Here is a 104,692-nt window from a genome sequence, read left to right on the forward strand (position 1 = left end):
GAGGTACTGGATAACAACTGCTTTGTCGTACCAAACATTGAATCTTTTGTTTCTCGATTACGAGCTGTGCTGGAAGTACTGATTGAGAATCACTTTGGAGTGGGAATTGTTGATGAACTTTTTGAGCGTTTCACTGACAAAGTTAGAGAATTCCCAGAAATCATGGATGTTCCCAAGCTTAAGTTCCATTTGTTTTTTGTTGTTCTTACGCGCAAGGTAAAAGCATAAATAGGTATGTTCACAATTTTCTCATGTAATCGTGAGTCTTGGAGTGATGCTTACAATAAGAGCGACCCTTAAGTAAATTTGCATATGCAGCTGGATTGATATTCTGAACTTATTGTTAATTTGAATATTTGGGTTTCCTCTTTCTTCTTTAGAGCATCCAGGTGTCTCGTCACTGTTGATTTTTCTTTAATTTGTTTTCTTACCTATGGGCTCTGTCATTACATAAATTTTTTTCACATAAAATCTCAAGGTTTATTCTTCTTCTACATCCATGTTCAGCTTATACTAGTGGAGAAAAAAAGATTATAATCCACGAAATTGTTCTATCACAAAATATATACTCAAAGGTCCACATTTTACAGCAACCTTTTCTTTTCAGTTGCTTAGTATTGGTTTCATTGTTTCGAATTAAAACGTGCAAGGTCAGTAGTAAAATAAGCATTTTGAATGTAATAGGAAAATAATATCAAAATGTTAGATGCATTATAAAAAATTAACATACTAGATATGAGGGTGTTGGTTGCACCTTTTAAAAAAAATATTTAAGACCTGTAGAGTTTAAACTCAGCACTAAATTTAAGAAATGAGTATCTAGTTACCTTTTTTTCAAAAAAATTATCATGTTTTAAAATAATAGTGCAAGGGTGCTTGAAAAATCAGCACGCCTACACAAACACACACATATAAGGTTGAAATGCAAATTTATTCTTAAAGGCTTTACTCAGAAACATCAAGTACTCGGAAGTTATTTTTTTGGGTCTAATATTGTTTCAAAAATTTAAAATTATAGCAATATAGCTGCTATCATTTAAAAAAAAAAGTAATGGCAATCAACGTCTTTTCACCAACAACATTAAATTTCATTTTGGTTCTTGATGTGTGGTAAAATTTCTACATGTGTTTGTGGACGAATGAAAGTTAATTGGCCGTATAGTGGGGACTATTTGAAATTTTTTTCTAATATTTTATTTTGATATTTTGAAAGGTGAGTTGTTGACATTGCAGGCACATATATCTCCAATAGATTTTATTTTAAATATTTTTTAATTTATAAAAGTTAAATTAAAAATTGATATATTAGCAATTTATTACAGAGTTGCATTCAAATTTGTTGAGTCAATATTTTTCGTTAATAAAATTAAATGTGTTAGCATTAAGAGATTGAAAATATACTTTATAAGTTTGAGAAACTAAAAAGTTTATATAAATTTAGTGAACTAAACATATACTTTATCATTCATTAATGGAACTTTTTAACTGTTATTCCTAAGATAATTTAACCGTCAAATATTTACATAGTAAATCTTAGTTATTGGTATGAAGTTAAAAAGAAAATTTGTATAGATGAATCAATTTCTTAATAATTTTGTAAGGATTCGTTGCTCCCTAGACATGAGTAAATCGAAATTATAGGCATGGTGGTAGTTTATTTTATTGATTTTAATAAATCAAGAAATAAGGAAAATTAACTTTAAATCCCTCTTTCATGAAGATTGAGAGAATATAGAATTTTGTAAAGAAAATTAACTTTAATTTTTGCAGTTTTGAGAAAGAAATGTATATTCTATTCAGTCGAGTAAAGTAATAAATCTTCCTTTCGGATCTCTCTGTTTATTGATTCGTCAGTTCAAATTATACTTTATTTGAAGATTGGCATCACAAATGTTTTTCACTTTGCTCACCAGGAAGTACACGTGATTAAAAAAAGGGAAAACCATATTGGAGGTACTTATACTTTTTTCAATTTTCAATTTGGTACCTATGTGTTTTTTGTTCTTAACTAAATCTTTATTTTTCCTCTATTAACATCATTAATCCCTATGTAGAGACTAAAAATATCAATAGAACAAAGTTATAAGAGCTAATGTTGCTAAAAAGATAAAATTAAATGTTTAATTAAAGGGAAAAAACACATAGGTACCAATTAAAAATTGAGAGAAAGTATAGGTACCTTCAATATGGTTTCCCTTAAAAAAATTATTCTCCCCAGTGCTATGGGGAATATTGTTGCTTTTAGCTCTTTGACAATTGAATAGTTGTAATATTTATTATATTATTATAATTGCTATGCCGGAGTTTATATTTTATTTATATATAAAAACACCGGAATTATTTCATACATGCACCTTTTTTAAATTTAATTTTATTTAATTTTTGTACCGAAAACTGATATGCCCAAAGTAAAGGCTCTATATGATTTTCATTTCAAACTTATTTTTTAGCCACGCTTTATAAGTGCCACCTGCAGATTAAACGGAGACATTTCACTTTAATTTTGACAGAGGGTTTTAGTTATTTTAGTTCCGATCTTTCACTCCTCTAACCTTTACATCATTAATTTTTTCAGCAAAAAATGCAAATATTGAAATTTTAAAAATTGACAAAATATTCTGGAATTTTATTTTTTTCCAAATAATAATGACTGGTAAAAAAATTGTCATATAAAACTAATGGTGTTAAAATGAATTTTAAAAAAAAAACACTTCATAAAATTAGATGATCAAAACGACAAATTATATAAAGTTATACGACTAGATGTGTACTTTGGTCATTAATTTATGATATCTGAAACTAGGGAGACACAACAACTTTAAGTTGGGATGTTAGTCACCTTAGGTCCTAAGTAACACATTATTTTATTTGTTTGTAAGCCTCACAAGATTAGTATCAAATATGCCACGAAATGCAAAGGGCTCCATATATAGGTGTCATGTGTTCATTGAAGCGATAAGTACCGAAATTGGCTCCATATTTGTGTGTCATTTTACTGGCTTCTGCAAGTTTATTGTTGCCTTGTTGAAAGCCAAAAGTAAAGAAGTGAGAGAGATGGTGACAATCATCCTTGAAAGAGTGGAACACATATGGGACATTTGGAATGTCCGAGGAGCCATCATGTTTAGCTTCTTGGTTCAAGTGTTTTTGGTCTTATTTGCTCCCTTCAGGCCACGCTTAGATAGCTTGCTGCTCCAATTCCTCATTTGGACTGCGTACATGCTTGCTAATTGGGCTGCCAACTTCACCGTGGGACTCATCACCAACAATGCAGGTGGCAACAACAATGGCGGCAACAAGAAAATCTTGAGGGCTCTGTAGGCCCCATTTGTTCTAGTACACTTCGGACACAATCACTGTTTTTTCCTTGGAGGACAATCAACTATGGCTCAGGAAAATACCTGGGTTGTTGTTCTCGGTAGGGGTGGCGGCTTATGTGTTTGTTCTCACTCTTCCACAAAACACACTATGGGCTCCCATGATTCTGGTTTTTGTTTGTAATTCATCAAATGCTTTGAGAGGACTCAGGCATTGTACATTGCCAGCAGCCCTAACCCAGATGTTGAACTGAAGCTTTGACATTTCCATCTGCTTATTGTTATTGAAGACCCAACGACAGAACGATTCATTCTTCTTCAAGTGGAGCTTAGGCCTAAATATGTTTATGAATGGCATTACACTAAGGCCTCAACTGTTTGGCATAGAAAAGTAGGATGCCTTGTTCATTTGGTAGCTCTTGGCTCTATGGTGGTAGCCCTCTCCCTTTTCTTTTTTTACAGCACGGAAAAAAACTTCTACAATTATCAGTTCAGTCAAGTTTGACAACATTGATGTTATAATAACCTACACACTCTTTTGTGGGGCCTTCTTGCTTGAAATCATCTCTCCCTTGCAAAAATCAACTAAATTCTTGAAAACTTGTAATACCTAATTCGTTTGAAAATTGGTCAGGTATGACATTATGATATATGAATATATTTAATTAATGAGATTTGAATAATACTTTGATTAGAATCTAGGTATATTAAATTAAATGAGAACATCATTATTAAATGGAATTTCAATTGGAGGAAGACCAAGCCTAAAAGGGAAGACGCTAAGCCGAGAGGGTGATCCCTTGTAAGGTATAGGCAGAAAATTTTTCTTTAAATACCTGCCTAAAATATACAAAAATAGGTAAAAATTGACAAAAGAGGGAGATGCTATCCAAGTGTTCTCTTGAGCTTTGGAATTGATTTTAGTTAGTGCTTTTGGATAAGGAATCATCAAGCTTTAGTCAAGGATTCATCAACGTATGTGTAAGCTTTATTATGGTTGAGATTAAAACTTGTTTTGGTTGAATAATTGAATTATAATTCAAGGAGATGTTGCTGCCATATTTTGGTCAAGACATGCATGGATTAGGGAAGGATATAAGCTTTAAAAATGAGTTAGAATTATCATGTTCAAGTGATGTTTGGATTGATTTTTGGGAGAAATCAAAGCTAGGGTTTCATAGCACCTATTCGACCATGACTCACTCTTGGGATAGGAGTTTGTTTTGATGTGTTTTGATGATTCCAATGAGTCCAAAAGGTGTTTTTGTGTAGGAAAACACTAAGGGAAAGTGTTTGAAATCATTGAAATCAAAAATAAAATTTTTGAAACATATACTATCCCTATTCAGCCAAGTCTAGTTAAAGGGGAAGGAATGTGATTTTGTTAAATCTAAATTGATATTTAGATTCTACATGAAAAATTACGTGGAAATGAGCAAAGAGATTGATGGAAACAAAGAGGCAAAAATCAAGAAAAAAGATGTTTAATTGAGCTTAATTTCAAGCAATTGTGTTTATACTTGAATTATCGATAATTTGGCATGTGTTTATGCATAGATTGATAGGCATATTGCAAGGAATCAAAAGGAACCTAACTTTCACAAGGAGGCTGAGTTGGTTCATCAACCAAGAGGTAGCATTGAACTTATAATTTGATTGCTTTCTTGCTTGTTTAAATGTGTGTGTGTTAATTGCCATGATGTGATTGAGCAATTTATGTGATTATGCATGGGATTATATGTTGAATATGCTTTGGCAATATGTATGAGGAATGGCTTAATGGTATGATTCTTTGCTCTTTTTCCATGGCACACAGTATACACATGGAATGATGCATAATGACATTGATTTTACATATACATGTCACATTTTTACATAGCATGAATTGCATGATGATTATTGTTCTCTGCTACTGAGATTTCTATGAAATCTCACTTTTTATGTTCAAAATTTACCACTTAGGAGTCGGATCAAGCAAGGACAAGGGGAAGGAAGTCATCTTGGGAGAAAACTGATTTATGTGCCTCTTTGAACTATGTTTGTAATTTTTATGGATTATTGTGAATTATGTTGAACAATTGTATCAATGACCTATGAAAATGTGTATGTGAATATTTGATTAAAAGCTTTGCTTTAGCTTTGGATTATAAGTAGATTAATGATATGAATTGAAAGAGAAAGGAAAAATCAAGAATGGTGACTTAAGGGATAAAAATTAACTTTTTAAGGGTCAAGTTTGACTAACGTGATTTTGAGCAATTAGATGAATCTGGATCTAAAACTTGGCATGCTTATAGATCTCATTTTTAGCTTTAAAATAAGTGGTAATTCACTAGATTTAGAGTTTTGCACAGAAAGTTATGTCCTTCTAAAGTTGGGTATGAATTCTGAAAAATTAAAAAATAACCAAATGAATAATGCCACATTGAATGAATTCTGGGACGATGCATGAGATCTGGATACTAATGAGTATTTTTTTCTTTAGAGAGCATGTCAAGAGCTTTCTATAAAGCTTGGAACCATTCCATTTTGATTTTTCTATAATTAGTTATGAATTTTCAAAATTGGACTTGCAATCTGGAAAATGCTCAGTGAATAGTACCTAAGGGTTCTCTGTGATCCTAAGTTGTGAACTGGGAATCCCAAGTCACAACCTAGCAGCAAAGGTTGCTTCTATGACTTCAAGTTGCGGCCTGGAAGTACCAAGTCCCGACTTGGATTGAAATTTGAAAAATTTTCAATTTTTGGGCTTAAATCAAGCATTTTGAATGGTTTTAATTGTTATATAATGAGGTAATAAAGGAGGTGTGACAAAATTGATGTTAGAATAATATTTAAAGGCTTGAAAGGAATAAGAATCAAGGTTTTATGTTAAAATTGATTGAATTTCATGATTATATAACTTGAGTAATATTTCGGCCAGAGCTAGTTCTTGGGACTAGGATTAGATTTTGATGATTTTGATGCTTTCAATGTATTTAAAATGAAAAATTGTACGGGACAAGTTTGGAAGTATTAGAATTGAAAATGGAATTTTTAGACCCTAAAGTACATACTATTCGGTCAAGGTTGGTTTACCGGGAAGGAGTTTGATTTTCAAGATTTTGAGCTTAGAAATGGACTCTACATGAAAAATTGTGCGAATAGCATGTGAAATTAATTTTAAAAAGGTTGGAAATCAAGCTTAAAAGTTAGAAGTCAATATAGTTCAAAGAAAACAAAGTATTGATGTTGTTGATTATCATGGCTCTAATAAATGAATGACAAATGATGGGTTGATTCATTTAGAGCAATGAGACATCAAGGAAAATGAATGGTAAAGGTTGAGCAAACAACCTTAATGGTTGGAAGTAAAAGGGAGAAGAAGAAAGTTTAAGGTTATAAGGTAGTGAACTTACTTTTCTTATATGCTTTATGTGCATATTTATGTGTTAATATGCATTATGTGATTTGATAATGTTATGAAATGTTAATGCTAGTATGATGCTCTGTTTCATTGATGGTTTTCATGACCAAGCATGTTAATATGAAACATTGAGCATGAGAATATGTTATATGTAAGCATGAGTTAAATTAAGTAAGCATGTCATACACTTGCATCCATCTTGCATGCATAAATGGTAGTGTTTGCTACTAAGATTCTCTCGAATCTCACTCTCCCTTAACCAAGCATAATAGGTGATAATGGTCAAGTATATGATGCATGAAGTGGAAGCAAGGAAAGAGAAAATGAATTGAAGAAATCCATTGTATTAAATTGCATAATTTTTATACCAATGTATATTATAAATGTGTCATTGATGGTATGTAATGATAAATGATAATGATGGCTTGTATAATTGTCTATGATGCTGTATGGGAATGGCCTATACATGGATGGAATGGTATCATGCATGGATGGAGTTAATTATGATTTATTAATGCAAGAAAAGGGATAAGTTATCTTTAAATGAGTCACAAAATATTGATAGAGTGGAAGTAAGATAAATGATTGATTTTGATAATGAAATTTTGATATGATTAAAGTACACATCCTAAGCTTTAAAACAAGTAGTAGATAACTTAAAATGGATGTGTGTACTAAGAGTTATGCTTGATCAAAGTCAAGGAAGAGAAACTAGAAAGTATAGTTTTGACCAAATGAATAGTAAACTTTCACAAATAAACTGTACAAATTGACAAGAAATAAGTTTATTTTTTATATTTTTTTCCTACACAAAACTAAAAGAGCTTCAGATAAAATTTTAAACCACCTCAATATAATTTTTCTATAATTAATTATGGTTTTTCAAAGTTAGACAAAAAATCTAGAATTTAACCAGTGAACAGTAACTCGAGAACCAATTACAAATTTTCAATCTACCAGCTTGTTTCGTGATTTGCTTGAACTGTAACGCTTCCAAACACGTACTTTAAGGGGTTAAAGGAAGGATATTTCAAATTTTCTTCAAATTCGAGCCCGGATTTAATTTCAAAAAGTACTGTTCATTTGATTACTTTTTAATTTTTTCAGTATTTTTGCCTAACTTTAAATAAGCATAACTTCTTGCATGATTATCCATTTGAGGCATATTACCACTCATTTTAAAGGGAAAAATAACATCTATTGATTTGAAAATTTTCATGAATTAACTCCTACAATAGCTCAAATTAACATCGGTCAAAACTTCTTCTCAAATAGTTGACTTTTATCCCTAAGTGTCAATTCTTCCCACAATTAATTCTCTAGCTTGACATACCAATTAATCAACCACATAATTGATTTACACAACATACTCTATCATATAATTGCATAAAGCACTCATATAAAGTCATCACAAAATATTCATTTATATTCTTCCTCAAAAATGCATGAAATGACTAAAGATCATAAAGTGCCATTGTAGCTATACTTTCTTCATGCATTGACCATCTCTTTGCCCTTTCCTTGTGATATTGAGGGCCTTAAATTTTTATTAAACATGGGGTAAGATTCATAGGAATCTTAGTAGCATAGGACCACATTTATAATGTCACACAAGCAAAACATTTTATGCTAAATGAATTTTCTAATTCATACTTTCACTTAATGCACATGCCATGGAAAGGACATAACATACTGCTCATTCATAGCACTCAACATAGCATAAGCCAAGGCATTACATGTATGGAGTTATACATCACATAACATCATCTTCTCATCCACCTCATGGCAGAGCAACATAGCACAATATAAAGTAATAAATACAATGCAATATAACATTTAAAAAGTAAATGCTAGCTACTTTTTGCAAGCCTTTTTCCTTTCCTTCAAGCTCTTCCTTCAAATGCCGGTGGATTATGCTTATAGAAGCGAGTAATCCACTGCTGTAGGTTATCCTGCTCTGCAGTTGGCCTTACTTGTTCTACTACAGGTTGCTATGGTTGGACTGGTTGAGGTTGAACTGGTTCTCTTTGCTCAGGTGGTCTAAACTAAGCTATTGCCATTGTCACCACTGTTGCTATGGCAACGTCCCTTTCCTCTTGTTGCCTTACCTGTGTAGCTTGCAATTGTTGCAACATACACTATTGCTCATCTAGCCTATTTATAATTACTTGAATAAGGTCAGTGTTCTCTATTCCTCCTGACTCACTCGACCTCTCTTTATGTTCTTACCATAGTGTACACTTTTACTTAACTACAAGAGGAACAGAAGCATAATGATTCTCATAACCATGTACTTTATATACATTTATACCTTACACAGAAGCCAAGAGAGTCATACATACTTTAACCAGTCACATACATTTACAGTCCAAAAGGTTTAATACTAAGGTTAGAGTACATCTAACTAAGTATATCTAACTCAAGAAAATGTATTCCTCATGAAGATCTCAAGGGTGTCTATGAGATCATTGAAGCTGCTGGTGTCCATGCAGTTGCAAATATCTCTCACACCTTCCCTCCAAAGCCAGGTCCTAGGGAGTACTCCAAGTAGTGCTAAAGCCCAATCAGTAGTCTCTAGGGTATAATCCTCCCTAGTCATATAATAGTGAAGCTTTCGGATGTCCTCCAGATGTCTCAGGTATACATGGGCATACTGGTTCCCATTGGGCTTAATATACCAGCCCCTCTCTCTAAAATCCTTGACCAGGTCCTCTATGGTGTGGAATTCCTTCATGATAGGAAGTAGTTTGACCTCACTGCATCTGGCTCCATCATCAGATATCTGAATGACCTCAATTCTTTGAGGATCATTGGAAGCAACTGTGGCTATGTCAGGTGGAGGGTTATTGTCCCATAAAGTATCATAATAAAAGTAGGCTAGGAGGTTATAATCCTCATCCTCATCAAACCACAAAGGAAAAGATTCTCCCACTTTCCTCTGGTTAACTGAACCCTTTGAATCACTATTATAGCCAAAACAAGCTATTATACTTTTTCCTACACATAATGACCAAAACTATCCCATGAATGAACAGTAGCATTTTCCTCAAATCAGAGCATTCTAACTAATGCCAGAACCTTTGGTTTGATGCTAAAAATATAACACTTTTATTTGTCTTACCAAATAACCATCCAAATAGAGTTAAATGGAATCAAATTTTATGGCCAAAAGTTTAAAAAATTGGACTTTGAACATTTTTGCTCATGGGTACTATTCATAGTAACCAATTAATTGGCCAAACTTTAAAAATTCATAACTAATTTTAGAAAAACTGAAATTGAGTGATTCCAAGTTCTATTGGAAGCTCTTTGGAATATCTTTTGAGGAAGAATAAGCTCTAGATGAATTGTCTTCAATTGGGAATAAACTTTATAAGAATATTAAGGATTTTATTTTACCTCTCCATCTTTAAACCAATTCAGATAAAAATTTTCCAAGTGTTCCACCTTCTTCGTAATCTTCAAAAAGGGGTTCCAATCCAGGAAAGACAGAATCCTCATAATATTTGAGATATGTTTGCCAGTTCTTTACATGTTCTGACTCCACATGCCCAAAAACATTAAGTTCTTTAACAAAGTTACCATAGAAGGAAAATTCATATAAATAAACTAAAAGAGCACATTCCATCTGTTGATTTCACACGAATAGTGTTAATAATCTTCTAACCCTAACAATATTAGTTTCATTCCTCCAAAAATATTACACCACACCGTTAAATGTAGACAAAAAGTTCTCAAATAATGATATTTTAATATAATCATTTTTGCTTTTTTTTTTAAATTAAACTTAATTTGTTAGAAAACTAAATGAATACTTTGCTTATAAGTAATTTATGAAATAAAATACTAAAATAAAAGCTTTAAGAAGTCCACATCATATCATTTTGGAACCCCAGTGTACAAGGAATGAAGGTGGTCAAGCAGCTTGGCAGCTTCCTCTTCAAGTTGATCTCATTCAAGATTTAAATCCATTGAACATTTTCTTTTGCCTATAGAACCACTTGTAACCGCATTAGTTGACAAACTCATCTCCCAAAATCCAAATAATATTATACAACATCTGAATGGCTGCGATTATAATTGAGAGAACACATAAGCAAGTTGGAAACCTTGACTCATTTGTGGATAACCATAAACAAGGAGATAAAGACTATTCATAAATAAGCATTGCTTTAGGAAGAACTTTTTCATAGGGAAGCCTTAACTATCGGATATATTGACTAGCTATCTCAAAAAAGTTCACATGAGGCATCTCCAAGCCTATTGAATCAACAATTGTTGCAGCAAAGGTCTCGATGCTTTATGGCAAAACATGTCGTGAAGGTTTGGACATTTAATCTGAATTTATAGGGCATGAACTTTTAGATGGCCCCATACGCTTCTCAATTTCAACATAGGCAGATAAATATGCAAGCTTCCATTCAACAGCCCATTGCGAGATGTATATAGGCAACACTGCCTTATTATTCATGTTCGCAAACCAAGAAGGAAATCACCACAGTACAGTCCAATGGAATCATTTTTCTTAAAGATTTGTACCATATCATTGCAACACATTTACCAAATGAATTGTGAAATTCTCCTTTATGTTTCACACATAGCTTTTGAACGTTGTCTTCAGACCCCAAATAAGCAATGAGAATGAGAAACATAGATATGCACGATGACAGGGAAGTCTCGAAAATTAGAAAGCAATTGATATAGTTGCAAAATATGCATATTATCTCCAATGATCAGTACTTTTAATAATCAATGCCAAAAACGGTTAGAAAAAGCCTACAAGTCTGTTCTTGATGGATAAACTTAAGCCTGTTTCAAGTAGGGCGCAAATAGAAATAAAGAACAACATGAGGTTAGTATGTGTAATAGAGCCATTATTGAATAGAGGGAGTTTTTGCATGTTGGGGACATTTGTACAAAAGAGGGAAAGTAGATCCATTATATACACGCGGCAAAACAACAACTTCCACACTTAAAACTTTGATCTGTTCAATCCAACTACTCCTTCTCTTCCACATGTACAACGTAGCTATGTACATGTATGCGTGTGAATGCATTAAAGACTAAAGTAGATTTTGCTTCCCCCATCCCAGCCAATAAGATAATGAGTGAGTATGCATGGTGTCATTCTTATTAAGCTAAAGAAATTTAGAGATCCAAACCCTAAACCAAAATCAAGATACAATCATTTACAATTAGTGTGTTACAGCATATCATGCACAATGAGGTGTTTAGAGGGTTTAAAGAGCCTACACAAGAATGCGACGCACACTATGACATCACTAAAGACATATTATTTCACTCAATTTAAGTGTAGCTGTACAAATGAGTATTACCTGCAACCTGTTGCATTTCAAACTCGTGAACAACTACATCAGCTCAATCATAACCCAAAATATTAGTCTTCACTACAACTTCAACCAATATTCCGCAACTAAATTACGTCTCTGAGGATTCACCTTGACCTTTTCCACTAACGTTTTGCATTGAAGTTGCGACATAATCTGCAAGCCCGTTATATACCCGAACCTCATGCTATTGTAGTAATCTTCACACCTTGGAACTCTCGTATTACTCGGACATCCATAAACAAGGAGATAAAGACTATTCATAGATAAGCATTGCTTTAGGAAGAACTTTTTCATAGGGAAGCCTTAACTATCGGATATATTGACTAGCTATCTCAAAAAAGTTCACAGGAGGCATCTCCAAGCCTATTGAATCAACAATTGTTGCAGCAAAGGTCTCGATGCTTTATGGCAAAACATGTCGTGAAGGTTTGGACATTTAATCTGAATTTATAGGGCATGAACTTTTAGATGGCCCCATACGCTTCTCAATTTCAACATAGGCAGATAAATATGCAAGCTTCCATTCAACAGCCCATTGCGAGATGTATATAGGCAACACTGCCTTATTATTCATGCTCTCAAACCAAGAAGGAAATCACCACAGTACAGTCCAATGGAATCATTTTTCTTAAAGATTTGTACCATATCATTGCAACACATTTACCAAATGAATTGTGAAATTCTCCTTTATGTTTCACACATAGCTTTTGAACGTTGTCTTCAGACCCCAAATAAGCAATGAGAATGAGAAACATAGATATGCACGATGACAGGGAAGTCTCGAAAATTAGAAAGCAATTGATATAGTTGCAAAATATGCATATTATCTCCAATGATCAGTACTTTTAATAATCAATGCCAAAAACGGTTAGAAAAAGCCTACAAGTCTGTTCTTGATGGATAAACTTAAGCCTGTTTCAAGTAGGGCGCAAATAGAAATAAAGAACAACATGAGGTTAGTATGTGTAATAGAGCCATTATTGAATAGAGGGAGTTTTTGCATGTTGGGGACATTTGTACAAAAGAGGGAAAGTAGATCCATTATATACACGCGGCAAAACAAACAACTTCCACACTTAAAACTTTGATCTGTTCAATCCAACTACTCCTTCTCTTCCACATGTACAACGTAGCTATGTACATGTATGCGTGTGAATGCATTAAAGACTAAAGTAGATTTTGCTTCCCCCATCCCAGCCAATAAGATAATGAGTGAGTATGCATGGTGTCATTCTTATTAAGCTAAAGAAATTTAGAGATCCAAACCCTAAACCAAAATCAAGATACAATCATTTACAATTAGTGTGTTACAGCATATCATGCACAATGAGGTGTTTAGAGGGTTTAAAGAGCCTACACAAGAATGCGACGCACACTATGACATCACTAAAGACATATTATTTCACTCAATTTAAGTGTAGCTGTACAAATGAGTATTACCTGCAACCTGTTGCATTTCAAACTCGTGAACAACTACATCAGCTCAATCATAACCCAAAATATTAGTCTTCACTACAACTTCAACCAATATTCCGCAACTAAATTACGTCTCTGAGGATTCACCTTGACCTTTTCCACTAACGTTTTGCATTGAAGTTGCGACATAATCTGCAAGCCCGTTATATACCCGAACCTCATGCTATTGTAGTAATCTTCACACCTTGGAACTCTCGTATTACTCGGACATCCATAAACAAGGAGATAAAGACTATTCATAGATAAGCATTGCTTTAGGAAGAACTTTTTCATAGGAAGCCTTAACTATCGGATATATTGACTAGCTATCTCAAAAAAGTTCACAGGAGGCATCTCCAAGCCTATTGAATCAACAATTGTTGCAGCAAAGGTCTCGATGCTTTATGGCAAAACATGTCGTGAAGGTTTGGACATTTAATCTGAATTTATAGGGCATGAACTTTTAGATGGCCCCATACGCTTCTCAATTTCAACATAGGCAGATAAATATGCAAGCTTCCATTCAACAGCCCATTGCGAGATGTATATAGGCAACACTGCCTTATTATTCATGCTCTCAAACCAAGAAGGAAATCACCACAGTACAGTCCAATGGAATCATTTTTCTTAAAGATTTGTACCATATCATTGCAACACATTTACCAAATGAATTGTGAAATTCTCCTTTATGTTTCACACATAGCTTTTGAACGTTGTCTTCAGACCCCAAATAAGCAATGAGAATGAGAAACATAGATATGCACGATGACAGGGAAGTCTCGAAAATTAGAAAGCAATTGATATAGTTGCAAAATATGCATATTATCTCCAATGATCAGTACTTTTAATAATCAATGCCAAAAACGGTTAGAAAAAGCCTACAAGTCTGTTCTTGATGGATAAACTTAAGCCTGTTTCAAGTAGGGCGCAAATAGAAATAAAGAACAACATGAGGTTAGTATGTGTAATAGAGCCATTATTGAATAGAGGGGAGTTTTTGCATGTTGGGGACATTTGTACAAAAGAGGGAAAGTAGATCCATTATATACACGCGGCAAAACAAACAACTTCCACACTTAAAACTTTGATCTGTTCAATCCAACTACTCCTTCTCTTCCACATGTACAACGTAGCTATGTACATGTATGCGTGTGAATGCATTAAAGACTAAAGTAGATTTTGCTTCCCCATCCCAGCCAATAAGATAATGAGTGAGTATGCATGGTGTCATTCTTATTAAGCTAAAGAAATTTAGAGATCCAAACCCTAAACCAAAATCAAGATACAATCATTTACAATTAGTGTGTTACAGCATATCATGCACAATGAGGTGTTTAGAGGGTTTAAAGAGCCTACACAAGAATGCGACGCACACTATGACATCACTAAAGACATATTATTTCACTCAATTTAAGTGTAGCTGTACAAATGAGTATTACCTGCAACCTGTTGCATTTCAAACTCGTGAACAACTACATCAGCTCAATCATAACCCAAAATATTAGTCTTCACTACAACTTCAACCAATATTCCGCAACTAAATTACGTCTCTGAGGATTCACCTTGACCTTTTCCACTAACGTTTTGCATTGAAGTTGCGACATAATCTGCAAGCCCGTTATATACCCGAACCTCATGCTATTGTAGTAATCTTCACACCTTGGAACTCTCGTATTACTCGGACATCCATAAACAAGGAGATAAAGACTATTCATAGATAAGCATTGCTTTAGGAAGAACTTTTTCATAGGGAAGCCTTAACTATCGGATATATTGACTAGCTATCTCAAAAAAGTTCACAGGAGGCATCTCCAAGCCTATTGAATCAACAATTGTTGCAGCAAAGGTCTCGATGCTTTATGGCAAAACATGTCGTGAAGGTTTGGACATTTAATCTGAATTTATAGGGCATGAACTTTTAGATGGCCCCATACGCTTCTCAATTTCAACATAGGCAGATAAATATGCAAGCTTCCATTCAACAGCCCATTGCGAGATGTATATAGGCAACACTGCCTTATTATTCATGCTCTCAAACCAAGAAGGAAATCACCACAGTACAGTCCAATGGAATCATTTTTCTTAAAGATTTGTACCATATCATTGCAACACATTTACCAAATGAATTGTGAAATTCTCCTTTATGTTTCACACATAGCTTTTGAACGTTGTCTTCAGACCCCAAATAAGCAATGAGAATGAGAAACATAGATATGCACGATGACAGGGAAGTCTCGAAAATTAGAAAGCAATTGATATAGTTGCAAAATATGCATATTATCTCCAATGATCAGTACTTTTAATAATCAATGCCAAAACGGTTAGAAAAAGCCTACAAGTCTGTTCTTGATGGATAAACTTAAGCCTGTTTCAAGTAGGGCGCAAATAGAAATAAAGAACAACATGAGGTTAGTATGTGTAATAGAGCCATTATTGAATAGAGGGAGTTTTTGCATGTTGGGGACATTTGTACAAAAGAGGGAAAGTAGATCCATTATATACACGCGGCAAAACAAACAACTTCCACACTTAAAACTTTGATCTGTTCAATCCAACTACTCCTTCTCTTCCACATGTACAACGTAGCTATGTACATGTATGCGTGTGAATGCATTAAAGACTAAAGTAGATTTTGCTTCCCCCATCCCAGCCAATAAGATAATGAGTGAGTATGCATGGTGTCATTCTTATTAAGCTAAAGAAATTTAGAGATCCAAACCCTAAACCAAAATCAAGATACAATCATTTACAATTAGTGTGTTACAGCATATCATGCACAATGAGGTGTTTAGAGGGTTTAAAGAGCCTACACAAGAATGCGACGCACACTATGACATCACTAAAGACATATTATTTCACTCAATTTAAGTGTAGCTGTACAAATGAGTATTACCTGCAACCTGTTGCATTTCAAACTCGTGAACAACTACATCAGCTCAATCATAACCCAAAATATTAGTCTTCACTACAACTTCAACCAATATTCCGCAACTAAATTACGTCTCTGAGGATTCACCTTGACCTTTTCCACTAACGTTTTGCATTGAAGTTGCGACATAATCTGCAAGCCCGTTATATACCCGAACCTCATGCTATTGTAGTAATCTTCACACCTTGGAACTCTCGTATTACTCGGACATCCATAAACAAGGAGATAAAGACTATTCATAGATAAGCATTGCTTTAGGAAGAACTTTTTCATAGGGAAGCCTTAACTATCGGATATATTGACTAGCTATCTCAAAAAAGTTCACAGGAGGCATCTCCAAGCCTATTGAATCAACAATTGTTGCAGCAAAGGTCTCGATGCTTTATGGCAAACATGTCGTGAAGGTTTGGACATTTAATCTGAATTTATAGGGCATGAACTTTTAGATGGCCCCATACGCTTCTCAATTTCAACATAGGCAGATAAATATGCAAGCTTCCATTCAACAGCCCATTGCGAGATGTATATAGGCAACACTGCCTTATTATTCATGCTCTCAAACCAAGAAGGAAATCACCACAGTACAGTCCAATGGAATCATTTTTCTTAAAGATTTGTACCATATCATTGCAACACATTTACCAAATGAATTGTGAAATTCTCCTTTATGTTTCACACATAGCTTTTGAACGTTGTCTTCAGACCCCAAATAAGCAATGAGAATGAGAAACATAGATATGCACGATGACAGGGAAGTCTCGAAAATTAGAAAGCAATTGATATAGTTGCAAAATATGCATATTATCTCCAATGATCAGTACTTTTAATAATCAATGCCAAAAACGGTTAGAAAAAGCCTACAAGTCTGTTCTTGATGGATAAACTTAAGCCTGTTTCAAGTAGGGCGCAAATAGAAATAAAGAACAACATGAGGTTAGTATGTGTAATAGAGCCATTATTGAATAGAGGGGAGTTTTTGCATGTTGGGGACATTTGTACAAAAGAGGGAAAGTAGATCCATTATATACACGCGGCAAAACAAACAACTTCCACACTTAAAACTTTGATCTGTTCAATCCAACTACTCCTTCTCTTCCACATGTACAACGTAGCTATGTACATGTATGCGTGTGAATGCATTAAAGACTAAAGTAGATTTTGCTTCCCCCATCCCAGCCAATAAGATAATGAGTGAGTATGCATGGTGTCATTCTTATTAAGCTAAAGAAATTTAGAGATCCAAACCCTAAACCAAAATCAAGATACAATCATTTACAATTAGTGTGTTACAGCATATCATGCACAATGAGGTGTTTAGAGGGTTTAAAGAGCCTACACAAGAATGCGACGCACACTATGACATCACTAAAGACATATTATTTCACTCAATTTAAGTGTAGCTGTACAAATGAGTATTACCTGCAACCTGTTGCATTTCAAACTCGTGAACAACTACATCAGCTCAATCATAACCCAAAATATTAGTCTTCACTACAACTTCAACCAATATTCCGCAACTAAATTACGTCTCTGAGGATTCACCTTGACCTTTTCCACTAACGTTTTGCATTGAAGTTGCGACATAATCTGCAAGCCCGTTATATACCCGAACCTCATGCTATTGTAGTAATCTTCACACCTTGGAACTCTCGTATTACTCGGACATCCATAAACAAGGAGATAAAGACTATTCATAGATAAGCATTGCTTTAGGAAGAACTTTTTCATAGGGAAGCCTTAACTATCGGATATATTGACTAGCTATCTCAAAAAAGTTCACAGGAGGCATCTCCAAGCCTATTGAATCAACAATTGTTGCAGCAAAGGTCTCGATGCTTTATGGCAAAACATGTCGTGAAGGTTTGGACATTTAATCTGAATTTATAGGGCATGAACTTTTAGATGGCCCCATACGCTTCTCAATTTCAACATAGGCAGATAAATATGCAAGCTTCCATTCAACAGCCCATTGCGAGATGTATATAGGCAACACTGCCTTATTATTCATGCTCTCAAACCAAGAAGGAAATCACCACAGTACAGTCCAATGGAATCATTTTTCTTAAAGATTTGTACCATATCATTGCAACACATTTACCAAATGAATTGTGAAATTCTCCTTTATGTTTCACACATAGCTTTTGAACGTTGTCTTCAGACCCCAAATAAGCAATGAGAATGAGAAACATAGATATGCACGATGACAGGGAAGTCTCGAAAATTAGAAAGCAATTGATATAGTTGCAAAATATGCATATTATCTCCAATGATCAGTACTTTTAATAATCAATGCCAAAAACGGTTAGAAAAAGCCTACAAGTCTGTTCTTGATGGATAAACTTAAGCCTGTTTCAAGTAGGGCGCAAATAGAAATAAAGAACAACATGAGGTTAGTATGTGTAATAGAGCCATTATTGAATAGAGGGGAGTTTTTGCATGTTGGGGACATTTGTACAAAAGAGGGAAAGTAGATCCATTATATACACGCGGCAAAACAAACAACTTCCACACTTAAAACTTTGATCTGTTCAATCCAACTACTCCTTCTCTTCCACATGTACAACGTAGCTATGTACATGTATGCGTGTGAATGCATTAAAGACTAAAGTAGATTTTGCTTCCCCCATCCCAGCCAATAAGATAATGAGTGAGTATGCATGGTGTCATTCTTATTAAGCTAAAGAAATTTAGAGATCCAAACCCTAAACCAAAATCAAGATACAATCATTTACAATTAGTGTGTTACAGCATATCATGCACAATGAGGTGTTTAGAGGGTTTAAAGAGCCTACACAAGAATGCGACGCACACTATGACATCACTAAAGACATATTATTTCACTCAATTTAAGTGTAGCTGTACAAATGAGTATTACCTGCAACCTGTTGCATTTCAAACTCGTGAACAACTACATCAGCTCAATCATAACCCAAAATATTAGTCTTCACTACAACTTCAACCAATATTCCGCAACTAAATTACGTCTCTGAGGATTCACCTTGACCTTTTCCACTAACGTTTTGCATTGAAGTTGCGACATAATCTGCAAGCCCGTTATATACCCGAACCTCATGCTATTGTAGTAATCTTCACACCTTGGAACTCTCGTATTACTCGGACATCCATAAACAAGGAGATAAAGACTATTCATAGATAAGCATTGCTTTAGGAAGAACTTTTTCATAGGGAAGCCTTAACTATCGGATATATTGACTAGCTATCTCAAAAAAGTTCACAGGAGGCATCTCCAAGCCTATTGAATCAACAATTGTTGCAGCAAAGGTCTCGATGCTTTATGGCAAAACATGTCGTGAAGGTTTGGACATTTAATCTGAATTTATAGGGCATGAACTTTTAGATGGCCCCATACGCTTCTCAATTTCAACATAGGCAGATAAATATGCAAGCTTCCATTCAACAGCCCATTGCGAGATGTATATAGGCAACACTGCCTTATTATTCATGCTCGCAAACCAAGAAGGAAATCACCACAGTACAGTCCAATGGAATCATTTTTCTTAAAGATTTGTACCATATCATTGCAACACATTTACCAAATGAATTGTGAAATTCTCCTTTATGTTTCACACATAGCTTTTGAACGTTGTCTTCAGACCCCAAATAAGCAATGAGAATGAGAAACATAGATATGCACGATGACAGGGAAGTCTCGAAAATTAGAAAGCAATTGATATAGTTGCAAAATATGCATATTATCTCCAATGATCAGTACTTTTAATAATCAATGCCAAAAACGGTTAGAAAAAGCCTACAAGTCTGTTCTTGATGGATAAACTTAAGCCTGTTTCAAGTAGGGCGCAAATAGAAATAAAGAACAACATGAGGTTAGTATGTGTAATAGAGCCATTATTGAATAGAGGGGAGTTTTTGCATGTTGGGGACATTTGTACAAAAGAGGGAAAGTAGATCCATTATATACACGCGGCAAAACAAACAACTTCCACACTTAAAACTTTGATCTGTTCAATCCAACTACTCCTTCTCTTCCACATGTACAACGTAGCTATGTACATGTATGCGTGTGAATGCATTAAAGACTAAAGTAGATTTTGCTTCCCCCATCCCAGCCAATAAGATAATGAGTGAGTATGCATGGTGTCATTCTTATTAAGCTAAAGAAATTTAGAGATCCAAACCCTAAACCAAAATCAAGATACAATCATTTACAATTAGTGTGTTACAGCATATCATGCACAATGAGGTGTTTAGAGGGTTTAAAGAGCCTACACAAGAATGCGACGCACACTATGACATCACTAAAGACATATTATTTCACTCAATTTAAGTGTAGCTGTACAAATGAGTATTACCTGCAACCTGTTGCATTTCAAACTCGTGAACAACTACATCAGCTCAATCATAACCCAAAATATTAGTCTTCACTACAACTTCAACCAATATTCCGCAACTAAATTACGTCTCTGAGGATTCACCTTGACCTTTTCCACTAACGTTTTGCATTGAAGTTGCGACATAATCTGCAAGCCCGTTATATACCCGAACCTCATGCTATTGTAGTAATCTTCACACCTTGGAACTCTCGTATTACTCGGACATCCATAAACAAGGAGATAAAGACTATTCATAGATAAGCATTGCTTTAGGAAGAACTTTTTCATAGGGAAGCCTTAACTATCGGATATATTGACTAGCTATCTCAAAAAAGTTCACAGGAGGCATCTCCAAGCCTATTGAATCAACAATTGTTGCAGCAAAGGTCTCGATGCTTTATGGCAAAACATGTCGTGAAGGTTTGGACATTTAATCTGAATTTATAGGGCATGAACTTTTAGATGGCCCCATACGCTTCTCAATTTCAACATAGGCAGATAAATATGCAAGCTTCCATTCAACAGCCCATTGCGAGATGTATATAGGCAACACTGCCTTATTATTCATGCTCGCAAACCAAGAAGGAAATCACCACAGTACAGTCCAATGGAATCATTTTTCTTAAAGATTTGTACCATATCATTGCAACACATTTACCAAATGAATTGTGAAATTCTCCTTTATGTTTCACACATAGCTTTTGAACGTTGTCTTCAGACCCCAAATAAGCAATGAGAATGAGAAACATAGATATGCACGATGACAGGGAAGTCTCGAAAATTAGAAAGCAATTGATATAGTTGCAAAATATGCATATTATCTCCAATGATCAGTACTTTTAATAATCAATGCCAAAACGGTTAGAAAAAGCCTACAAGTCTGTTCTTGATGGATAAACTTAAGCCTGTTTCAAGTAGGGCGCAAATAGAAATAAAGAACAACATGAGGTTAGTATGTGTAATAGAGCCATTATTGAATAGAGGGGAGTTTTTGCATGTTGGGGACATTTGTACAAAAGAGGGAAAGTAGATCCATTATATACACGCGGCAAAACAAACAACTTCCACACTTAAAACTTTGATCTGTTCAATCCAACTACTCCTTCTCTTCCACATGTACAACGTAGCTATGTACATGTATGCGTGTGAATGCATTAAAGACTAAAGTAGATTTTGCTTCCCCCATCCCAGCCAATAAGATAATGAGTGAGTATGCATGGTGTCATTCTTATTAAGCTAAAGAAATTTAGAGATCCAAACCCTAAACAAAAATCAAGATACAATCATTTACAATTAGTGTGTTACAGCATATCATGCACAATGAGGTGTTTAGAGGGTTTAAAGAGCCTACACAAGAATGCGACGCACACTATGACATCACTAAAGACATATTATTTCACTCAATTTAAGTGTAGCTGTACAAATGAGTATTACCTGCAACCTGTTGCATTTCAAACTCGTGAACAACTACATCAGCTCAATCATAACCCAAAATATTAGTCTTCACTACAACTTCAACCAATATTCCGCAACTAAATTACGTCTCTGAGGATTCACCTTGACCTTTTCCACTAACGTTTTGCATTGAAGTTGCGACATAATCTGCAAGCCCATTATATACCCGAACCTCATGCTATTGTAGTAATCTTCACACCTTGGAACTCTCGTATTACTCGGACATCCATAAACAAGGAGATAAAGACTATTCATAGATAAGCATTGCTTTAGGAAGAACTTTTTCATAGGGAAGCCTTAACTATCGGATATATTGACTAGCTATCTCAAAAAAGTTCACAGGAGGCATCTCCAAGCCTATTGAATCAACAATTGTTGCAGCAAAGGTCTCGATGCTTTATGGCAAAACATGTCGTGAAGGTTTGGACATTTAATCTGAATTTATAGGGCATGAACTTTTAGATGGCCCCATACGCTTCTCAATTTCAACATAGGCAGATAAATATGCAAGCTTCCATTCAACAGCCCATTGCGAGATGTATATAGGCAACACTGCCTTATTATTCATGCTCGCAAACCAAGAAGGAAATCACCACAGTACAGTCCAATGGAATCATTTTTCTTAAAGATTTGTACCATATCATTGCAACACATTTACCAAATGAATTGTGAAATTCTCCTTTATGTTTCACACATAGCTTTTGAACGTTGTCTTCAGACCCCAAATAAGCAATGAGAATGAGAAACATAGATATGCACGATGACAGGGAAGTCTCGAAAATTAGAAAGCAATTGATATAGTTGCAAAATATGCATATTATCTCCAATGATCAGTACTTTTAATAATCAATGCCACAAACGGTTAGAAAAAGCCTACAAGTCTGTTCTTGATGGATAAACTTAAGCCTGTTTCAAGTAGGGCGCAAATAGAAATAAAGAACAACATGAGGTTAGTATGTGTAATAGAGCCATTATTGAATAGAGGGGAGTTTTTGCATGTTGGGGACATTTGTACAAAAGAGGGAAAGTAGATCCATTATATACACGCGGCAAAACAAACAACTTCCACACTTAAAACTTTGATCTGTTCAATCCAACTACTCCTTCTCTTCCACATGTACAACGTAGCTATGTACATGTATGCGTGTGAATGCATTAAAGACTAAAGTAGATTTTGCTTCCCCCATCCCAGCCAATAAGATAATGAGTGAGTATGCATGGTGTCATTCTTATTAAGCTAAAGAAATTTAGAGATCCAAACCCTAAACAAAAATCAAGATACAATCATTTACAATTAGTGTGTTACAGCATATCATGCACAATGAGGTGTTTAGAGGGTTTAAAGAGCCTACACAAGAATGCGACGCACACTATGACATCACTAAAGACATATTATTTCACTCAATTTAAGTGTAGCTGTACAAATGAGTATTACCTGCAACCTGTTGCATTTCAAACTCGTGAACAACTACATCAGCTCAATCATAACCCAAAATATTAGTCTTCACTACAACTTCAACCAATATTCCGCAACTAAATTATGTCTCTGAGGATTCACCTTGATCTTTTCCACTAACGTTTTGCATTGAAGTTGCAACATAATCTGCAAGCCCATTATATACCCGAACCTCATGCTATTGTAGTAATCTTCATACCTTGGAACTCTCGTATTACTCGGACATCCAAAATCATCGAGAACTGAGGGATCAGCTCTTCATTAAGGGAAATGATCTTCCAAGCCCACGGCCTTAAACAATTGAGGTTGGCAATTGTACGGGGGGTTTTGCCAAGAAACAATCATGACTTCTATTACAGCAGTACGCTTACAGCCGTGGCTGATCCAGTTGATGCTGTCAGGAGCCATGTCCTCGTCAGGCACACCCACATCAATGAAGTCCTCCGATTTAGAAAAGCATCACACATAATAGAAAAAATCATCATCTCTGCTCTAAAGGCCTATATGGTCACAAGAAAGTAGAGGGAGGAATGGGACAACCTTACAATGAAATATCCTTAAGCTCTTGAAATAAATTTCTCATCTTGGATGAGAATTATGAACTTTTTTTTAGAATAAGTCTTTCTCATTGTTCCTTCTTCCTTGGTGGTGGTTTCGGATCAATTAGTAAAGGCTCCAAGATGTATGGTGGAGAGTGACCATCATGGAAACTCTTAAAGTGATTATCTTGCAAAGAATTCAACAAGAACATAGTAGTATCTTGTCCTTCACCAAGTATAATGTATGAATCAAAATGCTTAAATCTGTGTAAGGAACTCATATGTATGGAATTGCACTTCAAAGCATATGATGTGAGAAGTCTAAAATGAGATTCAAAAGAAGACAGGTACTTCTCACACCCAACAAAGTCAATCAAGTCATCCGTAGGCATATAGCATGCAACATTAGGCATTATACAATTAACTTGGTTGTCATCAATGGTAACATCAAAGTCAAGAAATACTCTTTCATTAATAACATCAATTAAGTCAATACAATCCAAATCTATGTCCAATCCTAGTATATCAGGGGGCAAATCACATGATAAGACTTGAGAGTAAGAGCGATAAACATGCTTGACATCATCTAGCAAAAGTGTGTGATCATTGGGTACACAATCATGCTCAAGAAATTCAAATGATTCTAAAGATGTGTGACTAGCAATATGGAGTGCCCTGTCAATGGAAGTAGTAAGCATGCTCAAGTCAACACAATAGTCAAGAATAGGTGAATCAAACTCATGAAAACATGAATTGACTTTAGGACTAGTGACCAATTTCAAGCATCAACTTTATCTTCACTCTTGTGTGAAGTGGAAGATGTAGAATCCAATCTAAAATTGGAGTTCATCACATCACTTTCACAAATGGGGGGAAGAATAAAAGAAGAAGATAAAGAAGGAGAAGATGTCTCATCAATATGCATATCATGCATATCACTAGGTCCTAAAAGCAATTCGTGGTTAGAATGATTATCTAAGTTCATACAAGTAGAAAGCTGCCCAATATCTTGGCAAGAATTATTGCTCAAAGGATTAAGGCTAGCATAAGTCTTACTCAAATCTACATCTAAAGGTACAATATTGCTATCACTCTCATGCTTCTCTAAGCTACAACCATTAGAAGTAATAGATATGTCATTATTAAGCTCAAAGATGTGAGGGGATTCAACATTAATTTCTTCATCCACCTCTTCATCACTTAAAGCAGTGGATGAAGAGTTATTACCAAGAACAAAGGATGCAGTTTCTACATTTAGAGTGTGCTCATCTTCATACAATGATTTACCTTCTCTTCTTTCAGATTCAATTCAAGTTACGTGGTTCCTAATCTTCTCCATGACTCTAACATTCTCCTTTAGTTCCTCTTTGAAATCATCTGACAGTCCATAAAGCTCTGCTTCTTTAAATAGTTTCAGGCTATGTGAACCCAAACAGTCATAGAGTCTTCTAAGAATATCAACCTATTCAAAGTTTGGAATAGCAAAAGGTAAGGTGCAATCAGCTGCACTAAAAGAGTTTAACCAAACCATGAATCATGTAAACATAGATGGATCTAGCGTAAATGAAGAAACCAATAATTAATTTTGAATTTGAATAATATCTTAATTGATAAATAAATAAATAAATTTAAATTTTCATATGTTTTCCCTAAATTCCGCATATCTAATTCAAATCTCATGTGAATGAATTAAAAAAAATCATACTCTTATACGAAGCAAACATTGATTAGAATTTAAAATCTAATCAAATATTCTAGTCCGTGTATCGTACGAGAGAAAAATTTCTTGTTATTACCTAGATTTTGTGAGCATGGTGGACTCTTCTCAATTTTATTTCTCCCATGGAGCTCTTCAATACCGGGATGCAATTTGATAAGGCTTTGCCTTAGCCAATATCAGCCCAAGAAGCCACGACAGCAGTTGAGCTTCAAGCTAGTAAAGTTTCTAAAACCAACTTTGGATCAAATTGCATATTCCCTTGGAGTCAAAAAACTGTTAATGCACTCCAAGTATAAAACCAAGACTCCATTGAATCATGAGTTGTGGCACTTCTTATATTATGCTGACATCCTTTCTTGGGATTTAAGATCCAATGCCACTACTTTGAAGTGGAGAATAAGTTTTGCAACTCAAGTCGTAGAAGATGTCGTGGACAATGTAATGCATCATATAATAAATCCTATTGTGAATTATAGGGACATTAACGACTAACCTTTTGGTAGAACTCTCGTGGTGTTGCAAATTGCTACTACTCTTTGCTATACTAATACACATGATAATTACAATGGTCCTTTGTGTCATTATAGTAAACTTCTCTTAGATTACATGATGTACCTTCATCGTATGCAACCAGATATGCTGTCTCAAGTGCCTGGAATTAAAGAAGACTAGGAACAAGAAACTATGGTGCACGCATCCATTGAAAGTGAAATTGTTGAGTCCTTTGAACATAATAGTGTAACATCAAAAGATCATGATGAAGAAGAGGCTAGTCAATGTGTTCTAAGCAATCCACTAGATTATGATGATGATAATTCCTCGCCACCAATACCCAACTGTGTTGTTTTTGGCACGTAGCATGGCCTAAGACTTTCAAAAATTCCAGCTGGACCGCAAATAGAAAGCTATCTCCAAGATATGGGGTCAGATGTTGACATTTGTTGCAACTCATTGTGACCTAAGTATTCATGTCAGACATCTTCCTAAAGGTGGAGAACTTATTATTTCCATTGTTAGAGTCGCTGTTAGTAAGGACTCTACGTTGATCAAAAAGATCAAGATGAGAGTGAATGGAATGCAATGAAATCGAAAGTTCTTTAGTAATGACATGTTTAGTAAGTATTGAAATAATGAAAAATGGGTTAATAAAAAATTTTATGTTTGGTTGAATGAAAATGAGTTGGAAAATTGTACAATTTTACCATATCACTCTTAATGAAAGAATATAATATTACGAGATAAAAATGCTTTTCAACTAACAAAAAATAAAATAATAATATTATACTAAATATGATATATTATTAAAAAAATAATAATTAAAAATAAATGAATAAAAATAAGTTATAATAAATAATAATTTAAATAAATACTTAAATCTAAATATTCAATAGAAATAGTAAAATAACTTTAGATATCAACCGATTAAAAAAACCATTAAATAAAAAATTAAATAAAAAAAAATATATATATATATATAATTTATTAAAAAAATCAAAGAATCACAACTCTTTCTGTAGTCTAATTTATTTGTCTCTATTTTTCACATGTTGAATAGAATATAAACAAACTCACATAAACAAAATCAGTTTAAAGATGAATTTGTAGTAGACATATCTTTCTTAATTTAATTACAAATTAGGCAAATGATATATCATTATAAAGCTCAATGAACCAAATATCTAATGCAGTAAGACCCATTCAAAAGCGATTTTAATTTTTAAAGTTATGTTGAATGAAATTTAAGCTTTAATATGACAAAAAAAAAAAAAGAAGCAAGCAAATTCAAATTTTCTTACACATCAAATTTGAATTTGCTTAAGAAAATTTGAATTTCTTACATTACTTTCGAATTTGCTTAAACAAATTTGCATTTTAATATAATTGGATCAAATTCAAATTTGCTTTACCAAATTCTTGTTTAACATCCTCTATTTGCCTGTTTTCCTTAACTGAAAATGTGAGAGACACTTGATTACCAGTATAAGCAATTGCTTCACTTTTTAGTAGCATTTTTATAGTTGAGGATTGCATCAGATAATTTGGTGTAGATCAGGATTGTCATTGTGGTGCTGTTATATGTAGGCGTAAGCTGGGCGTTCGACCGTACAAGCCCAAAATGGCTTTTGATGCAACATTAAAATTAGTTGCACATCAGGTGGTTTCATCATCTTCAAAATACATAAGCAAATCCAGTAATGTGGATATGGATATGCACATGAAAAGTAATAGTCTAAAATTAAAAAAGGACGTGGAGGTGGAATAAGGGGAAGGAAATACTCATAGGAGAGAGTAGCTCAGATGGGATATAACCAGCTTTTATGCTTTTCATAGAGGTCATAGATTAGATGCCCAGCATTTTATTCAAATTTCAAAGGTAATATGATATTTGACATTTTCCCACGTGTGATGGAAAACTGGTTCCCACCAAAATTGGTGGCAACTAATCTTCCCTTGTACACTAAAAAATCTGTCGCAGTAAGAAAAAAAAGGTTTTTGAGAAATGTTCCAACCAAACAAGTACAATCAATGGAAAATCAACATTATCCTTTTTCCATCGCAAGATTTTGATATAAGCTCATAATTTCATCTAATATCAGTCTGCATACTTTGGTCACAGATGATTTCAGCTTAAAGATTGTTATGTAATGTTTTTTTTTTTTGTTACAATTTGATTTTATGTGAAGGTTACATTATTGTACAAATTTAGTTGTCAACTGACATCCACTGATTTGTCAATAGCTTCCCATTGACTTGTTAATCCACACCCATGAATTTGTCAATTGGGAACAGAGATAATGATATAATTTTTTATTCAAAAAAATATTATTTTCACGTCCCATGAGACCTCTTATTTATTTTGAGATTTCAAGAAACCTTAGATTGATAAATTGTGTTGCAGGGGATCTGTGTATAATTTTTTCTAAAGTATATATTTGGTCCTCTAAGTTTGCCTCAAGTTTAAGTTATTAGTCCCTTAAATTTTAAAAGTGCATTTTTAGTTCTTTAGTCCTAACACTATTAGTCTTATTTAATTGAAAATACTGACTCTACAAATTCAATTAGTAATTCTACAGATCAATGCTAACAATAGATGCTCTACATTATAATTCTTTAATATAACTATGTTTATGAATGCTTAAATTTTTTATATTTTGGTATTATTAAGTATTTATCATATATCTAATTATTTAAATGCTTAAATTTTAAAATATAAAAATGATTATAATAAGGGAAAATCCTAATTAAATCCTCCTGAAATACTTAAATTTAAATTGATGCCTACACTTTTAACAAATTCTTAATCAGGACATAAGACCTAATTAAGAATTGCTGAATATTGTTAAATAACTATAATGCCCCTCTTTAGTTAAAAATGAAAATTGATTATTTTATCCCTCTAGAGTGGTTCATCATCTCTTATTATTAATATTTAGACAAAAAAATATAAATAATTTTTTAGTGTTTGAAATTTTGTAATATAACTAAAATCTTCAAAATATTTCATAAAACATTTCAAATTATAATATAAGTAATCTTTAAATAAATATGTTTTTTAGGTTGTAAATATTTATTTTAAAATTTTAAAATATTTTAATTATAATAAAAATTTAATATTAAATCGTAATCATTTACATTTTCAGTTGGATCTAACATTGTTTAAATAAATAAAACTAACGTAAATTATAAAAACTGAAAATAAAAAAAATTTATTTAAACTTTACTTATATTTATAATTTTACTTATATTTGTAATTTAACATGTTTTATTAAAATATTGTTAATAGTGTAAGTTATATATACAAATTTCAAACATCGTAAAATTACTTATATGTTTTTTGGTCTAAAAAAAATCATAAGAGATGAGGAATTACTTAGGAGAGGTATATTAATCAAATTTTCTTTTTAATTGAAGAAGGGCATTCTGGTTATTTAACAACATTTAGAAATCCCTAATTAGATCTCATGGCCTAATTAGGAATTTGCTAAAAGTACAGGCCTAAATTTGAATTTAGGTATTTCGGCTGGATTTAATTGGGATTCTCCCTTATAATAAAGCCAGCATTTTCTATTAATGAGATTAATGGTGTTAATATATTAAGAGACTAAAAATACAATTTATACATTTAATGGTCTAAATTGAAACTTAATATAAACTTAGGACCAAATGTATACATCAACCATGAAATTATTATTATAATAGTATAATAAAATTTAATAAAGTTTTTTTTGTCAAAACTAAAAGAATTAATTCATTTGTAAGTTCATGGGTGCTTTTGCACCTTTGAAAAGCATATGGTATTTAAAGTATTTTGGCTAAAAATTTATGAGTATTTTTATAATTTTATCCTTTTTGGGTTTTGTTTTTTTTTGAGTTGGAGGTATTTTGGTACTTTTATAACATTAATGGTAACTCCACTACAAAAAATAATGGTCATTAGGCAAACTTAACAGTTGTGTCAATTTTAATTTTGTTTTGCAAGTTTATGGATATTTTTTTATGTCCAAAAAATAGGGGTATACATATATCAGACCAGCCCGAGTTAGCGCCTATCCTGAGGCCTATTCTAAATTTACTTTGGGCTAAATATGGTGGTCCGTGGTTTGGCCTAGTCCGATATAAACCCAAGATCAGGCCAAACTATGTTCGGTCCACTAGACCATCAGACTAGTCTATATAGTCCTAAATCACACAGCCGCTAGGGAAGAGACAGGCAAAAATTAGGAATAGCAAGTTGTCAGCAACATGAGAAGAGATCGAGGGGAGAGTTTGGAGAGAGAGAAAGGATCCAAATGACAAAGAGGGAGAGGAATCTTGAGCTTATCAATTCCTACACAACCGAGAATCAAAGGAAAAGAGGAACAACACTCAATAGTGATGGAGAAGAGACAAGAAAACAACAACGGAGAAGAGGCAAAAAAGAGCGATGTGTCCCCTCTTTACTCTTATGGAAAAGACACTAAAATACCCTTAAAAATATTAAAGGACAAATGAGGATAGGTGAATTTTAAAATTGTAATTCAAACCCCAGATACCATTTTGAAATTTTCAAATCTTATAAAATTACACAAATACCCTTTTACTTTTTTTTAACTATTTGTTTTAAATACTACCACCTTAGCACTTTTGGCCACTAGAGCTCCAACGGCATATCAGCGAAACTCTAATTACTAGTTGCCAGAGTTCCAGTGACTACTTTTTCTTATATATTGACTACTCTTTTTTAATTATTGATTACATTTGTTTTTAAAACTCTGATGACTACTCTTGTTTAGCTACTGATTGCTTTAATATTGCGATTGACTATTTTCATTTTTAAAATTTTGTTGACTAGTCTTATTTAGTTATTGACTATTCTAGTTTCGCTATTGACTACTTTTGTTCCAAAAATTCAAAAAATACGTTAAGTGTTGTTGTAGATCTAGTGACTACTTTTTATTTAGTTATCTACTACTCTTGTGCAATCAATAGCTATATAAAAATTGTCACCAAAACTTTGAAAACAAGAATAGTTAATAGTTATACGAAAGTAGTCACCGAGAGTAAGGACAGTGTTGTCATTTCACAATATTTTAAAATTCCAAAATAGTACCCGGAGTCTGATTTGGGATTTTGAAATTCACCTACTATCATTTGTCTTTTAGTATTTTTGAGGGTATTTTAGTGTCTTTTCTCCTTATTTTTATTAAAGAATTTGTATGGACAAAAATAATTTTTAAATGCATTTTCTCTTACATTCATGGGCCTTTTCAATGTCCAAGGTAAACAATCAACGAAAGAAAAAAAAATTCTCTCTCTTCTTTTTTGTTTTTATTCAAATAACCAATTAAAAACACACGCCTTCTTTGTAATGATAATAAAAGGCGAAAACAATGAAGACCAGTGGACAAGGGGGTTGTGATAATAAAAAGGTCTATTATTCCTTCATTTTTTCTAAAAAATTGAGATTATTCTAACCACCAAAAATAATATTTACTAGGAGACAGAATAGTCATTTCATCAAATTCTTTTCATAAGAAATGATGTTTAGAAGGAGAGAGAAGAGTGAACTCTCATTAGATTAATTGCATGGGACATATTTTTTGAAGAGAGAGAAAATACAAAGAATTGGCAAAATTGGAAATGAATATTTTTTTTATAGGGGTTCAATTTGTGAATAAAAATTAATTATCTTCCAATTGACTTACATTTTAGAATATCCTATTCCTCTAGAAGCTCCTTATAATGTGGATAGGAGGAAGTATATTAGAAACTCACCTCCCAATCCGAAATGGTAAAATATATTATAATATAAATTTAATAAATATATTATAATATATATATATATATATATAAATATCGGGCTAGACTAAATTAACTAGACTAATAACTTAGTCTGATCTTGTTAGTCCACTTGTCTCATCAAGCTGCTTTTCTCTTCAATAGATTAAACCAAACCAAATTGGGTTAAGAAGGGTCAGATTAAACTTCTAAGTTTTATGCATATCCCTAACGAAAAGTGTATAATAGTTAGTATATAGTATTGAACACACTTTAGGTAAAATTTATGGGCATCTCTAAAAAAGGAAAATAATGAATAATTTAGATTTGACGTGCAAATCAATTCTCGAGATTTGATTGAGTCATTGATATGGATGATTCATTTTTGTCCATACAAGAGGGAGAATATAGAATGATAGAACACACATCAAAAAGAAAATTGAGTGGGAAGATTGAAAGACAGAGAAGAAAGAAAGAAGGGTGAAGCAAGAGAAAGAAAGGTAGAAATCACTATTCTATTTCTTCATTCAATCTCATCATTTAGAATTGATATTTTTTTCCCATATGGGTTGTTTAGTAAGAATAGGTCGTTCATAGTTTGATGAAACCTTATAGAGATAATTGTTAATATCATACCAATGAACATCTCTATTCTAGTGCGGTTATGGTGGTGAAGTTCTCCTTTCTCTCTTTTGTCTTGTAGCGTCACCAAAATACATCATCAAGTTCCCTCAACTTTGACCTTTTTTCTAGTAGCAATGGCTGCTCCATGTGTCACTTATATCGACACATTAATGGACGAAGCCTTTCATGCTCAGTTCAGTTTCTACAATTTCATTCCTATATCTTCCTAAATTACATTCATGCTTCTCTTCTGATTTTGTTTTATTTGTCTTCTGGAATAATATATACCTTCAGTTCAGTTATCTGATTTCAAGTTTTGGTCAATTGGGTGATTATGACATCGTCTTTTGTCACCATTTTACTCGGTTTGCATTAATATATATGGAATTCACAAAGTCCAGATGCCTCTGGCTCTCTGAGCAAAGCTAGCTCGATGCTTTTCTAACTTCTCTGTATCTTATGCCTACGATATGTATTTTCTCATCCTCTGTCCATTATGATAGCCATGTATTTTCTCTAATAGATTTTTTTTCCCCAATACAACTCCTCTTTTAAGCTGTACAAAAAGTAGGTTATGTGTGTTTGATTCTTAGAGACACCTTATAAAAAGGTTACAACTAAAGGTGTGATAATCACTATTTGGTGAAAAGTTGTTATAGGAAATCCTACATATTAGAAGGATATGACTCTTCATGAAAAAGTTATTTTCAATATTCTTTGTCTATTAAAAATATGATAGCTCATGAAACAACATATGATTATGACTTAAGAATTTGTTGGTTCATGAAATAACACAATTATGACTTGAGATATGTTGTGTCAAGAGACAATTTCAATGACATTACTTCATGGTTTATAAATATTTACAATTAACATAACAAACATCAAACACATTGCCTTTATTCTTGAGTACACTAGAGATAAACTCAAATTCTAATCACTCTAGAGTTTTCACCAACTGTATCCTGAAAAAAAATTCACATCAACCTAATTTGCATCCTATAACTGAAATAGGTGGGAAGGGATGAAAGTGTTGATCAATCATTCACTTCTTAATTAAAAACGTTATGTATAACTTTTTTTTTTAATATTTTTTTCTTATCCTCTTCAGAAAACTATTGTCACCAACTTTAACCATCTTAGAATCATGCAGATATAATTAAAAAAAGAAAAACAGAGATGAATAATCAATCTCTTGAATCATTTGCTATGAAGGGAGGAGATGGTCCTCAAAGCTATATGCTAAAAACTCTACTTCTCAGGCATGTGATCTTAGTTTCATCCAATATTACTCCATCAGCTTCTATATATAAGAAATTGTTTTTTATAAGAATAAGATGCTACTATTTATAAGAGATATTAATAACCTGTTAAAAATTTTAGTACTCCTCCGGTCCTTATTATAAGACCCAATTTGACTTTTTATTTGGTCCTAATTATAAGACCCAATCCATTTTTTCTCTTATATTTGTGTATTTTTTTCCAAGATAATCCTTCTAATAATGATAGTTTTAGCCAATATACTTAATTAGCAAGGATATTTTAGGAATAACAACACTTATTTATTATAAATAACCAACTTAACTTACTTCCTTAATCTCCTCAAATAAGTCAATTGGGTCTTATAATTAGGACCGGAGGAGTACTATTTTTAATCATTAGTTAGTCCCACTTCATTAATTAACAATTTGTTCATCCTCAATCCTTTTACATGTGTTTTTTTAAAAAATAAATTATATTTTTAACATATTTATTATTTTTAATCAATTTTAAGTCCTTTTTAATCTGTGTAATTCAATCATTCACACATATGCAATTTTAAATAGCATATAAATCTTTATATTACATTAAATTTGTTAGATGGTTTTTAATTGTCATTTTACACATGTAATTCCTTTTTATTAAAGTGATTATACCTTTCTCTAATATTTTATTCTTTATCTTTATAACTATAAAGTTTATTATTATATCTATTTAAACATATTAAAAATGACATGCAAAATATTAATTATCAGCTACAGGTATACATTTTTCCTTCACAAACACACACGTTATTGGTTCTGTCAATTTTTTCTCTCTGGCCAAAGGTTTCATCCCTTATTGGAAGAAAAATAATCTAAATTGTTGTGCCAACTTTACTTAGCCACAACTAAAGTTCCAAAAACATTTAAATATAACCACATAATCATATAAACAATAATTCGTACATAGATCAGCAATTGAAGCAGTCAAGAACCCTCTCCAAAGTGCGATTGCTAGCAAATTTGATTTAAAAACCATTTGTGCTTTGTCTACAAACCCAATTTGCATAGCTGACTTGGGGTGCTCCACTAGACCAAACACCTTCATTGCAGTTCAAAACATAGTAGAAGCAATACAAATCCAATGCCAATCACAAAATCAATCTACCCCAGAAATCCTAGTCTTCTTCAACATTCAAGTTTCAAATGATTTCAACACTCTCTTTCAAAAGCTTCCTTCCAATAGAAACTACTTTGCATTTGGAGTTCCTGGCCCTTTCTATGGATGCTTGTTTCCAAGACAAAGCTTACATCTAGTTCATTTATCTTCGACACTGAATTGGCTATCTAAGTTGCCCAGAGAGCTTACTAACAGAAGCTGTGGTGCTTGGAACAAGGGAAGAATTTACTATACTAATGCTCCAAGTGAAGTTGAAGATGCTTATAAGAGATAGTTTAAGATGGATTTGGAGACATTTCTGCGTGCCAGAGCACAAGAGCTAGTGAGCAATGGATTAATGGCAATTATGACATGTGCTGCTCATGATGTGATTGATTTTAATACAAATTTGTATGTTGGCAAAGAACTTGAACTCTTGGGAAGTTGTATAATGGACATGGCGAGATCGGTACGTAATTGTGCATATTTTTTCCTACTAACATTCATCAGAGTAAAATATATTAATCAGATCTTTGTGTTACCTAAATTACAAAAAGTTTCTTTCTATTTTGAAAATATATATAAGCCTCCATTAAAATAAAAATATATGTTATACAAAACTCCCTTATATATTTGAAATTTTATTTTCATCTATGCAATTGTTAATTAGCATTAAGCTTCACTCTTAAATTTTTTTTTTGACAAATGTAGTCCTATTTAACATGAGAATTATTTAAACATCTATGTTTGCCAAAAAATAGTTTTTATACAACCAAAAAATTTCAAACTTTATACTATGTTATAAAAACTGTTAATTTTAATTATATTATAAAATTTTACAATTTTAATTTTTCATCACATCCATTGAAACTTATGTATTTCTTTTAAATGGTTAAAAACATACTTTGAACGCATATTTTTGTTCATTGTGTAACTAAAAAATTGGACTTTGAAAATTTTTGCTCATGGGTACTATTCACAGTAACCCATCAATTGGCCAAACTTAAAAATTCATAACTAATTTTAGAATAATCAAAATTAAGTGATTCCAAGTTCTATTGAAAGCTCTTTGGAATAAGCTCTGGATAAATTGTCTTCGATTGGAAATAAACTTTATAAGAATATTAAGGATTTTATTTTACCTCTCCATCTTTAAACCATTTCAGATAAAAATTTTCCAAGTGTTCCACCAGTCTCTTCTCTTCGTAGTCTTCAAAAGGTGGTTCCAATCCAGCAAAGACAGAATCCTCATAATATTTGAGATATGTTTGCCAGTCCTTTACATGTTCTGACTCCACATAACCAAAAACATCAAGTTCTTTAACAAAGTTACCATAGAAGGAAAATTCATATGTAAGTAAACTAAAAGTGCACATTCTATCCGCTGATTTCACACAAAATAGTGTTAATAATCTTCAAACCCTAACAGTATTAGTTTCATTACCCCAAAAATATTTACACTGCACCGTTAAATGTAGACAAAAAGTTCTCAAATAATGATATTTTAATCTAATCATTTTTTCTTTTTTTTAAAAAAATTAAACTTAATTTGTTAGAAAACTAAATGCATACTTTTGTTTATACGTAATTTATGAAATAAAAAACTAAAATAAAAGCTTCAAGAAGTTCACATCATATCATTTTGGAACCTCGATGTATAAGGAATGAAGGTGGCAAAGCAGCTTGGCAGCTTCCTATTCAAGTTGATCTCGTTCAAGATTTAAATCCATTAAACATTTTCTTTTGCCTATAGAACCACTTGTAGCCTCATTAGTAGACAAACTCCTCTCCCAGAATCCAAAACCATTAATTTTATACAACATCTTAATGACTACTATTATAATTGAGAGAACACATAAGCGAGTTGGAAACCTTGAGTCATTTGTGGATAACCATAAAATAGGGGACAAAGACCATTCATAGATAAACATTGCTTTAGGAAGAATCTTTTTATAAGGAAGCTTTAACTATCAGATATATCAACTAACTATCTCAAAAAAGTTCACAGGAGGTATCTCCAAGCCTATTGAATCAATAATTGTTGCAGTCAAAGTCTCAATCTTCTGTGGCAAAACATATCGTGAAGTTTTGAACATTTGATCTAAATTTATAGGGCATGAACTTTTAGATGGCCCTATATGTTTCTCATTTTCAACATAGGCAGATAAATATGGAAGTTTTCCTTCAACAGCCCATTGTGAGATGTCTATAGGCAACACTACCTCATTATTCATGTGGCAAACTGAGAATGAAATTGCCACAGTACAATCGAATGAAATCATTTTTCTTAAAGATTTGTACCATATCATTATCGCACATTTACCAAATAAATTGTGAAATTCCCTTTTATGCTTCACACGTAGCTTTTGAACGTTCTCTTCATACCCTAAATAAGCAATAAAAATGAGAAACATAGATATGCATGATGATAAGAAAGTCTCAAAAATTAGAAAGCAATTGATATGGTTGCAAAATATACATATTATCTCCAATGATCAGTACTTTTAATAATCAATTATCATAAATGGTTAGAAAAAGCCTATAAGTCCATTCTTGATGGATAAACTTAAGCCTATTTCAAGTAGGGTGCAAATAAAAATAAAGAACAAGATGGGATAAGTATGTGTAATATAGCCATTATTGAATAGAAGGGAGTTTTTGCATGTTGGGGACATTTGTACAAAAATAGGGAAAGTAGATCCATTATATACACGTGGCAAAACAAACAACTTCCACATAAAATTTTGATCTGTTCAATCCAACTACTCTTTCTCTCCCATATGTATAACGTAGCTATGTACATGTATATGTCAGAATGCATTAAAGGCTAAAGTAGATTTTGCTTCCCCCATCCTGGCCAATGAGATAATAGGTGAGTATGCATGGTGTCATTCTTATTAAGCTAAAGAAATTTGGAGATCCACATCCCAAACAAAAATCAAGATTCAATCATTAAGAATTAGTGTGCTACAACATATCATGCATAATGAGGTGTTTAGATGGTTCAAAGAGCTTACACAAGAATGCAACACACACTATGATATCACTAAAGACATATTATTTCACTCAATCTAAGTGTAGCTATAGAAATAAGTATTACCTGCAACTTGCTGCATTTCAAACTCGTGAACAACTACGTCAGCCCAATCACAACCCAAAATATTAGTCTTCTCTGCATACGTCAACCAATATTCTGCAACGAAATTACGTATGTGAGGATTCACCTTGAACTTTTCTGCTAATTTTTTGCATTGGAGTTGTAACATAATTTGTAAGCCCATTATATGCCTGAACCTCACACTAGTGTAGTAATCTTCATAGCTTGGGGCTCTCATATTACTTAAACATCCAAAATCACTGAGAACTGAGGGGTCATCTCTTCATTGAGGGAAATGATCTTCTAAGCCCAAGGCCTTAAATAATTGAGATTGGGAATCGTGCAGGGGGTCATGTTGAGAAACAAGCATGACTTCTATTACAGCAGTACGCTTACAGCAGCGGCTGATCGAGTAGATGCTGCCAGGAGCCATGTCCTTCTCAGGTACACCCGTGTCAACAAAGTCCTCTGATTTAGAAAAGCATCGTACATAATAGAAAAAACCATCATCTCTGCTCTAAAGGCCTATGTGATCACAAGAAAGTAGAGGGAGGAAAGGGACAACCTTGTAACGAAATCTCCTCAAGCTCTTGAAATAAAAACTTTCATCTTGGATGAGAATCATGAACTTTTTTAGAATAAGTCTTTCTCCTTGTTCTTTTTTCCTTGGTGGTGGTTCTAGATCAATCAGTAAAGGCTCCAAGATGTATGGTGGAGAGTGACCATCATGGAAACTCCTAAAGTGATTATCCTACAAAGAATTCAACAAGAACATAGTAGTGTCTTATCTTTCACCAAGTATAATGTATGAATCAAAATGCTTAAATATGTGGAAGGAACTCGTATGTATAGAATTACACTTCAAAGCATATGATGTGAGGAGTCTAAAATGAGATTCAAAAGAAGACAGGTACTTCTCACACCCAACAAAGTCAATCAAGTCATCCATAGGCATATAGCATGTAACATTAGGCATCATATAATTAACTTGGTTGTCATCAATGGTAACATCACAGTCAAGAAATACAGTTTCATTAATAACATCAATTAAGTCAATAGAATCCAAATCTATGTCTAATCTTAGTATATTAGGGGGCAAATGACATGATAAGACTTGAGAGTAAGAGTGATGAGCATGCTTGACATCATCTAGCAAAAGTGTGTGATCATTGGGTACACAATCATGCTCAAGAAATTCAAATGATTCTAAAGATGTGTGACTAGCAATATGGAGTGCCCTGTCAATGGAAGTAGTAAGCATGCTCAAGTCAACACAATAGTCAAGAATAGGTGAATCAAACTCATGAAAACATGAATTGACTTTAGGACTAGTGACCAATTTCAAGCATCAACTTTATCTTCACTCTTGTGTGAAGTGGAAGATGTAGAATCCAATCTAAAATTGGAGTTCATCACATCACTTTCACAAATGGGGGGAAGAATAAAAGAAGAAGATAAAGAAGGAGAAGATGTCTCATCAATATGCATATTATGCATATCACTAGGTCTTAAAGGCAATTCGTGGTTAGAATGATTATCTAAGCTCATACAAGTAGAAAGCTGCCCAATATCTTGGCAAGAATTATTGCTCAAAGGATTAAGGCTAGCATAAGTCTTACTCAAATCTACATCTAAACATGGATAGATCTAGTGTAAATGAAGAAACTAATAATTAATTTTGAATTTGAATAATATCTTAATTGAGATTTGAATATATTGAATTAAATAGAAATTATCATAATTAAATCGTATGTCAATTAGGGGCCTAAATGGATAAATAAATAAATAAATTTAAATTTTCATATGTTTTCCCTAAATTCTGCATATCTAATTCAAATCTCATGTGAATGAATAAAAAAAATCATACTTCTATAAGAAGCGAACATTGATTAGAATTTAAAATCTAATCAAATATTCTAGTCCATGTATCGCACGAGAGAAAATTTTCTAGTTATTAGCTAGATTTTGTGAGCATGGTAGGCTCTTCTCAATTTTATTTCTCCCATAGAGCCGTTCAATCCCCGGATGCAATTTGATAAGACTTTGCCTTACCTAATATTAGCCCAAGAAGCCACGACAACAACTAAGTTTCAAGTTAATGAAGTTTCTAAAACCAACTTTGGATCAAATTGCATGTTCCCTTGGAGTCAAAAAACTGTTAAAGCATTCTAAGTATAAAACCAAGACTCCATTGAATCATGAGTTGTGGCACTTCTTATATTATGCTAACATCCTTTCTTGGGATTTAAGATCTGATGCCACTACTTTGAAGCAGAGAAAAATTTTTGCAACTCAAGGCATAGAAGATGTCATGGACAACGTAATGCATCATATAATAAATCCCATTGTGAATTATAGGGACACTGACGACTGTCCTGTTGGTAGAACCCTCGTGGTCTCATAAACCCTATCAATTGCTGCCTATTGTATTCACACTACTACCGCCGTCTCTCTCACTGCCGCTAACACAAAGTTGTTGCTCATCATTGCGCTAGAAAGGTAATCATTCCTTGCCTCATTCGTGTGGGTTTTCTTTTGTTGTTTCTTCATGTGTGCACTATATTCTTTTCAATTTGTTGAGATAATAAACTACTATTAAATAGATTGAATGCATGTGAAGAGTATGCTTTTCTTTACTGAACATACCAATGGACCTATACCAGTTAAACATGAAACTTTATCAAACCATCTATTTAGCATTTTATGATTTTTGTCGCTATCAGGCGACCCTTCAAATCAACTTCAATTTTTTAACAAACCTTTTCAATTAATATTTTCTATTTGAAAGAAAAAGATTAACTCAGTTTTTTTTTCCTTCCAAAATTGTAATTCTACATACTTATTAAGAAGTTGGAGCTCATTCTTTCAAAAGCACTTTTCAAGAAAAAAGATTAATGTTTTATACAGATGTATGGAATGAATTTAAATAAGAACTCTAGCTTTATCAAATGTTTTAAATATATTTATCCAATATAACACCAACTTCATTAGTATTTTTCCTAATACAAAATTTTTACCTATTATTTATATTTCATGATCATCACAACTTTAACCCAAAAAAAATGAAGCTCGTAATTATCTTCTACTAGTGTGTGCCTATTCTTTGTATTTTTTTGGGTTCTAGATTTCTATTCATAACATGCTTTTACTAAATAATTTATTTATATGTTTGCTTATATATATGATTTGCTTGAAATTATAGTAACATGTTTATGTTATATATTGAGATTATATTATCCCATCTAAAATGTTGCTTAAAATTTTATACTATAACTTTATTTTGGCTGGGTACAGTAAATTATGGATGAAGACAAGCAACAAGTCATTCTTCATACAAAATTATATTTATTTTTCATTTTTCAGGTTAAGAAAGAAGTTAGAAATTTTAGGAATAGATGCTTATTCCACTTTGAAGAGCTATCATATGTTTGGGCTAAGTATCATGCAGATGGAGTAGGAGCAGATATGCCTATATCCTTGGTGAGGATGATGAAGAAGATTCTAGAATTGAAGCTGAAGTCAATGCTGAACAAGTACACAACACAGATACAAATTCTATTGCACTTGAGCAACAACCTTCGCAGCCAATTGATGTCCATTTATCTGCAAAACAAAAACGAAGGAGTAGTCGTGATGCCATAGAGGTGCTCGTTGACGCATTGAAGGAATGTTCTTCAAACATGAACAACACAATGATGAAGTTTGCTGACAATTTATGTAAAGAATTTGCAGAGATGCGGAAGGATTCCAGAAGATTTGATCCTGTTGATGTGGGCAGGGCAAAGGAAATATTCAGGCAACTTATGAGAATACCAGGTCTTACATGGGGAGAGATTAACAAGGCTCATTCTAAGATTACCGAGTCTTCATCATTGGCAGTTGGATTCTCACTAGTCCCTGAAAACGAGATGGCTACTTGGGTGTATAGCCTTCTTGAATAGATAATTCGATATATAGTAGTAGCACCTTTAAATATTTCTTTTGTTAGTATTTTGGGATTTGTAGACATTATCTCAACATCTTTTTATTTGAACTGATAATTATGGACATGATTTAACTTATTAGTTCTTATGTTTAAATTTATATATTGACTTATTAACTTAATTTTGGATTTATATAGAAATTATAGTTGTTGTTATAATATGTGGGTGCATAAAAAAATATTTGGATATACATTACATATGGAGACAATTTTAGATATCAAACCTGCATGATACTTTAACTAATATATATATGGATACGAGCCAAATTATATATAAAAATATATATTTTGAAGTGTTATACATATGGACGGATAAAGGTAATTTTATCTATTATTTTTTATTATATGTGTGGATACAGTTATTATACATTTGGAGGAAAAAAAATAGACAATTTTAATTTTATATATATTTGAACATTTAGATAAGGGTAATTTTGTCTTTTGGTATATTATTTTTACCTATTCTCATGTTCTTTGTAATCCAACCAAACATTTTTATGTCTATGCATCGTCTTTCCTTAATAACGTACCAAACAAACTCATGTAATCATTATTCCATTACATTATATTCCATTACATTCTATATCATTCAATGAACCAAACAGGTTATAATAAACCTATGTAATCCCTATTCCCACTGCCTTTTTCCCATATTACCCATCTCTATTCATGTGCCCTTCCTCCCTCCTCATCTCCTTACTGGTGTCCTCCACCACGAACCTCATTCACCATCTTCTCTGATGCTCATAAGCGTCTTTCTCTTTGTCATAGTTCACACCTTTTCATAGATCTTGCTCCACCATCATTCATCTCCTAGCACTACCATTATTCCTCTTAGTAGTAGATTTGGCTCAGATATCATCCTCTTCCTCCTTACATCACCACCTTTGTTCTTCTCCTAGTCTCAAATCTAAAATTAATTTGAATTGGAACACTCATTTAGTTAATATTTATTAGTCAGATCTTCCTCTAATCCTCATCTTCATCTTCGCATCAGTAGTAACTTGTGCATTTATCCATATTTGTTTTCGAATAGTCATCTTTAAACTCATTGGTCAGATTGTGGCTCGTTCTTTGGGTTTGATTATGTTGTGGTTTGTGCTTGATCTATGATGATGATGTTGATCATGTGGGGAGAGTTTTTGTTGTGATTAAGGGTAAAAGAGTAATTTTTTAGTTAAATAATATATTCATCCCACGACATACCAAACAAACCCTTGTAATCCACATTGCATTCCATTACATTCCCAACTATTATATTACATTACATTCCTACAGATTCCATGAACCAAAAGGGGCATAAGAGTTTTCACCAACTGTATCCTAAAAGAAAAATTCACATCAACCTAATTTGCATCCTATAACTGAAATAGGTGGGAAGGGATGAAAGTGTTGATCAATCATTCACTTCTTAATTAAAAACGTTATGTATAACCTTTTTTTTTTAATCTTTTTTCCTTATACTCTTCAGAAAACTATTGTCACCGACTTTAACCATCCTAGAATCATGCAGATATAATTAAAAAAAGAAAAACAGAGATGAAGAATGAATCTCTTGAATCATTTGCTATGAAGGGAGGAGATGGTCCTCAAAGCTATATGCTCAAAACCCTACTTCTCAAACATGTGATCTTAGTTTCATCCAATATTACTCCATCAGCTTCTATATATAAGAAATTGTTTTTTTATAAGAATAAGATGCTACTATTTATAAGAGATATTACTAACTTATTAAAAAATTTTAGTACTATTTTTAATTTTTATCTCTTTTAATTATTAGTTAGTCCCACTGCATTAATTAACAATTTGTTCATCCTCGATCCTTTTGCTCCCTTTCTCTCACTATCCATAAATACAAGTGTTTTTTTAAAGAAAATAAATTATATTTTTAACATATTTATTATTTTTAATCAATTTTAACTACTTTTTAATCTGTGCAATTCAATCATTCATACATACGCAAGTTTAAATAGCATATAAATCCTTATATTACATTAAATTTGTTAGATGGTCTTTAATTGTCATTTTACACATGTAATTCCTTTTTATTAAAGTGATTATATCTTTCTCTAATATTTTATTCTTTATCTTTATAACTATAACGTTTATTATTATATCTATTTAAACATATTAAAAATGACATGCAAAATATTAATTATCAGCTACAGGTATACATTTTTCCTTCACAAACACACACACGTTATTGGTTCTGTCAATTTTTTCTCTCTGGCCAAAGGTTTCATCCCTTATTGGAAGAAAAATAATCTAAATTGTTGTGCCAACTTTACGTAGCCACAACTAAAGTTCCAAAAACATTTAAATATAACCACATAATCATATAAACAATAATTTGTACATAGATCAGCAATTGAAGCAGTCAAGAACCCTCTCCAAAGTGCGATTGCTAGCAAATTTGATTTAAAAACCATTTGTGCTTCTTCTACAAACCCAATTTGCATAGTTGACTTGGGGCCCTCCACTAGACCAAACACCTTCATTGCAGTTCAAAACATAATAGAAGCAATACGAATCCAATGCCAATCACAAAATCAATCTACCCCAGAAATCCTAGTCTTCTTCAATGATCAAGCTTCAAATGATTTCAACACTCTCTTTCAAAAGCTTCCTCCCAATAGAAACTACTTTGCAGCTGGAATTCCTGGCTCTTTCTATGGACGCTTGTTTCCAGGACAAAGCTTGCATCTAGTTCATTTATCTTCAGCACTGAATTGGCTATCTAAGTTGCCCAGAGAGCTTACTGATAGAAGCTGTGGTGTGCTTGGAACAAGGGAAGAATTTAATATACTAATGCTCCAAGTGAAGTTAAAGATGCTTATAAGAGACAGTTTAAGATGGATTTGGAGACATTTCTTCATGCCAGAGCACAAGAGCTAGTGAGCAATGAATTAATGGCAATTGTGACATATGCTGCTCATGATGTGGTTGATTTTAGTACAGACTTGTATGCTGGCAAAGAACTTGAACTGTTGGGAAGTTGTCTAATGGACATGGCCAGATTGGTATGTAATTGTTTGAATTCTTTAATGCGTACTTTTTTTTTTTCCTACTAACATTCATTAGAGTAAAATATGTTAATAAGCTCTTTGTTTTACTTAAATTACAAAAAAATTCTCTCTATTTTAAAAACATATATAAGCCTTCATTAAAATTAAAATGTATGTTATACAAAGCTTCCTTGTATATTTGATATTTTATTTTCATATATCCAATTGTTAATTAACATTAAGCTTCACTCTTAAATTTGTGTTTTGACAAATATAGTCCTATTTGACATGAGAATTATTTAAACATCTATGTTTGCCAAAAATAGTTTTTATACAACCAAAAGATTTCAAACTTTATACTATGTTATAAAAATTGTTAATTTTAATTATATTATAAAATTTTACAATTTTAATTTGTCATCACATCCATTGAAACTTATGTATTTCTTTTAAAAGGTATAATTAGTAAATTGTGATGAGCATAAGCGAGCCCAATCCCAAAAAACTAGCCTATTAGGAGGAAGAGCCCCTTGAACTTATAAACCCCACAACAGTTGTGAGATTCCCCAATGTGGGACTCATAACATAAATATTTTTTTTGTAGCTTGAATTTAAGTGTATGTTTTTAAAATAAAGGAGGGTTTGTTTAATTAAGACAAAAAGCGGGGGAGAATTAAAGAAATTCACTCCATTTGTTACGTAAGCTTTTGAGCGAGAAATCTGTTAATTGTTGCCATTTATTGCTAAGTAAGAGAATTTAAATCAAGTTTTGGTTTTCGACACGGTTCTTATTACTGCAGGGGCTAGTAAGTGAAGAAAAAGTGGACACTTACAATGTGCCCACATACTTCCCACACCTGAATTATCTGAAGAAAATACTTGAAAGTAACGAAGATTTAAGCCTCGAGGAAATGGATAGAAAGTTTCTACCAAACATTGAAACTTATGTTTCCTCAGCGAGGGCTGTGCATGAAGTGCTCAATGAGAAGCATTTTGGAGAGGGAGTTGTTGATGAGCTTTTTGATCGTTTTGCAAAGAAAGTTATGAAATTCCCAGAAATCACTAATTTTCGCAACTCTAAACAGCATAGACTTTTTATTCTTCTCCGACGAAACGTGCATGCATGAATAGATATAAAGGATAGTTACTATGAAGTCTCAAAAAAAAAAAAATTATTCACCCAAAAGTTCCATAGCAATCAAGCAGCTTGTAATAACAAATTCGAACATATAAAATAATAACAAGTTTTAACTATTCACTTGTTATTAGAACTTTTTAGTAATTATTATTTTTTTAAAAAAACTCAGTAATTCTCTGTAAGTTGACAGATTTCAACTCATGTTAAGAACCTATGCATTGGCACAGATCTTCCCTTTTTTCAGTGACAATAATAAGCCAATTAATAAATTGAGACAAGTAGTGATGCTTATTCATGCTTTCCCTCATTTTATTAATTTCATATTGTGTTCTCTCTCAAGATGAGTGCTTAATTACCACCGCAAAAAGGTTAAAAAAAATTAACGGTTGTTATCATATCTAAACCAACTCGACTTATTAAGCATGCCATTGAAAAATTCCAACAAATTTATCAACTTCTGCTGGCGTAAAAAACTCACATAGTTGCACTATGTATGTGGCTCTTGTCATTTGAACAAGAGTGGCGTTATGTTTTCTCACAACCTAATTATCTTCATAACAAAAGCTTTATTTAACCATATGCAAGTTTTCTGTTAAAAAAGCATGAATGAAAAGCTATATATTTGTGTATCAACATCTATCCAAAAAGCTTTATACAATATAAAATTTATAAGAAACCATATGATTTACAAGTCCTAAACATATGACTGACCCTCAATTTTATACAAAACACAAGCCCTCACAATCTTGTTGGAACCTTCTAACTTGGCCAACTTAGTGCATCCAAGCCAAAAAATAATAAATAAATAAAAGATTGTACTCATTAATGATGGTGAGCATATAAAGTATTTACAGAATGCGAACATTCAAGGTATAATATCAATTATGAAGTCATGTAAAACCTCTAAGAAGATCAGCGCAGGATGTTGGCATTACTTCCAGTTATTTTAGTTTAGGGATCTATCATCACACTTCAAGCCTTTTACTTCCAATCAAGCATGTCCAATAGCCACAGGACTTCTTCCTTGGTGTTTGCCACATCACAGAAATCCATCTGTATACCAAACACATCCATGGCTCCATCATTTCCATCTCCCATAAATAGCAGAGAGATCCATGCCCGGATGCCAGACAAAAAGGGATAGGCAGGAGATATGTCGAGATAATCAAAAGCCAAGGCCCTGTAAGATGACTGATCAATGTAATCAAACGTAGACTTATTAATGATGCGAGCAACCTTATTTGAATCCTTCCGCCCAGCCAACACAGAGACACTAACTGTTGCAGTCTGGTTCGAAGATACGGTAATCCTAGGTTCAACAGGTAATGTCATCTTAAATTCAGGATCATCCAAGTAATATTTAAGCATTTCACAAACTCCAGGAGGTGGAATTTTAACTCCTTGCTGCAGCACGGAGCCAGGAACCACTTCCGAGAAAAGTAATCTATTCTCAGCCCAAATGTCAATGAAGAACTCCAAATCTTCAAAGGAAATTCTGGGAGGGAGAAGAGTTTTTCGACGCTGGCGTTTATAAAAGCTTTGGTATAACTTATAGTAGTTCACAGTAGGAGGATTAGGTCGCTTGTTGATTGAGGGCCATCTCTTGGCACAAAGACATTTCCAAAAGTAATCATCTCGGGCTATGTCTCTCCACTGCTTACATACTACCATGCAGGAAGCAAGATCAACACCCTCCAGCAAAGGGAAAATAGCTTTCATAACTTCTTCAGGAACCATCTTTAGTTTCCTATTACAGTTGAAAACACAATGAACCGATAATAATACACTGCATTAAGGATCTGAACATTAAGGTTGTCTTTGGCAGGAAGCACTGAAAATTAGGGAGAGGGATTGGGATTGGGATTGAAAAAAATTATTAAAAGAGTGCTTAGCATAAGAGATTGCTTGTTATATGGGATTAGTCAAACCCATATATATGGGATTGGAGAATACCATCAAAGGAAGTGGTATTCCCCAATCCCACCTCTATAGGTTTTCCTAATTCCATACAACAAGTAATTACTCCTACTAAATACTATTTTAATGATTTTTTTAATTGCAATCCCAATCTCTATCCCTCATTTTCAATGCTTCCTACTAAACAAGACATAAGAGTATTATAAGAATGTAATATGCAAATAGAGACAAAATTATCAAAATGTGTAAAGACATGAACATTTAATTTGTAGAGATAGCTAATACAAACAAATCATGCTTGATTTCAATATTAGCAGCATAACGCTAATCAATCATACAATCAATTATGCATAGGATGAAATCCCAGCCACCTGAGATCAGCTCATGTGATCAAGGTCAGGTGGAGTACGTGTAGAGATTTAGAGTTAAAACCCTCCCAATGTGACTAAAAAAATGTATGTATTTTCCACATAGAACTCCTAATTGAAAGACATTGCACGATTTGATTAATTACAAATTTGAAGACACAATTAAAAAAAAAAAAAAAAGAGCAATTACGTCTATAAAAACACATACAAAGAGTCAACACAATAATGCATTCAAATTCCATTGGATATCCATCAGAGAAACCACAAAGAAAGACCATGAATCAAATCAAACGAAAAACTACATCCGGTGCAACTTACATCACTCGTTTAAATCTTAACATTGCTATCACTCTAACCTAGCAATATGCACAAATATCTTCCCACCAGTCCCCTACACAATAGTTAGCATAGTTTCTTTCAAAAACCCAAACAATAAAAAAATCTCACCCAACTATAAATAACTTGTGAACAGAGACACATTTCCCTGTCAGTCACAATTCATGGGAACACAAAAAATCATCCCCTTCAAAACCTTACGGAAGGCCAGTAAGTACTCTGTTTATCAAGTTAGTTACCACAAAATCAAGCAACATAATCATTTTTTCACTAATCTACAGATATGTCCATCACATTTTTTCCCAGTAGTTGATTAATACAATGCAGCAACAGTTCATACAGTGGTTGTTAACTTTTCTTAGAATCATCACCCACTCATCTAAATTGCGGCAAAGGAAATGATAATTTATTCATTTCCTTTCCACCTTTAGGTATTCCTAGACAGAAGTGGAAGTGCCTTGGCCAAGGTAGGTGGAGGCATGAATTGAAAAATAACAATGTACTCCGTCAGTAACCACCGTAAAATGGTCGACTGAATCTTAGTCCAGTAAAAAGCTATGAACCCAATTCTAAGTTCCAACCCTAACAATAGCCTAGATCATGATTCAATAACAGCGCAATGTTCTCTATACTAAGTACAATATGGTAAATTGAATCTTATTCTTGTTCCTTATAAATATCCTAATGACACAGCCAACAATAGCTTATGAGCTCAAACTCCAAAAAATGAACTACATGGAATCTATCCAGAAAAATACAAGAACGAGATCAAGCATGAACCTTTACAAAGGATTTCAATCCTGAAGGACCATTAAACAACAATGGTTTAAAAAACGAAAATTGGTTTCACCTGAAACGGATATCAGAATCATAATAACGAAAAGGGAACCAAGGGATCCAGAAGGAGCAAAAATATGAAAATAAAGAGCGAAATCCCTTACCAGACTCAATCCGATGAAGGAGAGAGCAGAATCGAAGAGGTGGGAAGGAATTCAAAGAACCGGCAGAGAACAGAGCAACCAGCAGCAAAGGGAATTATTCAGGCGCGTGATGGCATGGAGATCAGAGCCCAGACACCGCAATGAGGCTGAGAAGAAAGGAAGGAATTGATGAAGCGAAACAAGAGGCAAACAATACCAAGGGCCAAAAAAAAAAAAAGGAAAAAAAGGAATCCCTAACACAATCCTTAGTTCATTAACATATCATTCATTATCGAAGAACATACAAAATTACTCCCTCCGGTTTTCACACTGGCTTGGCAAACCCGAAAATTTTTCTTTCTTCTTTTTTTGTTAAGTTATATTCTTCTTCCTAAAAAAGAATCATCAAACAATCTGAGAAATGGCGCATATAGAAGGAAAAAGCACCATACTGAAGCCTCACCTTCGCAACGATGTTTTCTCCCGCAGAACTATCCTTTCCCCGTCGACAAAGACCATTGACACGGACGCAAATGCTGAAGGAATGGGGGACTTCATGGCTGATCTAAACAGTAAGAACCGAGGGTAAAGAATGGACGTATCAGATTTATCATAATGGACGGCCATGATTTATTACTAATGGGAACAGCCAACTTGGGGGCCCAGGGGAAGAACGTTGGAGTTTGCTCAGGATGGACGGCCAAGATTTCCTACTATGAGGGACACGTGGCAATAATTAATCGTCCGCTGCATCAACGGATGAGATTTCACATCTTGTGCTGCTTTTTATTTGCTTTGCAGACAGGACAAGTCGTTCTGGAAAATAGGAATGATATGCTTGCCGGCGTTCGAGCTGCGAGGCCGTGGACCAGTTGCTTCATCGAAGACGATTCTTGACTGTCTGTTTTTTTCGAAGAGGGGAGAAAGTGAAGAAAAATACGATTCTTTTTCTCGCCATGTAGGAATTTAAGACCCAGAATCCACTTTTGCGATCATGTTCTCAAATTTGTTTTCCGTATTCATTGCTCGCCGTCTATCTACCAGCTCGAAGCTTCCGAACATTTCAAAAATAAACTCCAGGTACAAGAAATCGGCTATCCTACAAGCCCAGAATGCTCTCACTGAATATCTCCATGGCACAAGCTGCTTGCCTTATGTTTATGCCGAGCATATTAGTAAGAACTCTCCTCTTTCGCTTGCTAGTCTCATAGCAAAGGTAGATTTCTCAGCTTTCGCTTTCTCAAAAAATTTCAAGAAATTCCTCAGGTACCACCCCATCAATGAGTTCGATTTTTTTTTTGAAAGCATTGGCATAGACTATAATGATATTTCTGGGTTGTTGCCTTCGAACAAGTTTTTCTTTTCCGAAGATCGGACTCTTCTCGATGCGGCTGGTGCGCTTTCCGAATTTGGGTTTCCGTGGAATGAGTTGGGTAAGTTGTATATGGAGAATAGTTCCATATTTAGGAGTAGTGCGGGAGAGCTCAAGTCTAAGCTATCGGAGTTTAAGAAATATGGTTTTTGTAATGTTCATTTAGTTGGTATATGTTTAGCTTTCCCTTACACTTTGAGCGGGGGTTGTGAAGTATGTGCTGAAAGCGAAGCATTGTTAAATTTTCTGAAGTTGGTATTTTTGGATTTCGAGCTGGCATTATCTGTTGAGGGAAATATGAATTCATGGCACGAGGTTTGTAGGAAAATTCGGGTATTTTATGATTTAAGTGGTGATAAGGAAAGGTTAGTGGAGCTTGTAGGAAGAAATAAAAACATCTTTCTTGAACATGATGAAGAGGTGTTGATTCAAAAGGTTGAGTATTTCTGTAGATTTGGTGTAAACAACGAGGAGGTAGTTGCTTTGCTTCTTCAGAGCCCAGAATTGTTGAGTCTTAATTTAGACAAGCCAGTGATTAACATAATGAAGTTATTGGAATATTCCGGCTTGGAGACTGAAAATCTGAAGGATGTTAATCAAAAGTATGATCATGTATTGGGGACAAACAAAATTGCTAATCTGCCTCAGGTAATGAGGGCTTTGGACTTACACGAGTGGTTCTTTAATAAAATCAAGGACGGAAATCATCAGTTGCTAATGAAATATATAGCAAGCTACCCTGATGAAGACCGAGCTGAGGAATACCGAAGTGGCTTGGAGATGATTCACGTTTCGAGGACCCCGAATCACACCATGAGTAAACTAAATTTGTTACACAACTGGGGCTTTGGGGAAAATGCTTCAATCTTTGATCTCTTAGCACACTTGCATGGCACTAGTATTGAATTAAAGGAAAGATTTGATTGCCTCCTGAGTTTGGGGATTGGATACTCCAAGCTTTGTAAGATGGTAAGAATGACCCCTAAGATCTTAAACCAAAATGTTCAAACTCTGGAGCAGAAGGTGAATTTCCTCTGTCAGGGAGTGGGATGCTCTTTAGAGTATCTACACACATATCCAGGTTATTTGCTTTTCGGTTTAGAGAACCGCATTAAGCCTAGGTACAGATTTCATACGTGGCTTGCGGAAAAGGGTCTATGTACCAAAGACTATTCCATTGCAAGCTTAGTTGCAACTAGTGAAAAGGCTTTTCTAGCTCGTGTTTACAAAATGCACCCAGCTGCTCCAAAACATTGGTTTGAGCAATTCCGGGTCTAAGATATTTCTGAAAGAAGGCACAGAGCCCCAAAAAGTCAAGCCCGACCTTCAATCCTGAAGGTGATTCATTTTGCTCTTTGCTGATATTCGTCTTGAACTTCTGTTCTGCTTTCCCATTCTAGTATGGCTGCCATCCCTATTAAATTTGATTCTCTGTTTGATCTGCTAGAGTCCTTTGTTGGTTCGAATTACTATTTTCTTCAGGATGTCATTTTTTAGTGTGTAGCATGTTTCATTCCTGTGCTGGACTTTCTACCGTGGAAATCTTTTCATTCTCAGCACATTGAAAATATTTCAAGTAATTTGCAATTAAATGATAAAAATGCAGCTACTTCCTCCTTGTTCTTTAATTTGTGGTGCCCTTTGATATTCGCCTGTACGGGTTTGACAGTTATGTTTATTTGTGTCGGTGTGTCATTTGCTGGGAGCCTGGAGGTTGTGTTCTGAATACTTTTTTTTTTTTTAATTATTATTCTGATTTCTGAATTTTATATTTTTGGCCTGTGTTTCTGTTGCTCTCATATTACAACATCATACATTTGATTTTATGCAGAGATCTCTGGTTTGGTTATGATGGCTAAATTTGGTAGATTGTTGCTATAGGTTCTGCCTCTTGAACACAAGGTAAGAAGGAGAGGCTAAATTTACACTCTATTTTTACTCGTTTTGCATAGATACATTATTTTTATTTGAGTGGGACATTAGTTTTTTTCCACTTAACTAGGGCAGGATAATCAAGTGTAAGGATTTGAGCCATATAAGACTTTCCTAATTATGGGGTATGCACTTGTAGTTTCTGTTGTGGTATGCTATTACGCATCCGTATATGCTTTCAAGCCTAATGTGTGTTTTACGATTTCCTGGAGTGAGCTTGTCCTTTTTCTTGGATCTTGTCATGTGTGGAAGATGTACTTCGCGGGCGCACTTTCAGGGTAGAAGTAATTCACCAAGTGGAAAAGGAAGATTGATTGATATCAGTTTATCTTTCCAATACTGGCGCTTCAAAATCATTGGTCATAGTGTAGTTGGTTTTTATCCCATATGAACCTTTCTTCCCTTTGATCTCATCATAGAAAGGTCGTGAAGTAGTTGGAACTTATTCACAGCATGATTTTGTTTGCATCTTGTTGACCATAATAACGTATTAGTATCTTCATCCTGAGTGCTGCCTTGAACGTTTTGTTCTTGCTATTAGCCCTACACAAGAGAACCCAACAAAGGACGACGTCATTAACATCACATCGTCTGGATTCAAGGTCTTTATAGTCTGGATTCTGATGACCACAGAAGTTGATGAAGAAACCAATAACTGAGGAAGTGGTTTGACGAAAACCCAGAAGAGGAAAGTGACATTGGAAATCTGATGATGATAATTCAAACCGTGATTGTGATTCATTAATATTGCATTTTGATACCATTGATTTGTCATTCACATCGCTGCCTGGCAGCTGTCGTGGCCTTCAATTTGCCCTTGAGAATGGTTTCAGAGGCAACAAGAATGGCCGGAGCTGGCTAGCCATTTCTCATAGCAAGTTGACTCAGCCAAAAGATTAGTATATGATTGGAGAGTCCCTTATTTCACCTCTATCAACTTTGTAGGCAAGGGTGTGTTCATGAATGTAGCCAAAGAAAAGTTGGAGAGTCCATTATTATACCTCTTGATCACGATTTAGGGGATCCTTGCTCGTTTTCAGTCTCAAGCAGCTAAAGAAGTTGTAAAAATGATCATGACAGCTTGCTTTTTACCATTATTAGACAACATAATGGGGATAAGGAGCCGTAGGCTCCGTTAACTTGCATACCATGCAATAAATAAAGCAACGAGATTCAAAAGGAAATGGTGTGACAAGAGCAAATGACACTCCAAAAAATTGAGATTCCGACATCTGGTATGGTAAAGGGTCATTGGATCATTTATTAATTTACTCTATCATCCGAAGAATTAAAATATAAGGAGAACTGTGACTAAGAAGTCGATTCCTTAGCAATCTTGTCCGCCTTGGCAACGACCTCATCAATACCTCCAACCATATAAAATGATTGCTCTGGGAGGTCATCGTATTTGCCATCCAACACACCCTATCAGATTCAAAGCAACAAAAAAATCACTACACGACCAACAGATTACTGGTTCATGTTAAAAGCTAAAGGCCGATGCATGCGTTCTAAATAATATAAACAAGCTGGGCATATGGATTTCAGGATACAAAACATGCGTGATGAGTTCATAAGAAATCCTAACAAGGCCACAATCATGGAGGAAGTCTTGTTCAAAAGGTTAAGAGCACCAGCAGTGATCAACTCGCCTATAATTTTGAACATAAAAATCAATTTTTTTTATTATCAAATGTGAAGCTTCAGGTATCTAAGCTTAATTTTACTCAATCTTACTTTTTTGGGTCACCTGCTCAAGGAAAGTGCAGACAAATGAAAAGGGAAAATATTTTACAGGAATTGCATCTAGAAAATTTACATGGTATCACATGGTATGGAAGATGTAAACAAGTATATCCAGGTAAGACAACCTAAAAAAGAACACAATAGGGAGTAAACAGTAAGAACAGACATACCTGGAAGCTGTTAATGCTCTCCTTCAAATCTACATATTTGCCTGGGGCACCAGTGAACACTTCTGCAACGTGGAAAGGCTGGCTCAAAAACCTTTGAATTTTACGTGCACGGGCAACAGTCAACTTATCATCTTCACTGAGCTCATCCATTCCCAAAATGGCAATGATATCTTGAAGATTCTTATAGTTCTGAAGGACCTTTTGTACACCACGAGCAGTATTGTAGTGGTCCTCACCCAAAATAAGTGGCGAGAGCATACGAGATGTAGAATCTAGGGGGTCAACAGCAGGATAGATACCCAGCTCGGAGATCTGTTTGATATCAATAGTGGCAAGTGAATCTAGTAAATAGATGCCAGTTAAACAACAAAGCAACCGGCCTACAGCCTCAGCATAAAAAATAAACCTGTCGTGATAACACAGTTGTAGCATCCAAGTGAGCAAAGGTGGTAGCCGGAGCTGGATCAGTCAAGTCATCAGCAGGCACATATATAGCTTGGACAGAGGTAATGGAACCTTTCTTGGTGGTTGTAATACGTTCCTGAAGACCTCCAAGATCAGTAGCCAATGTTGGTTGGTAACCGACAGCAGATGGAATACGACCAAGCAATGCAGACACCTCTGAGTTGGCCTGCATGATGAATTATAAGGCACTTTAAATCATAGAACCAGAAAATATGCATTGGACAGAAGAAATACCAGCTAGATAATTTATATGAATTTCAAAACATTCATACTTGAGTAAAACGGAAAATGTTGTCAATGAAAAGAAGCACATCTTGCCCTTCAGCATCACGGAAGTGTTCAGCCACAGTAAGCCCAGTAAGACCAACACGAGCACGGGCACCAGGAGGCTCATTCATTTGACCATACACAAGAGCACACTTGCTTTCGCTCTGATATCATGAAGCAAGCATAGATGACAACATAAGTATATGTGGAAGAATACTGAATATCGCAAATATATTATTCATATGAAATGCATTATGTCCACCTGCTTATCTCCGAGCTTAATAACACCGCTCTCAATCATTTCTCTGTACAAGTCATTTCCCTCCCGAGTTCTTTCTCCAACACCAGCAAAGACAGAAAAACCACCTAACCAAAGGAAACGGTAAGCACTCAGTATTACGCAGAAAGGTCAAGGATCATGAATCAAGCATATCCCAAGGATATACCATGAGCTTTTGCAACATTATTAATAAGTTCCATAATGAGCACCGTTTTTCCTACACCAGCACCCCCAAACAACCCAATCTTTCCTCCCCTTTGGTATGGAGCAAGTAGATCCACAACCTATAAGTCAACGGTCAAAAGCCAATCAGTATCCAGTCATTATACTATATCCCCCAGAAAATTAAAAAAAGAAAACAAAAAAACAGCGATGACATAAAACAAATTGCGGTCACACGAAGTGGCAAATATGGGGGAAAAGAAAAGGGCAGAACCAAGACAAAATACCTTGATCCCTGTAACAAGAATCTGTTGCTCAGTTGCCTGTTCAACAAAAGCAGGAGCTTCTCTATGGATGGGCAAGAAGTGCTCGGTTTCTACACGATTGACATGATATACAGTCAGTCAAAGCATCTTTATGAAATGAAAGAGTGCCTTCCTATGAAATCAGTTTCAGTGGTCATCATCTTGATAAACACCCTAAACTCATCAAATGTGGATTATCTATATCTGATTTGTATGGTCCAAATTTAAAATTTTTAATTATTTATTTTTAAACAGAAAAAACTATTTTTTGAAAAAATGATAGTTAAGAATTAAGAAACTATCTCTATTTTAGATTCTATATATGTTAAAATAATTATTTCGAACAAATAAAAATAAAAAAAATATCAAATCTGAACTATCCAAACGAGAGATGGACGATCGAGCTCGGATGAGTTTAGGGTGCTCATCAAAGTGATAAGCACTGAAACTGGTTCCCCCTCCTATGTACTGATCAGATATAAATGGCAATATCAGTTTCTTACTAAGTTCACCCTTCTCGTCAATAGCCTCCCCAATGACATTAATGATGCGGCCAAGGGTTGCTCTACCAACAGGAACCTGAATGGGGCGCACACAGCACATCAAAAAAATAGAAAATGAGAGCTTTTGACCACCAAAACATGTAGGAGAAAAAAGAATGGACTCAGAAAATATAATGGACTACCTAAACAAACTTACCAGGATGAAAAACACGCCAAAAGAAAGCATAATTAGACATTGGTACATCATTTCATATACGCAATTGGGAAAATTTATCATAAATGACCCACAACGAAATGAACCATATTTCTCTGGAAAACAAAACAAAAGTAATGAACCATATTCAAAAAAGAAAAAACTAATTTCGAAGCATAAAAATTATCTAGCAAACTACCAATACATAATCAATACAACAGATCATTAATATTACCCATTTTACGTTTTAGGTACAGGCATAGTTAGAAGACGAACTGTGCTTCTTTTAAGCCAAAATAAGAAAAAGGCCTAACATAGAAAGTGACAAATTCTTTTCCAGATCATATCAAATGAATCCGCAATGAACATCACATTAAAATTTACAATGACAGAAACAAATTTAAAAGGCATTGTAATTGTAAACTTGTTGAAAAGAGTTGTTAGACAGGGCCAGCTGATGGGTCAACAACCTACAGCTTCACAAGGCCACCTAAGTATCAAATCTTTCAAGTAACAATCTTTCAAAGCCCCGATTTCCGTAGCCAAATCAAAGAATACTAGATATTGAGTACGAAATAGAATCAATAAATCGAATGTAATTTGAGGCTTCCAAAATTAAGCGTAATCAAACAATAATACCAGATAGAAAGGTAACTCAGAAGAGCAATTCATAAATGGAATGAGAATCAAGGCTTACGGTGATAGGGGATCCAGTGTTGAGCACGCGCTGTCCTCTAACAACCCCCTCAGTCCCATCCATGGCAATGGTTCTAACCATGTTCTCACCCAAGTGTTGCGCCACCTCCAGCACCAATCGGATCGAGTGATCCATAACCTCAAGAGCAGTCAAGATTGGTGGCAGACCCTCCTCGAATCTAACATCGACAACAGCACCAATGACCTGGCACACTTGCCCAATCGCACCTTTTCCGGTGAACTCGTCGACGATCTTTCCATCACCGCCACCAACGGAGTCCTTCTTCGCCGGAGTCGGTGGCGTAGCAGCTGCCGCAGAAGTGGCGTACTCAGCGAAGCGGTTGAGGAGGTAGCCATACGGAGAGGGACGACCCACACCGCTCGGGGAAGAAATTCTGGGCCTTGAGCTGGTAAGGGAGGACTTCAATGGAGATCGATGCAATGAGGATCGAATCAGAGACGACAACAATCTGCGTGAAGCCATCTTCACAGGACTTCAGTCAAGAGACTGACAGAAACAGAATGAGAGTGAAAAGGGCTAGGGTTTGTGGACTATTCCTAAAATGTGGCCATATTCGAATACGAACATGTGGACATCTCCGAATATTATTTCTTTCGGTAAAAATTAATTTTTTAGCCGCTACACTTTTCCCTAATTTTTAGTTCAACCTTATAATTTTAATTTATCTAATTTGCTTCCCAAAAATTGCATCCTTCAAAGCTAAACCTCATACTTGCATTGTGCTTTTAGTCACTACCTACTGTCCTAATTATAAGACTTTATTTGGAGTATGTTTGGAATGTCGTTTGAGCCTCAAACGTGCACTCTAACGAAAAAGTTGGAGGTAGGAGGAAAAATGATGTTTGGGTCAACGTTTTGTGTATCTGATTTCTGGTTTTAAAATGGACTTATGTAATAAACTATTTGAGGCTACGGATTCAAGGAGGAAAAACCTGGGAATTGACTCCTACAACCTTAGTCATCAAGGAATGAATTCTCTTATGAAGAGGTAGGTATGAAATCACCCGAGCAATTGAATAGAAGACTCTAACCAGCAAGCAAGAACTCTTAGGCAAGCAAGGAGTGGCGTAGCGGTAAGATCAATGTATAGTATAGCATCAGTGTTATCTATTATAGGATATACCTTATATTATATCCTCTAGAAACCTCTTTTTAACTGTTCACCGGTATTATTTTATTTACTTGGGCTTTTCTTCCAAAGAGCGGTAAAAGGAAAGTAAAGTGTTTCGCTTCCTCATTAGTGTAGTTGAGTTTTTTTTTTTCGGTGGACAAAGTGTTAAGGAATACCGTTAGAACATTAATTGGATTTTTAAAATTTGTTACCTGCCTAACCCTCTTACATGCATTTTCTCTCACCTGAGATTAAAAAAAACAAATAAACTCTTCTGCCATTTGATTAAGTATATATATTTATCCATTACATATATTTAATTAAGTATTTTAGTGTTTTTCAATTTCCTTCTAATAATAAATTAAATTTCTTTATTTTTAATAATTTTATTTTCAATACTTCTTTTAAAATGCTCACATTATATATATAGTTTCTTTATAATAATAAATTAAATTTCTTTATTTTTAATAATTTTTTTCATTAATTCTTTTAAAATGATCACATTATATATATAATTTCTTTCTAATAATAAATTAAATTTCTTTACTTTTAATAATTTTACTTCCCTTACTTCTTTTAAAATGGTCACATTATATATATCTAATATTAGATATGTACTACTTAATAAAATTCATGTCCTTGTAAGTCATTTTGTATCCAAACTTACTTTTACATTTATCATCTAAATAAATTTTGGTTTCTCAAACTGATTTTTTTTTTTTTACAAAATCCAATCCAAACATAAATCATATTACACTATCTGACTTTTATTCAATCTGACTTCTGTAAAAATAAGATTGGAAAAAAGTTGCTGCTACCACCTCTAATCCAAACACACCCTTATAGATTATAAATGAAATCTTTTAATTAGAACAGGAGATAGTATTCCTTTGGTCCTATTTATAAGACAGAGAGAAAAGACATTTTTTAGTTCTATTTATAAGGCACTGAGAGAAGTTTTTTTGTATGAATGTACAATTTTATCCCTAATTTATTATTGTGCTGATTTTGTTTATATGAGATATAATGTATATTAAATACAGATAAAATTAGAAAGTTATTAAATTCTAAAGAAGAGTTAATGAAATTTGATGTTTTTCTTGGTCCATATAAAATATATTGAAAGTGACTTATAAATAGAACTAGAGGAGTATATTACATTCTTATTTTAAGTTGACAAACTTCATACATGTTATACATGTTATAATGACAAAAAGTCAAGGTTTCTAGCAAAGGTATACTAAAAGTATGGGTTATAGGCTCTCTTAATTTATTGTTGCAAGTCCTGATATTTGTTTTGTGGTGTAGACCTCGAGTCAATTCATGAGTGCTCCTAAAAAAACACATGTAGAGGCTACTGTACATATTGTGCCTGGAATGGAGGTTATTCTTATTGCAACAATCAGAAAGGACCTAGAATATTATGTGGATTCCACTAATTGGCTACTTATCACGATACAAGGGGGCGAGTAACAGGTTACGACATAAAGTTTGGCGGGTCTCTAATTTGTTGAAAGTCCAAGAAGCAACGTATGGTGTCCAAGTCACTTAGCTGACCCGCATGCTAAGAGACCTTGGAGTAAGAGCACCTGAACCAATTTAGGTATTTTGTGATAGTAAAGCCAGCATCACTTCCGATCTTTAATATAGGAACTAACTGACTAATTTGAGTAGATTAAAAAAAATTAGTTAAGTTGGTTATTTACAATAAATAGGTGTTATCTTTCATAAAATATCATTGCTAATTAAGTGTATTAGCTAAAACTACTATTATTACAAAAACTATCTTGAAAAAAAAATTAGATAACTATAAGAGACAAAATGGATTGAGATCTTATATTTAAGACCAAAATAAAAGTCAAATGAGCTTTTATATTAAGGACCGGAAGTAATACAATACAAATTACAAGCAATCCTATGTTTCACGAGAAGACAAAGCATATTGAGATCACGTGTCACTTTGTCCGATATTCAGGAGTTATTAGTTTGTGGCATGTGAGTATTAAGGATCAACAAATGTGCTTACTAAGGCACATGGAAAAGAGGATCACGAGAGATTGACAAGCAGTTGAGTGCCCTAAACAGGGTAGCGCCCAGCCTTTTTTGGGTACCAAAAATGAAAAAATTAGGCTGTAGGGGGGTAAAATCCCAAACAAACATGGTCACGTGAGGCCTTAAAATTTGTAGGACACGAATTCAGTTAGGCAGTTTTCTTGAATACATGTTTTGCAAGAGCATCTGCAACTGCAAGGTTGAAGGGGAGGGTCAGGAATATAATTTGGATGGTAGTATTGTTAATATTGTTTTTTTCAAGCGTATTGCTTTTTTTTAGCTAAACACGAGTATTTTTTTTATTGGAGGCAATCTTATTAGAGGTACTATTAGGCACTAAATGTTACTCCTAACCAGAATTCAATCCTTGATTCAACATGTTGTGAGGGATTAGCTTCTTCTACTAGATCCAACCCTATTAGTTGTATTATTAATATTAGGAAAAAGTCATATGACAATCCCTTTAGTTTTATCCAATTTTGAATTAGGTCCTTTTGCTTTTTTTCTTTTTTATGAAATCCTTATAATTTATTACATTAAATAAGCAAGTCCTTCTGTTAAAAATACTCCCAACGCCGTTAATGCGATGTGGCATGGTAATGAAAACGTTGCATGAACTTGCTTTCTCTTCTTCCATGAAAAGCTTGCGACTCTCTTTCTAATCAATCAAGGGCCAACCACATAAAACCAAGTTAAATTATAAAATGACAGAACGATATTGAACTCTTATAATCATCAATCAACCAACGATTGTTTGCAATATGGATAGCTCCAACGCCTACGATCGTTTGCAAGAACTGAAGGCCTTCGACGAATCTAATTCTGGTGTTAAAGGCTGGTTGAAATCAGGAATCACGAAAATTCCTCGAATTTTCATACGGCCACTGGAGTAGATCGCTGGCAATGAAGGTCTCTGGAGTGAAAGAGGTCAGACCCAGTTCGAGATACTGGTGATAGACCTCAAAAACATGGTCGCCACTGGAGGGGATCATGTTGATGATGATGTGGTCGGCAAAGTCCGGTGTGCTGCCGAGGCAGTGGGGTTTTTCCAGGTGGTGAAGCATAGGGTACCCATGAAGCTGCTGGAGGAGATGCTAGCGGCGGCGCGTGAGTTCCACAAGCTGCCAAAAGAGATAAAGATGGAATACTACAGCAGGGAGGAGAAGAGGAAGGTGAAATTGAGCCCAAACATGGCAACTTGCAAATGGAAATCCAGTCAATATGAAAATTTCATTATATACAGCTGCATATTCTTTTTAACAATTTAACAAAAAAACTTCCTTCATTTATTACTTAAAAAAATTTGCTTAACATATACTACCTCCGGTCCTAATTATAAGAGCCAGTTGACTAATTTGAGGAGATTAAGGAAGTAAGTTGAGTTAGTTATTTGTCCTAAATAAGTGTTGTTTTTTTTAAAATATCCTTACTAATTAAATGTATCGACTAGAACTATCATTGTTAGAAAGACTATTTTGAAAAAAAAGTATAAATATGAGAGACAAAGTGAATTAGGGTCTTATATTTAGGATCACAATAAAAGTCAAATAGAGTCTTATATTAAGGATCGGAGGTAGTATAAATTATAATACATCATTTCTTAAAAGCTTTCGACAATCACAAGCCTGTCATATTGCCACTGGGGTATCTAATTCAGATTCAGGCTTAGCGACAAAATAAGGCCTTTGAAACAATGGCAAGTGGATATATAAGTAAACAAATTCATACAGTACAATAATATTAAAGGCATTTTAACCAAGTAGATATGAAGCCGAGCAGCAGCACATAAAATATGGAAATGGTTTCAGGAGTGCACATTCCGTACTCATCACAATTTAAACGAGATCGATTTTAGATAGTTCAAATTGAATTTAAATTTTTTATATATTGTAATCAACTTTTTGTTTTGATAGATATAGAATTTAAAATAAATATAATATCATAACTAACATATCTTTAAAAAATAAATTTATCATTAAAAAAATTGTTTATTAAAAATTTTAAATCTAAACCATCTATATTAGATTTTGGATGGTTTAGATTGTATTACAGTGATGAGTACATGGTGCTTATCGTTTTGATGTACACTGAATGAAGACTGTTTGAACCTCTTCAATGAGCTGATTTCAAATGTTATCAAGCTCCTTTAATGTAATGAAGTACAAGAATTTTATAAAGAGAAAAAAAAACAAAAACAACCTAATTTAAAATCAGATAAAATTATAAGGATTGTGAGATTAGTTTTCTCTTAATATTGTTATTCTGTTGCATTGGTCGATGTATTGTGTTGGGTATACGTGTGTGTATTGGGCCGAGCCCATTATCATGAGAGTATATTATACATACTTTAATGCTGCACCATTAAATAAAGTTCGCCTCCAAGTCTAGCATGTCAAGTTCTCACTTTCAAATGAAATTCCATCAGGGAGGTTTGTATTGGAATTAATGGCTTAACAAGGTTTTTAATTGTCGTTTTTTAAAAATATTACATATATGTATTACTAAAATATTTTTTTTTTTTTTTTATAAAATGCTTTATGAGATTATAAACATTTTCTTTTGTTTTTCATTAACAGTAATTATGTTGAGTGAAATAGATTTATTTCTTGCAAGCAAAGTTTATATCCACACCTCTTTAATTAAAAATGCACAACTCCATTACTCTTTCGGGTCTTTTGATATAACTTATAAGCTACTTTTAGTTACTTTATCAGGACAAAGAAATTAGTCAAATAATTGAAATTATCTAAAAATTGTTTTAGTTCCACTATTTTTCATAACAAATGCCGTGATTTGAAAATCTATACCCTTATTACCCTTTCATTGGTGATTGATAAAAAAACGCAATTTTGGAATGTAATAATTAAACTTTTATAAGCTATTTAGCAAAGTGATTTACATTTTGAATCATAAAGATGACTTAGCATAAAAATCCCAGGGGAGTATTTTCAATACTACATTCACTATTCAACGTAAGAATATTTTAAAATCTTTGCCGATATTAAAAAATTCGATTAAAATTACCTGTATTCTTAAATATATCCAAAATTTTAACGAGTTTTCAATACTGTTATACTGAAGTTCACTGAATTATTGTTTTCCCATTTTAATCTTTTTCATTAATTTGATAGAGGAGATATTCAAAATAACAAAAGATATTAAGAGAAGAAAAAATAATAAATGGCTGGGAAAAATTGGGAAGATTCTCATGATATGAACTAATTCTTTGAAAAAGTTCTTATTTCAAAGATCAGAGAAAAAGAATAAATAAAAACCAAAGTTTATATATCACTTTGTTTCTACATATCGGATAGGTCCCTTGTACCCTATTTTCACAACAAACGGTTTGGGTGCTCGTCTCATCTTTGAGAGGATCACGGGATGGTCCAAATTTATTATTTTTAATTTTTATTTTAGGTTAAGGTGTAATTTTAATTTTGATCTTATTTTTTAGGTGTAATTTTAATTTTGCAAAATTGCACCTGATTAGAGGCAAAATACGCCAAAAAATGAGAGGCAAAATCGCACCTGAAAAATAAGATTAAGGCAAAATTGCACCTCAAAAATAAGATTAGAGTCAAAATTGTACCTTAACCTTTTTAAAATAATTATTTTAATAGGTATAAAAATTAAAATTAAAAATAATCTCTTACTATCTTTTTTTTTTAAATTATTTAAAAATAAACAATTTAAAACATCAAATCTGGATTGTCCAAATCGGTTCACATTTAATGAGTTTGAGGTGTTATCTCAAGGCTTTTTTACCAAAATGTTATAAACAGTAAAATTATATACCAAATGATGCACTGTTAAAAGTATTTACCAATATACTGCACTTAAAATCATTTTTGGTAGTTTTTCTTGGTATGAATAGCTTCAGAAATCGTTCTTAACAACATGAATGACTTCAGAAATCATTCTTAGCATGAACGATTTCACTTTTTAATTTTTTTTAAATCAAAAAATAAAATTGTTCATGTTAAGAATGATTTCTAAAATCGTTCACGCCAAGAACGATCTCTAAAATCGTTCACTTTTTTCCTATTCACTCCCCATGTGAGAATATTTCTATCAATTTTGCATGCAAGAATCTCTAGCACTATGCATGTGAGAATCCTATTCCCTTCTTGTGAGGCTACAGCATCATATATGGTTTTGTATATAAACATGTGGCTCTCTCTTCTTCTTCCTTCTTCTTCCACTTACTCCATTTTTATTATTCTCTTGTTTTGTTATTTTTCACTTTTGCTTCCAAACACTTGACAAACTCTTTTACTGCTGTTGTGCATATGTTGTTTCTCTTCTATTTTTCTTTTAAAAATTTGCACAGCTGTGATATAGAATTTGATTTTTCATCCATACTACCCTTGATGAGTTAATATTCATTATTTCTAATTTTCAGGAGGTGAGTGGTAGGTTCAACAATCTAGAATATTTGTACTCTTTTTAAGCTAGATGCTCTTTTTTTAACGGTAAAACTATCATCTATTATATTGTTTTAAGACGTTAAGATTTTGATATAAGCTCCAATTTTGTTTAGTAGATGATTATTATTTTTTCTTATGAAAGTATACTTCTCCAGAAGTTTAAATTTGGTAAGATAAAACTGAAAAATAATCATATATACACCCTAAATATAAAATATGTGGTATATATTAAGTTGGTAAATTAAAAAGAAAAAGAAAATGTTCTACCCACTTCTAATGAACTATTACTTTCATATATTTTTTTAGGTAAAAATAAGGTGTAAGTAATGAAAAATTGAAATGAATGAAGGGCACTCATAATTTTTTTTTTCATTTTGCCTTTTCCATTCTATTTGCTATGTTGCATTTTTTTAATTGGTAATGACATGTCATGATATGAGTGTTTTGAATCAAAAGTAAAATACTCTAACTATCCTTTTAGATTGCATCAATTACATAGATCTTTTTTTTTATTTTAAAAACATACAGTTTAGTCTAATTAGTTAACACTGTTAGTAAGAGTGTTTTAAAAAGATTCTAAAAATATTATTTTAATTAAAATTTATATTAAAATAAAATTTATTTACTATTTTACTTCTGATTCTAATAAATTCCTAAATTATATTTTATAGTTAAATTAATTTCATTCAGTTAAGACAAACATAAAACATTTGATTAAAACTTTAACTAATAAATATATATTTAACTAAATATGTTTATAAATCTTTATAATAAGAAGTGTTTAAAAGTTTTGAATTATAAATTTAAATAATTATAAAATCTTTTAAACTTATATCATTTAAATTGTACAATAAATAAAAACTATGAGTTTGAAATATGTTTTTACAATTTAAAAGAAATCAAAGTAAATAATTTTTAATGAATGTGATAAACTAGAGAAAAAAATCTTTAGTTTTGAACTCTTCATTTCAACCAAATGATTTTGACCTAAAAGATTTTAGTCCAATTAAATTTTTAGTTTCACGCAATAAATTGATATTTATTAAATTAAATTTTACAAAAATAATGAAATAATAAATAGGTATTATAAGGTATAAAAAAAATATGTATGCGTAAAATTAAAAAAATCTTGATGATATGTTAATTATTAAAATAATATTACAAGAAAGAATTTTAATATTAAAAAGATATACGTTTAATGCATTTTATATACTACAATAATATATTAATTAATACTTGATATAAATAAAATTATAAAAATAGCAAAATAAACAAAAGGAAAAAACCTCTATTTCTTAAACTTATTTTTTATTTTACTTACAAAGAAAAAATTTACGAAAAATGATTAATAGAAAAGCAACATCAGTTGAGGTTATGGAGCCATATAATGTTCGATGTCGTCAATTCTGTCGATGTTGCAAGGTGAATTTGATTGACAGAAAATGTTGATTGTGAAAAGTTTCAAGTAGAAAAGTTTCTATATATGTATGCCATTGCTACTTGTGTACAAGTAGGCGTAGACCATTTATAATATGTGAATCCTGTTTTTCGGTTGCAAAATTGGCAGAGATTCTCGCATGGGGAGTGAATAGGAAAAAAGTAAAATCGTTAAGCCAAGAACGATTTTTGAAGTCATTCACGCCAAAACGACTTGTGTGTAATTTGAAAGTCGTTTTTGTCAAGAATAATTTTAAGTGCAGTATATTAGTAAATATTTTTAAAAGTGCAGCATTTTTTTAATATTTTACTGTTTATAGCATTTTAGTAAAAAAGCCTTATCTCAAAGATGAGCATCCAAACCTGTTCCATTTTTATATATCAAAAAATACATTAAATTTGTAAAATTTTTCATACTTGCCCTTATTAAATGAAGGATGTTGAAAACAAAATACGTTAAATTTTTTTATTATATTTAATAGGGATAAAATCAAAAAATGGTTATTTATTATCTACAAATAACTTATATTTAAGAACAAACTTTTTTTCGTGCAGATAACTTAGAAACATAATCGCATGAACTATAAACTACGAATACTTCCCTAAATATAATTGTACCATCAATTTTCCCTTTTTTTTTTTTAAAGGCCAAGTACCAGCAATTATTCTTTAGCTACTCCTTGGTTACAATTAATTTGAGTTTTTTCAGCAGTGCCGTGCAATTAATGCACATGGTTTCTTTTAATTCAAAAACTGACAACCATTTTCTGTTTGAAGTTCGTATATACGAACCATAATCAATGTGAATTATTTACATGAATTTTTTTTCTTAAAATATTATTATAAATCATTTACAAACACTCTTTTTTATTTAGATGAGAGAAGAAAAATGAGAAAAAGAAAAAAGAAGGACATTATAGGACCCATCAAGTTTTCCCCAACTTTTTCAGAGAGATCTCGAGAAGAAAATTGAAAATTTTTCTTTCACTTCACTATGCCATTTGCTTACTCCTCATAATGCCATCAAGTGACTTTCACCATCATTTTCTCACTCCAGCCAATCATTTCGAGTCACTTTCATAAGTATGAAAAATATATTTCTTTCAATATATTTTTAAATATGAAAAATGCATTTGATGCATATATCATTTGATTTTTTTTCTTTTCAATTTATTCTTTGATATTTAAAATATATTTTTAAACATACAAATATTTGCTTCTAAAATATATACATATCAAAATATATCTTTTTCAGATATTTTTATATTAAATGTTTACTAACATTTTATTTTACAAACTACGTAAGAACCAAGATTTATTTTAATTGTGAATAAGAATTGATTTAATTAGTAATGAAACAGCTTGTATTCATATCCAATAAGGTTCTAAATCTGAATCCTACAATTGATATGAGAGTTCTGTTAGTGGATACCTCTACACGTGTCCATGAGTCTGAAAACATGCCTTGACTTTAATAAATTTTTAAGACTCAACTTATCTAAACTTTATTAGTATAAAAAAAAAGATTTATGTGAATTATTTACATGATTCTTTTTCCTCTTTCCAATAAAAAATCTTAATTATAAATCGTCTTGCGTGCGGCCCAAGTGGCTTAGGTCATTCTAAATTAAACTTTACAACTTGAGTTATTATTCTATAAATAATAAAGCCAGCGCAGGGTCATCAAAGAGATAAAAGAACAGAAGTTCAATCAGTATCTTTCCCCCTTCCCTTCTCTCTTTCTCTCTGCGTATTCATTTTTCCGCCATTAAAATACTCTGAAGAAAGATCAGAGAGACAACATAGGACGATGGAAGAGAGCCTGGTGATGAAGAAAACAGAAAGAGACAATAATTCTAGAAGCTTCCGGCTGCTCACATGGAGGACCTTCAAGGAAGAAGTGAAGATCATTGGTTACATCGCGGGACCCATGATTCCTGTTCTCTCTTCTCAATTTCTGATTCAGGTTGTCTCGATTATGATGGTTGGTCACCTGGGTGAGCTTTCTCTCTCTAGCACATCCTTGGCTATCTCTCTCTCTGGCGTCACTGGCTTCAGCTTTCTTGTAAGCTTCTCCTCTCTTCTCATCACTAACTCTCTTCTCTTCTATCTTCTCCCTTCGTACTTAGCTTTTAACATTAAACTTATGATATTTATCCTCTTCGCTAACCATTCAATGTGGATTTGAGTTAAATTGGACACTAATTAGTATAAGTTGGTGTGAGCGTACTTCTTACTTCTTAGGGCAACATTGTCAGTGATAGGCACCGCCACTGATTCGGGAGCATTTAAAAAATTGCAGATTAGAAATTTTAAATGTGAACACTTTAGATAGTTTAGATTTCATTAGAAGGATGAGTACACTAGACTTCTTAGTGTTGTGACGAGCCATAAGTGAGAACTGCTCATTTGTAGATTCTACATTAACCAATATCATGACTAATACTTGATTTTCAAGAATTAGTTTCACTAGAGGTTTATACTTTTGCTTTTTAAAAGGTTTTTTTAATAGGTATAAATTTTTTTAAAAAATAATATCTTAACTATTAATATTTTTAAAATAATTTTTAATTTAAAAATTATTACTTACAAATTTTAAATTTAGACCATTAAAATTATAGGACTCATTACAGAAACTGATTCCTTTCTGGTAACTTTGTTTGAAGGGTTGTAACTTTCAAGCCACTTAATTAAGGAGAGGCGGTTAAGTGATTAAATTTACTTAAAAATATTTTTTCATTTAATAACTTATAATAAAAAATTAAGAAGTGCTTATCCTATCTTTGAAGAATTGCCCTATTATAGGAGTCCAACGAAGGGAGAGTCTGAGAAGCATCAAAATCGCTTTAAAAAAAACATTTTTTTAATATAATTTGATATAGAATTGTTCTCACATACTTATTTTTATACTGTAAAATTATTTTTCAAAAACTAATGCAAATATCCCTGAACTAAAATAAGCAGGTGGATGTGTGCTTGTTTTGCGTTCTTATTTATTAAAGAAACAGCCGTATGTTTAGGTACGGCTCTTGATATATATAGTATATTTGAATAAGAAACATTTAGGTTTTAATTATTTTTTGGTTAAGGTGTAATTTTGACTCATGTGCAATTTTGTCTCTAATCTTTTAGTGGTGTAATTTTGCTCCTGATTTATTTTTCAGGTACAATTTTGCCTTTGAAATTTTTTTCTCGTGTGTAATTTTGCCCCAAGGTAAAATTACATCATAAAAAAAAAAAGATGAAGGTCAAAATTATACCACTAAAATGACTAGAGGCAAAATTACACTGAAAAATAGATTGGGGTTAAAATTACACCTTAATTTTTTTTTATGATAAAGGTTTTAATTATTTATTGTTCTCTACTATAGTCAAAGATTTAATACACTAATTTATTTTATTACCAAATGCATATGACTGGATGTTTTTTAGTGCTTTGGTCTTCTTCATTGGGTGGTTAGCGGATGTGACATATATTATTATTAAATTTTATCTCTGTTTTTTTTGTTTTATCACTCTCTTATAAAACTTGCTAAATGTACATTGAATGATTTGTTTACAGCAATGCACTTAGAAAATTAAGTTATAATATTTTTGGAGAACACTCATTTTAATTATTACAGGTTGTCACTATGATTTGGCAAAGTTTGGTTTTAAATTCAACTTTTATGACCTTTTTAAATGAAAGTATATGAAGTGAAGAAGTAAACACAATATATAAAGTTTGATCTTGTATATATAATACTACTTCCGGTCCTAATTATAAGAGCTAGTTGACTAATTTGAGAAAATTAAAGAAAGAAGTTAAGTTAGTTATTTGTAACAAATATGTGTTATCTTTTCTAAAATATCCTTACTAATTAAGTGTATTGGCTAGAACTACCATTGCTAGAATGATTACTTTAGGAAAAAATACATAAATATGAGAGACAAAGTAGATTGAGATCTTATATTTAGAATTAAAATAAAAGTCAAACAGGGTCTTATATTAAGGACCGGATGTAGTAATATATATTTAAATATAGAATACTAATAATTTACCTATAACCACCCCTGACTTTAGATGCTTTAATTTATTAGTATTATTTAAATTATTCGTCCATAGATCAAACTAATTTAATCGAAAGTGGTTTTTCAGCGTCATAATTATTCATTAATAATTGTTTGTTTAATATAATTGTGCGCACACCATCCTATGAAAGCAATACAATTTATTTGATGGAAACTAGGGGTGTCTGAAATGAAATCCATCTAATAATGTCGATTTATTTGATTGAATTTGACTAAATTAAAAGTCGAAAAAATTGAGCAAGTAATGACTAATTAGATGAATTTTGACTGAAAACTAAACTATCTTGGTTCTTTTGGGAGTCTGAGTTATATATATATTGGTTTGATTGTTGAATATTGATAATAGATACTTAATAATATCAAGAAAAAAACTTATCATATATATATTAATGTGTTTCTAAATAAATAAATATTTTTCCTTTCCTCTATATTTTAATTCTGGGTTAGAAAATCTTAATAGAAACGTAGTTGACTTGGTAATTAATAATCAAAGACTTGGCTATTTCTTTTTTTTTTTTTTTAAATCTTTATTCCTTGCCAGAACCATGAACATAATTATTGAAGGTCGCTATCTGTTGCTATCGGTGATAGGATTTAAAGTTTAAACATGAACTTGTTCTTGTAGATAATTTTTATTTTGTAGTATCCTTTATCATATTTGAAAATCGTCCCAACCACGTACTCTTTAGGTTGTTTTTGGGAGTTTTTTCAAAATGGAATGGAATGGGGTGGGACGGCTAAAATGATTGTGCCATTGTTTGGGATTTTTTTAAAAAAATAAAATAGGCTCGAATGGCTTGATATATATGGCCTCATGTCATCTTCAGCGTGAAAGGAGTCTCCCCACTTTTCTTATCATTGGCTTTCTTTTACTTTCTTATTTTTGTCGTTGGACTTTAAACGATTGAGATTTAATATGTTTATAAAAATATTAGTTTAATATTAATTAACAAAAAATGTATGAATAAATTTAAATCATTAAACTTTGATCTAAATAGGTCAATTTTTTATACTTTTACTTTTTATAACCGTTTAAAATTGATTAATGAGGGAATTGGATGATAACGGAAGCAGAGAAGTTCTCTCCCCATTCAGTCCTAGCCATCTGAATCCCATTTTTTCAGATCCCAAGTTAAGGGGTCAAGGATAGAATGGATTGAAACAAATAATTTTTTTTTTTGGTGAGATTGAAACAAATAATATTATTACAAAATAATAATAATATGCTACACCTTATAATTTTACTTGATTTTTAATTATGTTTTATAATTTTTTTATCATATCTTTATAGTTTCACTTTATAATTAATTAGATTAACAGGTCCATGTAATTTTAGCTGACTGATAAAAAACATAACAGTGACTTAATTAAAAATTAGATGAAATTATAAGAATTTGCATATTAATTTTCCCTTTTGCAAAATTACCTGCATTCTTAACGGTCCTTTCCTCTCTTTTTTCTCATCATAAATTGGAAAAACATAATTATAATTAATTTCATTCTACTAATTTGACAATAATTATCAGATAGTGGTCCCAATAAAATTTCAAAACAATGGAGGGATCGGCTCCGTTTCATCTCATCCCTCTCCCTTCTGTTCCATTTCATTAGTGGCGGTTTCGTTTCATTCAATGATAAATTGACACATACCCTTAAAAATCAATTAGTACAGCCTTAAAAGTAAATAAGACAGAATTAGTAAAATGACATCTCATTATCATTATCATTATTATTGGTACTGTTATTATTATTATTACATTTGCCAGCACGTGTCATTATTTTTACAGGTTTTTTTTGGTTTCGGTCTTGTTAATGCAGGCCCCTTAGGTTAGGAGTTGGGCCTTGGGACCACATCTTTTATTATAAAATGTTTAACGTATTTCCCTACGCCCCCTTCATAGACAATTAGATGTGCACTGCTATAGTTTTGATCAAATGATTTATTATTGCCTTGCCCTCTAAAAACAAATTGGCACAGTACTGCCAAGCTCTCTCTCCTTGTAGGAGGTCATAGCTTCAATCTTACTCCCTTATGTACAAATAAACCTTAGTCGTATTATATTATATTGATGCCAATTAGCAAGGCTATTAAAAAATTGCCGGTCTAAAAAGCTCAGTCAGAAAAAACCTGAATCAATCCAACCTAGAAAAAAGCAACCCGAGCAAAAAATCAGGTTGAACCGGACCAGCATTGGGCATGGAGTCAAACCATGTTCCGAATTGACTCTTCAGACCAAATGATTTGTTCGAACCCGGTGCCTATATTTATTTTCTTTAATTTATATTATTTTTTCACCTAATCCTTCTTCCTCATATAATTATTTCTAATGCTTGCTATTTTATTTTCAAATTTACATTGGTTTATTTTGTATACATGAGATGATTGTATGGTCTAAATAAAAAAAATAGCTGCCTTTTTGTTAAATAAAAAAAAAAATACTTGAATGGAAAAGCAACCTAGACCGGTCTAGTAACCTTGTGGACTATGTCCAACTCGATCTTGGTCTTGGGCCTAACCAAATTAGACAGATTCTCGGACCAAAATTTTCAGCCCAATCTTTTTTCAGATCAAGCTTCAGGTTGATACCTAACCTAGTTCAACATAGTCTTTGTGCGGCCCAAGCAATCAAAGATTTAGTTGCATAAATATTAAAACTTATGTATGATGGTTTATTGTAAAAGTTTAAAGTGTAGCGAAATTATCTACATGCAACCTAAACCTTAGAGGATATGTATAATAGCAAAACAAAAATCCATAGATATTAATAGGATAATCTCTTAGCATTATCTTTAAAGTAATATCAATGATATACAAAAGAAAGGACATTTTATTCCATAAAAACAATGCTGATAAGTGATTCAGCTAGTTGATTCTCATTACCATTGTTTAGCACATAAGCTCGATCAATATCTTCCCCCCACCCATCGTCAGAACATACACACATATATGTATATATTGTCCCAAAGACAAGTCATTATTGATTGTACATGTGTTACAGTTGGGATTGGCAAGTGGACTAGAAACCTTGTGTGGACAAGCTTATGGAGCTCAGCAATATCAGAAGCTTGGAACTCTAACATACACTGCCATATCCTCTCTCATACTAGTTTCTGTCCCACTGTCTCTCATTTGGATCAACATGGAAGCAATCCTGGTCTTCATAGGCCAAGATCCTCTTATATCACATGAAGCAGCCAAGTTCATAATCTGGCTTATTCCTGCACTTTTTGGATTTGCAGTTTTGCAGCCTCTGATTAGATATTACCAAATGCAAAGCCTGGTTCTTCCCATGCTGATCAGTTCTTGTGTCTCTCTTCTTCTCCATGTGCCTCTTTGTTGGGCTCTGGTGTTCAAGTCTGGGCTTCACAATGTTGGTGCTGCACTGGCCATTAGTATTTCAATATGGGAAAATGTGATTATTCTTTGGTTATATATGAGATTCTCTTCTTCTTGTGCTAAGACTAGAGCTCCTATCTCTATGGAGCTTTTCAAAGCTATTGGAGAGTTCTTTAGATTTGCTGTCCCTTCTGCAGTTATGATATGGTAATTTCATCTTTCTATTTCTCCCTCTTCAAGCACAACCTAACTATTGATTGAACAAACATAACATTGATGAATAGGAAACGATTCAGAGATTTTAGACTATGGGGTAATATATGCAGAACTAATTGAAGAAGTGAGTCGATTTAGAGAAAGAATATGGGTTTATAAAGTTAGTAAAGTCTGGTTTTTTATGAAATGGAGATTCACTTAAAATTTGAAGCACATTTTCATAACAATAAGGTCTATATAGTGAATTGGGTTGACGTTGATGATGATTTCAGCTTAGAATGGTGGTCATTTGAGCTTCTGATCTTGCTATCTGGGCTATTACCAAATCCACAGCTTGAAACTTCAGTTCTATCTATTTGGTACGCTTCAGAAACACAACTCTTTTTCAGAGATCTTGCTTAATTAAGAACTGAAATCCATGTTTGTGATCTTCCAATTTTCTCAGACTTCACTTATTATTACTACTGTGATTTTCTAATACTGTTTTTCTCCTTAAACAGCCTTAACACCATTTCCACTCTATATTGTATTCCCTATGGAATTGGTGCAGCAGCAAGGTAACAAAAGCGTATAAAAACTCCTATATATATACATATATATATGTTTGTGTATTAAAACACACACACAGTTATTTATCTTTTTACTTGTGAACTGCTATGTGACCTAGGTTACTTTGTTCATAAATATCCGTGTATATGTGTAGTACAAGGATTTCAAATGAATTAGGAGCTGGGAATCCAGATGTTGCAAGAGTATCTGTAGTGGTTACAATGTGTATTGCAGTGTTGGAGACAACAATTGTAAGCACAACACTTTTTGCCTGTCGCCATGTTTATGGCTACACTTTCAGTAATGAGAAGGAAGTTATTGATTATGTCACTTTCATGGCTCCTCTAGTTTGTCTCTCCGTTATTCTCGACAGCATACAAGGTGTTCTCTCAGGTATATCTGAACATAGAGATATATCTATGTAACATTGTGTTGTGCCCTAGAGACAACAAAAGTATGCAAGTATAGGTTTGGTATTACACGTTAACCCAAAACCGTAATACTCATTTCAATCTTTAATATAAGAGCCACTTAACTAATTTAGTTAGATTAAGAAAATCAACTATAAGTTAGTTAATTGTAATAAATATAACATGATCTTCCTAAAATACCCCTGTACAATATTATATTATATATCAGTTTATAAGCCAAGTAAATTAGTTTGGTAAAAACGATCAATATGAAAGATAAGGTGAATTGTAGTTTTATTAAGACCAAATTCAATCCCTAAGACCTTAATTAGCTTATATATTAAGGACTGAATGGAGTATTAAATATATGGGTCCTCAATCTGTATCTATTAAATGTGAAACTTGTTCCTATTTCCATCTGACAATTGATCACTCGCACATTGTTTGAATTAAAGTCTTGACATTAAAATAAACAATGGAACAGGGATTGCTAGAGGTTGTGGGTGGCAGCACATAGGGGCTTACATTAACTTAGGAGCCTTTTACTTGTGTGGGATCCCACTGGCTGCTACATTGAGTTTTTGGGCAAAGTTGAGAGGAAAAGGCCTTTGGATTGGCATTCAATTTGGCTCTTTTGTGCAAACTGTTCTACTTGCCATCATAACATGTCGTATAAACTGGGAACAACAGGTAAACCTTCTAATTTTCATCTTCTTGTTATGGATTCATCAAAAGCTTATAGCAATTACTAAGAATGAAAATTGGAGAAAGACATATAAGGATCACTGAGATATGGAAATCCCAAAATGATCCTCGAAATGACTTAATTCCTGTGAATCCCAAGTGATTATTCCAACATTAAGTTTTTTCTAAGATGACCCAATTGCCCTCATTAAAATTAGTTGTCACATTGTTGCTGTCATCATTTAATAAGTTAAGGTTGTTGCTTAATAAATTATTGTTGTCATTGACATTCAACAAGACACTTTTGTGGAGTTAGTTCCTTAGTTGTTGCAAGCTTTTACTTTCCCGGTCTTTTATTATAAGAAACAACTACCAAAATTATGTGATTCCAATTATTAGTTAAATTTACTTAAAAGTAATACATATACAAGATATATACATTTTTTTTAATTATGCCCTTGGTTGTAAAGAGAGCACATGAGAAATAAGGAGTGAAAATTTACTACAGAGAATGGGGTAAAAGTGGAGAGGTCAGTTTAACATTTCAGACAAAGAGTACTTATTTCATATATTTAAATATAGCACTATGTTAGAGATTATTTCTTATAGGGTTAAGGTGCAATTTTAACAACAAAGTTTTCCCGAAAGAGCACTGGGCACCATAAAGTTTATTTGGGTGTAAAAATATACATGAAGTTGTCAAAAGGGAGCATCTGGCACCATGCCGTTAATGCCCATCAGTTTGCCGTTAGAGGGGCCCACAAAGTCAGTTTTAAGGTGCATTTTTAACAACAAAGTTTGTATCAAGTGGCATTAGGCACCATGAAATTTATTTGGGTGTAAAAATATACATGAACTTTGTAAAAGGAAAAAAATAACAAAATTCTTCAACCTCCATAAACATCCATTAATTTTATTCCTTTTGGTCTCACCAAATGCTATATTTTCTCTCTGTAAATTTTCACTTCCAAGCCGATCCATCTTTCTCTCATCATAGTCAACACACACACTCTCTCTGTCATGTTGTTTTCTGAGCCTCCAAGCCTTTTATATGTATTTAAGCAAAACACATATTTCCCTTCTAAGATATGAGATTCATTCTTTGCACCCGAGTACTACCTCCAGTCCTTAATATACGATCCGATTGACTAATTTGAGGAGATTAAAATAAATAAATAAATTACTTTAAATATTATATTATTTATTTATTTGACGTAATAGCATATAGTACATGATCTCTCTAAAATATTTATATGCATCATTAAATTATATATTAGTTTACAAGCTAAGAAAATTATTTGGAGAAAAAACAATAAATATAATATTTTAAAGTAATTTATTTATTTATTTTTAATCTCCTTAAATTAGTCCATTGCATCATATATTAAGGACTAGAGGTAGTACTTGGATGTAAGCAATAAACCTCATATCCTAGAAGGGAAAAATGTGTTTTGCTTAAATACATATAAAAGGCTTGGAGGCTCAGAAAACAACATGACAGAGAGAGTGTGTGTGTTGAGTATGATGAGAGAAAGATGGATTGGCTTGGAAGTGGAAATTTACAGAAAGAAAATATAGCATTTGGTGAGACCAAAAAGAATAAAATTAATGGATGTTTATGGAGGTTGAAGAATTTTGTTATTTTTTTCCTTTTACAAAGTTCATGTATATTTTTACACCCAAATAAATTTCATGGTGCCTAATGCCCCTTGATGCAAACTTTGTTGTTAAAAATGCACCTTAAAACTGACTTTGTGGGCCCCTCTAACGGTAAACTGACGGACATTAACGGCATGGTGCCAGATGCTCCTTTTTGACAACTTCATGTATATTTTTGCACCCAAATAAACGTTATGGTGCCCAGTGCTCTTTCAGGAAAACTTTGTTGTTAAAATTGCACCTTAACCCTTTCTTATAAAAAAAAGGATGGAGCAAGTAATAAATTAGAATTGTTATTTTACTTGTTTGGGAGAGGGTAGTTAGTGGGTGTTTTTGGTGGATATTTTGGGAGTAATGTTTGAGAAGGGTAGTTAGTCGGCGTGTTTTTTTTTATTCGTTTGCTTTGTTGCTTTTGGGCCATAAGCCCTTCTTCTTTAGCCCAAAAAGTTGTTATTTACTAAATTATTGTTGTCATTTCGATTTTTTTTCCCATTTTTTAAGGATATTTAGATAATTAATCTCACTATAATATTTAATCCCAGACTAGTCCTTTATGACTTCATAATGATTAGGTCTTTTTGAGTTCTTGATTTGTGATGCTTAAAATTGTTTTGGTGGTATTGTAAATGCAGGCTAGGGATGCCAGAAGAAGGTTATGTGATGAATCATTCTTACTGGAGAACGGACTCATATGAGCGCACAACTACTAGCCAGGGGCAAATTTCCATAGCCCATATTGAGTGACTTGTTAACGTTAATTAGTTTGGGTTTGGATCTTCTGAACTTGAAAATTTTTAAAGTATCTATTATAATAAAGTATCTATTATAAAAAAATTTCTGAAAGAATCTGTTATAAAAATTTTTCCAAAAAAAGTGCTTACATTTAGTGTCTAATAATGTCTTAAATAAAATTATCTTTAATAGGAAGACACCTATACAAAACAACAACAACAACTAAAAAACGAAGAGCTATGTATAACGAGGGAATCACATTCTGCCCGGTCCAAATCCTTCTCTATACATAGACATACGCACACAATAAATAAAACTTACTCATTTTAAAGTTATAATTCTGCACGTCTTATTAAAATATTTTTAAAGAAATTTATTTTATGGATATGATCCTTTATGTCATAAATTAAAATGTTTTTTAATTTTTTTATTTTAACTACTTTAATTTTTAATATAAGTCACTTGTAACACATTTTTTGCATACCAAAAAATGTATTAAATTGACAAAATTTTCTAATTTTATCTTTATTAAAGTTTTCTCTCTATATTTATAAATCATTCTCATATCTCTCTCTTCCTTCTCTTTCCAATGAGAATTAAATAAGAGTAAAATTAGAAAATAAATATTAAATATATTACAGGTGATTATACTTGGGATCAAAAGTCAAAACTTCTTCTTAGAAGTGATTTATATTTATTTATTTTAAGCATAAAAATATTAATTATAATAAGAGCAAACCTTTCCATGTTCCTTAAATTCAGTACATCTAATTTTCCAATCAACAAGTGCCACCTAGATTCATTAAACAGATAATCATTTAATGCCATTCCTCCTCTCCAACTCCATTTCACGAGCCTGAGATCCCATTTTCTGATCTGCTTTTCTTGATTGCCCTTTCATGGGACCCATTTGCTTCAAGCGCAGCTCTCATAAATCAGGGTTCAGAACCTCTCCATTGAAACTTCTCTCTATTTTGCCTCCACTAAAAAAACGACGTCGTTGAGTTTCGAACTGAACAAATGAGGAAAATGGATTTTAGAAGGACAGCGTCGTTTTCTCAGTGGAGGCAAAATGGACAGAAGCGCTACAGTGGAGACATTCCGAACCCCATAAATCATCCTACCGGCTCAGCGCAAAGTCCAATTTTTTGGCACTTTTAAGGCTGTGTTTGGCTCAATAAAAAGAATAGGGGGAGAAATTTTAGTAGAGGGAAAGGAGGGGAGAGATTTTAATATTATTTTATTTGAATTAATACAAGCGGAGGAGAGGAGAAGAATTTCAATATTACCTTATTTGGTTTAGAAAGAAAGAGGCAGCAAAATATTTTTATACGGACAACTTTGCCTTTATATAATTTAAATTAATTTTTTACAAACTTTATAGAGTAATTAATAAAATATGATTATAAATAATATTTAATATATGAGATCAATTTTTATAATTAGCAAAATTAAATAAATATAATGATAATACATAATTAATAGTTATTCCTCCGGTTCTAAATATGAGACCTTTATATATACTAGTATAAGGGTCTTATATTTAGGACTGGAGCATTATTATATATCCAATAACTATAGTTATATTTATATCCAAAATCTGGTCTAATGAAGTAAATATGTTTAATTTGAGTATTTTTTTCAGCTTTTATTTTTCTCTGTGTTGTTGATACGAGTGGTCAAATAACTTTTTCAAAAACGATATAAATGACTTATTTGTATGTTTTTGTTTTGAATGCTTGATTTACGTTTGGAAATTAAAATATATTTGATAGTAACTTTTTTTTAAATATTTGATAACATATAAATGGGGGAAGAGATGTATGATTGAATCCATAAATATACCAAGTCACATACAATTTAGTAGTAAAGAGTAACATGGAATTATTAAAAAATAATATAGGCATATTAGTCAATACAAGCCAAAATATTTCCCTTTCCTTCTAAATTCTCCCAATTTTGGAGGGGAGGCTGATGAGAGGTGAGGAGGGAAAATGTTACAAAATTTTTCCTCCCCTCTTAAAATTTTAATCTTGCCAAACAAGAAAAATTGATTAAAACCCCTCCTTCTCCCTCTCCTCTCCTCCAAATCCTTCATACCAAACGGACCGTAAATACCACCTCTGTTTTTTAATATAAGATTTTGTTTTATTTTTATTTTGATCCTAAATATAAGATCCTAATCTACTTTGTCTTTCATATTTATCTATTTTTTTTAAGATAGTCCTTCTAATAATAGTAGTTCTAGCCAATAAACTTAATTAGCAAGGATATTATAGAAAAAAAACAATACCCATTTGTTACAAATAACTCACTTAGCTTATTTTTTTAATCTACTTAAATTGGTCAATTAGCTTTTATATTTAAGACTGGAGATGGTGCATTTCAATTCAATATTGTAAGAATTAAATAATTAATTTTTTCTTTGTATACATACTATATTAATAGAGCACAACTCAAATTATAGATAATCTTCTATTAGTAATTTTTATAAAAAGAATATCATTCAAAAGCTTGCAAATTAAAATTTCAAAATCTTAGATCATTTTACAAGGATACTAAAATTAACTAATAAATTATCTTTTGATCCTTTAACTTAATTATAATAATTTTTTTATGATCGTTTATAGCAAATGTTAACTACAATTTTTTTTTTTTGTAATACAAGTTATCAACTATTGAAAAATAATTAACATTTAATTTATCGATAATCTATACACTATTTAAGGAATTATTTAATTCTCTTCGATTTACTTGTGTGAATTCTCATTGTAATTTTATATCATTAAAAAATAATCTTGAAATAATTATTTTGAGCCTCCAATCTTAACTAAACTAAATGCATCAATTCACAGTTAAAAATAATAAATTTTTTATTGATACAATTAAAAATAACCGAAAATAGATATTTGTCAAAATTATATAAGAAGACTCGATCAAGAAGAAGAAATAGAGGATTTTGCTTCCTCAAACTTTTCTTATGTAGAGATAAGGATAAGAGGGAGTTGGATACATTGGACATGGAATCTGGTCAGCAACCAATATAAGCCAAATCAAAGTGGATAAAATTTATTGTCAATGAAAAAGCAATTTCTTAAATATTATGCGAATTTAAATTATAGTGCTATTTTAATTAAAAAAATAATACTACTTTTGGTGTTTAATATAAGAGCTAGTTGACTATTGAGTAGATTAAGAGAGTTTGTTAAGTTAGTTATTTATAATAAATAGATATTTTCTTTTCTATGATAATCTTACTAATTATGGGTCTGTTTGGATCAGCGATTGAAAAAGTAGCTTATTGAAAAAGTAGCTTATGGAGAAGTGAAGTTGGGTGAAAGCTAAATTAAATAAGCTAAATTGTGTTTGGATTGTAGTTCAGAAAAGCTAGTTTGTAAAAGTGAGATTGGTAAAAAGTTGTTTGGATTATGGTTGAGTAAAAGTAAGTTTGGTTGTAAAATGACCAAAATAGGTATGAGTTTTAATAAATAACGAAACATGATTAAAAAAATAATTTTACATAATACAATAAACTTAAAATAATTTAATATGAAGAAGTGCAAATCGAAATCAGTCACTGATGATAATTTCTTAGCAATTCATAAGAAAAATCCACAAAATCAAGAAAACTAAAAAGAAGAAATAGGGGGGAAAAGGAACGAAATGCAATTGAAGTGAATTGAAAATTTTCGTACGTACCTGTGTTCGTTCATTTTCCAGTGATCAGGATCATCTGGGTCTAACAGAATTAGCACCCAGTCTTCTGGCGAGGAGGTGACGAATCTTGTTGGGTGGCAGAAGAGACAGGTCGTGGGAAATGAGAGCTTTGGTCAAGAAAATACGAAAGTGGATGAGGGAATAATGGCAGAGAGAAAAATAAAAGCGAAATGATTCTTGGCACACCACGGTCCAAAACAAGCTTTTCAAATAAGCTCCTCTTAGGAGCTTATTTTGAAACGCTCAATCATGCAGCTTATCAACCACAAGCCCAATTGGACATGAGCTCTCCCAAACATGGTAAATCTTCCAATCGGGCTCGTAGTGAAGATAAGCTACTTTTAAGCTCAAAAAAAGTGATGCCAAATAGGCACTATATGTATTAGTTACAACTACTATTTGATAAAACCTATAATATATATAACTGCTATAATGACTATATTAAAAAACTAGAGAAATATGAGAGACAATATAAATTAGAATTTTATATTTAAGACCAAATTAAATATCAAATTAGTTTTTATATTGTGAGTAATTAGGAGAGCGTTAGCAACTCTTTTGGCCTGTTTGGCTCCTTAATTCATAAGTAATGGAATGTAATGTAATAGGAGGGAACATGATGTAATGTAAAGATAATTATAATAAGTTTGTTTGGGTTAATATTAGGAATCTCAAAAGATAATAATTTTTTATATTAAATTTTAATAATTATAAAAATGAAAAAGACTAAAATATCCTTATCACATTTTTTCCTTACCCCTTCCCTTCCATGATTGCCTTCCTCCTCCTCCTCCTCCTTCATTGCTTGTTGTCATAGCCAATGTCTAGAAACATAAACAAAGCCATGATTCGGAAGGCTAAAAAAAAAAAGGGAATCATTGGGTGGAAGACAAAAGAGGAATCAGGACTATGGTGACAAACGAGATAGAGGATTGCTAAAGTTAATGTATATTGCCGGTCTTAAATGTCATTAATATGTTTCATTGCCTTCTGATCCAAATGAAAAGAGTCAAGCACTATCATTATCTAATTGATTCATCACTTAATGATTTGTAAGGCCAAAAAAGTTTGTTCAAGTGAATAGCCATGGCTTTTTTTGCTGCTACTATTTTATCCAAATTGTTTAGTTTGCTTTTGTTCATGGTTTAATTTTCACTTGAAGTCGTTTTCATGGGAGGTATTTATTGAGAATTTAGGATGAGTTTTCAAGGTCTAGATGGAAGATCCAAATATCTCAATTCCTAAACTCAATCACCATTGCTAAGTGGGGAAGTTGATGATGGGGGCAAAGTTGATGAATAGGAGGAGTTTAAGGAGTGGTAGCACTCATTAGGGATAAAGTTGTGACACCCATAATGATAAAGCTCGACGGTGCTAATGGAAATGGAGGAGGAGGGTAATGGATGAAGGGATGCGTGAGCAGGTGGAAGTATAGTCAAGGAGACTATGAAGGAGGTGGGGGAGAAAATGTCTTTTTACTAGATTCTCACGTGTTGTAATCCTCATTCACATGTTTTATCAGTGTAATCCCTTTTACATTACTTTAGGTAATCAATATTACAAAATGTAATCCTATTTACGTTATAAAAGTCAAACCAAACAAATAAATCAGCCCTTTGCATTAAGATTACATGTAATCCTGATTCTTGTAATCGAACCAAGCACCCCATTTGTTCTTTTTTAGATTCCTTCTGGTTGCTCTCTGTTGAGTTTATAATTCAGGTTTCTTATAACAATGTAGCTGAAGGTTTGACTTTTAGCTTTTATAATACTACCTTTGTTACTTACAGAGTAGGTTATAGATTTAATTTGATTATAAAGATAAGATCTTAATCTATTTAGTTTTTAATATTTATCCACTTTGCCCTCTAATAATCCTATGGTAAATACAAATGTCATGGAGTTTTTATAAAGAAATAGTTTTAATGCACATGATTGATAAGATATTTTTAAAAAAATAACATATATTTATTACAAATAACTAATTTAACTAATTTTTTGAATGACCATAAATTAGTTTTCTAGCTCTTATATTAGAAATTAGAGTTAGCAAATCAAATTGTCACAAAAAAAGAGTTAGCAGATCAAATATTATTGAAAAGATTTAGGGAAAATTGAGGAGAAGGACCTAAAAAAATTAGTATTTATGGAGAGGGATCTTAAAAATTGTAATTAATTTGAAGGACCAGAGATTAAAATATGAATTTACAATTACGAAATTATCCCTCACCAAATCCCTACGTTATCTCCAAGACCCATCTCAATATTTGACTATTAGTTATCAATTGAAATATAAATTTATAATTACTAAATTGTCCCCCCCATTAAAATTAAAAACTAAATACAGCAATTAACAAAAAATAGAGTCCTATTTTTCAGTCATTCATATCTACATCTACTAGCCTTTCATTCCAATATGGCTGGAAAAATTTTCAGCTTGCGCAACTGCGATTTTGCCCCTCATTCCGATGTGGTTGGAAAAATTATTAGTGAAGCTTAGGTTACTAAGAGATATTATTTACTTGATTTTCATATTTTGGTTAACACAAAGAACTATATTTATATTCATCTAAGAAGCTTTGTATAGGTAGTGTGATTGTGTTCATACGTATGTATAGTTGAGATTAAATGAAGGTACAAATATATACTTTTATATTCATCCAAAAAGTCTTTATATAGAGGCCATGAGAAAATAAGAAAACATTCAGTACAAATAAACTAAAGGAGGGAAACTAATGTTTAGAATATACATACCGTCCAATAAATAGTCTACTAGTTGATTCCTTTTAATTTGTCTTCTTTATTCTAGATTTATAAGAAGATAATTGCTATTGGTAAAAACTTTGGGTGCATCAAAAAGAGATACAGAGAGAGAGAGAAATCAAGTTCAATTGATAATTAACCGTCAAATTGAAATAGAAGAGTGTTGGAGATAATGTAGGGATTTGATAAGGGACAATTTGGTAATTGTAAAAATTTTATTTTAATTTTTGGTCTTTCAAATTAATTACAATTTTTAAGATCCCTCTTAATAAATACTAATTTTTTTAGGTCCTTCTCCCTAATTTTCCCAAAGATCTATTTTCTATACTATGTATTGATTTTTAGGAAAGATCGCCAAACTCACAAGGATGCAAAAATTTTATTTTTGGCCTGTTTGGTTCATGGGATCCTTGAGAATATAATGGAATGCATTGATAGAGAATGTAATCTAATGATGATTAGAAATTATAATAATTTAGAATACTGAGTGTTACTAGTATTAAAAAAATATTCTAGGATATTAGATGAATCACAAATTAAATTAGATATTAATTGCTATTAGAAAAAATGTTTCAAATATAGCTTAACCTTGTATAAAATGTTAGGTCCTAATTTTTTTAATCTCAATAATTATTAACTTAAGGTTGAAGTTTGTGGCTGTGTCTTTTTTTCCCCAGTAATGCTTTTTTTTGTTGCTTAATTTCAAACTATTACATTGTACTACTGTTTTTACACAATAAATATTGTTGCCAATTTTCACTTTGCCCGGAAACGGTGCGCTCCACGTAGAGCGGAGATAAAGGACCATCAAAGTAACAGGAAGAAGCAATGCCCATGGTTACCGTACCAATTTTTTTAATATGAATATATTATTTTATTCTTAATATATTACTACTCTGTTTCTTATTATAAGATTCTTTTAACTAAATTATACAGTTTAAAAAAACTGTTAAAATTAGTTAAAAGCAATTAATATGAAACAAATATAATTTTTTTTTCAAATACACCCCTATATATAGATGGGTGTATTAAATATCTAGGTAAACTTAAAAAGGATTTTGTAAAAAGAAACAAACCTATTTAAAAAATTAGATTTTATAATAAGAGATGAAGAGAGTAACCAACGGGGGTTGGTCCAAGTGGTAAGCGGCTTGGTACCGCTTAAGCGAGGTCTCGAGTTCGAGTCTCAGCGTATGCAGAAATCCATGTTGAGAGACTCACCCACCACAGCCAGGTGCGCGACGCGTGTCGGATCCAGATATAGTCGAAGCAAAGCTCCGGTGAACTGAATAGGCAACCAAAAAAAAAAAAGAGATGAAGAGAGTATAGTATAAATAATTATTTTTTAAAACATATATATTAAATGTAAATAAAGTTAAAAAATTATAATATATTTTAATAAAAAACTAATACAGTTTAAAATTTTTATTAATTTATAAAATTTGATGAAAGCATCTTAATTAGAGGAGTATCGAATCACGTGTTTCTTTTGTCTGGTAAAATAGACTGTCTTGTGGGCCACGATTCGATTGACAGCCCAAAAACCAAAATAATATAAATAATACCACTATATGAATTAAATATCAACTAATTTGTCTTATCAGTAAATCTAAAAATATTTAAGTATTATGGTTAAGAAAGTTAAAACTTACAAGTGGATATACAACTATTTGAGGAGTAAGATCATATGATTTTCCTTAATTAAAAAAAAAAAGAAAGCATTACAATAAAATCTTTAAAAAAACATAATTATTATAAAGTTTTAATGACAATTAAACAACTTGTAATGATATGATCAGAATAGGAAATGATAATCCTTCATTTGTTATTGAGACTTTTTAGGAGTTACGAGTATTTTTTTTTTCTATGAGACCTTATTACAATTTTTTTAAAAAAAAAAGTTGAAAAGTTGGGAGCACATGCTTCTTAAAAATTTAAGAAATAACTTTCTGACTAAAAATTGAAAAATTGTACTTGTCAAATATTTTTTTAATTTTTTTTCAATCCAACATAACTACATAACCCTAACTCTATGGGTATTCTTTCATACTATTAAATACTATCATTTTTATCTAAAAAATAATTTTAATTTTTCAAAAACAAACTATTAAACAAAAAAGTTATATGTATTTGTGTTTTTTAAATGATATATGTATTTGTGTTTGATTACCACTTTTAAAAACGTAAAAGCAATTACTTTCCCTAAACTAAACTAACGCTTAGACATTTGAAGATATTTTTCAAAAATCCATTTTGAATAAATTACCGGAGAACAAAATCAACTTTAAACAATCTAAATAGATTTTGATAACCAAAACATAAAAAGCACAACTTTTTAATCATAATTTATGAAATACAAAATAAATATGTAAAAAAAATTTAGCTTCAATCTACATAAAATGTGTTCATAACTTATAAACACTTAAACAAGTCAATCTAAACAAATACATGCTTGTTAAGGAATTTGGTAAATTGGCACCACACTTTTAGGTTTCTGAATTTCAAATGGTATATTTATGTTATTTTACCTAAATTATAAAGAATTATTATTTTTACCTTTTAAGTTTTTGAGAAAATGACCCAAAAATACCTTTTGAAATTTAAAAAGACAAATAGGTCATGTAAATAAGTGGAAGGACCAAATGAGTATGAGGTAGGAATTGGGGATTTGCAAAGTTTGGTGAAAAAACTAAACTGCCACTAAAGTAAAATGAAAAGTAGCAACAGGTTTTGTAAAGTGACTTATAACTTTCAAATTGAATTTAACTATTTTCATAACGTGTTTTACAATCTGTTATTAGCCATTTACAAACTAGGCGAAACTCAAGGGATTGAGTTGAACAAAATTACTAAACATGTAATATAACTAATCACTTGTAAAATGATAGTACCAATTTTCATAATATATTTCACAACCTGTTATTAGCTATTTTTAAATAATTTTACTAAATATGTAGCATAATTGATAGCTTGTGAAATGAATTTATCCATTTTCATGACATATTTTGCAATCTATTATTAGCCATTTCCGGATAATTTTATTAATATGGAATGTGATTGACAGCTTGGAAAATGAATTTGACTATTCCATAACTCGCTTCGCAATTTGTTGTTAGCAATTTCTAGACAATACTAAACATGTAATATGATTGAGAACTTGCAAAATGAAGTTGACTATCTCCGTAATGCATTTTGCAACTTATTACTAGTCATTTTTAGACAATTTTACTAAATGTATAATGTGATCAACAACTTATGAAATGCATATGACCATTTTCATAACACGTTTTGCAACATTTATTAGTCATTTCCAGATTTAATGCAAATTTTTGGGGGAATTGAGTTAGACAAATTGACTAGACATGTAACGTGATTCACAACTTGAAAAATACATTTGACCATTCATACTATTGACTTGATCAATTTCCACCAAGTATAACCTTTTCGGAGAATTAAACAATGAGGTAAATGTTTTGAGAAATTAGTAGATAATATATAAGTACACCTAAAGTATGTCATAATAAATATTTTAACAATAATTTTCATGATTTACTACATTTGTAATAGAATTGACCATTAAAATGATGGTATTTACCAAAAACCAGTAACCCTGTGACAGCGATTACATTACATATATTCAAATAAGGAATGAGAAAGCCCAGAATACATATATATGTTTTTCAAGTGGTATGATGAAGCTAGAGAAATAGAGAAGTAGCCCATTATATGATTGAAGAATGGTAACATGAGAAACGTAGAGGTAATTTAAAATAATTTTAGAAATTGAAAGTTCAGAGGAATCCTCAACAAGTGAAACAGAGTTGGAAGTTTGGATAGGGATGATTTGGAAGTGAGGATTTGTAATTGTTTTGGAAGAAAAGGGCGCTGGAAATATCGTGAAGGGGAGAGAGAGAGAGAGAAGAACTCTCTTTGATCAGACAAAAAAAGAGTGAAAGAAAGAGTATGTAGGTAAATTGTCAAAAACTGCAAATCCTAAATGAAATTAGAGTTATTTGTCTTTTATGAAATTAGATTGACTTATTTAGAATTTTAGAATGCAATAGGTATTTATATGAGATTTTTCCTAAGTTTTTTATTTAATTTTTTTTTAAAATTTGACCTTATTTAATTTTAAAAATGGAAATAACTGAATTGGAGACTCTGGCATGTGATTGTATATCCCCGCAGCACTGCCACACAGACCAAAACCAAAATCAAGTCTCTGGCATTAGCCTCCCCCCCGTCTCTCTCCCTCGCTCTATCTCTTGTTTCTTCATAAGAACGGTGACTGTGTGAAGGAGGAGGAGGAGGAAGAAGAATAACTGGGAAGAGATGGAAGAGAGTCTTCTAGCAAAAGACAGAGAGGAGAAAGCGGAGAGGCTACTCACATGGGTCAGTTGGAGTCAAGAAGTGAAGAGAATCGGTTACATAGCAGGACCAGTCATTCCTGTTCTCTCTTCCCAGTTCTTTCTTCAGATTATTTCAATCATGATGGCTGGTCACCTCGATGAGCTCTCTCTCTCCGGCACCGCCTTAGCCGTCTCCATCGCCAGCGTCACCGGTTTCAGTTTCCTCGTATGCTTTTTTTTTTTTTTGCCTCGTTAACCTTCTCATTGTTTCTATTCTTTTATCTTCGCTTCGATTTATCTTCCGGTTTCATTTCTGTTTCATTCTTCAATCCACCTTCGATTTATCTTCGTTCCGTATTTTTGTTCGTTTTGTGCTCTATTATTTTGTTGGGTCCGTGTCGAACTTTCAACCATGGTGGGCGCTTGCGAATTGACCATTTGTCGTTTTCTCTTCTTGTGTGAAAAACTTTATGGTTCAATATCGTTCGTTGGATTTTCTTACAATCTTAGCGGCTCCTGCACGTTGCGCATAAATGATGTTGATTGTTTGGCCTTATTTCCTTGTGATGATAATTTTTTTCTCATCAACCCAAAAATTTATGTGAACACAAAGTTTTGAAATGACTGACGTCATTAATTATAGTATATACGAAACTTAGAATAACTGGGGACAATATTGTGCGACTTCAGTCCGAAGATCGTGGAAATTATTACGTGCACACTCAGAGTGATAACAAGCATTTGGGATTGAAATATAAAATCAAACTTCATATATATAATTTATCAAAAAATCTCATTGCAGGATAGTCTTCAAAATAATAAGCTCTCTAAGGCCAGCTCTTCACATAATCAAAGAATAGAATGCTTGTGATTTTGTTTACTTTGCTAATGAATTCCTTTTCCCCTCACATGTAAGGTTGTTCAAGATAAACATTACTTTCCTCACCGTATGCATTAATGACTCTTTCTTTAAACTGAGATTACTACCATTTCTTTTAACTGATTCATTGATCACTGAACATGCCAAACAGGTGGGAATGGCAAGTGGGCTAGAAACTCTGTGCGGGCAAGCTTATGGAGCTAAGCAGTATAAAAAGCTAGGAATGCTAACATACACTGCCACATTTTCTCTCATACTAGTTTGTGTTCCACTTTCTGTCGGTTGGATCTACATGGAAAAGATCCTAGTTTTCATAGGTCAAGATCCTCTGATTTCACACGAAGCCGGCAAGTTCACAACGTGGCTTGTTCCTTCACTTTTTGGATCTGCATTTCTGCAACCTCTGATCAGATATTACCAGATGCAAAGCTTGGTTGTTCCCATGCTCATAAGCTCTTGTACCACTCTTATACTCTATATTCCTCTTTGTTGGGCTTTGGTGTTCAAGTCTGGGCTTAACAGCGTTGGAGCAGCAGTGGCAATTAGTATTTGGATATGGGTAAATGTGATTGTTCTCGCATTATACATGAAATTCTCTTCTACTTGTGCACAGACAAGAGCTCCTCTTTCCATGGAGCTTTTCAGAGGAACTGGGGAGTTCTTGAGATTTGCTGTTCCTTCTGCAGTTATGATGTGGTAAGTTTATCTTTTCTTTTCTTTTTCTTTTTCCCCCTTTTCATGGACTTATTTTTCTAGATTGTATATGTTCTATCCTCATATTGATTTCTATTTTCAGCCTAGAATGGTGGTCATTTGAGTTGCTGATTTTGCTGTCTGGGCTATTGCCAGATCCACAGCTTGAAACTTCAGTTCTATCTGTATGGTATGTTTCAGAACCTGAGATTAAATTATCTGCAATTTTCTTTTGCGACCAACTTTATCTCGTGACATTGCTTCAAAAAGATCAATGTTGTGACTGTTCTAATTTTGTAATCCTCCTTTTGCAGTCTCAACACCCTCTCTACAATCTATACCATTCCTTATGGAATTGGAGCTGCAGCAAGGTTATAAAACAACAGACTCATCCTTAAGTCTGTATATTATATATATAAACTAATATTATGTGCCTCATATTCTTGTTCATGATTACAGTACAAGGATTTCAAATGAATTAGGAGCTGGCAATCCAAATACTGCGCGAATGGCTGTGCTTGCATCAATGTCTGTAGCAGTGTTAGAGACAACAGTCATAAGTGCAACACTCTTTTTCTGTCGTCGTCTTTTTGGTTATATTTTCAGCAACGAGAAGGAAGTTGTTGATTATGTGACTGTCATGGCTCCTCTGGTTTGTGTCTCTGTTATATTGGACGGCTTACAAGGTGTTCTCACAGGTATATAAATCTTCTAGTTTTAATAAGTAAACTACATAAAAGAAAACTAGAACTGTCCCCCCCCCCCCTTTTTTTGCTTTTGAATTTGTGTTTTTTTGGAATAGGGATTGCTAGAGGATGTGGATGGCAACACATTGGGGCTTATATCAATCTTGGAGCCTACTATCTTTGTGGCATTCCACTGGCTGCTACGTTGAGTTTCTGGGTAAAGCTGAGAGGAAAAGGCCTTTGGATTGGCATTCAATTTGGCTGTTTTGTGCAGACTGTTCTTCTCTCAATCATTACATGCCGTATAAATTGGAAACAACAGGTAAGCACACTGAATTTTGTCGTTTTAAAGTTTCAAACTTTAAGGAATGAGATTTAGCTAGATCTCTCTGTGCTAGGTGTGCTCTAAGTACCTTAGCGGTCTGAATATTGAATCACACTATTATTCACAAATAATGAGCAGAGTTCAATCGTTTAAGCAGTCTAGATTACGTAGTTTCAGGTGACTGGTTTGGGGGAAAAAACTCAGGAACCTAATTAAAAATTAGTAAAATTGTACGAACTGATAAAAAGAGGAAAAAAATATAGAGACGTAATTAAAAATCAAGTAAAACTATAAAAATCTGATAAAAAACTATAGGGACATTTAGATTAAACTGTAAGAACTTGCTGAATAATTTTAATTTTAATTTTAATTTTTGAATGTGATATTGTGAATGTGCAGGCCATCAATGCAAGGAGGAGGCTTTTTGAAGAAAAGTTTGCAATGGAAAATGGACTTGGATGAGCAGTCGGCGCGCCCCCCCCCCCCCCCAAAAAAAAGAACTATTTTTCTCCACCCCCACTTTTTTCCTTTTTTCTGGCAGAAGATATGAACTATTTTTCATCCTCAATTTCTTATACTCTTAATTTTGGAAAATAGATGTAGAGAATATGCAAGTTTATATTATTCAATGCAAGGCCTACCACTGTTGGGAAAAAAAATACAAGGCCTACCACTTAGAATTCTATAAATTCTTTTACAAATGATAGATATTATTTCATTAAAATGAGACGTAAAAATTAAAACTCCAAGGGTAGAGTGGAGAAAATCAAACACGTACACCTGAATATTTCCTGAGGCTTCTATGTTTAAAAATTGTGTAATTTGGGAGGTAAGAGTGTTCTAGAGTTTTCAATTGTGATTTGTGAATTTCAGTGCGAATTTTGGTAGAGCAAGAAAATAGAAGAAATGGAGGTGGAAGTGGCATAGGATATGAAAATACCAAAATATCCTTGCCCTTTTTTTTTTTTAATAAAAAGAAAAGCCCTAATATTTCTTGACTCATTGGATGCAAAACAATTACATTCAAGAAAATTCAATCCTTGAAGGAATCAAAATAAGAGGGGGCTGGGCGGCTCTAGCTTTTTTTTTTTTTTTTAATTGATTCCCCTCTTGACCCAAAACCAAACAAAATATTCGGAGGAATGCATACACCAATTCAAGCCGATCAAGAGAAGCTTACGTAGCCATGATACATGTCATCAACTAATTGGGGTATCATTTTTCTGTCTTACATCCATTCCACAAAATGTTTCTCATGTAATAGCATTATAATAGTATTCTTTTCGCTCATTAGGGCGAACTCTTTCACTTATTAGGGTGAATTCAACAGCTCATTTATACTAAAAACTCCTGATTTTCAGGTCTTGGCCCTTAAAAAAAACCAGGCTTATTTGATTAATCCGACTGACCTAACCTATTTTATCAGCTCTATATTTATCGCAATTTTCATAGCATATTCTGAAAAAACTCTTCATAAAACATATCATTGCATGTCCCACATACTTCCACTAGCTAGCTTTGAAAAAAACAAAATATATAGCATTTAGTCCGTTTGACCTGAGGCTTTCAGAGACTCCATATGAAAGATGGCCTTCATAATTTTTGCTTCATCAACATCCCTTCCAAGAGCATTGATAAATTCAGATTTAATTAACAGAAGGGTGATAAAAATCACACCTTAACTTCCAACAATCAACCACTTCCTCATCAAATAATTTCTTAATAGCATCCAGAGCTATGTTTTTATAATCCTTCAGTTCTAAATATAAAACCCTTTTCGTAATGTAAATTATATTACGAAAATGGTCTTATATTTAGGATCGAAGGAGTATATTCTTAGGTTCTTACATATATAGCAAAGATAGCATTTGCCTTCGCTTGACCATTAACTCTTGCATGCAAATATTTTGTCTCTTTTATGTCCCGAAAAAAAATCAGTCACATCTAACTTTTAACATTTCTTCAAGTTCCAACCCAAAGCTTCTTTTATAATTCCTCAAGACTAGAAGGACGTCTTTGGTAAATTCAGTTCATAACTTCAAGGCAATTAAGCAATACATACATATTTATATATATATATATATATATTTTCCTTTCTTGCGAAATGCCCAAACCCCTCCTTACTCCATTTTCCCACATCTTTACATTGTTCAACATTATCAGGCCATCCTCATTCCTATTTCAAAGCACCCCAAATGTTGCTTTTGAGCATATGTTCAAAATCACAAAAAAAAAAAAAAACTAACAAATATGCAGACTAGTTCACCCACTATACCTCTATATAGTAAAAATTGGATATATATTAGGATTTTTCAAGATATACCAATTGGATGCAAAAACTTTTTGAATCTAATTTACTGGTCTAAAAGCTCAGTCCAAAAAAAGCCCGATTCAGTCCAACTTAGAAAAAAGCAACCTGAGCATAAAGTCGTGTTGGACTGGACTAGTATTAGGCACTGAGTCAAACTAGGTTCCGGATTGACTCTTCAAACCAAATGGTTTGGCCTAACCCGATGCCTATATTTATTTTCTTCAATTTATATTATTTTTTCACCTAACCCTTCTCCCTCATATAATTATTTCTGATGCTTGCTATTTTATTTTCAAATTTAGGTTGGTTTATTTTGTATACATGAGATGATTGTATAGTCTAAATGCAAAAAAAAAAAAAAATAGCCGCCATTTAAAAAAAAAAAAATACCTGAATGGAAAAGCAATCTAAACCGGTCTAGTAACCATGTAAATTATGTCCAACAGATTAGACAGATTCTCGGACCAAAATTTTCTGCCCAATCATTTTTCAGATCAAGCTTTGGGTTGATATCTAACCCAATTCAATATAGTCTTTGTGCAAACCCAAGCAATCAGAGATTTATTTGCATAAATATTAAAATTTATTTAAGGTGGTTTATTGTAAAATTTTAAAGTGTAGGGAAATTATATGCATGCAACCTAAACTTCAGAGGTTATATATAATAGAAAAACAAAAATTCATAGATATGAGTAGGATAATCTCTTAGCATTTATCTTTAAAGTAATATCAATGATATACAAAAGAAAGGACATTTTATTCCATAAAAACAATGCTGATAACTGATTTAGCTAGTTGATTCTCATTACCATTGTTTAGCACATAAGCTCGATCAATATATTCCCCCCCGCCCCCAATAGTCAAAACATACGCACATATATGTATGCATATATTTTCCCAAAGACAAGTCATTATTGATTGTACATGTGTTACAGTTGGGATTGGCAAGTGGACTAGAAACCTTGTGTGGACAAGCCTATGGAGCTCAGCAATATCAGAAGCTTGGAACTCTAACATACATTGCCATATTCTCTCTCATACTAGTTTCTGTCCCACTGTCTCTCATTTGGATCAACATGGAAGCAATCCTGGTCTTCATAGGCCAAGATCCTCTTATATCACATGAAGCAGCCAGGTTCATAATCTGGCTTGTTCTTGCACTTCTTGGATTTGCAGTTTTGCAGTCTCTGGTTAGATATTACCAAATGCAAAGCCTGGTTCTTCCCATGCTGATCAGTTCTTGTGTCTCTCTTCTTCTCCATGTGCCTCTTTGTTGGGCTCTGGTGTTCAAGTCTGGGCTTCACAATGTTGGTGTGGCATTGGCCATTAGTATTTTAATATGGGAAAATGTGATTATTCTTTGGTTATATATGAGATCCTCTTCTTCTTGTGCCAAGACTAGGGCTCCTATCTCTATGGAGCTTTTCAAAGCTATTGGAGAGTTCTTTAGATTTGTTGTCCCTTCTGTAGTTATGATATGGTAATTTCATCTTTCTGTTTCTCCCTCTTCAAGCCCAACCTAACTATTAATGAACAAACATAACGCTGATGAATAGGAAAGGATTCAGAAATTTTAAACTATGGGGTAATATATGTAGAACAAATTGAAAAAGCGAGAGTCTATTTAGAGAAAGAAAATGGGTTTATAAAGTTAGTAAAAGTCTGGTTTTTTATGAAATGGAGATTCACTTAAATTTTGAAGCACATTTTCATAACAATATGGTCTATATGGTGACTTGGTTTGATGTTGATGATGATTTCAGCTTAGAATGGTTTGAGCTTCTGATCTTGCTCTCTGGGCTATTACCAAATCCACAGCTTGAAACTTCAGTTCTATCTATTTGATACACTTCAGAAACACAACTCTATTTCAGAGATCTTGCTTAAGAACTGAAATCCATGTGTGTGATCTTCCATTTTTCTCAGACTTCATTTATTATTATTACTGTGATTTTCTAATACTGTCTTTCTCCTTAAACAGTCTTAACACCATTTCCACTCTATATTGTATTCCCTATGGAATTGGTGCAGCAGCAAGGTAACAAAGGCATAAAAAAACACCTATGCATATATGTTCGTGTATTAAAACACACACAGACAATTATGTATCTCTCTGCTTGTGAACTGCTATGTGACCTAGGTTACTTTGTTCACAAATATATGTGTGTATTTAGAGTGCAAGGATTTCAAATGTATTACGAGCTGGGAATCCAGATGCTGCAAGGGTATCTGTAGTGGTTACAATGTGCATTGCAGTGTCGGAGACAACAATTGTAAGCACAACACTTTTTGCCTGTCACCATGTTTATGGCTACACTTTCAGTAATGAGAAGGAAGTTATTGACTATGTCACTTTCATGGCTCCTCTAGTTTGTCTCTCCGTTATCCTTGACAGCATACAAGGTGTTCTCTCAGGTCTATCCGAATATACAGACACAGATATATCTATGTAACATTATGTTGTGCTCTAGAGACAACAAAAGTATGTGAACATAGGTTTGGTACTACATATTAACCCAAAATAATAATATTCCCTTTGGCCCTTGATATAAAAGCTACTTAACTAATTTGATTAAATTAAGAAAATCAACTATAAATTAGTTAATTATAATAAACATAACATGATTTTCCTACCCTAAGATAAGATTAGATTATATATCAATCTATAAGTTAAGTTAATTTGAAAAAAATGATAAATATAAAAGACAAAGTGGATTGTAATTTTATTAAGAACAAATTCAATCCCTAAGACCTTAACTAGCTCCTATATTTAGGACCTGATGGAATATTAAATATATGAGCATCTCATCTCCTCAATCCATATCTGTTTAATGTGAAACTTGTTCCTACTTCCATCTGACAATTGATCGTTGGCACATTGTTAGAATTAAAGTCTTGACAGTAAAATAAACTATGGAACAGGAATTGCTAGAGGTTGTGGATGGCAGCACATAGCAGCTTACATTAACTTAGGAGCCTTTTACTTGTGTGGGATCCCATTGGCTGCTACATTGAGTTTTTGGGCAAAGCTGAGAGGAAAAGGCCTTTGGATTGGCATTCAATTTGGCTCTTTTGCGCAAACTGTTCTACTTGCCATCATAAAATGTCGTATAAACTGGGAACAATAGGTAAACCTTCTAATTTTCATCTTGTTGTTATGGGTTCAAAAGCTGGTACCAATTAGTAAGAATGAAAATTTGAGAAAGACATATGAAGATCACTGAGATATGGAAATCCCAAAATGATCCTCGAAATGACTTAATTCCTGTGAATCCTAAGTGATTATTCTAACATTAAGTTTTTTGTAAGGTGATCCAATGGCCCTCAGTAAAATTAGTTGTCACATTGTTGCTGTCATCATTTAATAAGTTAAGGTTGTTACTTATTAAATTGTTGTTGTCATTGACAATCAACAAGATATTTTTCTGGAGTTAGTTTCGTAGTCGTTGCTATCATTTACTTCCCCAATCCTTTATTATAAGAAACAATTACCAAGCTTACGTGATTCAAATTATTATCTAAACTTACTTAAAAGTAGTAAATGTGCAAAATATATACATGTTCTTTTAATTATGCCCTTGTTTGTAAAGGGAACATGAGAAATAAGGAATGAAAATTTATTGCACAGAACAGGGTAAAAGAGAAAAGGCTGGTTTAACATTTCAAACAAGAGAACTTATTTCATATATTTAAATATAGCACTATGTTAGAGATTATTTCATGTAAAAAAAGGGATGGAGCAAGTAATAAGTTAGAATTGTTATTTTGCTTGTTTGGGAGAGGGTAGATAGTGGGTGTTTTTAGTGGATTTCAGGCGAGTCATGTTTGAGCAGGGTATTTAGTCCACTTCTTTTTGTGGTTTGCTTTGTTGCTTTTGGGCCTTAAGCCCTTCTTCTTTAGCCCAAAAAATTGTTATTTACTAAATTATTTTTGTCATTTCGATTTTTTCTTTTTTTTTTTAGGGACATTTGGATAATTAATCTCCCTATAATATTTAATCTTGGACTAGTCCTTTATGACTTCACAACGATTAGGTTTTTTTGAGTTCCTGATTTGTGATCCTTAGATTTAAGATGTATTTTCTTGTCTTTCTCTCGAGAAATAATATAGCACATATGACTTTTTTTTTTTGGGTTACTTGGTATTTTTTATATTAACTTGTTAAAAAGAAAAAGAATTAAATTGAAAAGTAGAGCAGGACCAAGCAGGTCTCTAAAGCAGAATGATTTAGCATATTGTTTTCTCCAGTAAGTTTAAAATAGAATAAACTGAAGGATTTAATTGGTTTTGGTGGTATTGCAAATGCAGGCTATGGATACCAGAAGAAGGCCATGTGGTGAACCATTCTTATTGGAGAATGGACTCATATGAGCACACAACTACTAGATAGGGGCAATTTTCATTAGTGTTAATTAGTTTGGTTTGGATCTTCCGAATTTGAAAATTTTTAAAGTATCTATTATAAAAATAAAAATTTAAAGAGGTGATCACTTTTAGTGTTGATATTGTCTCGAATAGAATTGCCTGAAAGATATATATGCATAGCCAAAAAAAACAGAGAGAGAAAGAGAGTTATATAATGAGGGAATCACATTCTCACCTTTCTCATTTCAGAGGTATTTTAATTTTGGAAGAGCCGAATCCTTCTTTACACAGACACACACACAATAAATAAAACTTATTTATTTTAAAGTTATAATTCAGCGCATCTTATTAAAATATTTTAAAAGAAATTTATTTTATGGATGTGATCTTTTATGTCATAAATTAAAATGGTTTTCAATTTTTTTTATTTTAACTACTCTAGTCCTTAATATAAATCATTTGTAACATGTTTTTGCCCATAAAAAAAGGTATTAAATTGACAAAATTTTTAAATTTTATCCTTATTAAAGTTCTCTCTCTACATTTATAAATTATTCTCATATTGATCTATTCTCTCTCTTTCTAATAAGAATTAAATAAAAGTAAAATTAAAATTAAAAAATAAATATTAAATACTATGTTGCAAGTGAGATCAAAACTTCTACTGACAAATGACCTATATTTATTTATTTTAGGCATAAAAATATTAATTATAATAAGAACAAACCTTACCAAGTTCCTTGAATTCAGACACATCTAATTTTCCATTCAACAAGTGCCACCTAGAATTCATTAAACACAACATCATTTAATGTCACCCCTCCTCTCCACCTGAGATCCCATTTTCTGACATGCTTTTCTTGCTTGCAGTTTCATGGGACCCATTTGCTTCAAGCGACGCTCTCATGAATGACCCTACCGGCTCAACCGAAAGTTCAACTTTTCGGCAATTTAAATATATTTTATTTTAATATTATAAGAACTAAATAATTAATTTTTTTTCTTTGGATACGTGCAATACTAACATAGCACGACTCAAATTATAGACAATCTTCTATTAGTAATTTTTATAAAAGGAATATCATTCAAAAGTTTGCAAATTCAAAATTTAAAATCTCAGATCATTTTACAAGGATACTAAAATTAACTACTAAATTGTGTTTTGATCCTTCAACTTAATTATAATCAATTTTTTCATGATCTTTTATAACAAATGTTAACTACAATTTTTTTGAAAAATGATTAACATTTAATTTATCGATAATCTATATACTATTTAAGAAATTATTTAATTCTCTTCGATTTACTTGTGTCAATTTTCGTTGTAATTTTATATCATTAAAAAATAATCTTAAAATAATTATTTTGAGCCTCCAATCTTAACTAAACTAAATGCATTAATTCACAGTTAAAAATAATAAACTTGTGATTGGTTAAAAATAATAAATTTATCACATTGTATTATATTCAATTAAAAATAACCGGAAATAGATATTTGTCAAAATTATATGAGAAGATTCGACCAAGAAGAAGAAAAAGAGCATTTTGCTTCCTCGAACTTTTCTTATGTCGAGATAAGGATAAGAGGGAGTTAGATACGTTGGACATGGAATTTAGTGAGTAAACAGTGGAAGCCAAATCAAAGTGGATAAAAATTGTTGTCAATGAAAAAGCAATTTCTTAAAGGGGAAAATCACCCAAAAAAAAAAAACCAAATTAGCAAAATAACAAATGCACACCTGAATAAACTTAATTGCTTGGGGATCGGGTCTTAAATTGAAATTATGAAATTAAGCCAAAAAGATGAAAATACCCCTCTTTTTTCTCTTTCATCTCATCAACTCTTTTTCTTTTCTTCTTCTCTGCAGAACCAGCGGATTCGACTCTTCTCTTTCTCCTTCTCACAACTTGTTCATTTGATTTTTATGTAGGTCTGAAACAAGGGAGTGTGAAGATTTGGTCGCAAGTCCAAGAGGAAAAGTTTGCTTTGGATAGAGGCTGGATTATTGAGAAGATATCTGTATTGGGATTAGAAGGAAGTGCTACGCCACGGTCACTTGATGGTATACCTTTGGTAGGCGCATCTAATATGGAGGTTTGTACATCAGAGCAAAAGTATTCACCAAATGGACAAGAAGATTATGAGCAAAAGGCAATGATAGTGGACATGAACGGCTTGAAAATCCTCATGGGTAAAATTTTTGCAATAACCTGAAAAATGGGGGTCTCTTGTTGATATATAGGTATGTTGTCAAATGGAATTTGGGAATCTTTAATTAGGACAGTGTGATATTTTCTTCTATGTCTTTTTTAAGTTATGAACATACATGACTTATGTTGTAGTTCTATGAAATCATAGATGCATTCAGTTAAGTATCTAAATCAAAGCTATAATTTTTTTTTCCTTTTAAGTTTTTTGCCAAGATTAATTCCCTATGGCAGTATAATTAACAACAAATTCAAATTTAAAATTTGGATTGCTAAGATTTTGCTAAAATTTAAATTAATGTGAATAACTTTTCAACACTTGTTATTTTCCATACAAGATTTGTTATTATCAACTAAATTGTGACAATAATGCCAATTTCTTTGCTAAAACTTAAGTTTTTGTATATAAATTTTCAATACTTGTTATTTTTCATACTAGATTTATTAGTTTTCCTACTAAACTTGTCATTAACAGTGATTTAAATAATGTAATTCTACTGGCTTATGTCTGTATCAGTAGTGATTCTAATTCTTAGATGCTCAATTGCCTTTTCACCATGCATAGTTACTCTATTCCTGTTATATACAATAGTATTTTTTATTTGAGCTGTGATAAGCCTAAAGTTGGTCTTTCAAACATGAGTGGCTTAATAGGTTCATGGGGCCAAAAAGAGAAGGAAGAGGAAGGAGAGGAGAAGGAGGAAAGAGAAGGAACATGAAAAGAATGAGGAAGTCTCTATAGATAGTTTCAATAGGAAAATAGGGATAAATTGTATATATTGTTACTGCATTTAAGATAGGTTTAATATTTTTTACTTTGTTAATGGGTAGCTACTATTATGAATTATTGATAGTTATGTATTGTTAAAATGACATTTGAATTTGAGATTATTAAATGTTTCAGTTTGAATTGAGATTTTTTCCACATTTCATTAGCCAATGACAAGTGTAGTATGGAAAATAACAAATTATGATGAGCATTTCATGATAAGTTAAATTTTTATTTTGAAATGACATTTTTTCCATATTTGAATGGAAAATTACAAGTATAGTAAGGAAAATAACAAGTTTTGAAAAGTGTTTCATATTAAGTTAAGTTTTGTATTAAAATGACATCCTTTCCACATTTGAATGGAAAATTACAAGTGGAGAAAGAAAAATAACAAGTTTTGAAAAGTATTTCATATTAAGTTTTTGTGTTAAAATGACATCTTTTCCACATTTAAATGGAACAATATAGGGAAAATCGCATATAAATACCTATTGAATCCTAAAATTCCGAATAAGTTACTTTAATTTCATAAAAAAACAAATAACTCTGTAGGTATTCATTTGGTATCTGCAGTTTTTGACAATTTACCTACATGCCCTTTCTTTCACTCCTTTTTTGTCAGATCAAAGAGAGTTCTCCTCTCTCTCTTCAAGTTCTTTTCTCTCTCCCTCACGATGTTTTCTGCACCCTTCTCTTCCAAAACAATTACAGATCCTCACTTCCAAATCGTCCCTATCCAAACTTCTAACTTCGTTTCACTTGTTTAGAGTTCTTCCGAACTTCCAACTTCTAAAATTATTTTAAATTACCTCTAGGTTTCTCATGTTATTATTCTTCAATCATACAATAAGCTACTTCTCTATTTCTCTGGCTTCGTCACACCACTTGAAAAACACATATATGTGCTCTGGCCTTTCTCATTCCTCATTTAAATATATGTAATGTAATTGCTGTCACAAAGCTACTGGTTTTTGATAAATACCATCATTTTAATGGTCAATTCTATTACGAATGTAGTAAATCATGAAAATTATTGTTAACATGTTTATTATGACATACTTTAGGTGTACTTATCTATTATCTACTAATTTCTCAAAACATTTACCTCATTGTTTAATTCTCCCAAAAAGTTATACTTGGTGGAAATTGATCAAGTCAATAGTGTGAAAGTGGTCAAATGCATTTTTCAAGTTGTGAATCACATTACATGTCTAGTCAATTTGTCAAACTCAATTCCTCCAAAAATTTGCACCAAGTCTGGAAATGACTAATAAATGTTGCAAAATGTGTTATGAAAATGGTCATATGCATTTCGTAAGTTGTTAATCACATTACACATTTAGTAAAATTGTCTGAAAATGACTAGTAATAAGTTGCAGAATACATTATGGAGATAGTCAACTTCATTTCGTAAGTTGTCAATCACATTACATGTTTAGTATTGTCTAGAAATTGCTAATAACAGATTGCAAAGCGCATTATGGAATAGTCAAATTCATTTTCCAAGTTGTCAATCACATTCTATATTTAGTAAAATTATTTGGAAATGGCTAATAACAGGTTGCAAAATATGTCATGAAAATGGACAAATTCATTTCACAAGGTATCGATCACGCTACATATGTAGTAAAATTGTTTAGAAATGACTAATAACAGGTTGTGAAATATATTATGAAAATGGGTACTTTCATTTCGCAAGTGATCAGTTACATTACATGTTTAGTAATTTTGTTCAATTCAATCCCCTAAGTTTCACCTAGTTTGTAAATGGCTAATAACAGGTTGTAAAAGACTTTATGAAAATGGTTAAATTCAATTTGAAAGTTGTAAATTACCTTACAAAACCTGTTAACGCTTTTCATTTTACTTTAGTGGCAGTTTAGTATTTTCGCCAAACTTTGCAAATTCCAGATTCCTACCTCATACCCATTTGGTCCTTTCACTTATTTACATGACCTATTTGTTTGTTTAAATTTCAAAAGATATTTTTGGGTTATTTTTCCAAAATTATAAGTGTAGTAAGAAAAATAACAAGTTTTGAAAAGCATTTCATATTAAGTTAAGTTTTGTGTAGTAAGACAAATAACAAGTTTTGAAAAGCAAGTTAAGTATTGTGTAGTAAGGAAAATAACAAGTTTGGAAAAGTATTTCATATTAAGTTTTTGTGTTAAAATGACATCTTTTCCATATCTGAATGGAAAATTACAAGTGTAGTAAGGAAAATAACAAGTTTTGAAAAGCATTTCATATTAAGTTAGATTTTTGTATTAAAATGACATAATTTTCATATTTAAATGGAAAATTACAAGTGTAGTAAAGAAAACAAGTTTTGAAAAGTATTTCATATTAAGTTAAGTCTTTGGGCTAAATTGACATTTTTTCCACATTTGAATGGAATTACAATTGTAGTAAAGAAAGTAATAAGTTTTGAAAAGCATTTTATATTAAGTTTAGTTTTAATTGCAAATGATATGATATCCACTTTTGTTAACCATTGACAGGTTAGTATGCCAAATAACAACCTTCAACTGCAATAACATAAACATAATAACAAGTTTTGTATACGAATTAGCAACAATTCATTAACAAATAACAATTTCCAACTGCAACTCCTAAGCATAATAATAACATATATATATATGCATGGGAAGTAGCAAGAATCTATTAGTAAATAACTATTATTTCTACCATGTTAATTTAACCTGAAAATAAAATATTAAATATTAAAATATCTCATATGATAAAGAATTAAACATGACCAGATAAACATCTCATGAAGTTTAAATCTATTTGAGAACAA

At 32.4% G+C, this 104,692-nt stretch overlaps 8 protein-coding genes across 12 annotated transcripts in view; 6 read left to right on the forward strand and 2 right to left on the reverse strand.

Annotated features, from left to right (window-relative positions):
* Positions 1–3,321, forward strand: part of LOC114716890 (probable S-adenosylmethionine-dependent methyltransferase At5g37990) — a 4,911-nt gene extending 1,590 nt beyond the window's left edge. Inside the window, exons 3-4 of the mRNA XM_028901956.1 lie at positions 1–216; positions 3,010–3,321. The exon at positions 1–216 is cut by the window's left edge and continues 114 nt beyond it. Of these exons, the coding sequence (XP_028757789.1) occupies positions 1–216; positions 3,010–3,321 (528 nt within the window). The remainder of the gene's footprint in view (positions 217–3,009) is intronic.
* Positions 3,322–45,193: 41,872 nt separating this feature from the next.
* LOC114716891 (probable S-adenosylmethionine-dependent methyltransferase At5g37990) lies at positions 45,194–46,473 on the forward strand. Its single transcript, XM_028901957.1, has 2 exons — positions 45,194–45,361; positions 46,147–46,473. The coding sequence occupies exons 1-2, from the start codon at positions 45,194–45,196 to the stop codon at positions 46,471–46,473; spliced, it is 495 nt and encodes a 164-aa protein (XP_028757790.1).
* Positions 46,474–47,105: 632 nt separating this feature from the next.
* Positions 47,106–50,514, reverse strand: LOC114716928 (F-box protein At5g39250-like). The gene is made up of 3 exons (XM_028902001.1): positions 50,489–50,514; positions 50,047–50,192; positions 47,106–48,231 (listed from the first exon to the last, which is right to left on the reverse strand). Exon 3 carries the CDS (start codon positions 48,219–48,221, stop codon positions 47,466–47,468), a length of 756 nt encoding a protein of 251 aa, XP_028757834.1. The 5' UTR covers positions 48,222–48,231; positions 50,047–50,192; positions 50,489–50,514; the 3' UTR covers positions 47,106–47,465.
* Positions 50,515–50,848: 334 nt separating this feature from the next.
* Positions 50,849–54,027, forward strand: LOC114716931 (transcription termination factor MTEF18, mitochondrial-like). 3 transcript variants are annotated; one of them, XM_028902005.1, is made up of 3 exons: positions 50,849–52,735; positions 53,229–53,299; positions 53,963–54,027. In XM_028902005.1, exon 1 carries the CDS (start codon positions 51,020–51,022, stop codon positions 52,673–52,675), a length of 1,656 nt encoding a protein of 551 aa, XP_028757838.1. In that variant the 5' UTR covers positions 50,849–51,019; the 3' UTR covers positions 52,676–52,735; positions 53,229–53,299; positions 53,963–54,027. The 3 variants fall into 3 exon arrangements, with proteins under 3 accessions (XP_028757838.1, XP_028757836.1, XP_028757837.1); XM_028902003.1 differs by having other exon boundaries at positions 53,871–54,009; XM_028902004.1 differs by lacking the exon at positions 53,963–54,027 and having other exon boundaries at positions 53,229–53,457.
* Positions 54,028–54,562: 535 nt separating this feature from the next.
* Positions 54,563–58,667, reverse strand: LOC114716930 (ATP synthase subunit beta, mitochondrial-like). Its single transcript, XM_028902002.1, has 9 exons — positions 58,118–58,667; positions 57,228–57,303; positions 56,707–56,795; positions 56,424–56,541; positions 56,240–56,343; positions 55,983–56,141; positions 55,652–55,876; positions 55,246–55,557; positions 54,563–54,754 (listed from the first exon to the last, which is right to left on the reverse strand). The coding sequence occupies exons 1-9, from the start codon at positions 58,598–58,600 to the stop codon at positions 54,641–54,643; spliced, it is 1,680 nt and encodes a 559-aa protein (XP_028757835.1). The 5' UTR covers positions 58,601–58,667; the 3' UTR covers positions 54,563–54,640.
* Positions 58,668–68,875: 10,208 nt separating this feature from the next.
* Positions 68,876–78,925, forward strand: LOC114716932 (protein DETOXIFICATION 12-like). The gene is made up of 7 exons (XM_028902006.1): positions 68,876–69,230; positions 74,236–74,780; positions 75,062–75,148; positions 75,290–75,346; positions 75,493–75,731; positions 76,233–76,438; positions 78,724–78,925. The coding sequence occupies exons 1-7, from the start codon at positions 68,976–68,978 to the stop codon at positions 78,784–78,786; spliced, it is 1,452 nt and encodes a 483-aa protein (XP_028757839.1). The 5' UTR covers positions 68,876–68,975; the 3' UTR covers positions 78,787–78,925.
* LOC114716933 (protein DETOXIFICATION 12) lies at positions 69,200–92,919 on the forward strand. Of its 3 annotated transcripts, XM_028902008.1 has the most exons (9): positions 69,200–69,209; positions 74,751–74,757; positions 89,667–89,878; positions 90,684–91,228; positions 91,329–91,415; positions 91,540–91,596; positions 91,685–91,923; positions 92,028–92,233; positions 92,636–92,919. In XM_028902008.1, the coding sequence occupies exons 3-9, from the start codon at positions 89,792–89,794 to the stop codon at positions 92,696–92,698; spliced, it is 1,284 nt and encodes a 427-aa protein (XP_028757841.1). In that variant the 5' UTR covers positions 69,200–69,209; positions 74,751–74,757; positions 89,667–89,791; the 3' UTR covers positions 92,699–92,919. The 3 variants fall into 3 exon arrangements, with proteins under 3 accessions (XP_028757841.1, XP_028757840.1, XP_028757842.1); XM_028902007.1 differs by lacking the exons at positions 69,200–69,209; positions 74,751–74,757 and having other exon boundaries at positions 89,441–89,878; XM_028902009.1 differs by lacking the exons at positions 69,200–69,209; positions 74,751–74,757 and having other exon boundaries at positions 89,784–89,864.
* Positions 92,920–94,941: 2,022 nt separating this feature from the next.
* Positions 94,942–97,675, forward strand: LOC114716892 (protein DETOXIFICATION 12-like). The gene is made up of 6 exons (XM_028901959.1): positions 94,942–94,962; positions 95,483–96,027; positions 96,311–96,390; positions 96,528–96,585; positions 96,724–96,962; positions 97,470–97,675. Exons 1-6 carry the CDS (start codon positions 94,942–94,944, stop codon positions 97,673–97,675), a joined length of 1,149 nt encoding a protein of 382 aa, XP_028757792.1.
* The last annotated feature ends 7,017 nt before the right edge of the window (positions 97,676–104,692 follow it).

This window comes from Neltuma alba, unplaced genomic scaffold (assembly GCF_004799145.2).
Source record: "Neltuma alba isolate B1F8T4 unplaced genomic scaffold, ASM479914v2 tig00011698_pilon, whole genome shotgun sequence".
Taxonomy (NCBI): Eukaryota; Viridiplantae; Streptophyta; class Magnoliopsida; order Fabales; family Fabaceae; genus Neltuma; species Neltuma alba.

Excerpts from the sequence above, each read along its gene's own strand:
- LOC114716891 (XM_028901957.1), top strand. The coding sequence starts at position 45,194 with ATGGATTTGGAGACATTTCTTCATGCCAGAGCACAAGAGCTAGTGAGC. Across the intron at positions 45,362-46,146 it reads TAATGGACATGGCCAGATTG|GGGCTAGTAAGTGAAGAAAA; the intron begins GTATGTAATTGT and ends TTATTACTGCAG.
- LOC114716928 (XM_028902001.1), bottom strand. The coding sequence starts at position 48,221 with ATGGTTCCTGAAGAAGTTATGAAAGCTATTTTCCCTTTGCTGGAGGGT.
- LOC114716931 (XM_028902005.1), top strand. The coding sequence starts at position 51,020 with ATGTTCTCAAATTTGTTTTCCGTATTCATTGCTCGCCGTCTATCTACC.
- LOC114716930 (XM_028902002.1), bottom strand. The coding sequence starts at position 58,600 with ATGGCTTCACGCAGATTGTTGTCGTCTCTGATTCGATCCTCATTGCAT. Across the intron at positions 56,142-56,239 it reads TTAAGCTCGGAGATAAGCAG|AGCGAAAGCAAGTGTGCTCT; the intron begins GTGGACATAATG and ends TCATGATATCAG. Across the intron at positions 55,877-55,982 it reads ACATTTTCCGTTTTACTCAA|GCCAACTCAGAGGTGTCTGC; the intron begins GTATGAATGTTT and ends TTCATCATGCAG.
- LOC114716932 (XM_028902006.1), top strand. The coding sequence starts at position 68,976 with ATGGAAGAGAGCCTGGTGATGAAGAAAACAGAAAGAGACAATAATTCT. Across the intron at positions 74,781-75,061 it reads CCTTCTGCAGTTATGATATG|CTTAGAATGGTGGTCATTTG; the intron begins GTAATTTCATCT and ends TGATGATTTCAG. Across the intron at positions 75,732-76,232 it reads CATACAAGGTGTTCTCTCAG|GGATTGCTAGAGGTTGTGGG; the intron begins GTATATCTGAAC and ends ACAATGGAACAG.
- LOC114716933 (XM_028902007.1), top strand. The coding sequence starts at position 89,636 with ATGGAAGAGAGTCTTCTAGCAAAAGACAGAGAGGAGAAAGCGGAGAGG. Across the intron at positions 91,229-91,328 it reads CCTTCTGCAGTTATGATGTG|CCTAGAATGGTGGTCATTTG; the intron begins GTAAGTTTATCT and ends TTCTATTTTCAG. Across the intron at positions 91,924-92,027 it reads CTTACAAGGTGTTCTCACAG|GGATTGCTAGAGGATGTGGA; the intron begins GTATATAAATCT and ends TTTTTGGAATAG.
- LOC114716892 (XM_028901959.1), top strand. The coding sequence starts at position 94,942 with ATGGAAAAGCAATCTAAACCG. Across the intron at positions 96,586-96,723 it reads GGAATTGGTGCAGCAGCAAG|TGCAAGGATTTCAAATGTAT; the intron begins GTAACAAAGGCA and ends GTGTATTTAGAG. Across the intron at positions 96,963-97,469 it reads CATACAAGGTGTTCTCTCAG|GAATTGCTAGAGGTTGTGGA; the intron begins GTCTATCCGAAT and ends ACTATGGAACAG.